This window comes from Odocoileus virginianus, chromosome 3 (assembly GCF_023699985.2).
Source record: "Odocoileus virginianus isolate 20LAN1187 ecotype Illinois chromosome 3, Ovbor_1.2, whole genome shotgun sequence".
Classification (NCBI taxonomy): domain Eukaryota; kingdom Metazoa; phylum Chordata; class Mammalia; order Artiodactyla; family Cervidae; genus Odocoileus; species Odocoileus virginianus.
In genome coordinates, this window is record NC_069676.1 from 3,145,067 (window position 1) to 3,266,962 (window position 121,896).

The following is a 121,896-nucleotide window of genomic DNA, read 5'->3' on the forward strand; positions in this document are numbered from 1 at the left end:
TTAGTCACAGGCCCACAACTGTATCTTGCCCATTTATTTAAGGAATGATCCAAAGGGCTTTTCTTAGGGACAGATGGAGTATTTCCTCTCTTGGTAAGTTCAAGAATCACAAAACAAAGACACAAACAGATATCAATACCAAGGAACAAACAGATTCCATTATGAATGGACACAAAAGCAAACGAACCAGTTCACAAGTCAGGTAAAATCCAATGACGATTCTGCCCTCCAGATGGGTACCCTGAAGTAACAGACAAACGAATTAAGAAGGGAATATGTTCCCAGCTGCACACACGGGAGCGACTTTCCCTAGTATGTGGAGCCCGCCAGCTCCCAAATGTCAACTCCTTGCTCCAACTGCCAAGCGCTGGGGCAGCCAGTGCCACTACCGGAAATTGTGAAGGGAAGATCCTCGGGAGAAATGGCCCTGGCAGCTGCCGGCCTGAGCTGAAAATCCCCCAACTGGGGCGGGCTCACCACAGTAGCAAGGCTCCTGGCTGGCTTTGCCAAAATTTGCTACTGAGCCCAAGCTCCTTCTGCTCACTCCATGGCAGGCCAATAAATTGCAAGACGAGTTGTTGGAGCAAAGAATGATCACTTTAATCGGAAGACCAGCAGACGGCGGAGACGGCAGACCAGCCTCTCTAAGAAGCATCCCATCTCCCTCAGGAATCAGCGTCCTTTTATATACAATAGAGAGGGTGGGAAGGGCTTTGTGTGACCGGGACCGATGGCAGAGCAGGGCTGTTAACTGGTTGGGGCTGACAGTTCCGACTCGGTTGGGAGGAGGGGTCCACGGGGCTGACAAATGGCTAGCAGGACTGTTCCCGCGGAACTGGTGCCTGTCTCGGTGGAGCCTGCAGGCTGGGCCAGGGAGGGAAAGGCCCCTTATGCCTTGCGTCCTATCTCTGACCACTGCCACAGTTGGACTTTCCTTGTAGAATAGACAGGCTTTTTCTAAACTTTGTGTGATCAAGTTTACCAGTCATTTCTTTTATGGCTTCTGGGTCTCGTTGTATGCTTTAGGAAAAACTTCCTCTCCGAAACTGTAGAATAAAAATGATTCGTCCATGTTTCTAGGAGTACTTTCATGATTTCGGGTTTACAGTGCATGCCCTCCCCCCAAATCTGCCGCTACTGCAGGTCTAGGAAGATGGGCGGGGCGCCCCACCTCCCCTCCGGAGCCCCGAGCCGCGCAGTCGCGTAGGGAGACTGTCCCGCTTCCCAGCAGCGGTCTCTGGAAGTGAACAGTGGTTCTGGGACCTTTCCCAAAAGATTTTTTCCTAGTCCCCCTTCTGCTGCTGGGGTCACGCCGCGCAGGCTTTGAGCTCCCAGGCTGACGCCCTTGCTGCCGCTTGTCTGGAGAGACACGCTGGGAGGTGAGCCTGGACCAGGACCCGGCATCCAGGCGGCGGGCGGTGTTCCCTCCCCGGCCTGCGATCCGGATCCCTCCCGCTGACGTTCGCGCCGGTTGTCTGGCGCCACCTGGCGGCCTCTATCGTATAGTTTTCAGCTCCAGCGAAACCGGTACGGATCTGGGTGCGGTGCCTTAGGAGAGGGTCTCTGAGGCTGGAGGCCCTAGAGGGATCACGGCTGTGCCGTGCCGGGGAGTGAACGGCTCAGTCACTTTCAAAAACTGGAGGTGCAAGTACTTGGAGGCCGTCTCCACACTCCCGTGCCCTGTTCGGGACCCTCCAGGTGGACCGACCGTCACACGCCAGGGGCCACTCTGCCTGTTGGTCTGACCCGGGCCCGCAGGGTTCCAGGGCTGGGATACAGTACTGCGCAGCTGATGGTGTCATGGACGGTGGTCCCTATCCGGGAGATGGAGGGGCAGGTGATGTTTTGAAGGAGCCGCGGTCTGATCTGCTGCAAGAGGTGAGACTGGTGGCTGGCTGGGGTGAGTGGGGAGGGCAGTAAAAGGAAAGCACCCAGTATCCTGCGTGCGCCTGACGCCACTTAGCTTGTGAGAGCAGAAGAGACCCGGCTCGTTCAGGTTGGATGGCTGTTGTCATTGGGAACCTCGGCCGGGTGCCCCAAGAGTGTTCTCCTTAACACTGCCGGCCCCTGGGACCTCAGTGAAGCCAATGCCCCATCTGCTGCTGCTGCTGCTGCTGCTAGGTCGCTTCAGTCGTGTCCAACTCTGTGCGACCCCATAGACGGCAGCCCACCAGGCTCCCCCGTCCCTGGGATTCTCCAGGCAAGACACTGGAGTAAGTTGCCATTTCCTTCTCCAATGCATGAAAGTGAAGTCGCTCAGTCGTGTCCGACTCTTATCGACCCTGTGGACTACAGCCTACCAGGCTCCGCCGTCCATGGGATTTTCCAGGCAAGAGTACTGCAGTGGGGTGCCACTGCCTTCTCCGAATGCCCCATCTACCTGGCCCCAACTTAACCCTCCCACCCAGAGTCGCCTGTGCAACCGGGGGCCTCTAGCTCAGTCCTACTGACGCCCTCCATACGCACTCCCACGCTGCCCACCCACCCAGACCAGGACTCTGCCCTTGAGGAAAAGAGAACCTGTCCTGGTGGAGAGGCTCGCTGTCAGGGCACCCGCACACGGGCTGGGCCAGGAAGAGGGAGCCGCTGCCCAGAGCTGGCTTTCAGGTTAGGGGAGGAACTGGCAGCAAGGGTCACCAGGGAGATTTTTCTGCTTCCCTCACTGCCAGCCCTGGGTAAAGGACCTTTTGGCCCCTAGGGTGGGGGTGTGGGGTGGGGGTCTTTGTTTTTCTCCTTCTAGCTGGGCTCCCTGTTTCTTAAAAGCAGTGGCCAAGAATGGGTCCAAGGAACCGGTCAATCTTTCTCTTGACCTTCACCTTTCCTTGACCTAGACGTTTTCAGACCTATAGCCTATATCTGTCTTTTCATATCTCTAACACTATTTGAACCATACTTAGATTTTTACCTTGACCTTAACCTCACCTTGACCTTGACCCCTTTCAGGCCCATATTCTGTTCCTATCATTACTGTATTACTGAATGATTATTTTAATTTGACCTTAACCTTGACCTGTATATTGACTCTGATACAAACCAAATCCTCTCCTTCACCATCCTCAGTGTTCCTTTCTACCCCTGACTGAAAACTTAAACTTGAATTTGACCCTGAATATGAACTTGACCTGGCATTGTTCTTGACCTTTATCTGTTCCAGTTTTGTAATCTGTTCTTGACTACTATCTTAGCATTCTCTATGACTAATAATTTAACTTCAACCCCAATCTTAATATTGACCCTGACCTTTAACTTTACCTTGACTCTTATTTTAACAAACTGTATCTCCTGTGTACTATCTTGATCCTTTCTATCATTAATTTGTTAATATGAGCTTGATTTTGGCTTTTTTTTTTTTTTTCTGGCTGTGCCATGTAGTATGTGGGATCTTAGTTTCCTGACCAGGAATTGAACTCTCAGCAGTGAAAGCTCAGAGTCCGAACCACTAGACCACTTGAGAACTCCCTGATTTGGGCTTTTATGATATTGAACTTGATCATGGCCCAATTATGACCTTCACCCTTTTCAGAACCGTAGTCTCAGTAAAAATATTATCCTCACCATTTCTAACAATGACTGAGAATTTGACCTTGATCTTGTTGTTGACTTGACTTTGAAACTGATGTAATCTTGAAATCGACATAGATATTGGTCAAACACATGTCTGTCTTCCTCAATCTGTGACCAATAATCTGACCTGACCTGACTCTGTGAACCGGCTCTCCCCACACTCCTCTCTCCACGTATGCCCTGTCCCTTACAAGCGCCTTGGTCTTCTCTATAACTCCTCTATTACTGACTGAGAATTTGTCCTTGGCTTAAACCTCAACCTTGCCCTTGCCCTTTCCCCTAAACTTGATCTAGATTTGATCTTGCCTCTTCTCAGACCCATACTCTGTATCTTGACAATTTTTATTATTGACTGATTATGTGACCTTGCCCTAGGCTTTTATATTTATTCTGTTTCAGACCAAATCCTGCCATTGATCTTAAGCAGTGTTTATTTCTATCACTGACTAATAATTTGACCCTGACCTTGACTTTTGAAGACCCATATACTGTCCTTGACTACTATCCTCCTGATTTCTATTGCTGCCTGAAATTTTTACTTCAGTCTAGTCTGGCCTTGAACTTGACCCCAGGTTGACCTCAGTGCTTTTCAGACACTTGTCCTCCATTGGGTGAATAACCTATACTACCACCTCTGCCACTCGCAGGTGCCCTAGATCAAAAGTAGCACTGAGATTAAGACACATGGACAGACAAGAGTCAGCACATGTGCAATTCGAGCAGGAATATCTTGAGTGGTGGACAGTCTGAATAGCCAAAGATCAGCATGTCACCATCATTCTGGTGGCCCAATCTGGCTGCCAGGTCAGAAAACACACCCCCAGCCCCAACAGTGTGTGATATCTACACCACAGGCTGACCTGCTGGAACTTCAACCTGGCCAGGGGAACCTGCAACAGCCCTGTCACCATTAGATGATCCTGTGGGCCATCTGGTCTACTCCTTACATGGAGTGGCAGGAAGGCCTGGATCCCCACATGTCCTCCTCCAGGCCGAGGCAGGGAGGGTACATTCCAGGCCTCCAAAGGAGGATAGGAAACATTTTCAGGAAGCTCGTCAGATGACCCAATCCCATACATCCTACTTGCGGTTGACTGGGACAGTCCAAACCAGTGGAAGGTCCCTCATATGTCAATCAAAGCACCTGCCCTATCCCAGCTGCTACCTGAACAGTGAACAGTGGCCTCCTGATAGCTAACAGTGAACAGTGTCAGATTCGCAATCTCTGAAGGACAGAATTTCACTTTGGGACCAAAGACACAGCTTCAGTCACTCAGAGCTTCATGTTGATGTTTTATTAAAGTGGGAAAGGAGGAGAATGCTTCTGACATGGACTTCAGAAGGAGGTAAAGAGTTCCCCGCTGGCTAGGCTTATGGAGGCCTCATATACTTTTTCAGCTGGTTACTAATGATAGAAAGGGGCTTCCCTGGTGGCTCAGGCAGTAAAGCATCTGAGCATCTGCCTGCATTGTAGGTGACCCAGGTTCGATCCCTGGGTCAGAAAGATCCCCTGGAGAAGGAAATGGCAACCCACTCCAGTACTCTTGCCTGGAAAATTCCAGGATGGAGGAGCCTGGTGGGCTACAGTCCATGGGGCCGCAAAGAATCAGACAGGATTGAGCAACTTCACTTTCTTTCTTAATGATAGAAAGGTCTTCCCCGCCCCACTGCCACAACATCTTAAGATAACAGGATTAGTCAGAAGGTTCTTAAGAAGGAGAAACATGTCCTCGAGCAACATACATTGTTGTTATATAATCATTAGTACAGTTTAAGGAAAAACATACTCTTGAGCAAGATGAGTTGTTTTCTTGTGATCATTAGCTCTGGGCTTAAAGAAAGTTAGTCTTTGAAGAAATAGATTGTTGCCATAACAACTCAACTTAAGAAAAAAGACTTTTTTCTTTTGTGACTAAGATGAAAAGTGAAAGTGAAAATCACTGACTTTTTAAGACCCCATGAACTATACAGTCCATGGAATTCTCCAGGCCAGAATACTGGAGTGGGTAGCCATTGCCTTCTCCAGGGGATCTTCCCAACCCAGGGATTGAACCCAGGTCTCCCACACTGCAGGCAGATTCTTTACCAGCTGGGCCACCAGGGAAGCCCAAGAATACTGGAGCGGGTAGCCTATCCCTTCTCCAGCAGATCTTCTCGACCCAGGAACTGAACTGGGGTCTCCTGCATTGCAGGCGGATTCTTTACTGTCTGAGCTACCAGGGAAGCCTGACTAAGATGAAGAAATGTAGGAAAGAAAAACAAAATTGTCCCTTTTCTCCACCTCGAGGGCCCCAGGCCCCTTTCTCCTCCTCAGTCGCCCTAGACTCCTTATCAACCTACCTAAGAATTAACTCTCTCACTTTCTCCCTATCTGTAAGTAAATCTGGGGCAAATGTTTTCCCTTGCCACACTGAGCATAACAGAACAACCCTGCCATTATTGCCAGCCTCCTGAAACTCTGCCTCGGGACATAATGGCCAGATTCAGTTCTATTCCACGGACAATCAGAGCTCAAGAGGAGCCACACAAAGGCAGGAGCCAGTCAACTCCCAATAACCAGCGAGAGCAGGAATGGGCCTAATCCAGATCCTTGGGTAAAGGCAAGAGCTCTGCTACCTACCTGACTTTGCCCCAGTTCCCCTTGCAATCTTGACCTGGGAAGGTTGAAATGGCTGGCTTGGAACTGTACCCCTGCTGAAGGGAGAACTAGACATAGCAACCATGCCCCATGTGGGCCCATGGCAGTGTTAGGCATACTCTCTTTGCTCCAGAAAGGAGAACTTAGAAAAAAAGTTTAGGAAGCACATCCACTAACTGCATCCCATGAGGAGCCACAGCAGGACCAAGCATTTGGAAAATTCACATTTCCTGATTTCTAAACTTAGTAGAAACTACAGTAATCGAAACAACATGGCACTGGCATTAAAAAAAGACACACAAGGACTTCCCTGGTCGTCCAGTGGATAAGACTCCATGCTCCCAATGCAGGGGAGCCAGTTTCAGTCCCTGGTCAGGGAACTAGATTCCACATGTTGCAAGTAAGAGTTCACATGCCACAACTAAGACCCATTGCAGCCAGATAAATAATTATTCTAAAAGACATATAGACCAATGGAATAGAATAGAAAGCTCAGAGATAAACTCTCACATATATGGTCAAATGGTTTTTAGCAAGGGTGCCAAGACCATTCAATAGTGGAAAGGTAGTAGAAAGGACAGTCTTTTCAACAAATGGTGCTAGAAGATCTGGATCTCCCCATGCAAAGAATGAAGTTGAACCCTTACCTAATACCAGATACAAAGATTAACTCAAAATGGGTAAAGAACTAAACAGGAGACCTAAATTATTAAACTCTTGGACGAAAACATAGCTGAAAATGTTCACGACGTTACATTGAGCAACGATTCCTTGGATATGACACTTGAGACATCCAATAGTAACCCACAGGGTGCTTTCTCAGCCTCACAGAACATATTTCATCTTCAGATAATGAATCTGTGGGAGATATCTTGGTCTCAGTGGAGCCACAGCCTCATCTGAGGAAGTTTTTTGTTTTTATTTTTTTTATTGAAGGATAATTGCTTTACAGAACTGTGTTGTTTTCTGTCAAACCTTAAAATGAATCAGTCATAAGCATACATATATCCCCTCCCTTTTGAACCTCCCTCCCATCTACCGCCCCATCCCAGCCCCCTAGAGTGATACAGAGCCTGAGGAAGTGTTTTTAATGCCCTTCTGAGCATACCACCAATCTAACAATCTAACTTTGGGGTATATAAACAAAGAACCAAAAACTTATGCCCACACAGAAACCTGTACAGAAAGCTTCAGCAACAAACTTGACCATACAGAAGAAATAATCAGTGAACAACGTACGCATAATTGGAGTCCCAGAAGAAGACAGGAAGAAAAGGTTAGAAAGCTTATTTTTAAAAATAGGACCTCCCTGGTGGTCCGGTGGTTAAGAATCCTCCTGACAGTGCAGGGGACCCAGGTTCGATCCCTGGCCTGGGAAGACTCCACGTGCAGCGGGGCAATCAAGCCCATGCACTGCAACTACTGAAGCCCACACGCTCTAGAGCCCACGCTCTTCAACAAGAGAAGCCACCACAATGAGAAGCTCACAGACCATAACTAGAGAGTATCCCCCACTCACCGCAACTGGAGAAAGCTCTCGAGCAGCAACGAAGACCCAGGGCAGCCAAAAAAAAAATAAACAAAATTTAAAAAATAAATAAATAAATAATGGCTAAGAGAGTAAATCCTAAGTAATTCACAGCACATATAAATATCAAGTCATTATTTTGTATACCTGAAACTAATGTAATTTGTCAACTATATCTCAATAAAAATAAATAATAAAAATGTTAAAGAAAAAAGAAAGAATGGCCGAAAAATTCCCAAACTTGTGGAGTGATTTAGACATCCAAGTTCATGAAGCTAATAGACCACCTCAAAATTTCAATCCAAAATTATATTCATCAAGACACATTATAATAGAACTATCAAAAATCAAAACTAAAGAGAGAATGTTAAAAGCAGAAAAGTGAAATTTTTCTCACACAAGGTAACTTATCGACTGCTAAGGTACACGCAGATTTCTTAGTTAAAGACCTTGCAGACCAGTACAGAATGAAAGTACTGAAAGAAAAATACTACTGCCGAGAATACTTTGCCCAGAAAAGCTGTCCTTCAGAAATGAAGGCTAAATAAAGACTTCTCCAAACAAAGACAAGCTGAAGGAGTTCAGAGCTCTATAACTTTCTTACAAAAAATTCTGAAATGAGTTCTTTATGCTGAAACAAAAGGATGCTAATCAGTAATAGAAAAACATATGAAAATATACAATACACCAGTAAAGGTAAGTGTATAGTCATACTCAGAATACTCTAAAACTGTAACGTGATGGTGTATCAAGCACTTAGCTCCAGTACAAAGGTTAGAGGATAAAAGTATTTAAAAATTAGCTAGCTACTGCTACAATTAGTTTTTAGTGGACACGGAGCTACTTCACTTTCACTTTTCTTTCAATAAAAAAGGTGTAAATTATGACATTAAAAAACATAAAATGGAGGCGAGTAAAGGGCAGAGTTTGTGCTGGTGATCAAAGTTAAGTTATTATCAGCTTAAAATAGGCTGTCACATAAGATGTTTCAAAGAAGCTGCAGGGTAAATATGATTCAAGGAAGCTTCAGGTAAAACCTATAGTAGTTATACACAAGATAAAGAGAAGGGAGTAAAAGCATACTACTGCAGAAAAGCATCAGTGCATAAAGGAAAACAGCAACAGAAGGGGGAAAAGCCACAAATATTCAGAAAACAAGTATTAAGACATTAGTTTATAGTCTCTCATAGCCTGAATTTCTGGAATTGCAGTTCCAATGGCTATTTCCAAATACACTTGCTTTTGCTGTTTGTTTTTTTTTTTTAATGGCATCAGGCACTTTCCTGGTTGTCCAATGGTTAGGACTCTGCACTTCCACTTCAGGGAGCAGGAAGCGCAGGTTCAAACCCTGGTCAGGGAACTAAGATCTTGCGTGCTGCAGCCAAAAAAAAGAAAAAAGAAAAATGCCATAGAGGGAGGAAACATATATATATCTATGGCTGATCCATGTTAATGCATGGCAAAAACCAACACAATACTGTAATTATCCTTCAAAAAAAAACGCTGAATGCCCAAAGTAAATAATTTTTAAGGACCAAAGATAAATAAAAATGCCCTATTGCCATATTGATGGCATTACCCATCAATAAGTACTTTACATACAGATGGATTAATTTCTCAATCAAAACACATGGAGCAATTGTGTGAATTAAAAAAAAAAAAAAGAGTCGAACTACATGCTTCCTTCAAGAGACTCACTTGAGCTTTAAGAAGACACGTAGGCCAGACTTCCCTGGTGTTCCAGTGGTTAAGAATCTGTCTGCCAGTCAGGGGACAGGGGGCAATCCCTGGTCTGGGAGGATTCTGCGTGCCTCAGGGCAAGTAAGCAGGCGGGCCACAACTACCGAGCCCATGCATGCAGCTACTGAACCCTGAATGCCCTGGAAACCGGGGAAGTTCTGTGCTCCACGTGGAGTCTGGCTCCGCAACAAGAGAAGCCACCGTAAATAGAAGCTCACACATGTCAACTAGAGAGTGGCCCCCACTTACCAAAACTAGAGAAAGTCCACACACAGTAAGAAAGATCCAGACTAAAATAAATAAATAAATAAGCGAATAAATAATCTTTTTTAATAAAAGAACACACATAGGCATAAAGTGAAGGGATAAAAAAAAAGATACTCCATGTAAATGGAGACCAAAAATGAGTAGGGACAGCTACACTTTTATCAGACAAAATAACATTTAAGTCAAATAATGTGAAGTGAAAGTCACTCAGTCGTGTCTGACTCTTTGCAACCCCATGGACTGTACATAGTCCATGGAATTCTCCAGGCCAGAGTGCTGGAGTGGGGAGTAGACAAAGAGTGGCCATGGGTTCTGTTTTTATTGGGACTCAAAGAATCCAAGATTGGGGTGTCCAGAGTCTTGTAGATTCACTCTTTACCAGTTAATTTAAAGCTTAAGAGCAGGAATTAGGGCACAGAAAGGGAGAAGCAGGGTTACTCAAGTGCTCAGATACCTAGGTTACCCAGGTCTTTTCGAAAGAACCAACATCACGAGTAGAGGTGGCCTAACTCCTTATCTGGGCTATTAGTTGTGTCATACAGTTGCCAAGATGTTCAGTCAAGATGGGTATCTTTTGAAATGAATGCCTTGACAATCAAAAGCTTGGGAGGAGCCAAGATGGCTGAGGAATAGGACGGGGAGACCACTTTCTCCCCTACAAATTCATCAAAAGAGCAATTGAACGCAGAGCAAACTTCACAAAACAACTTCTGATCGCTAGCTGAGGTCATCAGGTGCCCAGAAAAGCAGCCCATTGTCTTCGAAAGGAGGTAGGACAAAATATAAAAGATAAAAAGAGAGACAAAAGAGCTAGGGACGGAGATCCGTCCGGGAAGGGAGTCTTAATAGAGGAAGTTTCCAAACACCAGGAAACCCTCTCACTGGCGGGACTGGAGGAAGTTTTTAAATCTCGGAGGGCAACCTAACTTGGTGGGGAACAATAAATAAAACCCACAGATTACGTGCCTAAAAGCAACTCCCAGCAGAAAAGTACCCCAGACGCCCGCATCCGCCACCAGCAAGTGGGGGCGGAATGGAGAGGAGCGGGTCGCAATGCTTAGGGTAAGGACCGGGCCTGAGTGCCCTGAGGGCAATTGGAGGGAGCTTTTGTGAGTTACCAACTTAAACTGTGGGATAGCAAAAGAGAGAGAGAAAATTAACCGGCCCGAACACACTGCCGGACAGTCACAGAACAAAGGGACCGAGCAAGTCCAGGGGAGCTAGATGGCTGCGGACAAACCCAGCCCCGCCGGAGACAGGAGGCAGTGGGGAGGGGAAAGGGGCAGGCTCGGCCCCAAGGACCGCATCCCCTACCGCACTGCAAACAGGCCTCCAGTTTTTAACCAAAGACTTCCTGAGATTCTGGATGGTCGACATCCAATGGGAGGGTCGAGGCTAGACACAGGGAGCAGGCACCCAAACAGCGCGGGCGGGGACTGGGGCTGGGGACGCCGAGGAGAGAAGGCGCACCGCACCCGGGGAGAGTGCGCCTGTCAAGCTCCTGGCTGCCTGAGCCGCTCGGACGGGGAAGGCACAAAACGCAGGCGCAGCCGAGTTCGTGCTTTTGTGGAACACCCGAGGGCTGGAACCGCGCAGCGCAGGGCACGCTCCATATAGAGCAGCCGGGAGCCTGAGCAGTGTAGATGGGAAAGCAGCGCCCGTCCCTCCCTGCAGCGCGACTGAACTAGCAACCTGAACAAGAGACCACCTCCGCCCGCCTGTGTCAGGGCAGAAATTAGGCACTGAAGAGACCGGCAAACAGAAGCCAAATAAACAAAGGGAATCGCTTCAGAAGGGACCGGTGCAACAGATTAAAATCACTGTAGATAACACCGACTACACCGGAAGGGGCCTATAGATATCGAGAAGTGTAAGCTGGAACGAGGAGCTATCTGAAACTGAACCGAACCCACACTGACCGCAACAGCTCCAGAGAAATTCCTAGATATATTTTTACCTTTTTTTTTTTAATTAAAAAAAAAATTTTTTTTCTTCTTTTTTCTATTTTTTTTTTATTTTCTTTTAAAATTCCCTATTACTCCCCCATTACTCCTTAACTTTCATTTTCATAGATTTTTATGATTTTTTTAATTAGGAAAAAATTTTTTTTCTTGTTTTTTTTCTTTTTTCTTTTCTTTTTTTTCTCTTATTTCCTTTTAAAGTCCTCTACTATTCCTCTACTACTCCTTAATTTTCATTTTCATTTCACTAAACCTTGCCAGAAAAAAAAAAGAGAAACCCTATTTTTAAACCGAACTTCATATATATTTCTAAAATTTTTTGTTTTTGTTTCTAATATTGTATTTTTAAGAGTCTAACCTCTACACTAGATTTTTAATCTTTGTTTTTCAGTATGTGATATAAATTTTGGACATTTAAGAATCCAATATTCAGTTCCCATTTTTATTCAGGAGTGTGTTGAATACTCTCTCCCAATTTTGACTCTCTGTTTTCTACCTAAGAACACCTCTATTTCCTCCCTTCCCTTTCTTTTCCCAATCCAATTCTGTGAATCTCTGTCGGTGTCTGGGCTATGGAGAACACTTTGGGAACAGACAACTGTGTAGATCTGTCTCTCTCCTTTTGAGTGCCCCCTTTTCTCCTCCTGCTCATCTCTTTCTCTCTTCTCCTTCTCTTCTTCACGTAACTCTGTGAACCTCTCTGGGTGTCCCTCAAGGTGGAGAATCTTTTCATCATTAACCTAGAAGTTTTATTATCAGTGCTGTATAGTTGGAGAAGTCTTGAGACTACTGGAAGAATAAAACTGAAATCCAGAGGCAGGAGACTTAAGCCCAAAACCTGAGAACACCAGAAAACTCCTGACTACATGGAACATTAAGTAATAAGAGACCATCCAAAAGCCTCCATACCTACACTGAAACCAACCACCACCCAAGAGCCAGTAAGTTTCAGAGCAAGACATACCACGCAAATTCTCCAGCAATGCAGGAACATAGCCCTGAGCGTCAACATACAGGCTGCCCAAAGTCACACCTAACACATAGACGCATCGCAAAACTCATTACTGGACACTCCATTGCACTCCAGAGAGAAGAAATCCAGTTCCACGCACCAGAACACCGACGCAAGCTTCCCTAACCAGGAAACCTTGACAAGCCAATCGTCCAACCCCACCCACTGGGTAAAACCTCCACAATAAAAAGGAACCACAGACCTCCAGAATACAGAAAGCCCACTCCAGACACAGCAATCTAAACAAGATGAAAAGGCAGAGAAATACCCAACAGATAAAGGAACATGAAAAATGCCCACCAAGTCAAACAAAAGAGGAGGAGATAGGGAATCTACCTGAAAAAGAATTTAGAATAATGATAATAAAAATGATCCAAAATCTTGAAAACAAAATGGAGTTACAGATAAATAGCCTGGAGACAAACATTGAGAAGATGCAAGAAATGTTTAATAAAGACCTAGAAGAAATAAAAAAGAGTCAATTTAAAATGAATAATGCAATAAATGAGATCAAAAACACTCTGGAGGGAACCAAGAGTAGAATAACAGAGACAGAAGATAGGGTAAGTGAGGTAGAAGATAAAATGGTGGAAATAAATGAAGCAGAGAGGAAAAAAGAAAAAAGAATCAAAAGAAATGAGGACAACCTCAGGGACCTCTGGGACAATGTGAAATGCCCCAACATTCGAATCATAGGAGTCCCAGAAGAAGAAGACAAAAAGAAAGGCCATGAGAAGATACTCGAGGAGATAATAGCTGAAAACTTCCCTAAAATGGGGAAGGAAATAGCCACCCAAGTCCAAGAAACCCAGAGAGCCCCAAACAGGATGAACCCAAGGCGAAACATCCCAAGACACATATTAATCAAATTAACAAAGATCAAACACAAAGAACAAATATTAAAAGCAGCAAGGGAGAAACAACAAATAACACACAAAGGGATGCCCATAAGGATAACAGCTGATCTATCAATAGAAACCCTTCAGGCCAGAAGGGAATGGCAGGACATACTTAAAGTAATGAAAGAGAATAACCTACAACCTAGATTACTGTACCCAGCAAGGATCTCATTCAGATATGAAGGAGAATTCAAAAGCTTTACAGACAAGCAAAAGCTGAGAGAATTCAGCACCACCAAACCAGCTCTTCAACAAATGCTAAAGGATCTTCTCTAGACAGGAAACACAGAAAGGTTGTATAAACGTGAACCCCAAACAACAAAATAAATGGCAACGGGACCATACCTATCAATAATTACCTTAAATGTAAATGGGTTGAGTGCCCCAAGCAAAAGACAAAGGCTGGCTGAATGGATACAAAAACAAGACCCCTATATATGCTGTCTACAAGAGACCCACCTCAAAACAAGGGACACATACAGACTAAAAGTGAAGGGCTGGAAAAAAATATTTCACGCAAACAGAGAACAAAAGAAAGCAGGAGTCGCAATACTCATATCAGACAATCCAAAGCTTAAAGTCAGGTGCTTACATAACGATAAATGCCTACATTTTTAAAAAATCTCAAATAACCTAACATTTTACCTCAAAGAACTAGAAAAAGCAGAACAATGGGCAAAGTAGCAGAAGGAAGGAAATAACAAAGATCATAGAAGAAATAAATGAAATAGAGATTAGTAAAACAGAAAAGAAAATGAAACTGAGTTGGTTTTTGAAGACAAAATTGACAAACCATTAGCCAGACTTACCAAGAAAAAAGGAGAGGGCTAAAATAAATAAAATTATAAATGAAAGAAGAGATACTAATATCACAGATAAACAGTTGACCCTTGAACAACAGGTTTGAACTGTGTTGGTCCACTTATACATGGATTTTTTTCCACTAAATATGTACTACAATACTACATTAGCCACAGTTGGTTAAATTCAAGAATTCAGAATATACAGATATAGAGGATTGACTTAAAGTTATACACAGATTTTTTTTTTTTACTTCAGAGAGGGTCAGGGCCCCTAACACCCAAAGTTGTTCAAGGGTAAACAATGCAAAGGATCATTGGAGGTTACTATAAACGATAACAGTCAAAAAATAGTCAACAAATTGGACAAGCTAGTAGAAATGGATAAATTCCTAGAAACATACCACCTACCGAGTCTGAATAAGGAGAAATAGAAACTGTGAACAGATGAATAATAAGTAAGGAGGTTGAATCAGTAATTAAAAACTCCCAAGAAAGAAAACTCCAGTCTTCTACCAATTCTACCAATCAAGAGTAAATTAGTACCAATCATTCTCAAACTCTTCCAAAAAATAGAAGAGTAAAGAACATGCCCAAATTTACTTTACAAGTCCAACACTATCATGATACCAAAGCCAGATAAGGACCCTAAAAGAAAATAAAATTATAAGCCAACATCTTTGGTGAACATGGATGCAAAATTTCTTAAATATTGGCACACCAAGTTCAACAGCACATTGAAAGGATCATACATCATGAAAAAGCAAAATTTATCCCCTAGGATGCAAGGATAGTTCAAGACACACAAATCAGTAATATGGTACACCGCACTAATTGGATGAAAGACAAAAATCATGTAATCATTTCAGTAGATGCCAAAAAAGCATTTAACAAAATTCAACATACTTTCATGATAAAGACTCTCAAAAGAAGTGAGTATGGAAGGAACATACCTCAACATAACAAAGGCCATAAATAAAAACCCAAAGCTAACATCATACTCTTTGGTAAAAGACTGAACATTTTCCTACTAAGATCAGAAATAAGACAAGCATGCTCACTCTCACCACTCCTATTCAATGAAGTCCTGGAAGTCCCAGTCAGAGTGATCAGATAAGAAAAAAAATAAAACAAAAAACATCCAAATTGAAAAAAAAAAAAGTAAAAATTTCTCTATCAGCTGATATGATATTTTTATAAATCCTAGGCTCCTCAAAAAAAATTGTTATAACTAATAAACAAATTTAATAAAATTTCAGGATACAAAATCAACATACAAAGAGACTTCCCTGGCAGTCCAGAGGTTAAGACTCTGTGTTTCCACTGTGGGCGTGTGGGTTCGATCCCTGGTATGGGAACTAGGATCCTGCATTCTGAACAGTGCTAAAAAAAAAAAAAGAAATCAACATAAAAAATTGGTTGCATTTCTATACACCAACAATAAACTATCTGAAAAAGAAAGAAAACAATCCTATTCAGAGCAGCATCAAAAGCAATAAAATACCTAGGAGTAAATTTAACCAAGAGAAAGATATATACATACACACACACACACACACACACACACACACTGAAAACTATATGACATTGATGAAAAAATTGAAGAAGAGACAAATAAATGGGAAAATATCCCATGTTCACAGATCAAGAGAGCTAATATCATTGAAATGTCCATACCACCCAAAGCCATCTATAGATTCAATGCAAACACTGTCAAAATTCCAAAGGCATTTTTCACAGAAATAAGATAAACAATCCTAAAATTTGCATGGAACCCAAAATACCCTGAGTAGACAAATACTAAGAAAGAACAAAGCTGGAGGCATCATATTTCTGATTTCCATATTACAAAAGTATAGTAATCAAAACACTATAGTACTTGCATAAAAACAGACACACAGACCAATGAGACAGAATCATCTGCCCAGAAACAAACCCATGCATATATATCAGCTAATGTTTGACAAGAAAGCCAAGAATACTCAATGGGGAAAGTTCATCTCTTGAATAAATGGTAATGAGAACCCTGGATATCCATATACGAAAGAATGAAATTGGAACAATATCTTACACCACTCACAATGAAATATATTAAAGATTTAAACATAAGTCTAAAACTGTAAAAATCCTAGAAGAAAACAAAGGGAATAAGCTGCTTGCCATTGGTCTTGATAGTCATTTCATGAATATGACAGCAAAAGCATAAGCAACAGAAAGAAAAATTAGTGAGAAACTACATCAAACTAAAAGAAGTAAAAAGTAATCAACAAGAATAACAAAAAAGGCAACCTATATAATGGGAGAAAATATTTTAACCCCAGATATAGTATAATAGATTAATATCCAAAATATAAAAGGAACACTTATGATTCAATAGCAAAAAAAAATCCAATTTAAAAATGAGCAGAGGATATGAATAGGCATTTTCCCAAAGTTATATAAATGACCAACAGGTACATGAAAAGGTATTCAACATGACTATCAGAGAAACACAAACTAAAATCATAATGAGATATCATCTCATCCCTAAAACGGCTTTTGTCAAAAAGACAAGAAATATCAAAAGCTGGCAAGGATTTGGGGAAAACTGTGCACTATTGGTGGGAATGTTAAACTAGCACAGCCACTTCAGAAAACAGCATGGAGTTTCCTCAAAGAATTAAAATTAGAGCTACCATGTGATCCAGCGATCATACTTCAGGGTATATATCCAAAGCTAAAGAAATCACTATCTCTAAGGAAGTAGATCAGTATCTCGAAGAGCTATCTGCACTCCCATGTTCATTGCAGCATTAATCACAATAGGCAAGACACAGAAAAAAATCTAAGTGTTTGTTGACAATGTATGGATAAAGAAAATGTGAGATATATACATATTACAAATATATGTGTATATGTATTTATAAAACATTACAAATACGTATATCAATAAAATGTGGTATATGTACACATATATATGTACACACACACATTCAGCCAATTCAAAAAAAAAGGGAAATCCTGCCATTTGAGACAACCTGGATGGACCTTAAGGATATTATGGTAAGTGAAAGAAGTCAGAGAAGAGAAAGACAAATATTTCATGATCACATGATTTATATTTGAGATCTAAAAACCTGGAAATCAGAGAGTAGAGGGGCAGTTGCCAGAGCCGAGAAGTGGGGGAAATGGAGTGATGTTGGTCATAGGGTATAAACTTCTAGATACAAGATGAGTATGTTCTGGGGATGTAATGTACAGCATGATGACTATAGTTAACACTGTTCTGTATAATTGAAAACTGCTAAAAGAAAGAAAGTGAAGTCACTCAGTCGTGTCCAACTCTTCTGTGACACCATGGACTGTAGCCTACCAGGCTCCTCTATCCATGGAATTTTCCAGGCAAAAATACTGGAGCAGGTTGGTAGTTCCTTCTCCAGGGGATCTTCCCAACCCAGGGGTCAAACCCAGGTCTCCCACGTTGCAGGCAGATTCTTTACCAGCTGAACTACAAGGGAAGCCCAATTGCTAAAACAGTAGATCTTAAATGTTCTCAGTATACACACACACACACACACACACACACACACAACTATGTGAGATGATGGAGGGTTAAGTTATTGTGGTAATAATTTTGGAATACATAAGCATAGGAAATCATCATGTTGTACACCTTAAATTTATACAATGTTATATGTGAGTTGTGTCTCAATAAAACTAGAACATTTGAAAGGAAGAAAAAAGAAATGTATATCACCATGTTACCATTTTGTGATATACATAGCATACACATATAGCAAAACTTTATCCATAATTGCCAAAACTTGGAAGCAACCAAGATGCCCTTCAGTAGGGGAAATAGATAAATAAACTGTGGTGTATCCAGATAATGGAAATATTATTCAGTGCTAAAAAGAAATGAGCTATCAAGACATGAAAAGACATTGAGGAACCTTAAATGTAGTACTAAGTGAAGAAGTCAGTCTGAAAAGGCTACATACTGCATGATTCCAACTATATAATATTCTGGAAAAGGCAACACAGAGGAGATAGAAAAAAAAAGTCTGTGGTTGCCTGGAGTTATGGGGAGGAGGGATGAATATGCAGAACAAAGGAGAGTTTTAGGACAGTAAAGCTACTGTGAATGATACTATAATGGTGGATGCATTTTATTACACATTTGCCCAAAACCATAGAATGTACGGGCTCCCCTGGTGGCTCAGACTGTAAAGCATCTGCCTGTAATGCAGGAGACCTGGGTTCTATCCCTGGGTCGGGAAGATCCCCTGGAGAAGGAAATGGCAACCCACTCCAATACTCTTGCCTGGAGAATTCCATGGATGAAGGAACCTGTTAGGTTACAGTCCATGGGGTCACTAAGAGTCAGACACGACTGAACAAACTTCAAATGTACAGGCTTCCCTGGTGGCTCAGCTAGTAAAGAATCCACTTGCAGTGTGGAAGACCTGGGTTTGATCCGTGGTTTGGGAAGATCCACTGGAGAAGGGAACAGCTACCCACTCCAGTATTTGGGCCTGGAGAATTCCAAGGACTGTATAGTCCATGGGGTCACAAAGAATTCAGAGTGTGACTTCCCTGCCAAGGCTGCTGGGTCACTGCAGGCTTGGTCACATGACATCTTTATTTGCGGGGGCTTCCCTGATAGCTCAGTTGGTAAAGAATCTGCCTGCAATGCAGGAGACCCCGGGTTGTTTCCTGGGTCAGGAAGATCTGCTGGAGAAGGGAAAGGCTACCCCCTCCAGTATTCTTGGGCTTCCCTTGTGGCTCAGCTGGTAAAGAATCTGCCTGCAATGCAGGAGACCTGGGTTTGATCCCTTGGCTGGGAAGATCCCTCAGAGAAGGGAAAAGCTACCCACTCCAGTATTCTGGTCTGGAGAATCCCATGAACCGTATAGTCCATGGTGTCGCAAAGAGTCGGACAGGACTGAGTGACTTTCACCTCACCTCTTCAAGAACATGCCACGCCAAAAGTGAACCCCACAACAAACTATAGACTTAGAATGATTATGATGTGTCACTACAGGTTCATCAATTTAACAATGTACCACTTGGGTGGAGGATGTTAATAATCTGTTGTTGTTTGGTAGCTAAGTCATGCCCGAGTCTTTGTGACCCCATGAACTGCAGCATGCCAGGCTTCCCATCCTTCACTGTCTCCCAGAGTTTGCTCAAATTCATGTCCATTCAGTTAGGTGATAATCTGGAAGGCTATAAATGTGGGAGGGCAGGTGATAATGTGGGAAATTACTGTACCTTTCTCTCAGCTTTGCTTGAGCTTGACATTTTATTTGCTGTAATAAAATAAAGGTTTTTTTTAAGTTGACCTGCCATAAAACCTATTTTCAAAGTCTTAGAAAAGAAAAATGACTTTCTCTAATTTGCAAATGCATGGAGAATTAGAATGAAAACACAATGATAGCAAAGCAGAAATTTACAAGCTGTTCCTCCAAAACACTTGTTTAAAGAAGCCACAAGGAGCCCAGATAAGGACTAATTACCCCTAAGTTGCTGGACATCTTAGTTGCATGTAAGTTGTGACAAAAACTCATGTGGGACTTCCTGGTAGTACAGTAGATAAGAATTCACCTCCCAGTGCAGAGGACACAGGTTCAGTGCCTGGTCCAGGAACATTCCATATGCTGAGAAGCAACTAAACCCGTGTGCCTAGAGCCTGTGTTTCACACAGAGAAGCCCATGTACTGCAGCAAAGGGTAGCCCCTGCTCACTGCAACTAGAGAAAGCCCACGCACAGCAAAAAACTCCAGTGCAACCAAAAATAAATATATAAACACATAAATAAAAAATTTTTAAGCTCATATGACAAACAATGATTCATTTTTTGAAGTATGATTACTTTAGAATTCAAAATGTCAACAGAAAGGGGCAGTCAGTTAAATGGGATAGACTGTTTATTTTCTAAAAATGTAACTATTTGGAATCCAACTCTGATTTCACAAGTTACCTCTCTGCTTTAAAACCATCTCCCTGAGCAAGGGAGGTTTAACTTACAGTTAACCTGGAATAAGTTAACACTGGAATTGTGCTTCAGAGTGTTCAAAAATGGTGAACACCTTGGACACCAGTAGTGGCATATGATGACTTTACTACAAAGTCATCATTGACTGCAAAGACCTGATTGAAAAACAGCTGGTCTACAAAACAATAGCTCTCTGGTCTGGAGAGCTATTAATAGAGACAAATTCTTGCAAATCAAAAAGCTTGTTGCTACTATTAATAATTAGTAAAATCCATGCTGAAAGACTTCAGGTGGGAGGATATTTGCTTCATGTCTTCACAGTGGAATGACACCAAGAATCAGTGTAATTGTGGGTTTGCTAAGAGCAGGGAAGCAAGTCAAAGTGATGTCACCATTTTTAATATTTATTTTTATTTATTTGGCTGTGCTCTTAGTTGTGGTATGCTGGACCTTCAGTTGCGGCTTGTGTGATCTAGTTTCCCAACCAAAGATGGAACCCCGGCCCCATGAGTCTTAGCCACTGAACCACCAGGGAAGTCCCAAAGTGATGAAATCTTTGACTGAGCTAGCTTTTGTGTGTAATGTTTATTTACTTATTTGGCTGTGTCAGATCTTAGCTGCAGCACCCAGGATCTTCCCTGTGTCTTAAAACAGCACACAGACTCTCTAGTTTTGGAGCTCAGGCTCGGCATCATGTGGGATCTTAGTTCCCCAACCAGGGAGTGAACCCATGTCACCTGCATCGCAAGGCAGGTTCTCAACCACTGGATCAACAAGGAAACCCCTGGCTGGAACAGTTTTATCACCACATAAAAGAAAAAAATATTCTTTTTTTTTTTTTGGCCAACCCTGCAGTATCTTAGTTCCCCAACAGAGACTGAACTCTCGCCCTTAAGCAGTGAAAGCAGAGTCCTAACCACTGGACTGCCAGGGAATTCCTGTGAAAAGGACGTTCTAAAGACTGCAGTCCATTCAAAGAAGTGTTACTGGAAAACAAAACTGAAAGAGCAAAGGTACCCTACTGTGGAAAATGGGAAACATAGAAATGTCATATTTTTAATTAAACATAGAATATTATCCAAGTCCTATTGCACTTCTGTTCTCCTTTTGCAGTCTTACACGTATATACCTTAATAGGCAACAATATAAACCTATAAATTTAATATCCAATGAAAGTTTAAAAAATAGTTCAAATAAACTACTGTATTAGAGGACAGAAAAAATTATAAACACATCAAAACAAATTTATCTCAGACATATTGTTACGTGTTTTCTATTAGTAGTACTACTAAGTATTGAAATGAACATCTGGGAGTTCTCGGTTTACATACTATAGAAGCCTACCTTGAAGAATTTTGAGCATTACTTTGCTAGCCTGTGAGATGAGTGCAATTGTGCAGTAGTGTAAACATTCTTTGGCATTGCCTTTCTTTGGCATTGGAATGAAAACGGATCTTTTCCAGTCCTGTGGCCACTGCTAACTTTTCCCAATTTGCTGGCATATTAAGTGCAGCACTTTCACAGCATCATCTTTTAGGATTTGAAATAGCTCAACTGGAGTTCCATCACCTCCACTAGGTTTGTTCATAGTGATGCTTCCTAAGGCCCACTTGACTCCGCATTCCAGGATGTCTGGCTATAGGTGAGTGATCATACCATCGTGGTTATCTGGGTCATGAAGATCTTTTTTTTATAGTTCCCCTGTGTATTCTTGGCATCTCTTCTTAATATCTTCTGCTTCTGTTAGGTCCATGCCATTTCTGTCCTTTATTGTGCCCATCTCTGCAGTCCATGGGGTCGCAAAGAGTTGGACACAACTGAGTGACTGAACTGAACTTGCATGAAATGTTCCCTTGGTATCTCTATTTTCCTTGGAGAGATCTCTAGGCTTTCCCATTCTATTGTTTTCCTCTATTTTTTTGCATTGATCACTGAGGAAGACTTTCTTATCTCTCCTTGCTGTCCTTTGGAACTCTACATTCAGATGGGTATATCTTTCCTTTTCTCCTTTGCCTTTCACTTCTCTTTTCTCATCTATTTGTAAGGCCTCCTCAGACATCCATTTTGCCTTTTTGCATTTCTTTTTCTTGGGAATGATCTTGATCACTGCCTCTTGTACAATGTCATGAACCTCCATCCATCATTCTTTGGGCACTCTATCAGATCTAATCCCTTGAATCTATTTGTCTTTTCCACTGTAAAATTCTAAGGGATTTGATTTAGGTCATACCTGAATGGTCTAGTGGTTTTCTCTACTTTCGTCAATTTAGGTCTGAATTTTGCAATAAGGAGTTCATGAGCTGAGCCACAGTCAGCTCCCAGTCTTGTTTTTGATGACTGTATAGAGCTTCTCCACCTTTGGCTGCAAAGAATGTAATCAGTCTAGAGATGTCCATGTGTAGAGTCATCTCTCGTGTTCTTGGAAGAGGGTGTTTGCTATGACAAGCGCATTCTCTTGGCAAAATTCTGTGAGTCTTTGCCCTGTTTCATTTTGTACTCTGAGGCCAAACTTGCCTGTTACTCCAGGTATCTCCTGACTTCCTTCTTTTCCATTCCAATCCCATATAATGAAATGGACATGTCTTTTTTTGGTATTAGTTCTAGAAGGTCTTGTAGATCTTCATAGAACCATTCAACTTCAGCTTCTTCAGCATTAGTTGTTTGGGTTTTGACTTGAATTACTGTGATATTGACTGTGATATTGCCAATATCCATTGGATCATAAAAAAAGCAAGAGAATTCCACAAAAAAACCTCTACTTCTGCTTCATTGACTATGCTAAAGCCTTTGAATGTGTGAACCATAACAATCTATGGGAAATTCTTAAAGAGATGGGAATACCAAGCCACCTTACTTGCCTCCTGAGAAACCGGTATGCAGATCAAGAAGAAACAGTTAGAACCAAACAAGGAACAATGGTTCAAAATTGGGAAAGGAGTACATCAAGGCTGTATATTGTCACCCTGTTTATTTAACTTACATGCAGAGTACATCATGCAAAATGCCCAGCTGGATGAAGCACAAGCTGGAATCAAGATTACTGGCAGAAATATCGCATATGCAGATAACACCACCCTTATGGCAGAAAGCGAAGAGGAGCTAGACCACCTCTTGAAGGTGAAAAAGGAAAGTGAAAAAGCTGGCTTAAAACTCAGCATTCAAAATACTAATATCATGGCATCTCGTCCCAGCACTTCATGGCAAATAGATGGAGAAAGAACAGAAACAGTGCCAGGCTTTATCTTCTTGGGCTCCAAAATCACTGTGGATGGTGCTTGCAGCCATGAAATTAAAAGATGCTTGCTCCTTGGAAGAAAAGCTTTAACAAACCTAGACAATGTATTAAAAAGCAGAGACATTACTTTGCCAACAAAGGTCCATATAGTCAAAGGTATGGTTTTTCCAGTAGTCATGTATGGACATGATGGCTGGACCATAAAGAAGGCTGAGAACTAAGGAATTGATACTTTTGAACTATGGTGTTGAAGAAGACTCTTGAGAGTCCTTTGGACTGAAAGAGATCAAACCAGTCAGTCCTAAAGGAAATCAGTCCTGAATATTCACTGGAAGGACTGATACTGAAGTAGAAACTCCAATACTTTGGCCACCTGATGGGAAGAACTGATTCATTGGGAAAGACCCTGATGCTGGGAAAGATTGAAGGCAAGAAGAGAAGGGGATAAGAGAGGATGCGATGGCTGGATGGCATCACCAATTCAATGGACTTGAGTTTGAGCAAGCTCTGGGAGACGGTGAAGGACAGGGAATCCTGACCTGCTGCAGCCCATGGGGTCACGATGAGTCAGATGTGACTGAATATCAAGTATCGAAATACTAATTGCCATCGTTATTAGTCCTATGCTGATTTTGTTCAAACAACAGCATTTATGTAACAGTAAATAAACACCAATTTTTCATATTCTTATGTAAAAGAAGTAATCTTGTGGGCATGTGCTGAGTGATTCAGTCCTGGCCCACTCTTTGCAGCCCCACAGACTGGGGCCCACCAGGGTCCTCTAGCCTATGGATCTTTTCAGCCCAAGAATAGAACCAGTTTCTCCTGCATAGGCAGGCAGATTCTTTGCCACTATGGTCACGTGGGAAGCCGCTTGTGAGTGTGTAATTATTACCTATTACATGATGCCTTTTTTCAGGTGTGACTGCAGCCATGAAATTAAAAGACGCTTACACCTTGGAAGAAAAGTCATGACCAACCTAGACAGCGTATTATAAAGTAAAGACATTACTTTGCCAACAAAGGGCCATGTAGTCAAAGCTATGGTTTTTCCAACAGTCATGTATGGATGTACGATTTGGACTATAAAGAAAGCTGAGCGCTGAAGAATTGATGATTTTGAACCGAGGTGTTGGAGACAAGTACCTTGGACTGCAAGGAGATCCGACCAGTCCATCCTAAAGGAAATCAGTCCTGAATATTCACTGTCAGGACTGAGGTTGAAGCGGAAAATACAATACTTTGGCCACCTGATGCAAAGAACTGACTCATTTGAAAAGACTCTGATGCTGGCAAAGATTGAAGGCAGCAGGAGAAGGGGACGACAGAGGATGAGATGGTTGGATGGCATCACCGACTCAACGGACATGAGTTTGAGTAAACTCCAGGAGCTGGTGATGGACAGGGAGGCCTGGCGTTTTACAGTTCATGGGGTCGCAAAGAGTCGGACACCACTGAGCTGAACTGCATCCTGTCTTGACTCTCTAAGCCCACCAGCCTCAAGCTAGGCCCAAGCCCCGAGGGAGGGAAGCCTCACCCCCTCCCCACCCACACAAGCTCCACCCTCATGATAAGCCCCGCCCACACAGCACCGGCGTTTCTTTGGTTCCGCCTCCGCAGCGTCCAGGCTCCACCCTTCCCGACCCAGACAGTGCAGACCCAGCGAGAATTCGCTTCTTCCGGTTTAGGTTGTCATGGTGGCGCCCAGCCCACCTTGCCTCGTCTTTTCCGGTCTCAATCCGGCGTGGCAGAGTAGGTAGGCGGTCTTAGTCATTTCAAGCCCTCCCTATCCTGGCGGTGCCTTGCGTCTCCTTCCGGACACAGCCTGTCATGGCGATGCCCTGAGTAGCCAAATTCAGCCACAAACACCTACGTTTTCCGGGCTCTTGTTCCTCCCATGTGTCATGGCGGCCCCCAGGGTTTACCGGAAGTAAAACATCGGAAGTGAGCCGGTGCCTCTGCCCGGAAGCGAGCGCGGCGCTGGGAAAGATGGCGGCGGAGGCGGCGGTGGGCAATGCGGTTCCTTGCGGGGCCCGGCCCGCCGGGCAGCCCAAGACCAGGCCGCAGCCGCGCACGCTCCTTGCCGCTGGGCCGGCACTCATACAGAGCGGCGACGAACTGGTCGCCGCTGTGTGGCCGTACCGGCGGCTGGCGCTACTGCGGCGCCTCACGCTGCTGCCATTCGTGGGGCTGCTCTACCCGGCCTGGCTGGGTTCCGCAGCTACCGGCTTCTGGGGCTGGGGCAGCAGCTGGGCGCAGATCCCCGAGGCCGCGCTGCTTGTGCTCGCCACCATCTGCCTGGCGCACGCGCTCACCGTCCTGTCGGGGCATTGGTCCGTGCACGCGCACTGCGCGCTCACCTGCACCCCGGTAAGTGTGCGCGCCCGAGACCGACCACAGCCGTGGTCAGGCCTCACCGCGGATCTCAGCCTCTGCGTTCGTGTCCATCCCCAACCCAGCCGGGGCTGCCTCAGCTAGTCCCAGGTGCCTCCGGGCGCCCTCATCCTTTTGCGCTGCTCGCTAAATTCCGACCGGCTACTGACTTAGCTGTACGACCCTGGTGCAGGTGACTTCCCTTCTCTGAAATTCTTCCCTGGTGTGGTCAATTAGGTCTATAAGGTACCCTATAGAAAGCTTAGCGCAGAGCCTAGCACATGTCACCGTTTGCTAGCTCCCATCCTAGCAAGTATGAGTCTCCTAGAATCGGTCCTACCTTTGTTGTCTGTCTCCTACCTTCTTTTTCAAAGTGTGAGGCTAGACCTGTAGGATGGATATCCCTGTCTGTGTATCTTGAGAACTGAGCATCAGTCCTGCTGGCCAGTGCTGGGAGCTTCCACCCCACAACGACCAAAATGAGCTTGAAATGCAGTTTATTGCAGCGTTTAAGAGGAGCAGTGGGTATCTGTGAGCAAGTGACTTAACTGCTCAGAGACCCTTTTGTCCAAAGGGTATGATTCTGAGGGCCGCCCTCAGAATACAATAGCACGGTCGTACACGTGACCTTTAGCGGTGAGGTCTGAATGAGCGCTGCCCACTCAGCAGTTGACTGTCCACTGCCCTCTGGGCCTGCCTCATATGATACCAGCAGGTGTGGAGCCATGGGGACTGAGGTCAGCCTCCCCTCTCATCTCAGACATGTTTGCTAAAAGAAGAGAGAAAGGGAACAGCACCAAGGGCTCCAGAAAGAGAAAGGGAAGCAACAACCCCACCCTACAACCTGTCTGACTCCAAATATGGACTGGATTCTCTTCTTTGAGAAAGTGAAACTTCTCTTATCCCAGAAGGGAGACTCAAACTTCTGGCATTGGTAGCTTCCTGTCAGTGCAATGAAAGACCCCAGTGAGGGACAAAAGAATGGAGGGGAGTTGGGGGGGGTGACAGCCCCAGACTTCCAGCTTCCTGTTAGCCTGCAGCTAAAAAGTGTGACTGTTATTAACTTCCTCTCCAAAAATGGAGAGTTCAACAGCTGGAGGTTAGGACCGGCAGATCTGAGTTTTCATCAGAGATCTTAGACAAGGGTGCTTCTCCTCTCTGGGTTTCAGTTTCCCCTTGGGTAAAGTGAGAACCGTAACACTTAGCGCAGGGTGCCAGTATAAGAACTTGAGATGACATCTGCAGAGCTCCCGGCATACGGCTGGCCCCATGTACCACTTTGCATCTTTCTACCTGGCGTTTCCAGGGATGGTAGTTCCGTCTTTTGTCGTTAGTTTCTGCCTGCTTTGGGGACCATGAACTTCTAGAGGGGCAGGGCCTTGCTTCCCAGGATCACTGCTGTGTCCTCCACGCCCCCCCCCCCTCCAAAAAAAACATAGGGCAACGCAGGTTCTGGTGGAGCAGCCGTGGGGCGGATGCAGCTCACAGCACGGAGCGCTAACGCAGCTCTATTCAGCGCCTCCGAGTCTTAAGTGCTGGAGAAATAACAAGGAACAAAACGGACAAAATGCATTGCTTTCAAGGTGTTAGTGGGGGAGTTGGAACTCCACAGTCAATGCAGAAGGGAAAACCAGGACAGGGATTCTGTGAGGGAACTTGAGGTGGAGCAGCTTCCTGAGGAGGTGACATTTGAGCAAAGGCCTAAAGCCAGCGGAGTGACCATGCGCCCCAGGCAGGAAAAAAACAGCATGTGCCCTTCGCTGCAGCACGGATGAGCCTTGTTGTCCCTCGTCACTTGAGAACACGGAATAGTAATGGGCAGCGGGAGCAGCAGGCCAGGTGGGCTGGGACAGGGCCTGACTCACACGGGTACCTCTGCCAGGCAGCATTTTTCCTGCTGGAGTTTATCTTCGTCAGCAGAGCCCTGGGCGTTTGACACCGTTCATGACCCTGGCTTTATGATATGGGCGGGACCAAAGGCCCAGTGAAATGCTGTCCCTTGCCCCAGTGCTAAGCTGGGTATGGCCAAGCCCACACCCAGAGCCCAGTAGCATGTTCCAGAATGTGGAGCTGGGACTTGAGGAGGGCTCAGCATCGGCACTTTGCCTCTCACAGGAGTACGATGCCCGCAAAGCGACCTTTGTGAAGGTGGTGCCGACTCCCAACAACGGCTCCACTGAGCTCGTGGCCCTGCATCGCGATGAGGTAGGGACCACCGGCTCTGGCATGGGCTCAGATGGGGTCCCCAGGCCAGGGGGCCCCTGCCACAGACTCACCTCCCACAGGGCGAAGACGGGCAGGAGGTGCTGTCCTTCGAATTCCAGAAGATCAAGTATTCCTATGATGCCTTGGAGAAGAAGCGTTTTCTCCCCGTGGCCTTTCCAGTGGGAAATGCTTTCTCATTCTACCAGAGCAACAGAGGGTTCCAGGAGGACTCGGAGATTCGTGCCGCTGAGAAGAAGTTTGGGAGCAACAAGTGAGTTCCAGCATCCCTGTGTATCGCCCCTGCTGAGACAGGGCTGGGGCTCTGCCTTATAGTCCCAGGCTGGGTCCCTGCTCCAGTTAATGGCACCATCTCCGTTTGTGTATGCTCAGTGGTTTGGGAGAGTCTGCCTTTTCAACAAAATGTCCCAGGTGAACGTGGCAGGCGCCTTTTGAGAAAGGTATTCTAGTCTGGTCTCTCCCAACTTGCCTGCTGATAGGACCCCCTGAAGGGCCCGTAGCTGGGAGCCTGGCCCGGGGCTGTTCATCCTTGCCTTGTGTTCTAGTTCTCTTCTTTCTTAGAAATTTTTTCTATAGGTGTGAATTCTTGTCATTCTTCTCACACATATCCCAGCACTGTATGAGTGCTGATAAGAAACAAAGTGGGTAGTGACCAGAACAGCTTTTGTTTGTACCAGGTGGAATGTAGATGGTCTGTTAGCACTTTCTCCTTTCATCTTCACCAGAACCACCTGTGTCGACACCGGGCTAGGTGGGACCAGAGCTGGGCTTCAGAGCCCCCATCCTGGTGGTGATTGTCCTTGACTCGAAAACCCTCAGAGCCGCTAGGAAATTACTACTTGACCTAGCTGCTTTTCAAAAGTTACGAAAACATTACCGTACCCAGCAGTCTAATCGGAAGTCTCTGTGGGAGCATTTATTGAGTCTCCTCCCACCCCGCCCTGATGAGCATGACAGCCTGGGCTGTCCCCTTGCACACCTTCACCACCCCGCCCTGGTGAGCCGCTGGCAGCCTGGACTGTCCCCTCTCACACTGCCCTCACTTAGGTGAGGGTCCCCTGCACAGTCCGGGTTGGGGCTCAGTTTGTGTCCCAACGCGGCCACTGTGCAGGTTCTTTTCTCAAGTCCCACGTCCTGGACGTTACTGCAGGGCCAGAGACAGCCCAAGTTGACCTGGTCCCCTGGGCAGAGCCAGCCACCACCCAGAGTACTGCAGAGCGCACCTTTCCGCCCTCCTCCTCAAACTCCAGGGCTTTCATCCAAGGAGTCTTGGGGAGACCCCAGCTCTGCCCACCCCTCTCCTTAGCAGTGGGGTTTCGGCGCGTTGTTTCAGGCCCCAGGGTGCCCCACAGCACCCAGCTGCCCAGCCACCTCTGTGCAGCCTCAGGGCTCCTGGCGCAGAGTCAGCTGGGCCCCCAACCACCTGACAGGTTCTGGTCTTCACCAGCCCGGCCGAGCGGGGGCCGGCTCCCTGAAGGGCCTGTAGTGCAGATTCAGAGGTTCCATCAGGGCTCTGCAGAGCAGAGGGCTGCGGGCGGTCAGCACGCCCGCTTCAGTGCTGCACGGCCAAGGAGACAGGCTGGAACGGGGCGTCCCGTTGCCCAGGGAGGCCTGCGGTGCCCCCAGGCCTGTGTCAAGGTGGGGCTTCCTGCCCGCAGCAGGGTGAGCCGTCTGTCTCTTTCAGGGCCGAGATGGTGGTGCCTGACTTCTCGGAGCTGTTCAAGGAGAGAGCCACAGCACCCTTCTTTGTGTTCCAGGTAAAGCAGCAGCGCTGGTCCTTCTCCCCACCTGTTCCTGGGGCTTTCCCAGCCCACCTCCAAACGTGAAAAGCTCCCCCTGCCCTTGTGGTCAGAGCCCGTGGGCAGAATGGCCCTCGGCATGCCGGCCAGTCCGCCTCGGGCGGTCTCCCCGCATTCTTGGGAACAGACAGGCCCGTACCCCACAGGTGTTCTGCGTGGGGCTCTGGTGTCTGGATGAGTACTGGTACTACAGTGTCTTCACGCTGTCCATGCTGGTGGCCTTCGAGGCCTCCCTGGTGCAGCAGCAGATGCGGAACATGTCAGAGATCCGGAAGATGGGCAATAAGCCCCATATGATCCAGGTGCAGCCAGTGGGGCAGTGGGTGGGTAGGAGGGTCCCTGTGGTCTTGGGGTGGGCACGGCACGGGAGCGTCCCCAGAACCAACGGCACGGCACTCCCACCCAGGTCTACCGAAGCCGGAAGTGGAGGCCCATCGCCAGCGATGAGATTGTTCCCGGGGACATCGTCTCAGTCGGTGAGGCCCAGTCCTGCTCTGCCCCGGTGGGAGCCCTTGCCTCAGGCTTCGGTCCAACCCCCGCCCCTGCCCCGCAGGCCGCTCCCCCCAGGAGAACCTGGTGCCATGCGACGTGCTGCTGCTGCGGGGCCGCTGCATCGTGGACGAGGCCATGCTCACTGGGGAGTCAGTGCCCCAGATGAAGGTGCTGGGGCAGGCGTCGGGGAGGAGACGGGCCAGGGTCCTGCCCAGGCTCAGATCTGGGAGGGAGGGGGCCCCGAAACAGAGGCGGCGCAGACGGGGCTCCTGGCTTTCCTGGCGGGTTAGCACCCTGGACTGAGGGAAGCCTGGTGGGGAGGAGGAGGAGACGAGGGGCAGCAGCATCAGTGGGGTGTTGGGCGCTCTGGGGTCTCAGGCTGAGGTGGGCTGAGAGAGAAGTGGAAGCTGTGACTCGGGGGTAGGCTGGGCGCAGGGTCCCGGGGAATCAGCAGTGCACACAAAGGTAGAAAGAAGACAAACCTTGCCTGGGACCCTGGTAACACGCACCAGGTTAGATGGGGAGCCCCGTAAGGGTCAGGCGGCTCCTTGCAGACTCCAAACTAAGGACAGGGGCCAGAGTGGGATTAGCCGCTGACGCTACCGTCCTCCCCTCCTCCCCAGGAGCCCATCGAAGACCTCAGCCCCAGCCGGGTGCTGGACCTTCAGGCAGACTCCCGGCTCCATGTCATCTTTGGGGGCACCAAAGTGGTGCAACACATCCCCCCTCAGAAAGCCACCACAGGCCTGAAGCGTAGGTGCCTCAAGGGTGTTGGGAGTGTCCCCGTCCTACCACCCCCGCACCCCGAATCTGCTTGGCCCCGAGAGAGAGTCGGGATATGCAGACACGAGTGACGCCCGCTCTTTGTCTCCCCAGCCGTGGACAACGGGTGTGTGGCCTACGTCCTGAGGACTGGCTTCAACACGTCCCAGGTGTGGCACCTTGCCCCGTCCTGAGGAGGGTGGTCTCTGGGGCGACTGGTGGGCAGCTAAGGTGGCAGCCTTTCAGACCCCAGAACATCTGACCCATAAGCACTCTGGTAGCAGGTGCTGGGCTAGGGGCCACAGTGCAGAGACAAGCCCTGGAGCAAGCCCGCCTTCCCGGGCCGGGGCTCTGGTGGAGACCCCAGACTGTGACCCCCACACAGTTGGGGATCACAGACAGTCTGGGCCAAGTGAACACTGAAGTGGCTTAAGGGTTTCTCAAGAAAGGTGATGGTCAGCTCTCCTTCTGGAGAATTCAACCCCTGCCCCAGTCACAGCCACTTCCTTCCCTGACCCCCAGTCTTCAGTCGCGGGGCAGGAGAGCCTGCCGCCCTCCCAGGAAAGCCCTCTGCTCCTCCGTCCTTCTAGGGCAAGCTGCTGCGCACCATCCTCTTTGGGGTCAAGAGGGTGACGGCGAACAACCTGGAGACCTTCATCTTCATCCTCTTCCTCCTGGTCTTTGCCATTGCGGCAGCCGCCTACGTGTGGATCGAAGGTAAGCGCCCTGACCTCCTCCCCCCGCCATCTGCTCGGCCCCAGGCCCATGGCCCCCAGACCGGCAGGCCCTGTCCGTACAGGTACCAAGGATCCCAGCAGGAACCGCTACAAGCTCTTCCTGGAATGCACACTGATCCTCACCTCCGTCGTGCCCCCTGAGTTGCCCATTGAGCTGTCTCTGGCCGTCAACACTTCTCTCATCGCTCTGGCCAAGCTCTGTGAGTCTCCGGGGCGGGGACGGGGTGCCTGGTGGGCTGGGCCCCACAGGACCGCTGACCGTGGCTCCCACCACCCAGACATGTACTGCACGGAGCCCTTCCGGATCCCCTTCGCCGGCAAGGTGGAGGTGTGCTGCTTCGACAAGACAGGGACCTTGACCAGTGACAGCCTGGTGGTGCGCGGAGTGGCTGGGCTACGGTGAGCATGGGCATCGGGGTCACCAGGTGTCCACAGGGGTGTTTCTGGGGGCTCAGGACAGAGAGCTGCCTAGCCCAAGCTTTCAAAGCGAGGGCCTGGCACGGCCCTCCCACCGAGGCCTACTCCAGGGTCCCCCGGCAGCTCTCAGCGTGAGCGACAGTGACACGTAGCTCAGCTCGGGCCTTAGGCAGGCACGATCTCTGGGGGCATCAAGCAGCAGGCGCAGACGCTACAAGGACCAAGGCGACACCCTGACACCCTGTTGTCGTTGCCCCTGCCCTGTGACTGGAGTGGAGTGTGGGGACCCATCCCTCGTCCTGGCAGTTCCCAGGGGTCCCTCCACCCACTCCCTTCCCCCCTGTAACCCACGGGTCATCCTCCTTGCAGAGATGGGAAGGAGGTGACCCCCGTGTCCAGCATCCCCATAGAGACACACCGTGCTCTGGCCTCGTGCCACTCCCTCATGCAGCTGGATGACGGAACCCTCGTGGGTGACCCCCTGGAGAAAGCCATGCTGACGGCCGTAGACTGGACCCTGACCAGAGGTGAGGGCTGGAACCTCGCACACCACCGGCTTGTGCATCCCTGGGCAGGCAGTGTACCTGTCGGACATGGGTGTGTTCACCTCGGGCAAGCGGGTGGGCACAGGCTGGCCTCTGACCTGGGGCGGGGTCCTCTGTGCCCAGATCGCCCGGCTCTGACCCCTCCCCGAGCCAGACCCCGTGTGTGGAGGTGGGGGGAGGGCGGGCGGGCGGAGGGTAGGAGGGCACGGCGGGGGCGGGCGGGGGCTTGGCGGCCTCTTTGGAGCGAAGGCCCTCAGGACTCGTGCTTATTTGTTTCCAGATGAGAAAGTATTCCCCCGAAGTATTAAAACTCAGGGGCTGAAAATTCACCAGCGCTTTCATTTTGCCAGTGCCCTAAAGCGAATGTCCGTGCTCGCCTCCTATGAGAAGCTTGGCTCCACCGATCTCTGCTACATCGCGGCCGTGAAGGGGGCCCCCGAAACCCTGCACTCCATGGTGAGCCAGCCCCGGCCAGGGTCGGGAGGGGGGCTGCAGGGCGGTCGGTGATCGCCCCCTGCGTTCCCTGCAGTTCGCCCAGTGCCCACCTGACTACCAGCACATTCACACGGAGATTTCCCGGGAAGGAGCCCGAGTTCTGGCGCTGGGGTATAAGGAGCTGGGGCACCTCACTCACCAGCAGGTAAGGGCCCAGGCCCCCACCCGCCAACCCCTGTGCGGTCACCCTCTACCCCCTGGGGTGCCACCACGAGCGGCCACAATTTCATCGTCTTCCTCCCTGGCCTCTACCTCTGGAGGCCCCAGGTGGCACTCAGTCCGCAGTTTCTTCTCCCCAGCGTGCCCCCTCACCTGGAAGACCCCATCCCATCCCCGAATCCAGGGCTGCTCCCTGGAGAGAACACCCAGGTCTCACCGCTTGTCCTCACACCCCCTTTGGGGAGGCCTTGGGGCACCTTGGGCTCCCCAGCTCCACCCGTGCCCTGCCCTGCTGCCTGGCCACTATATGGTCTTGGGACGTCCCCAGCCCATGGTCACAGCCCACATCCTTGTAGACTCTCCGCCCACCTCCGTCACCAACACTGCTCCTCGGTCTGCTTCCACTTCGGCCCTCATCCGAGTGGCTTTCATCTGCTTGCACCCAGCGGCCCTGAGATCCTTCCAGAAAGTGCAGGAGGTCACACCTCTGTGTCCAGAGCCTAGTCACAGACCTGTCAGAGCCACCCAGCCCTATGCCCCGCCCCTCCTCTGCCCCAGCCCCTGCCTTCGTCTCTCTCGTGGTACTCAGTGCTCTGGTGTTTGTGACTTTACTGCACGTCTTCTCCAGGAGAAGGCGAGCTCCAGGAGGGCAAGGTTTTCTGCTTTCTGTATGAGGTGAAGAGGGTCAGCTTGTGCTCAGCGGTTCTCAGAGGAGAGTCCAGACTCTCGTCCTAGAGGTGGACTCACAGGGACTTCACGCCACGCTCTTGTCCGTGATAGAGGGTGGAGGTGCCGCTGGGGAGCCGGGCCGCCCAGCCCTTCTGCCGCCAGGGCGCCTCTCGCCCTCCCCGCGTCTCCTGCCTTCTGACCCTCAGGCCCCCTCCTGCAGGAGGGCGCTGTCTCTGCCCCCACCCCCAGCGTGTTGTTGTGTCAGAGCTTAGGCGTCGGGGAAGGAGGAGACACAGATCTTTAGGCCCTGGCGTGTCCACCCACAGGCCCGGGAGGTCAAGCGGGAAGCCCTGGAGTGCAACCTCAAGTTCGTCGGCTTCATCGTGGTCTCCTGCCCGCTCAAGGCTGATTCCAAGGCCGTGATCCGCGAGATCCAGAACGCCTCCCATCGGGTACGGCACTGGCCCCTTCCTGCAGGCCCCTGGGCGGGCTGTCGGCTGCTGCTCACAGAGAGGGGGTGTGGCAGTTGGCCCTCGGGGGGTGCCCAGGGGTGGGCGTCTGGGCCTTGGAAGCAAAGAGTGTGGCTTCTGGTTGAGCTCCACCCTGACTCAGACACTCGTGCTGTCCCGTCGTGAGGCTGCTCTCGGACCCACGCCCACCCTTCTCGCCTCACTTCCCCAGGCCCCCAGCATCCCTGGGAGATGAGCACTGTTCCCCCGTTCCACCCCATCTTAGAGAGCAGTTGAGACTGGCTGAGGGGATGTGGAGACCATGCCCAGACAGGCCACATCTGTCCCAGTGGCTTTGCTCTGCCAGTCCTGGTGGTCTGTGTTTTCTAGCTGGGGGTTTAGGATGCAGTTCTAGGGTGTGGGAGATGAGCTGGACGTGTCAGAGGGCAGTGATATGATTAGTCCTCACCTGGCCCTCAGCAGTCAGGGCCCATCTTCCCGTCACTAGTTTCCAAGCCAAGAGGGTCCACACCAGAATCTGGTTCTTGGTGCATGTTGTAATTAAAGGTCACGGGTGTTCTTACAAAGACACAGATACGTATACTGTTTGTAGAAGCTGCTCTCAGACCTTACGGCTCCTGGAAGCCCAGTCCCCAGTAGGAGGCCACGATCTCCCTCTGTAGCCTTCCTTAGAAGAGACTTAGCCCTCATGTCTCCAGGCTGCAGTTCTGACCTCCTGAGCTTCTGTCTTCTCCCCAGGTGGTCATGATCACAGGTGACAACCCGCTCACTGCCTGCCATGTGGCTCAGGAGCTGCATTTCATTGAGAAGGCTCAGACGCTGATCCTGCAGCCTCCCACGGAGAAAGGTGAGGCCCCATGTCTCGTGAGCTGGGGGGACCTTGAGTCCAAGAGAGGCTCCCACCTGGTGGCCTACCCCTGAGCCAGGCCTGAGTGAGCACGCCGGGCATCCTCCGGCCCCTGTGACGCGGTCCTGTTGGTCATAGCCTGTGCCGTGAGCACACGTGGTCTGCCTGGCCGGGGAACTCCACAGCCCGCCCATGCAGCAGCATGCAGATGACCCATGGCCCCAGACCAGCAGTGACTTACAGTCTTAAGGCAACGGGTTATAGTCACAGCAGCCCACGTTTTGTAGCCTCCCCCGACTTGGGCCCGGCTGGCTGCCTGAGTGCTCCCACTGAGAGCACGGAGCTTGTGTTTGGCGGCCAGACCTGGGGCAGAGGCCTTGGTTTGCCTCACCAGGTCAGCCCTTCTGCTCCACCTGGAAGGGCCTGTCATCCCTGCACCACATAGGAACCCAGCTGATCAGTTGTTGGGGTCCCTGCTCTGTAGATAAACAGAAGTGAATCCTTCCACCTGGGTCACTTGGAGACACTGTGACTAAGGATTTGAACTCAGTTCCAGAGCTCGTGGTCTCTGGTGTTTCCTGAATAACCGAGTGGTGTCTCAGAATCGGACTGGTCAAGAGGCAAATCCAGTTCCAGCACCTCCAGCTGCTTGGGTGGAATCTGTCAGATGCCCTAGGGTGGCACCCAGTGCAGGGCCTGGCTTGGGAGCAGCATGCCCCCGGGTGTCAGCAGGCAGCAGGCCAGACGGAGGAGGACGCTGGTGTGGCCCAGCCAAGGGGGCGTCCAGAACCGCCTCACCCTCCTCTCGGTCTGCATTGTATGCCAGATCTCTGTCCCAGTCGCAGGCACTGCACTCTCCAGAGCCTGGGAAATCATAGGTGGGTGGCCCAGAGATGACTACCAAGACTGTTAGTTTTCCAGCCAAGCTACTTTAGCAAAACAGCTAGAACAGAAGCCCAGTGGAGATTGATTTCCCTCCAGGCTGAGACAGCTCAGGGCCAGCCCAGTGTCACAAGGGCTGGTAGACTGCCCTCAGCCGTCCTTGACACCCAGCATCTGGGCATAGACCCACCAGCTAGAAAGGGGAAGTGGACAGCAGGCAGTGTCTGGCCTGAGGAAGTGACATGGGGTGCCCTGGCCTAGGAGAGCAGAGTTGTAGGCAAACGCCATCTAGGTTTGGATCTGGCCTTTTCATGCAGTGTCTAGTGGCTTAGGCCCTAGGTTTTCAGATTTTTTGTATCAGAGCCTTCTATGGGTGATCTCGAGGGTGCTGAGAGTCTAGGGTGCAGGTTGGTGTGGACCTGGATTGGGAGAGGTAGGGAGCAAGAAGGTGCTCCAGAGAAGGACGAGGACTGCATACGTGGGGTCCAGGTGAGAGGGTCCGCCTGAACAGCTGAACCCCCTGCCCTGACCCTGGGCCCCGGCTTTGCAGGTGGCCCGTGTGAGTGGCGCTCCATCGACGGCAGCATCTCACAGCCCCTGGCCCAGGGCTCCCCCAAGGCCCTGGCCCGGGAGCACGCACTGTGCCTCACGGGCGACGGCCTGGCCCACCTGCAGGCCGAGGACCCCCAGCTGCTGCTTCGCCTCATCCCCTACGTGCAGGTGTTCGCCCGAGTGGCCCCCAAGCAGAAGGTGGGTGCAGGGGGTGGCAGAGGGCAGGCAGGGCGCTGGGCATGGCACACAGCCCTCACTCAGCCCGTCTCTTCCCCAAACAGGAGTTTGTCATCACCAGCCTGAAGGAGCTGGGCTACGTGACCCTCATGTGCGGAGATGGCACCAATGACGTGGGTGCCCTGAAGCACGCCGATGTGGGTGAGCCTGGGGTTGGGGACAGGGGCTCGCTCCTGTGCCGTCTCTGGCTTACCGTCGGGGGCATGCCACAGCCAGTTCTGTAAGGTGGCAGTGGTGCAGAGATGGGGCAGGGGCCGGCGGGGCCGGGGGTCTGAAGGGCTCCGAGGCCAGGAGGGGATACACGTGCCTGAGGAAGGGTGTGGCGGGGCCAGGGCGGCTCCGCGGGGCAGACGACTTGGTTTGCCCAGCCCTCCCCCAGGCAGCGTGAGCGCACCCAGAGCCAAGGCAAGGAGAGTTCCCCACCTTGATTCTGTGTCAGCAGAGCACAGAAAGCAGGTTGGTGTTCAAAGGCAGTCTAACCTCGCTTCTTCCATGCGTGCGTGCCAAGTCACTTCAGTCGTGTCTGACTCTGCGACCCCATGTAGCCCACCAGGCTCCTCTGTCCGTGGGGTTCTCCAGGCAAGAATACTGGACTGGGTTGCCATGCCCTCCTCCAGAGGATCTTCCTGACCCAGGGGTTGAACCCAGGTCTCCTGCTTTGGCAGGCGGGTTCTTTACCACTAGCATCACCTGGGAAGCCCCAGCTTCTTTCAGTGCTTTTCAGATATTTACTTGGTTTATCAACTACAATTCTCATGACCGCATGACTCTTGGCAATAAACTTTTCTGGGAATCACTTTGGACCTCTGTAGTGTGACATACTTTATTTGGGTATTGCTTTTCTCTTGTCTTTCTGTAAGTAGTTTGTAGAAGTAGGGCGGATGCTCTGAGGTGCTCACTCCTTGGGGTGGGTGGGCAGGTGAAGTGGGGGATTTTTTTACCGGCTGAGCTGCATCGAGCAGATGCTCCATGCTCTGGCTCCTGACACACTCTCCCACCAGGTGTGGCCCTCCTGGCCAACGCCCCTGAGCGGGTCGTCGAACGGCGGCGACGGCCCCGGGACAGCCCCGTCCTGAGCAACAGTGGAGTCAGGGCCGCCTCCAGGGCTGCCAAGCAGAGGTCAGGGCTCCCACCCCCAGAGGAACAGCTGGCCTCCCAACGGGTGAGTCTCTGGAGGAGGAGGGGCACCAGCGCCCCCTTGTGGTCAGGTCTCACCCATCTGCCTGCTTCGCAGGACCGCCTGAGTCAGGTGCTGCGGGACCTAGAGGACGAAAGCACGCCCATCGTGAAGCTGGGGGATGCCAGCATTGCCGCGCCCTTCACCTCCAAGCTCTCTTCCATCCAGTGCAGTGAGTCCTACTGCCTGCTCCTCCCCCTGCCCCATCCCTCGGCCCACACTGCCTGACCGCCATGCTCACAGCTGCCTTCCCCCACAGTTTGCCACGTGATCAAGCAGGGCCGATGCACATTGGTGACCACGCTGCAGATGTTCAAGATCTTGGCGCTCAATGCCCTCATCCTGGCCTACAGCCAGAGTGTCCTGTACCTGGAGGGTGTTAAGTTCAGTGACTTCCAGGCCACGCTGCAGGGGCTGCTGCTGGCTGGCTGTTTCCTCTTCATCTCCCGCTCCAAGGTGGGTCAGGAGCCTGAGAAAAGCAGGGGATCCTGCCCCAGCCCAAGGGTACCCTCCGCTTCTCTGAGCCATGATTCCCGCCCTGGAGGACTTAAGAGGCTTCTTGGATTGCTCGTTGGCCATCAGTTGACAGCTGGGTCACCCAGGGCACGCTGTTAAAAGTGGAGCCACAGGTCTGAGTTACCTGCGCAGCAGCCCTTGGGGTGGGAACGGTCACCTCAAGTTACAGATGGAGATCCGGGGCAGGGTGGGCTCCCACTTGGCTGCTTCAGGGTGAAGCATCTCGGGCCCAGCATTGTGCACAGGCTGGGGTCTCAGGTGGGCCATACAGGCGAGGACAAGACAGATGGGAAACGATTATCACGACCACTCAGAAAGTATGCAGTGCTGAGAAGAACACCAAGTGGGATTACACATGCTGTGGGGAATGGCCTTGGGGTCAGTCGGGGAGGCCTGTGTGATGCTGACACTCAAGTCAGCGCGTAAAAAACAAGAGAAGCAGCCAGGAACCCCCCAGAGGTTACAGATGGTCAAGGGCTGGTGCAGGGAGGCCCTTGAGGCCAGAGGGCGTGGGCGGTGGTCTGGATTGACTGTGCCTGCACCATGAGCAATAGTGGGGGCGGGGGGCTTTACATTTATTGTAGGGCAGGGGTGTAGTGGGTCATGAGACCCCTGTGATAGCCGTGCAGCACATGGGCATTGAGCGAGGCTGGGGTGGCATCTGGACTGAGGAGCTGGAGGAGTGAGCAGGGGACTGGTGCCGACCTGCAACCCGCAGAATTCAGTGACAAGTCTCTACATAAGGCCTGCCGGGAAGCACGGTGGGTGGGTGACCCCAGGCTGAGCCTGGGCCCTGACCCCGGCCTGCCTCTGCAGCCCCTGAAGACCCTGTCCCGAGAGCGGCCCCTGCCCAACATCTTCAACCTGTACACCATCCTCACGGTCACGCTGCAGTTCTGCGTGCATTTTGTGAGTCTCGTCTACCTGTACAGCGAGGCCCAGGCCCGGAGCCCTGAGAAGTGAGTGCCCGCCCAGGGCGGGGGGCAGGAGGGATACGTGCAGACGTTGGCCTGGAGTGACCAGGCCAGCAGAGTCCTGGTTCAGAGGGGCAGGGGGTGCAGCAGGGGTCACGAAGGGGCCCTGACCCCCCTGTGTTCTTGCAGGCAGGAGCAGTTTGTGGACTTATACAAAGAATTTGAGCCAAGCCTAGTCAACAGCACAGTGTACATCATGGCCATGGCCATGCAGATGGCCACCTTCGCCATTAACTACAAGGTGAGGCCCGGCCCCTGTCCAGGCGGCCCCTGTCCAGGCAGCCCCTGCCCACCCTCTGGGCCGCCATGACACAGCTGTCTGTCTGTCTGTCCCCACAGGGCCCACCTTTCATGGAGAGCCTGCCTGAGAACAGGCCCCTGGTGTGGAGCCTGGCCGTGTCACTCCTGGCCATTGTGGGCCTCCTGCTCGGCTCCTCACCTGAGTTCAACAGCCAGTTTGGGCTCGTGGACATCCCTGTGGAGGTGAGTCGCTCTGTAGACATGGTCCCGGGACTCGGCCTGGACCTGTCTGTGGGCACCTGCCTCACCAGCACTCCCTGCCCCACAGTTCAAGCTGGTCATCGCCCAGGTCCTCCTCCTGGACTTCTGTTTGGCGCTCCTGGCCGACCGCGTCCTGCAGTTCTTCCTGGGGACCCCAAAGCTGAAAGTGCCTTCCTGAGACAGCAGTGCTGGCACCTGCTGCCCACCCTGCTGCCTCTGGGCAGGAGCCCCACGAGGGCCCCAGGAGGGAGCACTGCCCCCACGTGAGGCTGACTTGGCCTTGCCCACCAAGACTGAGCTGGGACACCCCACCCCACCCCCCACCTCCCTGTGACTGTCTGAGGGCCTGGCTGGCAGAACCAGCCCCGGGCCAACACCTTTGGTAAATAAAGCAGCATCGATGATTTTAAGAAGCCTCACCTGCATCTGTGTGCCACAGGAGGGGTTGTCAGGGTCTGAGTGGTCCCCGAGGAAGGTCCTGGCCCCTGCCTCCCACCGTGGGCAGTGTGAGGTTCTAACCTTGCTGTGTAAGACGCGCGGCACTTGGACAGGCCAAGCTCGGAGCCCAGAGAGCTCTCTGTGTTTCTAGTTTTATAAGCGCTTCCATGTTTCCATGGCCTCGCAGCTTCACGTTTTTGACACCTCAAGCACTCGGGGAAGTCAGGATCATGGCAGTTTTCCTTTTTGAGTAGCATGCAAAATAACAGCACGCCTTCCTCTCGTGGTGTCAGATACAAGGAAGTTGAAGTCATTACAAGTACTGACTCGGGTCAGCCCTCAGGATCCTGCAGCACACAGGTACCAGCACTAGATCACGTCCTCGCCAGGGTCTGACCCGCAGTCCGGCTCTCAACACCAGCACTGTCCTTCCAGAAGGCGTTCACGCGCTGCCGTTCAGGAACTGTGGGCTTGGTAGCATGAGAGCTGAGAGCCGCAGTCAGATTTCTTACCTTTTCAACAGCCAAAATAAACTAGCAAAAGCCTTTTATTCCCCGTCAGAAATTCCAGTGTTGGGTGTGGGTGCATTTGATAACTCTTGACAAGCTGCATGTGACAGCATCAGGCCATGGAACCCGAGCCCAGGCTTCCGGACAGCTTCCTTCCTCTCCCCGCCTCAGTGAGGAACTCTACCCTGTTCTACCCCTGCCTCATGGTCATCCTCAGCAACCCACCCAACAGGCTTCTCCATCAGAGGGAGCGTGGCCCACAGCCCACCGAGAGCCCTGGAAGCCAGAGCAAGGAAGGGGCTGGGACCGGCTGTGAGCATCACATGGGCCCTGGACACTGGCCAGGGTTTCCAGAGGGGAAGAGGTGCCTGCTGTTTCTCTGCCCATCTCCCAGTCTATGGCGTCGCAGAGCCGGACACCAGTTAGCGAGTGAACTACAACGGAGGTGCCAGGCCCCATCCAGCAGGGGATCCCTGAGGCCATTTGAGGCACTCAAATGGGGAGGGGAGCATTCTGGACAGGGGAGTTTGCTGGGCACGGTTCTCGATGGGCTCAGAGCAAGGCTCCTTGTACCCTCCGTGCATGAGAGTCCGAGGGGTGCTCTGACTGCCTGAGAATGGGCCCTCAGCCCTGATGCAGCCTCCCGGGGGTTCCCAGCAGGTTAGGGCAGAGGTCTCCAGGCCCTGGGCCTCAGGAACCGGCTGCTCAGCAGGGAGTGAGCGGCAGGTGGGCAAGCGAAGCTTCATCTGTGTTTACAGCCGCTCCGCATCTCTTGCATTACCACCTAAGCTCCTCCTGTCAGATCAGTGGCAGCGTTAGATTCTCAGAGCATCATGAGCCGCGCATGCAAGGATTCAAACCTAGATCCCTAGGTTGCGTGCTCCTTACAGGAATCTCATACCTGGTGGTCTGAGGTGGAGCTGAGGCGGCGATGCTAGCACAGGAAGCAGCTGCAGATCCAGGCTGTCAGAATCCGACACTTTGTTTTAGTCCATGTGTGGCCTGCCCATTTTATTTACCACTACTTCCGTCCACGCCTCTTTCCCAAACTGCCCACTTGTCTCGGTTACAGTTTTGATAAGCCCTCAAGCTGACCCTAGCCAAAATGTGTAAAAACAAATGTCGCTGGAGGGCTTCTTTGTAAGGGAGGAAAGACCCAGCGGTGAGACAGCAGAAGACTCCAAGACTGCCCCCCCTCCCCCCCAAAAAAAATGCATTTGAAAGAAAATACCAAGAGTTCTAGTTTGGAAAGATACCCTGAAGAAGGAAATGGCAACCCACTCCAGTATTCTTACCTGGGAAATCCCATGGACAGAGGAGCCTGGTGGGCTACAGTCCATGGGGTCACAAAAGAGTCAGACACACCTTAGCAACTAAACAGCAACCAAGAGTCCTAGCATAGTTAAGTTATGGGTTTATTATATCAGGTGGTTCACACTCTCTAAAACTGTGTTGTATAATACGGGCAACTGGCTATCCAACAAAGCCATGGAGCCTTCAAAACTGCTTTGCCACATGGAGACCAAGGATCCTGCATTAAAAGACAAGCCTTTGGAGTTTTTCAAAAGAAAAAAAAGTGAACTGAAGCAATTATTGAAGGCCACCACTTCTTAAATGTGTCTGAACGGCAAACCTCATTCTTAGTGGCTAACCCTCTTGCTAAAGCTAAGCCCTTTACTGTTGGTGAAGAGTTGATCCTGCTGCTGAGGACATTTGTCATGAACTTTTAGGAGAGGCTGCAGTTCAAAAGGTGGCATGTGTTCCTTTTTTGGCTAGTGCCATAACTAGAGGATACCATAATTAAGCTTCCCTGGCGGCTCAGACAGTAAAGAATCCACCTGCAATGCAGGAGACCCAGGTTCCATCCCTGGGACAAGGAGATCCCTGCAGAAGGGAATGAATGGCAACCCACTCCAGGATTCTTGCCTGGAGAATTCCATGGACAGAGGAGCCTGGCAGACTACAGTCCATGGGTTCATAAAGAGTCAGACACGACTGACTGGCTCTTTCACTTTTCACTTTCATAACTAACTGATGAAATAGAGAATGTTGAGCCGCAATTGTTAGGGTTAACAAATCCACATGGTACGCAATCCAGGTTGACTAATCTACCAGTGTGACAAGGCATCAATGTTTGTTCTTGTGCCTTTTATTTTGCATGAGAACGTGTTACCTGCACTTTCGTTGCCAACCAGCACCCCAAGTCTCTGAGTGATTATGTACCAGGTTACTGTGTCGGCATGTGCATGGACTGAAGGGCTGCCATGTCCAAAAGGCTTTCTGGTTTCACTGCTTGGGTCAAAGAGGTCACTTCTGAGTGAGAGTCTACACGCTGTGTCATCCATAAAGAAATGATGCTAGCCGAAAAATGTCACCTGAACTTAACATTTTGTATGATATGATTAAAATTATCAATCACATTAAAGTCCATGCCCTTAGCTCACATCTGTTCGAGCAACTCTATGAAGAGAGAGACAGCACAAGCCTCTCTTACACAGACGTGAGATGCTTTCTGATGGCAGATCACTGAGACTTGCCTGGTTGTGCCATGGATAGGAACCCACCTAATGCAGGGGACATGGGTTCGATCCCTAGTCCAGGAAGACTCCACGTGCCAAGGAGCAACTGAGCACATGCACCACAATTAAACTGAGACCTCAGCTGCAACTGCTGTAAGCCGCGCGCCTAGAGCCTGTGCTCCGCAATGAGAAGCCCGCACACTGCAGTCAAGCAGTCCCTGCTCGCCGCCACAAGAGAAAGCCCGCACAAAGCAACCAAGACCCAACACAGCCAAAAATAATAAATAAAAATAAAGTATGTAAAAGGAGATCCATAGCCAGAGTTTTTGAGTTATGAGAGCCACTCTAGAGATTTCTTTTAGAAGAACAGTCACCACTGGAAGCATGTTTCAGTGGCAGAATGGGTTGCAAAATTTGCTTATTTGTGTGACATCTTTAACCTGCTCAGCGAACTCAATCTGTCACTTTAGGGGCAAACAACTGTGTTCAGGTCAGCAGATAAAGCGGCTGCATTCAAACCCACACCAGAATTATGGGGGCAACGAGTGAACACTGGGGATTTCTGACATGTTTCAAACGTTAGCAGAGATTTTGAAAGGGACTGAGCCAGGGCCTACTTTCTCCCAGCTGATGAATGATCACCTTGCAGCTTTCAAGAGTTTGAGCAATACTTCCCAACCACAGAAGACCCCCAAATTGGGAAGGAATGGATCCTCAACCCATTTGTGAAAAAGCCAGGTGAACTGACTTTGTCAAATAGAATTTGACTTTTCTAATGCTAGAAAAGGATTAACTGCTTGAGATCAAAAATGACGGTGGCCTTAAAAGTATGTTTGAGATAATTTCAAATTTCTGTATGTTCTGGATGGACTTTCCTGGTGGCTCAGATGGTAAAGAATCTGATCCCTGGATCAGGAAGACCCCCTGGAGAAAGGAATGGCAATCCACTCCAGTATTCTTGCCTGGAAATTCCATGGACTGAGGAGCCTGGTGCACTAGTCCATGAGGTCGCAAAGAGTCAGACACAACTGAGCAACTAACACTTGCAGGCATGGTGGCGCTGGTAGTAAAGAACCTGCCTCCAATGCAGCAGACATAAGAGGCATCAGTTCCATCTCTGGGTCAGGAAGATCCTCTGGAGGAGGGCTTGGCAACCCACTCCAGTCTTCTTGCCTGGAGGATCCCATGGACAAAGGAGCCTGGTGGTCTATAGTCCATAAGGTCCGACACAACTGAAATGACTTAGCACACACACGTGTTCTAGATTAAAGTCAAAGCAGAATATCCTGCGATTGCCACAAAAGCACTGAAAAACCTGCTTCCATTTCCATTTCCGTTCTATCTCATCTTTGTGAAGCAGGGTTTTCTGCAGTGACAGCAACCAAATGAGATTCCAGAGTAGACTGGACATAAGCAACACACTTCAGGTGTCAGTATCTCCCATCACCCCCGGATGGGACCATGCAGTTGCAGGAAAACAAGCTCGGGGCTCCCATTGATTTGCATCATGATGAGTTGTATAATTATTTCATTATGTATCACAATGTAATAATGAAATAAAGTGCTCAATAAATGTAATGCTCTCCAATCATCCTGAAACCATACCCCTGCTCCAGCCCCCCCAATTCATGGAAAAATCGTCTTCCAGAAAACCGGTCCCTCAACCGGTCCCAACCTGTCCCCCAAAATTCAGTCGCTCAAGTTGTGTCCAACTCGGTTTGTGACCCCATGGGCTGCAGCACACCAGGCTTCCCTGTCCATCACCAACTCCCGGAGCTTGCTCAGACTCATGTCCCTCAAGTCAGTGATGCCATCCAACCATCTCATCCTCTGTCGTCCCCTTCACCTCTCACCTTCAATCTTTCCGAGCAACAGGGTCTTTTCCAGTGAATCAGTTCTTCGCATCAGGTGGCCAAAGTATTGGGGTTTCAGCATCAGTCCTTCCAATGAATATTCAGGACTGATTTCCTTTAGGATCGACTGGTTTGATCTCCTCGCAGTCCAAGGGACTCTCCAGAGTCTTCAGCACCACGGTTTTAAAAGCATCAGTTCGTTATTCAGCTTTCGGGGACTTCAAATTCAACCGGAATGGGGCAGAACATCAGACCACCACCAGGGGGCTCTCATTGCCCCAGCCAGTTTAGGATGGGTTCAGAGTTCCAAGAGACTTATGGGCAGGGGTGTCCCTGGGTCGTAGAACGGGAAACATTTGGGACAGGCTCCTCTGGCCAGGCAGACTGTGTGGGCTCACTGTAAGGGGAGTATGCTAAGGTTAGGGGGCCCACAAAGATCTGGGAAGAGGAAACCCTGGCCGGGATGGTGTTTCGGCCGGTCACTCAGGAGGTCCTGAGTGCACCCCCCGGCCACTCCGGCAGGGGGCGTGGTCTGTGTCTTCGCCTGGAGGGTGTGGCCTACCAGCAGGGGCGTGGCTGGGGGCGGGGCCTTCTGAGGCGGGGCCGCGCGGAACCCCGGCAGCGGCGGCGGAGGCAGGAAACCGGGGCTGGGCCCCGGCGGCGCCGGCGCGCGATTCCTTCCTAGCCGAGCGACCCTAGGGCCGGAGCATGGACTCAACGGAGCCGGGTAGGCGGTCCGGGACTCGTGATCCTCGAGGGGCCTCTCCCGACCGTATCCTACTTCCTGAATCAGTGAGGGTCCCCGCCTGTTCCTACCTGTCCAGAGAGCTGGGAGAGGATTTCCTGAATGGGGAGGACCCGGGAATCCTCCACTGTGGGGACTCCCAAGCTGAGAGGGGGCCCGGGACACCAGCCCCTGACCCCCTCCCCCTTAGGAGTTCACCCGGATGTCTGGGGGAGGGGGCCCAGGAAGGGGAAGTGGCCGCTTCTGCTTCTGATATCTGTGATGGGGGCAGGGTGTCACGACTGCTGATGGAGAGGGCACCGCGGCAGGATCCCCACCCGGCCACTCCATTGCCCAGGGAGGGGAACATGCTGATCTGCGCCCCCTAGAAGGGGGTGCCTGCAGCAGAAACGTGGCGAGGTCCGACTTTGTTTCCGCCAGTCTTTGTGTCTCTGATTTGCATATTGAGTGTCATTTGGTCTTTACGCCGCTCCGGGTTTCAATCTGCCCGTCTGTGTTTCTGCCGCAGGCCCTGTGCTGGTCTATCCCACGTGTATTTCCATCTGTCTGGCCTGAGGTCCATGTGGTTCCATTGTCAAGCTGTCTCTGTCCCTGGAGACAGTGTGGCTGTATCTAGGACATCTGTTTTGTCACTTTGCTTCTAGGCCCATGCATGTGTGGGTGTCTCTGCTTCTCCAAGCAGCGGTCTCTGTGCTGGGTTGTGCCTGAGTTCATCTGCCTGTCCTGAGTCAGGTCCCACCCAAGCCCACACTCCCGCCATCCCAGCTCAAACACCCTGCACTCCCCATGAGACCAGAACTCTCTCTCTCTTTCTCTTTCCCTCCATCCCCCCACCTCACCCCCACTCACCATCCTCACCCTCCAAACAACCTGCCAAGGTGTGGTGGGTGGAGAGAGGCTTCTGTTCGCCCATGTGTGATACTCCCTTCTCCAAGGGTTACCCCCGGCTCCTGAGAGCAGGAAGAGGTACAGTGACATCTTCCGGAGCCTGGACAACCTCGAAATCTCCCTGGGGAGCGTGTGAGTCTGAGCCTGAGTCACCCCAAATCCTGCCAGGATCCCTAAATCCCTGGCCGTTTAGATGCCCAAAGCCCCTTTAGGACCCTGCAACTTCTGGAGGCACTGACCTAATAACGCAAGAAGCCTAAGCGAGGGCACTCAACACACCTGAATATCCCCAAATTCAACCCCCTAAATCCACCGGCAACCCCTAGCGTGATCCTAGGGGCCCCACGTATCCTTCTTGTGACCCTTGTGATCCCTTAAAACATTGGAGAACTTTATAATCCTGCTCTAAACCCCAGAGTTACCCAGTATCCTTCAAATTCTATCTTAAATTTCTTTAAAAAAGCAGCTCACTTCCCTCCCTAAAGTCCTATCCCTCAGGACCCCCAGATACGACAGATGTCACAGAGGTGATATCTAGGACCATCCCCAAACTACCCTGGGGTCCCCAGACCCTAGGTGGGACAGACTCGGTGGAGGGTGGCATCCTGATTCCCTGACCTCCCAGGACTCTTGAGATGCTGGCTGGAGACACTGTGATTTCAGGAGACCCGGAACCTGACAAGAACCCCACAGCCACTCTGGTGAGAGACGGGACCCAGGGGACAGGGAGAAGGGGGCCTCAGAGGAGAGGCTGAGGAAGGTGCAGGCACTTGCACTGCATGTTCCTGAATGCTGTCTCCCCCCACCCCTCAGGCCAGTGAGACCAGCCATTGGAGTGGCCCCTCCCCAGAGGATCCTGCACCCCTTACAGGTAGGGGCTCTGGGGCCAGAAGCATGGGGGCAGAAACGAGTCCTCCATCACCAACAGCCTGTCCCGTGCTCAGGGACGTGGCAGTGCCCCCAACAGATGCGCACCCGTGTCCCCAGGGAGCCCCAGTCTCAGTGGAGAATCAATGTAAGGTCGCAACCTAGATAAGGAGAAGCCATAGGATGTAAACAGGGTTCACTGGTCTGGTCTGAGGGCTCAGGGAAGTTTCAGAGGTCCACCCATCTGCCCCAGGGGAGGAGCTGGACTTGCAGCTCATCAGAACCAAGGGTGGCGTGGATGCAGCTCTGGATTACGCCAAGACCTGGAGCCGCTACGTCAAGGAGCTGCTCGCCTGGACCGAGAAGAGAGCCAGTTATGGTGAGGGCTCCTCAGGCCCTGCCCTGGGCCCTGCCCTGGGCCCTGCAGTGCTCACACCCTGCCTGACTCACACCCCTGCCATCTACCCCCAGAGCTGGAGTTTGCCAAAAACATCATGAAGATTGCCGAGGCTGGCAAGGTGTCAATCCAGCAGCAGGTAGCCCTGAGCAGAACTGGCCCCAGAGCCCAACCCCTTCAGAATCCCAGCTGGACGCCCCCTAGATCCTCAGCATCCTCTAACACCAGCTGCCTCTCCCCGCCCGCAGAGCCACATGTCACTGCAGTATATCTACCTCCTGTTTCTGGAGCACGACCTCAGCCTAGGAAGCCTGGCCATGGAGACACTGACCCAGCAGAAAAGAGATTACTACCAGGTGAGGGGGCCCTTCATGCATTATTTCTCTACAAGCATCTGGGAAGGCATCATTACCATCAGCACCATTTGCTGATGAGGAAGCAGAGACCAGGGATGCTGCACAACTTGCCCAAGGTTACCCAGCAGAGATTCAAACCAGGCTTCCTGTGCGATTGCAAAACTGTGCTTTTGTTTGTCTGCGGGCCATGGGGTAAGATGCCCAGTGTACTAAGGAAGAGAGCCTTGGCATCCCCAGCTCCAGACCCAAAGGATGGAGGTGACCACCGAGACTCTGCGGAGAGGCCACCGGGGTGGGGCAGGGCAAATCTGGGGGAGAAGACCCAGGAGAGAGTGCTGATGGAGAAAAGGGTCCAGCGCGTGAAAGCCACGTGGCCCGGGTAAATGGGATGACCAAGCAACCCGGGCAGCGTTCCTCATTCCCCATCCTTCCCAGCCCTTGGCTGCCAAACGGACTGAGATTGAGAAGTGGCGGAAGGAGTTCAAGGAGCAGTGGATGAAAGAGCAGAAGCGAATGGTGAGGCCTAGGGTTGCAAGCTGGGAAAGCGGGCTGCGGGAGGAGATGAAGAAGCCTGAAGACCCGTCCCTCTTCCGCCCCTAGAACGAGGCGGTGCAGGCGCTGCGGCGGGCCCAACTCCACTACATGCAGCGCAGCGAGGAGCTGCGGGTGCGCTCCCAGGTGTCGCCCGAAGATCTGGCTCTCCAGGCCTCACCGGGCCCCAACAAACAGCAGGAACGGCGGCGACGCTCTCGAGAAGAGGCCCAGGCCAAGGTGGGGACTCCGCCCCGTGCCCCACTGCACTTCGGCACCCCCAGCCCCACGCATCTCTCCCATACACGCTCCCTGCCTCGGTTTCTCCAGGCGCAGGAGGCCGAAGCACTGTACCAGGCCTGCGTCAGAGAGGCCAACGCGCGGCAACAGGAACTGGAGGCCGCCAAGCAGCGGATCGTGTCCCACGTGCGCAAACTGGTGCTGCAGGGGGACGAAGTGCTGCGGCGGGTGAGACCCTGCCCGCCACGCTCATTAGCACCGCTGGGCCCCACCTGCCCCTAGACCGCCTCCGGGGCACCAGGACTCGCTCCGTCTCTCTGGACAGCCAGTTCCCGCCCCCAGACCCTGCCAGCACTTCCTTTCTCGGCCCCACTCAAGGGGTCCTGCCCCGAGGTTGACCCACCCGGGTTCTGATCACACCCCCTAGCCCAGCTGCAGGGGCAGGCCACGCCCCAGGCTCCGGGGCTCCGCCCCTCTCACACGCGGGCTCCGCCCCACAGGTGACCCTGGGATTGTTCGGGCTTCGAGGCGCTCAGGCAGAGCGTGGCCCCCGCGCCTTCTCCGCCCTGGCTGAGTGCTGTAAGCCCTTCGAGCCTGGCCAGCGATACCAAGAGTTCGTGAGGGCACTAGGGCCTTACCCCCCACCACCCCCGCCAGCCGCCTATTCTTTCCAGGAGTTCACGCACAGGTGGGTCCCCAGGAGCAGGGTCGGATGGGAAGCCAGGGAGACGCGGCACCAGGCATTTGGGTGGGGTTGTCCTAGTCGTGGGAGGGCTGGGAATTTGGGGTTACTGCACTGGGGGCCATGATGCCCATGGCCATAAGGGCTTGCAGACCCAAGTCCTTGAAGTTGGGTCTTAAAAGGGATGCCGGGGTGATGTCAATCCCAGGCCAGCTCCCTGATTATCAGAGCCCTCCAACCTCTCCTCTCAGTTCCCCTCTGGACACAAGAAAGAAGCTCTCTGGAGCACCCCCTCCACAGCTGGATGAGAGTGCAGCTGAGCCAGGCCCTTGGGAGGACACAGGCACAGGCTGGCAGGGTGAGTACAGTGAAAGGCAGGCAGGAGCGGTGCTGGGGAGGCCACGCCTGACCGACCTGTCCCTCCCTAGCAGCTCTGGGCCCCACTGTGGGCAGTGATGTGGACAGCGTGGGCGGCGGCAGCGAGTCTCGCTCCCAGGACTCTCCCACTTCCAGTCCAGGTGGGACCATCCTCCGGCCCCTGGCCAGGCTCTGACCCCCAAACTCAAACCCTCTTTCTTTGACCTCTGACCTTCCCTGCATCCCTGACCTATTTTCTCAACCTCTGACCCATTCTCTTGATCCAACTTGGAACCACCGCTACCCCCAGGTTACTGACCTATTCCTCAGCCCCTAACCCCTGACCTGTCTGACCCCCCTGACCTCTGACCCTTTCCCCAAGGGCATTCGTGGGTGCTTTGGGAAGGCTGAAGACCAGGAAGGTCTCCTTAGCCTTGGAGCCTCCCCCATGACCTCTGTGACCCTCAACCTCTATAACCTGACTCCAGGCTCTGGCACGAGGCGGCTGGTAAAAGTGTCATCCATAGGCACCGAGTCTTCAGATGACTTTGAGGAGCGAGACCCTGGTGAGGCTGGAAGCAGGTGGAGGTGGGCTGGGGATGGACTAGGCACTTCTGACCCTGTCTCCCTCCCCGCAGACCTGGGAGATGGGCTGGAGAACGGGCCAGGGACCCCCTTCAAGAAGTGGATACTGTCCAACGCGGCCCAGACCCACCGGTTGCGGCGGCTGCGGGGCCCAGCCAAGTGCCGAGAGTGTGAGGCTTTCATGGTCAGCGGGACAGAGTGCGAGGAGGTGCGGCCCGGGCTGGCGACCCCGTGACCTCTGCTGACCCCAGTGGCCTCTCTGGCCGCAGGCGTCTCCCTGACCTGAGGTTCCTAAGACCTTGCCGTGAGAGACCTGCCCTGCTCTGATGATCCCCTGGGAACCCCCTGCGCCCTGAGGGTCTCTCTGACCTTCTCTTCCCCCACGGCCCCTGATGACCTTCCTGACCCTGTGACCTTTCCTCAGTGCTTTCTGACCTGCCACAAGCGCTGCCTCGAGACTCTGCTGATCCTCTGTGGACATAAGCGGCTACCAGCCCGGACTCCCCTCTTTGGGGTCAACTTCCTGCAGCTGCCCAGGGACTTCCCAGAGGAGGTGCCTTTTGTGATCACCAGGTGCACGGCCGAGATAGAACAGCGTGCGCTGAATGTGCAGGTGCTGCCTTGACCTTTGACCACCCCCAGTAGTGACCCAGCCCTCTCAATGGCCAGACTGCAAGCCGGGTGTCCACTTCCCACCCCTGCCCTGCAGGGCATTTATCGGGTCAGCGGGTCCAGGGTCCGCGTGGAACGGCTGTGCCAGGCTTTTGAGAATGGCCGAGCATTGGTTGACCTGTCAGGGAACTCACCTCATGATGTCTCGAGCGTTCTCAAGCGATTCCTCCAGGAGGTGGGTGCTCAGTGGCTTGGGACTCATGGGCCAGATGGGCTCAGGCTGGGGACCCTCTGCAGCCCACCCACACCCATATCCCCCCTGCCATTCCACCCCCAGCTCACTGACCCCGTGGTCCCCTTCCACCTCTACGATGCCTTCATCTCTCTGGCTAAGACCCTGCATGCAGACCCTGTGCACGACCCTGGGACCCCCAGCCCCGGCCCTGAGGTTATCCGCTCGCTGAAGACCCTCTTGGCACAGCTGCCCGACTCTAACTACAACACCCTGCGGCACCTGGTGGCCCATCTCTTCAGGTGTGCACTGTCCTTGATCTTGACACGTGACTTCTGACCTCAGGCTCAGACTGTTGCGCCTTCCTTAGACATGGGCCCACTGACCCCTGACACTGACTCCTGACCTTCATATGTGTTTTCTGAGCTCTGAAACTTAATACATGACTCCTGACTTTGGATGCTGACCCTTGACCCCCACCTCCAGGCTTGTGGCTGCTGGTTGCAAACAGTGACCAGGACCTCTTACCCATGCCTTGAGCAAGTCACCACTAGCCTGGCTTGTAGGTCCTACCCAGTGACCAGTAATCAGACACTCTGTGCCCTGATCCTTCTGCTCCTGCTGTCCCCAGGGTGGCTGCACAGTATGAGGACAACAAGATGTCTGCCAACAACCTGGGCATTGTATTTGGGCCAACGCTGTTGCGGCTGCCCGATGGTCCAGGGCCAGCCGGTGCCGGACCTATCACCTGTCTGCTGGATTCCGCACACCAGGCTCAGCTCATCGAGTTCCTCATTGTGCACTATGAGCAGATCTTCGGGGCTGACGAGCTCCTCCTGGCCACTGAGCCCCTGCCCCGAGACCCCAGCCCACCCCCTGTGACCCTCCCAGCCAGCCTCCAGCCACCACACTTACAACTTGTCCTGGACCCCCTGCCCTTATCCCTCGCCTCAGACCAGGACCCAGACGCCATGCTCCTTAGTGCCCTGGAGAAGCATCCCGAGGCCACGATCCCAGAGGTAGGAACCTGCTGGGCCACAGACATGGGGAGAGCCTTCTCTCCATGTAATCCTCTCATTCTCTCTCCTGTCTTCCTTCCTTCCTTCCCCTTTAAAATTGTCTATTTCATTCCCTTCCTCCTTTATTATTGACCCTGCACTCATCCTGAAAGGAGAAGTAAGGAATGGAGAGGTGGGAAATAATGAAATAACAACAGGGTATAGCCTTGCAGAGATCCTAACATGAATACTATTGATTCCTTCAACAGAATATTTATTGAACACCTACTGTGTGCCAAGCATTGTTCTAGGCATTACATAAATATCAGTGAGCAAAATATTCAGACTCCACCCTCTTGATTGCCTACCTTCCGCTGCTGCTGCTGCTAAGTCGCTTTAGCCTACTTTCTAGTGAGGGAAAAACCAACAATAAACAAGATATATGATACAAAGTCATACAGAGTTATATAGGATGTTACAAGGTGATGACTATAAAGAGAAGAAAGGGTTGGGTAAAGTCAGAGACATCAAGGGCACCAAGGTGAGAGGTGGTGGGCAGTTTGTAACAGTAATAGGATGCTGTGGGTGGGTCCCCTGAAGAAGATGAGTTTGATCAAAAACTAGAAGGATGTAGCGGGGAGTGGGCCAGGTGGGGATCAGGGAAAGGGTGTTCCAGGCAAAGGGAACAGCCAGTACAAAAGCCCTGAGGTGGGACCATGCCTAATGTGTTCAGGGAACAGCCCTGTGCTGTAATGAATGAGTGAGGGGAAGGTGGTAGGAAGTGAGGCCAGAGAGGGGTGTGCAAGCCTCCACTGACTGCATACCTACAGTGCAGGTAGCTTACATAGCAATTGCCCTAAGAGGTACATACTGTTAGTGAAAACCATATATAGATGGGACTGTTAAGGGAGTCCTCTTGTCCCTCAGGTCCTGATATACTCACCATTCCTGAGAGCTTGGCTCTCCCCTGTAGCTGGGAAAGGGGCTGCTATTGAGGTGTGGGACTCAGAACTTCAGAAAGTGCTCAGGACACAGAGAGAGCATTCCAGCTGCTATTAGCATTTAGCTAAAGGACAAACTAAAAGGTACACAGATAAGCTAAAAAAGTAGGCCTGAAATTGCGGAAAGTATAGCAGGATGGAGATCAGTAGTTCACCCCTTCCTAATGGAGAGATGGCTGTCACTTTCCAGGCTGGTCTTCTGCTGCCTGCAATGTGGGAGACCTGGGTTTGATCCCTGGGTCGAGAAGATCCCCCAGAGAAGGGAATGGCAACCCACTCCGGTATTCTTGCCTGGAGAATCCTGTGGCCAGAGGAGCCCGGTGGGCTATAGTCCATGGGGTCACGAAGAGTCAGACATGACTGAGTGACTAACTACCAACAACCTCTGCTGAACAAAGGCATTCCCACCTTACAGAGCCCACAGTTGAGATTAATGGCACCTCTTCTCAGGAGGGCAAGCAGTACACTCTTAAGGCCATCATCTCTCCCCAAATAACAAAACTGCAAAGAGGAGTTTTGGCATGTTCAGGAGTCTCCAAGAACTAGGATTTTATTGCTGGTTCAAGAGTCTCCAAGAACTGGGATTTTATTGCTGGAGGTCTCACTCCTGGGTTTCTTCTTACAGATTTCAACTCTGCAGAGTGAGCAGGAAGAGGAAATAACCGAAAACATCAAAAATGAGGGAGGGGAAGGTGAGTGTGTTGGAGGTTAGCCCAGAGTTCTGGGGTTGCTCCTGCCCTGGGGTTGCTGGACTTAGTGATGACAATGGAGGGTGGCATCCAGAGGACTTTGGGGTGCTTAGCATTGACCACCCTATCCCACAGTGTCCAACCAAGGGCCTGAGGACTCACCCCTGGGGACACAGCCCCGTGGCCACTTCAGCCGCCAGCCAGTTAAGTATTCCCGGGGAGGTGTGCGGCCTGTCACCCACCAGCTGTCTGGCTTGGCCCTGGTGGCTTCCAAACTGTCCGAGGAGACCCCCATCACATCAGTGTCCCAAGGGAGCCTGCGGAGGCGAGGACCCAGCCCCGCCGCCAGCACCCGTGAAGACAGCCCTCTGCGCCGCACCCCGCTGCCCAAGCATTTTGAGATCACCCAGGAGACAGCCCGGCTACTCTCCAAGCTGCACAGTGAGTCTGTGCCCCAGGCCACCTGCTGCCCAGACCCCCAAACTGAGGAGGCCGAGGACCACTTCTGACTATTCCAGCGCTCTGATCAAGAAGGCCAGGACTGAGAAGATGGGCCCAGCTTCCCAGGAGTTAAATGTTGGGGTGTCTGGAGAGTTCCTATGAGGAAAGACTACATGGCCTAGCGGAGAACTAAAACCCTTTTGGCAGTACCAGGATACCCTCTACAAAACACAGGTCAATGTCAAGCATCAGGGCCACTCAGGTTCACAGGTTACTCAGGGTCAATATAGGTCATGGGATCCTTGAGACAGGGGTGCTTTTTGCTACTTTGGTTGTGGCCACTCCCCCATCTCTGTCTGCTTCCTTAGCTGATCCCAAATGACCAGATCTTGGAGGGTGTGGCAACCCAGACTCAGCATCCTGGTGGTGCCTGGGGTCTGGTGGCCTCTGAATAAACTGTGTCTTTTATATCCTTGAGTGTCTTTCTTTGCTGGGGAAGGGTGACAGAGGAGAGGTCAGTGAGGCAGCAGCCTTCCGCTTCATTTTCACCGACCACAGAAGCCAAAGACCTCTTATTTTCATCTCAGAACACCCCCGAGCACGTACAGGGGGTAGAGGCTGTGCCTGGACACCGGGCTGAGTCACACGGGCCGGCCCTCCCAGAGCTCCGCATGCGATGCGGTCCTGCGAAATCAAACACTTAAAACAAAGTGCAGATAACCGAGACAATAGGGCTGTGTGCTCTGGGACGTGGGAGTCCAGGGCTGCCACAGGCGTGGGCCGGGCAGGGAACAGCGCTGAGAAGGGAGGCATTCCGAGAAACCTGAGCGCGAGTGGACAGTCAGCTGGGGCCAGGCATGCGGTAGCTTTCGGCCGGCGAAGCCAAGGAGGGGCTGGGGTCCGGGCTGAGGAGCGGGGTCGGATCAGGGCGTGGCTTGGAACTCGGCGGCGGATTGGACGCGAGGGAGCGGGCGGGGGAGTGCCGGGGAGGGGGCGCGGACCGTGCGACCTCCCGGACCCTGGCCCGGGCGGCGCCAGGTCACGGTGGGAACTCTCGGCCAGCCCCGCGAAGGCCCACAATTGCAGGCGCGAGAGGTGTGCGGGGACAGGAGGTGGGGGTCCCGCGCCGGAAGTAGAGAGGGGCGGCCGAGGGGCCGCGAGGCGGAGAGGAAACGGGGAGCTGCGGTTCCGGACGCCCCTGTCCCCACCGCGGCTGCGGAAGCGAAGCTCCTCCAGGTGGCGGGGACCGGGCGGGGCTCGCCCAGGTGGTGGGGGCGGGACGCCGCGACGGGGGCGTGGCGGCAGGACCCCGCCTCCCGGCCTCCCGGCCTCCCCGGGCCGCTCCGGATCGGCGCTGCCAGACGCTCTTCTGCTCCCGCCGTGGTCGCCCGGCCGTGGGTCTCGGGCGCGGGGCCGCCCAGTCTGCGGCGTGACGGGCGACTCAGGTGAGGCCGGCATCGACGGGGGGTGGGTGGGCGCGGGCTCCGGGGAGGGCGCGGCACGTGCCCGCGGGGCCCGGGCGCCTCACCCTTCTCTCCTTCCTCCTTCTCCTCCCCCAGCCTGAGGGCCTGCCGCTGCCTTCCTGACAGCCCCTTTTGTCCCAGAGGCCGCCAGCGTCTTCACTCCCACCCGGAGCGGCCCGACGCACCGCCTGCTTCGGAAGCACGCGCGCGCAAAGCCAAGCCCGCCGCCCAACGAATGGAGCTGCCTCACTGTCCAATCTGATCGCCCAGGTCACCACACCCCAGCACCGACCTCCTGCCAGGTCCTAGCAGGGGCCCCACCCTGCAAACACGCCCGCTGGTCTCTGCTCCCTGCACTGACCCCAACACCAAACTGACCCTCCCTTGTCCTTTCACAGCTTACACCCCTTTGTCCTGCCCCAATCAATGCCCCCCCACCACCACCCAACACAAGTTGGTTACAGATTGGCCCCCGGTGGGCAAATGAGTTTTGTTTTGCTTTTTTCTGTGAAAAACAAAACCGCCCAGTCATTTGATTCAGGGGATATCTTTACAAGAGGCTTATTCGTAATTAAGCAACAGCTGCCCACCCCCCAACTCATGGAGCTTGCTTTTGCAGGTCAGCCCTGTCCCCACCAGTGCCACTTTGCCATGAGGCATCTTCCCTGGTGGTCAGACGTCTGGTAAAGAATCGGCCTGCAATGCAGGAGACCTGGGTTCCATCCCTGGGTTGGGAAGATCCCCTGCAGAAGGGAAAGGCTACCCACCTCCAGTAGTCTGGCCTGGAGAGTTCCGTGGACTATACAGTCCATGGAGTCTCAAAGAGTTGGACATGACTGAGCGACTTTCACTTTCACTTTCGTCTGTATTTGAGACACTTGCCCTTCCTGGCTTAACCCTCCCTCTGGCTGCTGCTCCCCTCTGTGTCCTTCCACCAAGGACTGCCGGTACTGACTTCTCCCTCTCCGCCCCCAGATTGTCACCATGGGCCAGTGCTACTACAATGAGACCATCGGCTTCTTCTACAACAACAGTGGCAAGGAGCTCAGCTCCCATTGGCGGCCCAAAGATCTGGTTGTGGTGGCGCTGGGCCTGACTGTCAGCGTGCTGGTTCTTCTGACCAACCTGCTGATCATCGCAGCCATCGCCTCCAATCGCCGCTTCCACCAACCCATTTACTACCTGCTTGGCAACCTGGCCGCAGCTGACCTCTTCGCCGGTGTGGCCTACCTCTTCCTCATGTTCCACACAGGCCCACGCACAGCTCGGCTGTCACTCCGGGGCTGGTTCGTGCGGCAGGGCCTGTTGGACACGAGCCTGACGGCCTCCGTGGCCACACTTCTGGCCATTGCCGTAGAGCGGCACTGCAGTGTGATGGCCGTGCAGCTGCACAGCCGCCTGCCCCCAGGCCGGGTCATCATGCTGATCGTGGTCGTGTGGGTGGCCGCGCTGGGGCTGGGGCTGCTGCCTGCCCACTTCTGGCACTGCCTCTGTGCCCTGGACCGCTGCTCCCGCATGGCCCCCCTGCTCAGCCGCTCCTACCTCACCGTCTGGGCGCTGTCCAGTCTCCTCGTCTTCCTGCTCATGGTGGCCGTCTACACCCGCATCTTCTTCTATGTGAGGCGGCGAGTGCAGCGCATGGCTGAGCATGTCAGCTGCTACCCCCGCTACCGTGAAACAACGCTGAACCTGGTCAAGACTGTTGTCATCATCCTAGGTGAGTGGTACCCTGCTTCCCGACTGCCAGTCTGATCGAGCGTGATGGGAGGGGACGACTTGAATGGGGAGTGTTCTCCAGGGAGGTGATACCTGAGATGAGACCAGGGAAGAGTTCCAAGCAGAGGGAACAGAAAGCAAGAGCTCAAAAAAAAAAAAAGCAAGAGCTCCTACAGGACCAGCCCAAAGAGAGAAGAAGGCCCCAGCCCAAAGAGAGAAGAAGGCCCATCTAGCTGTTCTGTGAGGAGAGGTCAGCACAGCCTTCAAGGGTACAGACAGGAGTCATAGCTTGTTCTGAGTTCCGTGGGAATTTAAGGGTTCTTAGCCAGGAGTAATGAGGTCAGTTCGGCTGTTAAATATAGAATGGTCTGGGTTGAGGACACACACCACCCCGAAGAAACAGGGCAACTCTTCCCAATCATTCCTTTTCCCCCACCAACTAACTGGCCAGTCCTACAGTGACCTCCTTTCCACCAAAGAATCTTCAATGTCCAGGGTCCTGTCCACTGTGTGCGTGCCTGCTCAGTCATGTCCGACTCTTTTCGACTCCATGGACTGTAGCCTGCCAGGCTCCACTGTCCATGGGAGTTTCCAGGCAAGAATATTGGAGCTGGTTGCCATTTCCTACTCCCACCTATCCACCGTGTACCAGTTAGGAAAGGCAGACAAATCAGAGAAAGGTTCCCCTTCTTAGCCGTTCTGCCCATCATGCTGCAAAGGCAGCAAGACAGGCAGCCCTTCCTTGCAAACTGCTCAGCTGTCGCCCAAGATCTAGAGATTCCCTCCAGCTTTGAGCGGTTGCAACAGCTGGCCCTGCTCACATCAGGCTCTGTCCCACAGGGGCATTTGTGGTCTGCTGGACGCCGGGCCAGGTGGTGCTGCTCCTGGATGGTCTGGGCTGCAAGTCCTGCAATGTCCTGGCAGTGGAGAAGTACTTCCTACTCTTAGCCGAGGCCAACTCGCTGGTCAATGCCGTGGTGTACTCGTGCCGTGATGCTGAGATGCGCCGCACCTTCCGCCGTCTTCTATGCTGTTGGTGCCTCCGCCCGTCTACCCACGAGTCTGTTCGCTACACAACCGCCACCCACATGGGCACCAGCACTCGCATCATGCTTCCTGAGAACGGCCATTCCCTGATGGACTCCACCCTTTAGCTAAGCTTGAACTTCAGCAGGGTACAGCAAATGCCACATCGCTGCCCCGGGCCACTGTGGATGCGCCTGGCTCTACCCCGTCTGCGGGCCAGACTTAAAGGCAGACCGTCAGTCTGACATGGCATGGACCACTGCCAGCCCTACCCAGGCACGCAGCTGTGTCTGTCTCTGAGCTTGTGGGATAGGGTCATCTATCCAACTAGGAGAGAGTTGAATGGGGTGCAAGAATCGGGCTCTGAAGGTTGGGGGGCTTTTTAACATTTTTTTTTTCTGCACATGCCTGGTAACCCCTGTGGACTGCTTTCTTGTCTGTGGTGGCATGGATGATAAAGATGAGAGAGATGAGGACTCTCGGGCCATGCAGCCCAGGGAAGCAGGGTAACACGGACAGACTATGGGTGCCTCGTCTGCCTGAGGCTGACTGTTTAGGGGCACAGACAGGAGTGCTGAGTGTGAGCTGGGAAAGGTCTATGACCCCTTGCAGCCTTCAGGGGTCTTGCCTGTCCCCATGAGAACTGAGGCGGTCTACAAGGAGGGCGTGATTTAAGGAGTAAACTTTTCTACTCTGAGATCTCCAAAGCCTCTTCTGTTATCAGCTTGGTCTGTCTGTCCCTGTGTCCCAGAATTGTCCACCTTGGCTCAGACTGAGCTGGGATCCTTCACCGTGGCATCTCCTCGGCCCTGTTCTCACCCCCCCCCTTGGTCTCTGTATGGCTTTTGTTCCATCTCTCATTTCCTTTTGTGCTCTGCCTCCTCCATCTGTTCCCCTGCCTTCATCTTGCCACCTGCCTCTCTGTTCCCAGCCTCTGGAGCCCAGAGTGGTTCCTGGCCTGTGTAAGCCTCCTGCTTGCCCTTTTGTCTGAGTCCAGGTTGTTAATAGTCAGGTGTGTCTATCCCATTGCCCACTCTATCACCTACCTATAATAGATGGGCTTGAGGTTGTGGGGTCCACGGATCAGCATGCAGGATTTTCAAGTTGCCATTTCTCAAGCTCCTCTGCTATGCCTGGCACACAGATATGTACTTTGTTCTTTGTGACCCCATGGACTGCAACACGTTAAGGCTTCCCTGTCCATCACCAACTCCCAGAGCTTGCTCAAACTCATGTCCATTGAATTGGTGATGCCATCCAACCATCTCATCCTCTGTCCCCCCTTCTCCTCCTGCCCTCTATTTCCCAGCATCAGGGTACTTTACATACATTAATCGCCACCTGCTTCTTGTGGCAAAGGTATTATATTTTTCATGTGAGGACAGTGGCCCTAAAAGACTGAGATTTGGTGCATGGTTACATAGCTTCAGAAGGACACAAAGGGGGCTAGAGAGGCCCCTGAAGAAAGGACTTCAGTTTTCCATAAAGTCCAGAATTAATCACAAGCTCAGCCCAGCTTTCCCCACTTCACCCTATGGTCTCAGATGTGCCAGACCCATGATGAACCCCTTCTCAGATGCTCATAGAGGCAATCTGCTAAGCACAGAGTGAACCAGGATCTAGATTCTCTGCTTCCACACCTAGCCAGAATTTGAACCCAGGCCTCCCATCAGAGACCAAATTCTTAAACTACTAACACATGCATTGCCAAAGAGCCAAAAACATGTAGGTCTTTCTACATTGCATGGGGCTGGGTTTCCCTTTGGGAAACTCTCCCAGCCCTACAACAGCTCTGTGAGGAGGCATGAATAAACTGGGATGCTAGGTATCCCATGGTCCAAGGTGGGAAGCGTGGTTCCTTGAGCCCTGAATTGCCAGAAGTGATGACCTTGGCCAGCATCTTCTACCACACAGATGAGTACACAGTCCTTGTCTCCATGGAGCTCCATGCCTGTTGGACAGGAGTATTTGTTTCAGATGCAGAGGCAGTCAATCAATTCCTGTGGGGTGGGAACCACCCCCCCCCCCCCCACAGTGGTCTCCAAAGGCAGCTCTGTTTCATGTGCTCTGAGCTGGCTGCTGTTGCATCAGCACCTTCCAGGTTCTAACCCACACAATTCTGGTCTCCTTTGGGATCTTTTGCCATCAGTTTTCCCCTCCCCCGTAGGTTCTCTCCTTTCTACCAGGTGACTTCAGGTTTTTTTTTTGTATCAGACGGTACTCAATACTGACCACTTTTCAGGTCTTTTGTGTGGTCACTGACCATGCTAGTCTGACATTTACATGGTCCCCACATGTTCTAGTACTTCCTGTTAACTGGGGCCATGTTGGGGTTTTCACATTAGATGGTGTTTGCATTTCCTCTCCAACAGCAGTGGGAAGAAGATTCTGAAATGTTCCCAGGAAGTTGAGGTTCCTTTCTGAGCCTGTGTCAGAAATCTGTCCCCAAAGCAAACAGGCTCTGGGAGGTTCCATGACTTTGGAGAAGTGATTTATGTCCAATAATAAATCCTTTTCTCTCACACAAGACTCCTCTGATGGTGGGAGTCCTAACAGCTGGAAACAAAGGCCTGTGAAGATTCACTCTGATTCGGGGATGCATCACAGGGTAGGTCCTCAGAAAGCATCCTTCCAGTGCTGGCAGAATGTTGTAGAGTGAAAGAATGAATAAACAAGCAAGGTCACTCTTAAGCTGAATCTTGAAAGGTGAACTGGATTCTGCAACTGAGAAAATCACTCAGTTTTAACTTCCCAGCCACCATCCCCTCATATTCCTGTGCCACCCATGAACACTAGAGGTGCAGCAGGGGGAGCCAGGAGGCTGGAAGCCCCGGTGACCTACCTGATGGGACGCTAGGCTGAGCTCACTGCGCAGGGGTCTGGGGCTCAGGGTTTCTGGAGATTGGGGGGGGGGTGGCGCGGGGGGTGTTGATGGGGTTCTGAAAGGCAAGGGAAGGTCTGAAAAGAAAGGGTGGCTTTAAGGAAGAGTGCAGTGTCTGAGAAGTTAGGATCTGAGGTGTGTAGTTTCCTGAGGGATGCTCTGAGACATGGGAGCCTATGAAATGGGGAGGGGGTGGGCTCTGGCTCTGAGGAGAAGTAAAGTGTCTCTGAGCAGGAGCGGTCGCTCTGAGGAAATGCGGAAGGCAGAGATGTGAGAGGTGGGAGTCTCCGAAGCAGAGCAAAACCGGCGTCGCCCTCTCCGGCTGGAAGAATGTGTGCTTAGTCGCTCAGTCCGATCCCATGGACTGTACCCCGCCAGGCTTCTCTGTCCAGGGGATTCTCCAGGCAAGAACACTGGAGTGGGTCGCCATTCCCTACTCCAGGGGATCTTCCCAACCCAGGGATCGAACCCAGGTCTTCCGCATTGCAGGCGGATTCTTCACAGTCTGGGCCGGCAGGGAAGAGGAAGGGGGTTAAAATTGAAAGCGCCGTTGCCTCAGCAACCTCCAAGAGTCCTAGGCGGTTGAGAGGGGCTGGTAGGGGGCATGTCTGTGGGCGGGGCCTGGCTGCTTGGGCGGCGGTGATTGGCTGGCGGAGATAGTAGGGCGTGTCCCTGGGCGGGGCGTCACCGCCTAGCTGGCGGCGGTTGGCCGTAGGCGGCGGCGAGGGGCGGGGCTCCGGGGTGCGCGCGCGGTGCGCACCGACGGCAGCAGTTGGCTACGACGTCCGCGCGAGCTCTGCAGGCTCGCCGGCTCCTGGTTGAGCACCCGCAGCTCATGGACGCTCCGCAGCGCCCGCCGCGTCCCGCGCCGCCACCGCCTGCCCCGCGCCGCTCGCCGACCGGGCCCCCACCGGGCTCCAGCACAGGCGACGTCCTGCAGCAGATCATGGCCATCACCGACCAGAGCCTGGACGAAGCGCAGGCCAGGTGCTGGCGCGGATTCGGTGGGGGGGCCTTCCAAAGTCGCTTCACTGAAGGGGGCGGGCTGAGGGGCCAGGACCGGGGCAGCTGGGGTCGTGAGGGGTGAGGAAGGTGCAAGGTGAGAGATGTGGTGAGTCTCTGGGCGAAGAGAGGGAGGGCAGGGCGCATGGGAGGGGGAGGCTTAAGGAGGACTGAAGCGGGATTCTGAGGAGGAAGGGACGTGACGGGTTAAAGTGGAACGGATTGAAAGGGGGCTTATGGAACTAAGCAGTTGAGGGATGGATTTTAGGAGCTCGTCCTGAGGTGAGAGGGATGGGTTTAAGGAGTTTGTGGATGGAGAGGTTTATGGTGAAAAGTGGTTTCAAGGGTTATGGAATATAAGGGGGAAGAGTTTTGGAGATGAGGGGTGTAAGGGCTGAGAGGTGGGTACACACAGGATTCGTGAATAATGGACAACTGAATGAATCAGTGGTGTTTATGAAGATGGGAAATTGGGGAGGGGGTCGGTAATGGAGAATGAGTTGTGGGAAATAAGACTGGGTAATGAAGAGATGGTGTCATTTGATTTGGAAATGATCCAGTAAAAAGGTTAGTGTGGAAGCTGAGTGGAGACAGAGGATCCCCGCCCCCTTTTTTAATTAATCTGGCAAATATTTGCTAGATACTATGTATGGGGCACAGAGCTGGGTGCTGACATAGTCACTGTTCTCAAGCTAATGGTGTGAGAGAAAATAACAACAAAAATAAGTTGTGAGAAAAACTGTAAGTAAAGGGATGGAAAGCTGTGGGAAGCCAGGTGGAGAGGGCACAGCACCTTCAGAAGCCCCAGGGTGGGAAACGGCAGGAAGAAAGCACAGCTGAGGACTGAGAGTCCCCAGTGGAGTGGAGAGAGTCTGGAACTAGGATCACATGGGGATGACAAGCCTCGGGAAGGAGTCTGGGTTTTATTTCAGGTGTAGTGGGAAAATCACAGTGGCTTTTATGTCTCGCCTCCACTTAGCACTTGTCAGCCAGCCAGGACTGGTAGAATGTGCTTCTCGAGGCAGCCCATTGTGTTTGGGGTCTGCTTGAATTATTAGAAAGGAGCAAAGCACTGAATGATAGCCTTTTGGAAGATGAGGTCTTGTTGAGTGGGGCCTATGTGGGGTAAAGGATGGTCCCTGTGGATGGGACCAGGGTCTGGAGGTGTGAATTGTACGGTGCCTAGAACCTTCCAGGGAGGACAGGTTACAAAGCCAGGTGAACAGTAGCCCCAGAAACAGAGAAGGCAATTAAAAGGTGGCTGTGGCAGGCCTTCTTCACACTTTCTTTCCTCCTCTTCTTATAACATGTCAGTTCTTTCCACAGTTTCAAGGCCTGTATCTGGAAAGTTAAGAGCGTCACATATACATACTTCCACCCCCACCCGCACTGGAGCAGTGTGCTAGGCGTACAGAAACCAGGATGGCTAAGAGGTTCTCTTATAATAAGCTCATTCAGAAGTAAGGTATGGGGGAGACTAACTTATAAACAGTCATCATAATAGCAGTGTGCTGAATAGAGGTGATTCCTGGCACAAAGAGCTGGGCCGGGAGAGGGTGCCCTTCTGTGATGCCCTGTCTGCTAAGCCAGTCTGAGAGCAAGGGCATTGTTGTACTTCCCTTTGTATTCCCAGGGCTGTGCACAATACCTGGCACCTAGTATTCAGTCAGGTTTTGTGGCACTTAGATTCTGGATTTGTTGGAGCTGGGAGAAGGGAAAATGGGCTCTTCACACCCAGGAACCACAGAAGCAGTGTTTTCAGTGTTGGCCAAGTTAGCTGTGTTCCTTCTGTTCTAGGCCTGGAGCTGCTTAAGCAGCTTGAACTCCGCTCAGACGTGGCCTTCCTCAGGCATGTGGCAGCCCAGCACAGCCCGAGGCTGCTGCTTTTCCCTTGTCAATCTCAACTCCCTTAGGTAGGCTTTAGAATGGAATGCAGTCAGTCACTACTTGCTGTTCTCAAAGAGAGTCCTTTTTCTTTGAAGGCTAAGAAGCTGAAAAGGGAGGGTATGGTACTTGCTCTCCCACCCCGGAGCTGTTAAGTAGCTGATTCCTGTTTCCTTTTGGAGGTAGAAAGAGCCCTGGGGTTTCTACTTTGAGACTTTGGGGAGCTTCACATCTGCTCTACTTCTTGTGTAGCCTCTAGATGAATGCAGGGCCCTAAAAGTCCCCCAAGTCCAGACACCAGTCTTTAGTCCTCTAGTGGGCGGGCTACTTACTCCGCTTTGGAGAAAACACAGCTTGGGTGGGTCTGTTCCTGGAAAGGAATGGCTCCTGGCTCCAGTATTCTTGTCTAGAGAATTCTGTTGACAGAAGAGCCTGGCGGGTTGAAGTCCATGGGGCTGCGAAGAGTCGGACCTGACTGAGCGACTGACACTTTAACTTTTCATTCCTTATAGTAAACCCAGCAGCCAGGTAGGTTATCAACCTGCGCAGGGGAGTAAACTGTGTCTTCCCTGATTGGCCAACTGGGTGAGACCTTTCTGAGTCTTTTTGACCCTGCGCTGTCTCTGTGCCCTGCCAACCCCTTCATGGCCCCTGGAATCCATTTAGCTCAACTGGCTGGCAAGAAAGAATTTTTCATCTCAGATTTGAGGCCCTCTCAACCTGCTTTGTCCATGCGTGCGTGTTCAGTTGCTAAGTCATACCTGACTCTTTGCACCCCCATGGACTGTATCCTGCCAGGCTTCTCTGTCTGTGGGATTTTCCAGGCAAAATCATTAGAATGCATTGACATTTCCTTCTCCAGGGGATCTTCCTGACCCCCAGATCAAACTCAGTTGTCCTGCACTGGCAGTCGGGTTCTTTACCACTGAGCCAACCAGAGAAACCCACTTCATCACCATTAAATGTGTTTAAAGAAGGAAAGCACACTGTCCTCCTTAAGCCTGGATTTTTCTTACACCTTTCTCTGTTATTAGGAAGGCAGCTCCGGTGTAACTCACTTTGTCATTACAGCTTCAGCTTGATGGAGTCTTGGAATAGTGAACTGTGTATTGTTCTTCCTTCCGGCTACCCAGATAGTAGATGGACACTGGGGACCTTGGAATGCACCGTCTTAGTTGAAATTCAGCCCTCATCAGCTGGAGACTTCCTGTGTGAGGGATAACCAGTTTCCTTGAATGATCTTCTGACTTTCTTGGGTGATACCTTGAGCTTTTCCTGGAGAAGGGACAGTTTTACAGTTTCTGATTTGGACCTTTCACTGACCATGTTCTCATTCATTTCTTATATGGAACCAAGAAGGCAGAAATTTTTCTCTCATTTGCCAAAGATTTTCTGAGTATATTCACTCTATCACGTATAGCCTTATTTTGTATAATAGTACATTTTACATTTTGAAGTTTACATAGATTTTTTTCATTTACTTCTTTTAAATACCTCTATGAATACCTTTGAAACCCTTTATGAAGGGTTTATGACATTGCCAGACTCGGGTTGAAGGCTCCTCTGTCAGGACTGTCAGGCTCTAAAGTTCTTCCTTCCTCCCAGAGTTCTTAACCAGTGTTTGAATCATGGGCCCCTTTGAAAATCCGGTGCAATCTCTGGGCCCCCCACCCCGCTACCATGGCCCCAAACAGTGTGCTTGTATACCACACCTTTGAGAATCCTCAGGCTTCAGGTGCCCTGGGGTCTGAAAGCTGCCACTCATCAAAGGCTGGTGGACTTACTTTTGTCCAGCAGTGAGATTCCTAAGAAGTCAGGGTGAAAACTCTGGACCTGGGAAAACTGAGGGGTGAGTTTTGGAAATTTAATTTAAAAAGGGGCCACACTCACCCTCTGCGATGGCCCACATTCTGTCTGTGGAGTGTGGTCTCTCTGAATCTAAATAAACCTACTTCTTACCTATCACTTTGTCTCTCACTGAATTCTTTCTGCGATGAGACATCAAGAACCTGAGCAAAAATAGTCTATAAAAACTAACCACGCCAAATTTCACCACTCACCCTCTGTGGTGGTCCACACTCTGTCTGTAGAGTGTACTTCTCTCTGAATCTAAATAAATCCACTTCTTACCTTTAAAAAAATAAAAAGGGATGCAGAGTGGTCAGCAGTGTCACCCTGGAGACCTAGGCTTTAGGCCTGATGTTCTAGGAGAAGCAGCTAAATAGGACTGGCCTTCAAGTCATTTTGCGTGTTGGAAGGATAGATGGATTGTGCTGCCAGATTGGCAGATTTGGCTGTTGTGGTCACTTCTTGACCATTCGCTTGCAAGGAAATGCAGGTACTTGCTACACTGTCCGATGTGATAGCCCCTTGCCGTAAATTAAATTAAAATGCGTTAAAATTGAGTACTTCCTCAGCATCCCGTGGTTAAGACTCTGCACTTCTATTTCAGGGGGCACAGATTCAGTCCCTGGTTGAGGAACTAAGATCCCACATGCCACGCAGAGCAGCAAAAAAATAATAATAATTAAAAATAATAAAATGCATTAAAAGTAAAAATTAAAACTGAATTAAACATTCAGTTCCTCCGCCACACTAGCTATATCTCAAGTGCTCAGTAGCCACATGTGGCTAATAGCTACTATATTAATGAAGGTAAAAAACATTTCCATCACTGAAGAAATTTCCAGACAGTTGGGCTTTAGAGCAATGTTTCTCTCAGCTGGACCTGCAGCAGATCTCTGTAGAAATCCTATTGCATTGCAGATTCTGTTGTACCAGGTCCCAGTGGGGCCAAAGAGTCCACATTTCTAACCATCTCCCAGGGTGCTGATCCCTGACCACCCTTGGAGAGGTTGGACCCTCAAGAGTAGGGATGGAAAAAAAAGAGTAGGGATGAGAATGTGTTGCTTACTTCAGTTTTCATGGATCATTTTAGCCTGTTTTTGTTGTTCAGTCACTAAGTTGTGTCCGACTCTTTGCGACCCCGTGGGCTGCAGCATCCCAGGCTTCTCTGTTCCTTCACCATCTCCCAGAGTGCTCAAATTCATATTCGTTGAGTCAGTGATGCCATCCTACCATCTCATCCTCTGTCGTCCCCTTTTCCTGCCTTCATCTTTCCCAGCATCAGGGTCTTTTCCAATGAGTTGGGTCTTCACATCAGGTGACTAAAGTACTGGAGCGTCAGCTTCAGCAACAGTCCTTCCAATGAATATTCAGGGTTGATTTCCTTCGGGATTGACTGGTTTGATCTCCTTGAGTGGATGGTTAATCTGACAAATGGAAATCACTTTTGAGCCAAAATTGTGTGTGGGCATAAGGAATTTAAAATTAACCACAAGGGTCACATATTAGCATTGTTTTGCCTACTTAATATAAAAAGAAAATTAGAAATGAACTGAATAAAAATCAAAAAATAGTTTATTGTTTTCCCCTCTAGATGATACTTTTGATCTGGGGGCTTGGGGCCCTCTTGTTTTAGGGCCTGTTTAATTTCCAGTCCAAGGAAATCAGGTTTTAGAGGTTCCAGGCATTGTTTCTAATAGTTCCTATACATAGTCTATAAAACCATAGCTCAAATTCGTGTTAGTTTGTAGAATTTGATGGCAGCCCACTCCAGTGTTCTTGCCTGGAGAATCCCAGGGACAGGGGAGCCTGGTGGGCTGCCGTCTATGGGGTCGCATAGAGTCGGACATGACTGAAGCGATTTAGCAGCAGCAGCAAATGACCAATGGGGAGTAGTACTAAGGTTTTTAGGGTAAAAAAGCTTTATATATAATAAATAAAAATATGATGAAGAGGGACTCCTAGTGGTCCAGTGGCTAAGATTCTGTGCTCACAATGCAGGGGGCCCAGTTTCGATCCCTGGCTAGGGAACTAGATCCTACATGCTGCAACTAAAAGACCCTGCATACTGCAATTAAGACCTGATGTAGCCAAATAATAAATTCATTAAATAAATAAAAAATTTTTAAAGGGATTACAATGCAACAGATGAGATTATATGATAAAAAACCATCCCTGTTATACGTGTTAGGAGCTAGCTATGTGGCATATAGAGTGGTGTACCTGAAACTAAAAAGGTTATATTTAGAGGTTGGCTTTTAGGCAACATAATGGACACTTCAATTAGGACCTTCATAACTTTCCTTAGGCAGAAACGATTTTTAATTTGATTTTTACTTATATGACTTGTAAGATATTTTCCACTGGTCAAAATTTGCATGACTTTCTTAATTCCTCCAGTATTTCTGCAGATTTTACTTATAATATGGATTAAGTTCTGAATATTAAAAGGTGATGATGACATAAATTTGACTGTTCTTAGAACTTACTTAGATGGCGAGGCATGTACTGACGAGTGAATGGTGTGCCCCTTGTCTCGGCACCTCTGGGATACTAAATATGGGAACACAGACCATTAGAAGTAAGCACATTAATGCTTTTCAGAGAGCATTCAGCCTTTGAGCCCACCCATCAAAGAATGCAAGGAGTCAGAAGAGGAATTTATGGTTTGTAATTTCCTAAAGCCAGATAGCATTAGCAAGAGAGGATCTATTAGTCCAAACCCGGGAAGTAAAATTTCAGCGCTGAAATTTTCTTTTTCGTCACCCTTAAGGAGGTTCTGTAAATATGAGTCGACTTGGTGACTGGCAGTCTGTGTCCTTAGCCTGCTTGCAGGTTTTAGCTCTGCTCCTAGCTTAACACACTTAGCTTGACTTGGTCTAGTGCCAAAGGAAAGTCTTGCTGTCCTTGGTGTACTTTTCCCAAGAGTTGGACTTTGCTGGTTTTAAAATGATTTTCTGAAGCTGTCTAGGATCACATCAAAATCCCTTTGGAAGTGGTTTTATCAGTAAGTAAAGCAATATGTGAATGTTTCAGAAAAGTTTCATAAATGAGCAGGTTTCAGTCATTTAAGTGAAAGTATGAACTTCCTGGTGACTCAGACAGTAAAGAATCCACCTGCAATGCAGGAGACCTGGGTCCTATCCCTGGGTTGGGAAGATCCCCTGGAGGAGGGCATGGCAACCCACTCCAGTATTCTTGCCTGGAGAATCCCACGGACAGAGGAGCCTGGCAAGCTTCAGTCCGTGGGGTCGCAAAGAGTCGGACACGACTGAGCGACTAAGCACAGCACAGCACCCAGCACCTCTCAGAATACAGTGGTCGATGATGATGACGACAGCCATAATTTCTGTCTCTCATTTAAATCTCCCAAAAACCCTAGGAAGTGGGTGCTTTCACTGAGCTTCTAGAAGAGGAACTGAACCTGAGTAAGAACTTGCCTGAGGTCAGATGACTAGGGTGTGGCTGGTTGGAGATTTGGCCTTACTCTCTTGAACTCTGGTGCTGACCTGCTGTCCTCCCTGCTTCTCCCAGTGCCCCACGGGCTCCCTAGAGCATGACATCACTCAGAGGAGCTTGGAGCTGATCCAGTACTGGGGAAGATTAGAAAGCTGGACTGGAGCATCAGAAGCTGTTTTTAAAGTTCATTGTTACGAATTTAATCTCAACTGTTCAGTAACCTTTCCTTTTGCGCCAGCTTCTGGGGATAGAGCAGTGAGTCCCAGTAGTTCACAGTTCAGGAGAGGCAGACACTGCAGAGTGCAGTGCAGAGGCGACCAGAGAGGGTGATGAGGACTCGATCAGCCAGGGCAAGAGACACTACCTGTCAGCAAGATGAGAGCCCGTGAACTGTGCACCCTGGGACACCAGAGTCCAGCTGAAGTCAGGCCGGGTGTCAGAAGCATCCCCCGAGGAGATGACTGTGGCCTGGATGAGAGGCTCTGCCTAGGCTAAGGAGGCAACAGTATTCCAGGCTGGGGCAAGCGTGTGTGCAAGGAAGGCATGGAACATATGGTTCAGTCAGACCTGAGTGGCGGGCACGGCCTTCTAGGTGGGGACTCAGTGGGGTGACTGCCTGTCTTCTCTGCTGTCCAGGAGAGCATGAATTCCTTGCCAAGCCCCAAGCAAGGAATGAGCATGAAGTTTATTCTGTTCCCTGTATAAGTACTTCTTGAAGTACTCCAGCCTTTCTAAGGTGTTAGTCCTGGATCAGAAGAAAGTTGAGTAGTCATTGGCTCTTCTCTACCATCCATTCTTCAGAAATGTCTTGAGACACTCACTTCTCTTGCAGATTGAGCCTTCCGGTGGTTTAAGTGCTCTTGCTCTTAGTTTTTATTAAAGCAACTTTCTTCTTTATTCATCACTTTCTCCTGCCCAAATCTAGTGTTTCCCCCACCTCCCCACTTTGGCCATGTCATGAGGCTTGCAAGATCTTAGTTCCCCAATCAGGGATTGAACCCAGGCCCCAGCAGTGAAAGCGCCAATGTCCTAACCACTGAACCTCTAGGGAATTCTCCAAATGTGGTGTGTTCCAGCCAGACATTTTTGATTGTCTCTCTCATCATGCAGTGTTATTAAACCCCTTAATATGTTCTCATCATTCCTCGAGTGGATGAGTGCCCACCAGAAGATCAGCCCTATAACAGAGACCAAGCAGGAGGGGCTCCCAACCGAGCCCTGTGCGCCTTTGGCTTCTCCTCTCTTCTTTGACCGAGGAAGTTAGCAGTTCTCACCCTAGCTTTTGATTCTCCACTTGCCCTACTTCAGTCTAGAGATGTCAGAGCGCTGCCACTTTTCATTTCTCCTCTATTAGTTTGACATCTCTAGCCTCTACCTTGCCTTCAGTCAAATTCAACAAATCTTTGCTCAGTTATTGTGCCAAGTGTGGTGCTGGCCTGGACATTCTAAAATGTGTAAGTTGAGGCCTTCATCATGCCCAGGCCAGGCCTAGTAAGCACTGTCGATAGAATAGAGGAGGGAGTAATGAATCCAGGCTGGGATAGGCCAACCCATTGGAGTCTTGGACTTGACAGAAAGGTAGGACTGCCCCAAGACCCCTGGAGAAGGGAACGGCTACCCACCCCAGTATTCTGGCCTGGAGAATTCCATGGGCTGTATAGTCCATGGGGTTGCAAAGAGTCGGATACAACTGAGCGACTTTCACTTTCACTTTTCACTTTCAAGACCAGAGGAGGGAGCAGGTCAGAGAGATGCTGGTGAAGAGCCTCAAATACCTTGCTGAGGGGGTTGAGTTTATTGGAGCAGATAGTGAGTAGCCACTTCACCTTGTGCTCGGAGAGATTCTCATCTCTCCGTGGTTTTGAGTGAGAAATTGTCAATCGTGACCAGTCCATGGGCAAATTAGGAAATAAGAACATTGAAATGAGTTTTATGCAGTCTCAAACTTATTCTATGTAAAGGCTGTTCTTTCATTCAAGTCCTACAGAGTTTTTCCTGTGTTGTATTAATAATCTTCCTTGTTTCCCAGTGCCAAAGCTAGGTCCTGGTTCAAGGCTTCATTTTGCTAAAATTGCTGTAATGATTTCCATGGTTGAACTTGGGTATCAGAACATATTCTCAATTCCCATTTACTTAGCCTTTTTTGTTTCACTGTGTGTAAGTTTGTTTTTTGAATGACTGTGCAAATGATTGATGACACCTACTATAGTTTGATTCTTCCTAGTTTACTAAGAAGTTTATTTTAAAATGCCAGGGGCATCTGTCTCCTGGGCTGCATTCCCTTCTGGAGTTTGGCACCCTCTGTGAATTTCTAGGTTTTCCATCAAGGTTTTATTTCCTCAGGGTAGGGACCATGTCTTCTAGTTGTTGTTCTTCACCTCGGTCTGTCTCCAGGAGGTACATATTATTTGTCAGCTAAAACAGTTCTTCAGAAACGAAAATAATTAAGGGGATTTGATTCCATCTTTTGTTGAGATATTTGATCATTGTTGCTCTCAGGGAAGTTTTTTCAAGAAGTATCCTATTCTAAGGGATAAGGTCTCTGGATATATCTCTAAGTCAAATTTCTCAATAATTTAAAATGAGACCTTGTTCAGAAAATAAGTCAGAGAGAAAAAGATAGGTAGTGTGTCTGCACTTATATGTGGAATCTGAAATATAAAGCAAGTGGATAAATAGAGCAGAAACAGACTCACGGAGAACAAACTATTGGTTTCCAGGGGGAAGAAGGCCGGGGGAGAGGCTGAATACGTGAAGCGGGTTAAAAGGTGCAAAGTAGTAGCTACGAAATAAGTAAGTTATAGGAATGTATGCATAGCATAGGGAATATAGACAGTATGTTATAGTAACTTTGTTTTGAGTATAAGCTATAAAAATGTTGAATTACTATGGGGTACGCCCCAGTCTGGGCTTCCTAGCGGCTCAGTGGTAAAGAACCCACCTGCAAAGCAGGAGCCTCAGGAGACCTGGGTTTGATCCCTGGGTTGGGAAGATCCCCTGGAGAAGGGAATGGCAACCCGCTACCAGTATTCTTGCCTGGAGAATCCCATGGACAGAGGAGCCTGTGGGCTACAGTTCATAGCGTCGCAAAGAGCTGCATACCACTGAAGTGATTTAGCATGCACACACACCCAAAACTAATGTAGCATTGTAAGTCAACTATACTTTAACAAAAAATTAGTCAACAACTACCCCAAAAATAAATAAAATTAAACAATACTTCATTCAGAAAAGCAGGTCATTCCATAATTTGGAAAAGTAAATAATAGGTAAAATTAGAAGCTATAGTAGTTGGTAGAAGCCAGGATGTGATTTATCTTCTATTCGTTCCCACAGTCCTTTCTCCTTATACAGTGACCACTATATAGTGGTGCCTCAATGTTTGTCCTGTAAATATTGAATAAGTAGGTTTGGAGGGTGGTAAGGCTGAATGCTTTCATTTTCTGGCATGATTCTATGTGATAATAGTTTTGTTACAGATTGGTTTTAAAAGGATATTCACAGATTTGTTTTTTAATTTAGTTTATCTTCAGAAGTTTATTTAAAGGATTTATCATTTCTCATTCATTGGAATTTTACTTCTTCATATATATTAACATTTTGTTTTGTTTTAATGCAGACACTTGGTTGGGCAGAACATATCATGTACTTGCTAGAGGTGCCAACACAGACGTTATTTTTCTGCCCACAGTCCCTATTCACCACCTTACTATCTGGTCAGTTATCTGTTGCTATGTAACAAATTGCCACAAACCTAATGGCTTAAAATAACATACCTTTGTGATCTCAGTTTCCATGGGCAGGAATCTGGGCACATATGAGCTGGGTCGTCTGCTCAGGGTCTCGCAAGGCATCAGCCAAGGTGTTGGCTGGTCTGTGTTCCTATCTGAAGCTCTGGGTCCTCTTCCAGTCTCATAGGGTTGTTGGCAGAACTGTTCCTTGCAGTTATAGGATGGAGGTTCTTATTTTCTTGCTAGCTGTCAGATGGGATCTGCTCTCAACTCTCAGAGACTCCCTCGAGTTCCGAGTTATAGCCCTCTCACAACATAGCAGCTGGCTTCAAGGTTACATTCCCCAGTCTACTAAACTGGAGTAATACATAACGTAACATAACCGCAGGCTAGACTGTATCATCACCACTGCTGCCGTGCAAGTCACAGAATCTGCCCAAAGTCAAGGAGAGAAGATTACACTCAGTGGGGGTCACCTTAGGGTATGTCCCTCGCAGAAAATAATTCATCCTTTTTGGTGATGCTGTGAATTCCCTGGTCTGTCATACTTTATGAAATCATTAATGGTTTGCTGTCAGCTGATCACCTCTAGGCCAGGAACATGCTGGAAGGTTAGACATTTGTTTACTTTTCATAATAAACCACAAAAAACATTCTGTTAAATCATTTTGTGTTCATTCAAAGGTGCCTTTATAATGTATCTTAAGTAAGATGTTTTATAAGCAGGAAACTGACCTGGGAATAAACTTTCCTAGAATCCCCTTTGAGAAGCAAAGCAGCCAACTTTATTCTCTTTTCTCTTTCCTTGTATTTTTAGAATTACACCACAAGCTCTAACCAGAGTCCATTTTTATGATGATAATAACTGCTTCTATGGAAGGAAAACATTTTGGCATAATAATCCTATGTGATCAACTACTGTACACTGTGTACAAAAGACTAACATTCGGGTTCAGCTTTACAGAACACCGAATCTCATCACCCATTAACATTCTCATATTTGGCTTCAGAGATGTATATCTTAGTTCTGCACCCCAACCCTAACCTTTTGAAAGGCGTCTCGCAGGGCACATGGTGAATTTGGAAAGTATTTGAAAATGAGGACATTCTTTGGATCAACATTATAGTGAGTTATGGCCTTCCTCATGGTGTTAATCACATTTGGCTTCCATGATGAAGTTACTGGTTTTCAGGTACATTATGTGTCCTTGGCAGCACCTTTTAATAATGGATGCTTGGATGACAGCATTATAGGATTTAAAATCACAAATGCTTTTAAACGTTTAAAGCAGCAGCAAACGTTAAAGTAATGGCATGTTGTTGCTGCTCAGTCACTCAGTCGTGTCCAACTCTTTGTGACACCATTTACTGCAGACCTCCCTGTCCTTCACTGTCTCCCGAGGTGTGCTCAAACTCATGTCCATCGAGTCGGTGATGCCACCCAGCCGTCTCATCCTCTGTCGTCCCCTTCTCCTACCTTCAGTCTTTCCCAGCATCAGGGTCTTTTCCAATGAGTAGACTCTTCGCATCAGGTGGCTAAAGTATTGGAGCTTCAGCTTCAACATCAGTCCTTCCAATGAATATTCAGGATTGATTTCCCTTAGGATTGACTGGTTTGATCACCTTGCAGTCCAAGGGACTCTCAAGAGTCTTCTCCAGCACCACAGTTCAAGAGCATCAATTCTTTGGTGTGCAGCCTTCTTTATGGTCCAACTCTCACGTCCATACATGACCCCTGGAAAAACCATAGCTTTGACTAATATGGACATTTGTCAGCAAAGTAATGTCCCTGGTTTTTAATATGCTGTCTCGGTTTATCATAGTTTTTCTTCCAAGGAGCAAGCGTCTTTTAATTTCATGGCTGCAGTCACAATCTGCAGTGATTTTGGAGCCCCAAAAAATAAAGTCCGTCACTGTTCCATTGTTGCCCCATCTATTTGCCATGAAGTGATGGGACCAGATGCCATGATCTTAGTTTTCTGAATGTTGAGTTTTCAGCCAGCTTTTTTATTCTCCTCTTTCGCCTTCATCAAGAGGCTCTTTAGTTCCTCTTTGCTTTCTGCCATAAGGGTAGTGTCATCTACATATCTGAAGTTATTGATATTTCTCCCATCCCCTTCTCCTCTTCAGATTGGCAGTCTTGATTCCAGCCTTATGCATCATCCAGCTGGGAATTTCGCATGGTGTACTCTACACGTAAGTTAAATAAGCAGGTTGACAATATACAACCTTGATGTACTCCTTTCCCAATTTTGAGCCAGTCTGTTGTTCCATGTCTAGTTCTAACTGTTGCTTCTTGACCTGCGTACAGGTTTCACAGGAGGCAAGTAAGATGGTCTGGTATTCCCACCTCTTTAAGAATTTTCCAGTTTTTTGTGACCCACACAGTCAAAAGCTTTAGTGTAGTCAATGAAGCAGAAGTAGATGTTTTTCTGGAATTCTTTCTCTTTTTCTATGATCCAGTGAATGTTGGCAATTTGATCTCTGGTTCCTCATCCTTTTCTAAACCCAACTTCTACATCTGGAACTTCTCAGTTCATGTACTGTTGAAGCCTAGCTACAAACAATCAAATTGGTATGCTGACTTCTCGCATATATATACACCCTTGAGATTACAGGTGTCCTCACTCTCTCTCTTGTGTTATCACATTCCCTCCCTAGACTGGCTCTTGGGCATACAGACATGTGCTAGTGTCTCCCGTCTTTAAAAGCAAACAAAGAAGCCAACACCGCCCTGGACTCCCCTCTCTGCGGCTTGTACCTGGGATCTGGGTGTTTGTGGCTGTGCTGAGTCTTCACTGCCTCTCATGAGCTCTCCACTGTGGCGTGGCGGCTTTCCTCTAGCTGCAGGGCCTGGGGTCTAGCCGTGGGGTGCAGGCTCTAGAGCACATTGGCCCAGCAGTTGCTCTGTGCTTTGTCCCGAGGCGTGTGCGAGTTGTGTGTTGACCAGGGATTAAACCCAAGTCCCCCGCATCGGAAGACAGATTCTTAACCACTGGACCACCAGGGAAATCCCTAGGATTTGTTTTTAATCAGGTATAATAAGATGAAAGACAGAGACAACTTCCAAAGAAGAGTTTATCACTTAAAATTCCTGAGAGAAGGCAGTGCACGCCATGCAGGCCACATGGGGAAGCGCCACGTGGGCAGAAGTGAGGAGAAGGCATGGCCTGGATCCTTTATTGGGATTTCTATGAAGTGGCGCTAGTGGTAAAGAACCCGCCTGTCAATGCAGGAGACGTAAGAGATGTACGTTCGATCCCTGGGTCAGGAAGATCCCCCGGAGGAAGAAATGGCAACCCACTTCAGTATCCTTGCCTGGAGAATCTCATGGACAGAGGAGCCTGGCAGGCTGCAGTCCATAGGGTCGCAAAGAGCTGGTCATGACGGAAGCAGCTTAGCATGCACATGTGAGAAGGAAACAGTGAGGCTGGGTAGACAACTGAGCAAGTTTGGGATTGGATAGTTTCAATAATTTCAGCAGTTCCTCTCTCCTCATCTGGTGTCTGGCACCTGGGGTGATTTAGGGCTAGGGGCATCTTGACTGGTGCTGAGAGTTAGAGCAGTAGTTAGGAGTATGAGCCTTGGATTTGAGTTTGCATATGAAAGACACACTCTCGGAAAAGTTGTTATGTGTGGATTTAGCTAGCCCTGGGAAAGTCGGTCTCTCCCTGCCCCAGGATGTCAAAGTCAAAGCATCATAAAAGACAGAACATGCCGCAACTAAGACCGGTGCAGCCAAATGAATGAATAAATGAATAAATTTTTTAAAAATAAATAAGAAAAATTTTCAACATGATTAATATACACCCTTTCTTTTAGCACTTGCTGCATTTCTTTGCTGTTTTTTGTGATGGTGTCAGAGTTTGTGGTTGCTACTTCCACTTCCTTTCCCACCTCCACCCACCCTCTCCCGACCTTCTCCTCCCTCCACTGAGTCAGTGACCAGTGACCTCCATGTTGCTAAATCCAAGGTCTCTTCTCCTGCTTCACCTCTCAGAAGCATTGCTCACAGATTACGCTTCTGTCTTTGAAGCTGTTCTTGGATCCTCCCCACCGGCAGTTTGGGCCCCAGTCTCCTCTGCGGGAGTTTCTCATCTGCTTGGCCCTCCAAGGCCAGATGGCTGAGCCTGGGCCTGGGTCCCTCTATCTACATTCTCCTGTGGTGATTCCCTCAAGTCTTGTGACTTAAAAGTGCCATCTCTATGCCCAGGGCTCCTTCTTTACATCGCAGGAAGGGGAGGGGGACCCCTTCCAGGGCCAGAGAGTGGGCTTTTGTCTAACACTTAGAAATGAATTGTCCAAGAAGACACATGAGCTGACAGAACAAGAGACTTTATTGGGAAGGGATGCCTGGGCAGAGAGAAGGAGGGTGAGGGAACCCAGGAGGACTGCTCTGCCACATGGCTCACAGTCTCGGGTTTTATGGTGATGGGGTTAGTTTCCAGGTTGTCTCTGGCCAACATTCTGACTCAGGGTCCTTCCTGGTGGTACACGCATCCAGCCAGGATGGATTCCAGCAAGGAGGATTCTGGGAGGTTGGTAGGACATATGGCGTCTCCTTTTGACCTTTCCCATATTCTTCCCATTGGTGGTGGCTTGTGAACTCCATATTTCTTCCAGGCCCTCCTGTTGTAAACTAACACATAAATGGTTACTATGGTGCCTGGCCAGGGTGGGCAGTTTCAGTCAGTGTTTCTCCTAACATTTATGTTGTTTACCTCCAGCCTTGAGTCCATGTCTGTGTGCTACCTGCCTACCTGATTCTTCCTCTTGGGAAGCTTATAGGGATCTCAGGTATAACCTGATCAAAACACAGCCCTCCTTTTCAGACCCTCCCGCAAATGTGCTCAACGCTCAAAGCCACAAAGCCCTCCGGTCTCAACAGCTTCTTAGATATGACCCCTGAAGCACAGGCAGCAGAAGGAAAAAATAGATGAATTTGATGTCATCAAAATGAAAACCTTTTGTGCTTCAAAGGACACTATAAAGAAAGTCAAAAGACAGCTTACAGAATGGGAGAAAGAAATTTGCAAATCATATTAGCACCTAGTATCCAGAATATATAAGGAACTCTTACAACTCAACAATAAAAAATAGCCTAATTTAAAAAGGAACAAAGGGGACTTCCCTGATGGCCCAGTGATTAAGAATCCACCTTGCAATACAGGGAACTAGAGTCTGATCGCTGGTCGAGGAACTAAGATCCCTCTTGCCATAGAGCTACCAAGGCCGCACCCCGCAACTACTGAGCCTATGGACTCTGGAGGCAGCAGGCCACAAGAAAAAACAGAGCCCATGAGCCACAGGAGGAGATCCCGCAGGACACACCGGACACCCCAAGTGCTGCAACCGAGATCCAGCGCAGCCAAGCAAGTGGAGGATTTGAAGAGATGTTTTCCTAAAGGATGGCCGGCTGTGCGCCTGAGAGCACACACTACTGTAAACCGACTATTTGTTGTTGCTGTTGGTGGTGGTTGCTGAGTCGTGCCCAAGTCTTTTGTGACCCCATGGACTGAAGCCCACCAGGCTCCTCTGTCCATGGGATTTCCCAGGCAAGAATACTGGAGTGGGTTGCCATTTCCTTCTCCAGAGGATCTTCCCAACCCAGGGATTGAATCCCTGGTCTCCTGCATTAGCAGGCAAGTTCTTTATACCACTGAGCCAGCTGGGAAGCCCATAAATCAATTATACCCCAGTAAATATTAAAAATAAAAAGACCAAATACACCAGAAAAAAAAGAAGAAGAAAGCTGATAGGACTTCCCTGGTGGCACAGTGGATAATAATCCGCTTTCCAATGCAGGGGACCCAGGTTTGATCTCTGGTCCAGGAAGATTCCACAAACTTTAGAGCAACTATGCTCGTGTGCCACAACTTCTGAGCCCGCACTCTAGAGTCCGAGAGCCACAGCTACTGAGCCCCAGCGCCACCACTACTGGAGCCTACGTGCCCTAGACCTGCACACCGCAGCTAGTGAAGCCCACACGCCCAAACCTGTGCTCCTCGAGAGAAGCCCCCACAATGAGAAGCCTGCTCGCCGCAGCTAGGGAAAGCCTGCACTCAGCAGTGAAGACCTGGTACAACCGAAAAAAGTGACTAATAAATGCTTGAAAAGATGTACAACGTCTTTAGCCATTAGACAAATGCAAACCCAAACCACAGTGCGATACCACCTCACACCCACAAGGGAGGCTATAATTTTTTTTTTTCTTAAGTAACAAGTGTTGAGGATGTGGAGAAATTGAATCCCTGTTAAGTTGCTGATAGGAAGGGGAAATGGTGCAGCCACTTTGCAAAAGTTTGCCATTTCCTTAAAAAGTTAAATGTAGAGTTACTATATGATCCAACCATTCTCCCTAGGCGTGTGGTCACACAAAAACTTACACGTGCATGTTCGTAGCAGTATTTTTAATAATAATCAAAAGGTGGAAATAACCCAAATGTCCATCAATTGATGAATAGATGAATAAAATATATTCTAACAACGGAGTATTAGTTGCCTATTAAAAGGAAGGAAGCACTGATACACAATATCTTGGATGAACTTTGAAAATGTACTCTGTGTCACCAAAGACCACATGCTGTGTGATTTCCTTTTATATGAAATATCCAGACAAATCTGTGAAAGCAGATCAGGAATTGTTGAGTGGGAGGAGGGAGAAATGTGGAATGACTACTAATGAGAACAGGATTTCTCCTTGGAGTGATGAAAGTGTCCTGGAATTAGGTAGTGGTGAGAATTGCATGTCATGAATTAGCTAAAAGTCACTGAATTATATATACACTTAAGGGTAAACTTTATGATGTGTGAATTACATCTCAAAAAGATCAGCACTAATAAAGTGCAATATATATCACATGCAAACCACCCTGTGAGATCCTCCGTCACTTCCTGTGTTTTTTTTCTATTACCAGCTGTGACAAATGGCCACATCGTCGCTTAAAAAGCACAAATTTATGATCTTCCATTTCTGTAGGTTCCAAGTCCGACATGGCTCTTGTTGAGCTAAAATCAAGGTGTCAGCAGGGGATTCCTACTGGAGGCTCTGGGAGGGTGTCCACTTCCTTGCCGTTTCCAGCTTGTCTTTTCCACCTGTATTCCTCAGCTCACAGTCCCTCCATCTCCAAAGCCCACAACACTGGGCTTGACCCTATGTCATTGCCTCTCTTTCACTGACCACAGCCGGGAGAGTTTGTCCACTTTTAAGAACACATGATTAACCCCAATGTTCATTGCCGCACTGTTTATAATAGCCAGGACATAGAAGCAACCTAGATGCCCATCAGCAGGTGAATGGATAAGAAAGCTGTGGTACATATACACAATGGAATATTACTCAGCCATTAAAAAGAATACATTTGAATCAGTTCTAATGAGTTGGATGAAACTGGAGCCCATTATACAGAGTGAAGTAAGCCAGAAAGAAAAACACCAATACAGTATACTAACGCATATATATGGAATTTAGAAAGATGGTAACAATAATCCTATATGCAAGACAGAAAAAGAGACACAGATGTATAGAACAGACTTTTGGACTCTATGGGAGAAGGTGAGGGTGGAAAGATCTGAGAGAACAGCATCAAAACGTGTATATTATCAAGTGTGAAACAGATCGCCAGTCCAGGTTGGATGCATGAGACAAGTGCTTGGGGCTGGTGCACTGGGATGACCCAGAGGGGTGGGATGGGGAGGGAGGTGTGAGGGGGGTTTCAGGATGGGGAACACATGTAAATCCATGGCTGATTCATGTCAATGTATGGCAAAAACCACTACAGTATTGTAAAGTAATTAGCCTCCAACTAATAAAAATAATTGGGAAAAATTAAAAATAAATCTAAAAACAATGAAAAAAAAAGGAACACATGATTAGATGTAAATCAGCTATGTATATATGCGTGTGTGTGCTCAGTCGTGTCCAACTCTGTGACCCCACAGACTTGTAGGCCTCCAGGCTCCTCTGTCCATGGGATTTTTCCAGGCAAGAATACTGGAGTGGGTTGCCATTTCTACTGTAATTCAATTTGAAAGAAAAAAGACACGTGAATTAGATTGTGCCCATTTGTGTAATCCAAGTTAATCCTTCCACTTCAAAGTCACTAACATTACTCTTCTTGAGAGTTCTTTTTCTCTTGTAGGTGGTTCTGAGAATCACCATACAGACATCTCTGGGGGCCATTCCTCTGCCAATCACAGTTTCCATCACAGGTGAACAAAAGCCAGAGTCATTCTCCTGACTTACAAGACTCTGCAGTCAGCCCCGCCTGCCTCTCTAAGTTAACCATACGGCTGTCTCCCTCACCCAGAGTCCTGGTCCCTTAAGCCCACTGTTGATTATCTCTGGCTGTGCTGTGTCTTTCTTGCTGCACCAGGCTGTCTCCAGTTATGGAGAGCCGGGGCCACTCTCTAGCTGCAGTACTTGGACTCCTCGTCGCAGAGTCTTCTCTTGTGGAGCATGAGCTCTCGGGCCTGTGGGCTTCAGTAGTTGCTACTCGTGGGCTCCAGAGCACGGGGCCGGCGGTTGTGGTGCCAAGAGGCACGAGGGAGCTTCCTGAACCTGGGATGGAACCGGTGTCCCCGGCATTGCAGGCAGATTCTTACACTGGACAACCAGGGAAACCCCACGCCTGGGGCCTTGGCACTGGCTGTTGCCTCTGCCTAAACATTTACTCTTTGGGCCTCTTCCCGCCTGACTTCTCCTTGTCACTCTGATCTCGGCTTTGATGTCACCTTAAAGACTTGCGCACTCCGCTAAGCCTTCGCGTCACTCTAGTCTAAGTGCCCAGAAAGTGCCTGCCCCGCTGACAGGGTAGGTTTGTTTGTGTGGGGTCTCACGTCCCCATCCTAACTGCTAGGGACCTCATGTGTGTCTCTGTGACACTGGAATCGTGCGTGGCACCTAGGAGCAGCTAAGTTCTTGTTCTTCAGTCACTGAGTCGTGTCTGACTCTGTGTGACCCCATAGACTGAGGCATGCCAGGCTCCCCTATCCCTCGCCATCTCCCGGAGTTTGCCCAAGTTCATGTCCGCTGAGTCAGTGATGCCATCCAACCATCTCATCCTCTGTCACCCTCTTCTCCTCCTGCCCTCAATCTTTCCCAGCATCAGGGTTTTTTCCAATGAGCCGGTTGTTTGCACTGGGTGGCCAAAGTATTGGAGCTTCAGCTTCAGCATCAGTCTTGCGAAATTAACATTGCAGCGCACTGGGATAGTTCAGTTGGGGTTTTACTTATGCACTGAGAGGCTGCGATCAGGCAACATGTGAACAGCTTTCAAGTTACTGGACCTTGAAATTTCATATTTGCGTTATTTAAATTTGCACTGTTTAAGGAGAAATGTTTTGAATATTACTGTTTGGATTTGGTACAAATTGAATTCATTGGAAATGCCACGGTTCCGTCCTTCCATAGGAAATTTCAACAGAACTGGCACTCAGTCTGGAGGATCTTTACTCTCGTGCCCAGAATGACTCCTCACCTCTCACGTGCTCCTGCCACCTCTCTTTCAGAAAGCATGCTCTGAATTGCCATCGGATGAAGCCTGCTCTCTTCAGCGTGCTCTGTGAGATCAAGGAAAAGACAGGTAGGCCGTTGAGAAGGCGCTTCCAGTTGGATCCAGGAACACAACGACTTTGTACCTCTGGTCCTGGCTCAGTCCTAACACCCATCCTGAGCCATCATGCTCGCCACGTCCCTCTCTGGCAGCAGTGGTTCAGGTGATTCACTTCTGATTTGTCACAGCCCTGCTTTCTGGTGTATCACACTCATTTATTCCATAGTTTGTAACCGAAAGGGCACTGTCGCCAGTGAGTAACAAGCAGCTGCATTCTGTGTATAAGACCTCAGAGGCCTTGTGGCATTCCATTGTTTTACAAAAGGGTCTAACACGGCAGAATTCAGAAAGTAGAATCATTTTGTTTTGCTTGTTTTAAGCATCCAAAGTAAGCCCCATGGAAGTTTCTGCCATTGGAAGTTCTTTTGTTTAAAAAAAAGTCTTTTTATTTTGAATTAATTTAGACTTGCAGAGAGTTGACAGACTGGTACAGAACTGGTACAGTTCGCATATCCCCTTCTCCCAGCTGCTTCTACTGGCAACACCTTCAAAACCATCATCGTTGTTCAGTCACCCAGTCGTGTCCGACTCTGTGATCCCATGGATGGCAGCACACCAGGCTTCCCTGTCCTTCACTACCTCCCAGAGTTTGCTCAAACTCATGTCCATTGGGTCAGTGATGCCATCCAACCATGTCATCCTCTCTTGCCTCCTCCTCTTCCTGCCTTCAATCTTTCCCAGCATCAGGGTCTTTTCCAGTGAGTCAGCTCTTCACATCAGGTGGCCAAAGTATTGGAGCTTAAGCTTCAGCATCAGTCCTTCCAATTCAGGGTCGATTTCCTTTAGGATTGACTGGTTTGATCTCCTTGCTGTCCAGGGGACTCTCAAGTCATTTCTAGCACCACGGTTTGAAGGCATTAATTCTTTGATGATCAGCCGTTTTTATTGTCCAGCTTTCACATCCGTACATGATAGTGGAAAAACCATAGCTTTGACTATACAGGCCTTTGTCAGCAAAGTAATGTCTCTGCTTTTTAATATGTGTCTAGGTTTTTCATAGCTTTTCTGCCAAGAAGTAAGAGTCTTTTAATTTCATGGCTGCAGTCACCGTCCACAGTGATTTTGGAGCCCAAGAAAATAAAATCTGTCACTGTTTCCACAGTGCGGTGATTAAAACCAGGAAACTGACGTTGGTGCAATGCTCTGTAACTGAGCAACAGGCCCTATTTGAATTTCCCTGGGTTTGGTCCTAAATGCCCTTTTCTGGTTCAGGATCCACGTTGCATGTAGTCATCGTGTCTCCTTAGTTACCACCAATCTGTGAAGTTTTCTCCATTGTTATTCCTCATTCATGACGTTCATACTTTTGCTGAGAACTGCTCAGTCATTTTATAGAGAGTCCTTCAGTGTGGTTTGTCCGTTGTTTCTACGTAATTAGACTGAGGTTGTGCGTCTTTGGCAGAAATCTCACAGAAGCAAGGTTGTGTACTTCTCAGCGCATCATGTCCGAGGTATGTGCCGTCAATAAATCCTACCACTGATAGTTCTGACTTGATCACTTGGTCAAGGTTAATAACAATTTGAAGGTGTGTTTTGTTTTGTTTTGTTTTTATTGCGCTGGGTCTTCGTTGTTGCTCACAGGCCTTTAGTTGCAGCAAACAGGGTCTACTTTTCCTTATGGTGCATGGGCTTCTCATTGTGGGGGCTTCTCCTGTTGCAGAATGCAGGCTCTAGGCATGTGAGCTCAGCAGTCGCAGCACACAGGCTCAGTAGTCATGGCTCGGGGGCTCTGGAACATAGGCTCAGTCATCGCGGCACACGGGTTTACTTGCTCCGAGGCATGTGGAGTCTTCCCACATCAGGGATCGAACCTGTGTCCCCTGCATTGGCAGGGGGATTCTTATCCAGTGGCCCAGCAGGGAAGTCCCCTGAAGATGGTTTATAAGAGAAGTCACCAAATATGGTGAAGATATCTTTAAAACTGAAGTCATCAATAGAGGGGTTGCCACTTGATTTCCTAGAGGTAGTTGGTCTCTTGAGATCAGTTACTCGAATGCTGTGTGGCACTTTAGAGCATAGCATGTCAGTTATACTGGGGCTTGTAGAAAGTACAAATGTGGTACAAAAGTATGTTTCTTTTTTATTTATTAATTCAGTTATTTTGGGTCTTTGTTGCTCTGTGTGGGCCACTCTTGGTTGCGGTGCACAGGCTTCTCGTTGCGGTGGCTTCCCTTGCTGCGGAGCACAGGCTGCAGGCGTGCACAGGTTTCCGCAGCTGCCACTGGCGGGCCCCAGAGCATGCTCGCTCCAGTACTGATGGTTCGGGGGCTTAGTTGCCCTGCGGCCTGTGGGATCTTCCTAGACTGGGGATTGCATTGGCGGGTAGTTTCCTACCCACCAGGGAAGTCCAAAAGTATGTTTCTTTCTCAACATGGTTTTGGTGCAAGATTGACGTATACTTGACGTGGACAGTGGCAGAGAGCGGTGACATAGTCTGAATTCCTTTTTGCTTCTGGTTCCATCACTCTGGCACATGACTGAAAATTTTCCTGTCCCTAGTCCTTCTCTGTGAATTGTTGACAGTGATAACACTTAGCTCATGATGACTGAAGACTGTGAGTTCATAGATGTAAGGTTATGTGTGCAGTGCCGGCCTCCAATAGTTATCTAGTGACTGAAAGAGAAATTCAATTTTAAACCTATTTAAGTTTCACCCAAATGCTGTAAGGACATAATAGTCTTTTTTCCCCCGCAGTTTGAATATTTTTTATTGTGATAAAATATACATAACAAAAAATTTGCCACTTCAACCATTTTTAAGAGTACAGTTTAGTGGTATTAAGTACATTCGCATTGTTGTACAACCATCACCACCATCTACCTCCAACACGTTTTCATCTTCTTAAACTAAGACTTTTCCTAAGAACTAGCCTGTGGTATGAGTGTGTGCACTAAGTTGCTTCAATCCTTTCTGACTCTTTGCAACTCTATGGACTGTAACTGCCAGGCTCCTCTGTCCATGGAACGCTGTAGGCAAGAATACTGGAGTGGGTTGCCATGCCCTCCTCTAGGGGATCTTCCCGATTCAGGGATCAAACTGGTATCTTTTACCTCTCCTGCATTGGCGGGTAGGTTCTTTACCCCTAGCACTACCTGGAAAGCGCAGCTCGTGGTGTATTTCTTTTTTAATTATTTTACCTTCTATGCACTCTGTAACCCAGAAATTTATATTCCATCCGGTTTACAAAGCCACTGTAGTTTGAGTGGTTGACGTTTGTTCTGATAAGTTTGTTTATGCGTGTTTAACTTTTTATTTTGAAACAATCACAGATTTACATAAATGTTCCAAGAATAGCACAAATAAATTTTCTCCCTGCACTATTGGAGGGAAAGTTGCTGCCATGATGCCTCATGACCCCTGCACACTTGAGCACATTTCCAACAAACAGGGCACAGTCTCCTGTCTACCCACAGAACAACCAGCATGGTCAGAAGAGGAGCACTGATACGTCACCCCCCCATGGAATCTTCAGCTCTCATTCAGGCTCTGCCAACTGTCCCAATGATGTCTTTTAGAGAAAAGGACAAAAAGGGTCAAGGCCTCATGTTGCCTTTAGTTGTCACATCTCTTTGGTCTGTTCCGTCTGTGGTAAGACCCCTGTCTCTCCTTGACTCTCATGCCTTGAGCATCTGGAAGATCACAGGCGAGCCCTCTTCATTTGGGCTTATCTGGTGTTTCCTCATGATTAGACTTCTACACATCCTCAAGAGGAAGTGGTGCCTCTTCTCACGCAAAGACTGCTCAGTCGTGCCCACATTTGCTCTGTCCCCTCTTGGTGACGTTACCTTTGACAGCTCAAGTGAGGTGGTGTCCGCCAGACTTCTCCTTTTTAACATTGCTCCTTTCCCCTTTGTAATAATTATTCTGCCAGAGGTACTCGAAGACTGAAAAGTGAAGTCTCTCAGTCATGTCCGACCCTTTGTGACCCCATGGACGGTAGCCCACCAGGCTCCTCTGTCCATGGGACTCTCCAGGCAAGAATACTGGAGTGGGTTGCCATTTCCTTCTCCAGGGGATCTTCCCAACCCAGGGATTGAACCCCCGACCCAGAGGTCTCCCCCACTGCAGGCAGATGCTTTAATCTTTGAGCCACCACTACTTATTAAATTTCCCATTTATTCATTTTTGGGTTTTGTATGGCTATTGATTCATGGAGTGTTATTTAAAACAGTAAGTTACTATTGTAACTCTTCCCTTTCTCTCTCTCTTATTTTTTGGCCATGCGGTACAGCTTGCAGAATCCTAGTTCCCCAACCAAGGGTGGAACCCGTGCCCCCTACAGTGGAAGCATGGAGTCCTAACCACTGGACCACCAGGAAATTCGCTCATTTCAGTATCTTTAATCCCAGTTCAGTAGCACAGGGTTCACTCTCTTTTTCTCTCTCTAGATTGGTACCTCATTTCTCTGACAGTCAGAACCCTGCTCCCGTCATCCTTGGTGCTTTATTTATTTAGTCATCCCCTCCCCTCTCATGTGTATCCCTCCTCCTCCTCCCTCACATAGATCCCTTTTCACCACCTCACCCCTGGCCCGGATCCCCCGCCAACTCCTGCTGGATGCCCTCCTCACCTTCCTCAGCCTCCAAGGCCCAGAGCCAGGCCGCCTCCCCGCTGCAGGCAGGCCTTTCCCTACCAGGCTATAATGCCCCGCCCCTAAGCTCCTGCTCAGGTACTTCCCACAGGTGTCTGAATGTCTAGTGGTCTGTCTTCTCTGTTCCTGATTTATGTATGTTTTTATTTGTGTTCCTTATTTTTATTATGGGGTAGAGATATTATGGCTTCCAGTAAACAAAGGTTGGGCTTTTGGGGGTTTATAAACAAGTTTGCTCTCAGCACCTCACAGCACCTCCCTCCAAAGCTCTGTGTGAACCAGATAAGCAGCATTCCTCCAACTGAAAAAGCAGTACAACCCAAGAGACCTGTGGGCTGGAAGACACTGCCCTCGGGGACACGCCGGTGCGCGTCCAGGGCCTGGAGCTCCTGGCACAGTCACACGCTCCCTAGGACCACGTGGACTCTGTGATTGCTGCTCACCTTCCTCAAAATTGTGCGGTGTTGGTGCCTCTCTCTGAGGCGGGCTGACTCCCAGCCAGCCCCCAACTGCCCCTGGAGGAGAGAAACAGCCCTCTGGGGGGCTCCCCACTGCCCCCAGCAGCTGGCCCTGTCACCAGAGCGCCTTGGCTGTGTGGATCCTTGAGGTTTTTACTGACAACTTAGCTAGGCAAAGTAAAACATTGAGTGGCAATAGTAAGCAATCATTAAAAGTCATTTCATCAGCTGTCATCTCAGGAAGCTGTGGCTCTTGACAAGCTGTTCCCATCGGCGAGATGCTGGGACTGATCAGAAAACTGCTTCCTGAATGCCGCGGGGGCGCTGTCTGGGCACGCCTGCTTTTGCCTCATCTGATTCTGTATGTACGGATGTGACGACAGCCGTTAGTCAGCTTCCAACTCAGCAATTTCAGGAGAAAAAGAGCGGCTCGACACCTACCGCCATCAGGACTGGCTGAGGGGTCCATTTTAGCCCGTGCCCTGCCCTATCCCACCCTCCCAGGCTGAGGTCACACTCAGGGCTTCTGACCCCACCCAGACTGAGTCCCAAGGCAGCTGTGGGGCCCACAGTTTAGGCCACACGTCAGATCTGGGCTTTTTTTCAGAAAATCATGCTTCCTTTCCACTGATTGGCTCAAACATCAGGTTGCCTGGTACAGTTGGGGGCATGGCATCAGGATGGAGTAGCACCACTCACCCTTGAAAAACACGAGCCATCACAACTGCCAAGAGCTGCCTAAACATCAGGTGCAGTGTGGCCAGGCGTCTTTTCATATTAGTAGGCAGTGCAGTCATGGGAGTACTGTGTGTCCAACACACGGGCCTTCCCGTCTCAGGACGGACCCCAACGAAAAAAAAGCAAGATCTCAGTTCTGCCTGAGCATTCCCCAACCCCCTGACCAGGAATGACCAAGTCCTGGCCCAAAGAAAAGTGCTGAGGGTCCTGATCCTGCACTGGGATCCTAGGGGCCTCTGCCCAGTGAGCGATCCTGGGGGTTGGGCCTCCTGGGGCGCTCACAGCAGGAGATGGCACATCAGCTTCTTTTTTTATTGTAAGGATTGATAGATTTTATTTTTTGGCTGTGGTGGGTCTTCACTGCTGCCCAAAGGCTTTCTCTGGTTGCAGAGAGCAGGCGCTGCTCTGCGTGGCGATGCAGGGGCGTCTCATTATAGTGGCTTCTCTTGTTGCGGAGCACAGGCTCTGTGGTTGTAGCGCACGAGCCTACTTGTTTCACAGCATGTGGGTTCTTCCTGGACCAGGGCGGATCAGACCAGTGTCCCTTGCGTTGCAAGGCAGAGTTTTAACCACTGGAGCACCAGAGCAGCCCCACATCGGCTTTTTTATTTAACCCAGATTTGCCACTGGCTAATGTCTGCGACAAGCCCTTAGGATAAAAACTAAAACTAAATCTGCACAGAGGATTTAAGGGCCAGTACCCAGGTGGCTCAGTGATAAAATAATCTGCCTGCCAATGCAGGCAACACTAGTTTGATCTCTGGCTCTGGAAGATCCCCTGGAGGAGGAACTGGCAACCAACTCCAGCATTCTTGCCTGGAAATCCCATGGACAGAGCCTGGCCAGCTACAGTCCATAAGATCGCAGAGAGTCAGACACGACTGAGCACAAACACAGGCTCTGATAGAGTGTGGACCGCAGCAAGACAGCTCCACGAGTTGCAGCATCATCGCCCCAGCCTTCCAGCGGCCCCGGGCAGACGGGACTTCACTCCTGCTTTAAAGATGAACAGAGTGGAGTCCAGAGAGAGGGTTGCACCCCGGTAACCCCTAGCCAGGCCGCATGCTGCCCCTCCACACGCTGTTCTGGCTCGGGAGGGACCCTGCACCCACAGGCCGCAGGCGCTGCCTCCGTGTCTGCTGTGCTCACTGCCCCCACGGTGGCTCCTGGCCTCCACCATCTGTCCCCCCCATGATTGCAGGGTCTGTAACTAGCCATGTCCTAGGACTGCCCTGGTGCCCGACACACAGTGTACAAGCTTATATTTTTGTTGAATTAAGAGCAGTTTCTGGTGACTGATACCTATTGAGTGAAATCCTTTTTACCTTGTACATCTTATGGGATTCAGGAAGATGGGGTGTCTGGGGCCTGACTCAGAACACAAGGCTCATCGTTCGTATCACCCTGAAGATAGCGACGTCCTCTGTGTGAGCCATGGTGTCCGGTATTCCTGGAAGCCCTACCTACAAGTTCCAGGAGCTTCCATCCAACGCCTCCTCCAGCCTGTGGCAGGGATGTGGGCACATCTTCCAGGGCCAAGATGCCAGTGCCCCATCCACGTTCCCCTCTGTGCACTGTCTGGGTGGTCCTGCCCGCGGCACTCTCCGGAGACCAAGCGTACCCTCAGAGGACACCCGCTCCCCATCTTTCCCTTGAAACACCATCCTTCTTGGTATCTGGAGGAGCGCTCCTGAGGAGAACTAATAAACCCTTTTTGGAGATCTTTGAATTTAGCTGGGAGGACCCAGTACTGGCCCAGTCCCCTTCCTGAAGCCCTTGAGGCTGGGTGCAGGACGGGCCTCTGAAGTGTTTGGGTTTCAGGTGTGTGGTGTTGACAAGGACTGAAGCAGAGCCTGTGTTAAGTGCCTGAGCCTCGGAGCAGGAGCGGCCACACACTCTGGTGTGGGTCAGGCTGCACCTCCAAATTAGCTCAAGTGCCAGCTTGTGTAAACACCTTTGGCTCTTGGAGTGCCCCTGGAAGAGCTGCCAGGCGTCCCAGCAATTCGCACCGAGGGCCCTGGCCTGTCTTCTCCAAGCCGAGCCTGTCCCCTGTGCTGGCCTCAGGGGCGCCTCTGGGCTTCACTTTGGTTGGTTCTGGGTTCCCTTTGTCTCTGAGGAACGAGCAGCCCCAGCTCTGCCAGCCTTGCTCTGGGGCCGAGGAGCACAGGCAGCTGCTGCCAGCAGAGTGGATGTAGAGAAGTCAGCACACAGAGGACCACCTCCTGATTCCTCACCCTGCTCCCCGGGCCTGGGTGGGAGCTCGCAGGCACAAGTCATCCAGCACTTTTTCATTTTGTTTTTTCACTTCTGTTTCCCTTCCCCCTCAGCCACTCAGAGCTGTTGGCGACTGTAACATCGTGATTGGTAGTTCCAGCCTTCTGGTTGGGTCTGTCCCAGCGACTAGCCTTTGGGCCCGTGTGTGACTTCTTTTGGAATCCGGACCCCTTTTGTGGTTGGCTGGACCTAAGGAGTAGTTCACTGTGGCTGTGCAGGGAGCGGATCTCCTAGAGCTGGGGGCTACTTTTCAGGTTTCTTGGAGCATCCTTTCTTGGCCCCACAGCCTCAGGGTGACTCGTGAATTGAGCCTCCAGTTCTGACCAGCCTGTCATAGCTCCCCTGCAGCCATAGACTGTGGTTCACCCCCCAGGGACAGTTTACATTCGAATTAATTAAAATCAAGTATAATTAAATACAAATTTCTTCAGCCACACTAGCTACATCTCAAGTGCTCAGTAGCCATGAGTAGCTAGTGGTTTACATGTTAGACAGTGCAGATGTAGAACATTCCATCACCAGGGAAATTCTACTGGACAGACAGATGGATTAGTATACACAAATGCACAAATCAAGAATTATGGGGGAAAAAAAACAAAAACTCTAACGTCCATGATGATGACCAGAGAGACAGAATATGGTCCATCTGTTCAATGGATTGCTATTTAGCCATGAAAAGAAATGAAGTTCTCTGACAGAAACTACAACATTGATGAACCTTAAAAACTTTATGCTAACAACAAGGCCCTACTGTATAGTACAGGGAGCTATATTCAATATCTTGTAATAACCTACAATGGAAAATAATCTGAGAAATATATATATTATACATATATATGGTACATTAATAGAATATATTTGTTTCTATATATTATATAAATAATATATATATAACAGAATCACTTTGGTGTACACCTGAAACATTGTAAATCAACTATAGTTCAATGAAAAAAAAAACCTCTGCGCCGAGTGAAAGAAGCCAGGTGAAAATGTCCACAGCAGCATGTGGCTCCATCTATGTGAAATGTCCAGAAGAGGCAGAAAGAGATGATTAGTAGTTACAGAGTCCTGGGTGGGAGGGTGGGAAGTGACTGCTGATGGGCCAGGGTCTGACTGCTGATGGGCCAGGGTCTCTTTGAGGTGGTGAAAAATTAGGCAGTGATTGCACAACCTGGTAAAAGCACAGAAAAACCACTGAGTTGTTCACTGGAAACGGGTGGATTGTATGTCACCTGAATTATTTCTCAATAAAGCTTTTATAAAAACCACTCAAAGACTGAAGGATTTTAGTCAGGCCCACAGCTCAAGGAGTTAGTACACAGATTCTTATAAAGCATCACTTTCTTGCAGTGTCTGTACCTCTATTCCAGTTTCTTCTCAGGGCTTAAGCATTCGCTGAAATTGCCCCGTGGTTTGTCTCTGGTGTGTCTCCTGATCCCCTCCCTGGAACACCGGCCCGCAAATGCATAGATGTGCCTGCAGCGTCTCCCAGCCCAGTTATGGGCTTGGCCCACAGTCGCTGTCGGTAAACCTGGTCACAGTGTGAAGGTGACTAACCTTTCTTAACAGAGAATGCTCCTTCTGACTGTCACCCAGAACCTGCTTGACAGCAGTCCCCAGGCCAATCCCTCAGAGGGGAGTTAGGTCTGGGCAGGCCTGAAAATCTGATTTCCAGCCTGGGGGTGGGTTGGACATGGTTGTGCATGTTGCTGGGCTGCTCACCACCCCATGCAGGACTCAGCAAAGTAAAGGTCACACCTGGGGCGACCGGAGCCCAACTTCAGAAGCTTCTAGATACCATTCGGTTGGAATTAGAGCATTTCTTGGGTTGAGAAATAAGTTTGTTTAAGGGTGGACAGAAACCATCCATAAGTGCTGTTTTTCCTGGCTGTCGCTCTTAAATGTTCTCAAAGCCTCACAGGAGAGCATGGACTAGTTTTCTAGACATTTTACTTGGTTGCATTTTCTTTTTTTTTTTTTTGGTTGCATTTTCTATTGCAATATTTCTCTGTCTTGTCCTCTTGCCCTGTTGCCACAAGAAAACAGAGCTGAGGCAAACTCCATGCCGTTTTCACTGCACCTCAGCAGTTCAGTAGTTTGTGACAGAATCACAGGCGAGCGTATATTGAAATGAAAACAACTTGCATATTTGGTTGAGATTTCAGCGCTTAGATTGTGATGTATTTTAACTAAGGATTGATTAGAACTGACGGGAATTTGCCTAGTGTTATACATTTCACTCTGATGAATATCTAACGTTCATGTCAGCTGTGATTTCAGAAATTGATGAGTGTTTGCTAAAGGAATATTCTTTGTTTTTTTGCTTTTTTTGGCCTCACCACTCATCTTGTGAAATCTTAGTTCCTGATAAGGGCCCTTGGCAGTGAAAGCGCAAAAAGACCTAACCAGTGGACCACCAGGGACTCTCTAAAGAAATATTCTTTGTGAAGTCCTGTGGGAAAGATGGTAAAGAATCTACCTTCAGTGTGGTAGACCCAGGTTCAATCCCTGGGTTAGAAAGATCCCCTGGAGAAGAAAATGGCAACCCACTCCAGTATTCTTGCCTGGAAAGTCCCATGGTCAGAGGATCCTGGCAGGCTATGGTCCTTGGGGTCACAAAGATTTGGACACAACTGAGCAATGAACACTTTCACTTTCATGGGACTGAGAAAGTCCAGTGTCTTGAAACAAGGCTTCAGGGACTGCCCTGGTGGTCCACTGGCTGAGACTCTAAAGGGGACCTGGGTTCAATCCCTGGTCAGGGAACTAGATACCCCGTGCTGCAAATAAATACCCCTCATGCCTCGCAACTAAAGATCCTGCATGCTGCAGTAAGACCTGTGCAGCCAAAGAAATAACATACAAATTTTTTTTTTTTAATTAAACAAGGCTTCATCTAGAATCTTGCTTAAAGAACTGACCTGGGAAACATTGCCTCAAAGGTAAATGCAGACAGTTCTCAACACCAGCAGGCTGTGTTCCAAGTTATCACCAGGAAGCAAGAATCTAAAGGTCCTTTGGCAGCGCGGGTGGCCAGCTGGTCTGAACGCCATTGCTCAGCACCAACCCCACCTGGAGGCCAGTTTGGGGGTGAGGTGGAGGATGAGGGGGGTGTTGTCAGTGGCATTAATGACTCCGTGTTCAGAGGTGAGTCTTCTTGGCTGTGATCCCTGTATCTGTGCTCACACATGCACACAGATGCTGCTGACTTCGGGTTGCTGGTCATGTTTTACTGTTTCAGGTCATGAATGTGTGGGGCTTCTGCATGCTAGCACCCACCTTCACTTTCCATCTGGTGAGCAGCTGGTTTTCCTGTGTCTCTCTTTTCTAAAAGTGTTGCAGGAAGGCGCTCTCTCTTCCTTGAGGGCCTGGTAGTGCCAGTCCCTAAAATGTCCTGCTAGCCATTCGGGAGAGGTTTCTTAGCACAAGTTCCTATTTCGGGGCCATGATTCCGTGAGACCAGGAACGTTGCAGGAAACAGAGCCGTGGCAGTGAAGGAGCCAGCAACAGTCCCTGGGTCCCTGGGGAGCAGAGTTGTCCCACACAGCCATGTAGAGACTGCTGTGGCCTTCAGAGCCCTTGGTGGCGGGCAGTGGGGCAGTGGGGCGGGCAGCTGGACAGGTCAGTCTCCCCAGGGGACCTGACCTGACCTGCACCAGGACCTGCCTGATGGGACATCTCTGCTTCTACACTGGGGAAGTGTCTCTGAGGCAGGCAGCCAGGTTGGAGCTGAGTGAGAGAGGAGAGTGGGCAGCAGCAGGGAGTGCCAGGGAGCTTCTCAGAACAGAACCTGAGGACGCGGGGTTGGGGGGCGGGGAGCGGGGTGGGGTGGGGTCACCGCCCCGCCCCCTGCTGGGGGTGGGGCCACCTCCTGCTCCTGCTCTGGCCCCGCCCCTTCAGTGTGGGTCCCTGGGCCTCCTGGGGGGCCTCCCACTGCCCGCACCTCCCTCTCACTGTGCCGCTCCCCATCCCGCCCAGCCCCTCCTCACCTTCCTCAGCGCATCAGCCCCACCTCCTCCTGTTCCCATGCTGATGCCTGGGCTGAGGCGTTCACTCCTGGGTCAGGAAACCCGGTCTGCCTTCTCTGCGAAGGAAGCGCCCATAGCCTGGGTTCCGCCACATCTGTGATGCCAGCAGCCTGGCGTCGTTGGGGTTGGCAGGGCCTTGCTTCCTCACTGCATGGATCTTCCCGTGAGAATGGATTGCTCTTCTTTTACAACCCGGTCCCGGCCCCCCCCCCGCCCCCACCTCGCTTAGCGCCTCCGTGTTCCCCTGATGGGAACACCTGGAATGAGCCTTTTTACCGCGCCCGGGGCATTCCCTCAGCATCTCCTCTCCAGACCCCAGGGTGCTCTCCCAGCCTCCTTCAGGGGAGCAGCGCCATCTCCACCCCAGGACTAAGAATGGTCGCGACACACGGGGAGGCAGGCCTCCCGCACGCCTGTGAGAGGAAGCAGCTTTGCCCCCGAGAGTGTCGCTCCTGGATTGGCCCTCACCTGGACCTTGCACCTGGGACTAGGGCACCCCCAGGCCCCCAGGAGTGACCCAGGCGCAGAGTGCCCCTGGCCGCTGGAAGGGTTTTGGCTCACCACTGCCCAGGACCAGTGTGAAACACAAAGAAGGACGCCAGGAGAGGGAAACAAAAAGTGAAGCCGACATCTAAAAGAATAAGCTCAAAAATCCCATTAGACTCAACAGACATGAATTTACCCTGTCACGCTGCCGCCTCTCATGTCTGTGCTGGCCTTTATGTAGACAGAAGGCAAACCAGACACTACCTTTTGAGGAGTCCTTGTCTCGATTAGAACTGAAAGAAACACTCTAAAATCTCCTCCTCTGTACTGCGCGCATAGGAGAAAAATCATCAGGGAAGGGGAAGGGTGGAGAGGCACCCCAAGGACGGGGGACCTGGAGGCAGTGAAGCAGAGGTGAGGACCCGTGTGGACCCACACACTTAGAGGCTCCTGCTCGGACACGCTAGGCTCCGTGATACGCACACGGAGAGGCAGAGTCCCAGACCAGTCTTGGTGAGCAGTTTTATTGAACTCCCCTGCTCATTGGTTTACTATTGTCTGGAGCTAGGTCAGTTCCTAGTCTGGGCTCTCTTACTGGTTTGTAGATGGAAGAGGTCTCTGTTCCTCTGCTTGAAATGAAGTGTTAGTCCCTCGGTCCTGTCCTATTCTTTGCAATCCCGTGGACCGTAGCCCACCAGGCTTCTCTGTCCATGGGATTTCCCAGACAAGAATACTGGAGTGGGTAGCCATTCCCTTCTCCAGGGGATCTTCACGACCCAGGGATCAAACCCGGGTCTCCTGCATTGCAGGTGGATTCTTTACTGTCTGAACCACCAAGGAAGCCTTGTCCTCTGCTTAGAAGGCCATGGTCCTATGGATTAGAGCCCTGCACCATCACCTCATTTGACCTTAATTACTTCCTTACAGGCCCTATTTCACATAGACATTTGGGGTTTCATGTGTGAGTTTGGGGAACACAATTTAGTCCATAGCAGTTCCATCTTGTTTCTTATAAAAAACATTATGTGTTGATATTCATAATTTTATTTTACCTCACTGTGTGGTTTTTAAACCCACAGTAAATTGGGAACATAACGAAATTTGGTGGTTTGGCGGGGAGAATCCCAGGGACGGCGGAGCCTGGTGGGCTGCCGTCTATGGGATCACACAGAGTCGGGCACGACTGAAGTGACTTAGCAGCAGCAGCAGCCTCTGCTTTAGGTCCCAGCTCCTCCTCTGAACGCCTCTAACTGACAGTGTCCTGAGCTGCGCTCCTGGTCTCCAGAGCCACCCGCTCCGCAGTCGAGGGCCTGGGGGCGCCGAGGAGCACCACGGGGACTGGAAGCGAGTTGCTGTAATTGAGAGTAACGAGTCATCTACACGTGTGTGAGAGGAGGCTAGTGCGCTGAGGTCACACGTGCTAATGACGGCAGTCAAGCCAGGGACGGGGTGCTGGGAAACGGTGGGCCACGCTCCACACACGGGTGCAGACAGCACGGAGGTGCTCAGCAGACCCGTGTCCACAGCCGGGACCCCGGTGTGTTTGCAGAAATGCACAGCTCTGAAGAAATAAAACCTGAAACGTGTGTATGCCTGTCATAACATACGCACTGTTAGCCCCACAGGGCCTGGGCTGTGACAGGCGTATTGTCTCCTTGTTGCTGTTGTTCGGTCGCTAAATTGTGTCCAACTCTGCGACCTCATGGACGGCAGCACGCCAGGCTTCCCTGTCCTTCACTATCTCTCGGAGTTTGCTCAAACTCATGTCTATCGAGTCAGTGATGCCATCCAACCATCTCATCCCCTGTCACCCTCTTCTCCTCCTGCCTTCAATCTTTCCCAGTGTCAGGGTCTTTTCCAATGAGTTGAGTTTTCACATCAGGTGGCCAAAGTATTGGAGCTTCAGCTTCAGCATCGGTCCTTCCAATGAATATTCAGGACTGATTTCCTTTAGGATGGACTGGTTTGATCTCCTTGCAGTCCAAGGGACTCTCCAGAGTCTTCAGCACCACACTTGGAAAGCACAAATTCTTTGGTGCTCAGCCTTCTTTATGGTCCAGCTCTCACACCCATACATGACTACCAGAAAAACCATAGCTTTGACTATATGAGCCTTTGTCAGCAAAGTGATGTCTCTGCTTTTTAATACATTGTCTAGACTTGTCATAGCTTTTCTTTAAAGGAGCAAGTGTCTTTTAATTTCATGGCTACAGTCACTGTCCGCAGTGATTTTGGAGCTCAAGAAAATGAAATCTGACATTGTTTCTACTTTTTCCCCATCTATTTGCCATAAAGTGATTGGACCAGATGCCATGATCTTAGTTTTTTGAATGTTGAGTTTTAAGCCGGCTTTTTCACTATCTTCTTTCACCGTGGTCAAGAGGCTCTTTAGTTCCTCTTTACTTTCTGTCCTTAAAGTGATATCATCTGCATATCTGAGGTTATTGATATTTCTCCCAGTAATCTTGATTCCAGCTTATGAGTCATCCAGCCCAGCATTTCGCATGATGTACTCTGCATGTAAGTTAAATAAGCAAGGTGACATTATCCCAATTTGGAACCAGTCCATTTTTCCATGTCCAGTTCTAACTGTTGCTTCTTGACCTGCATACAGGTTTCTCAGGAGGCAGGTAAGATGGTCTGGTATTCTCATCTCTTCAAGAATATTCCACAGTTTGTTGTGATCCACACAGTCAAAGGCTTTAGAGTAGTCAGTGAAGCAGAAATAGGTGTGTTTTTTGAAATTCTCTTGCTTTTTCTATGAGCCAGAAGGTGTTGGCAACTTTTTTCTATGATTCCTCTGCTTTTTCTAAATCCACCTTGTACATCTAGAATTTCTCAGTTCACATACTGCTGAAGCCTAGCTTGGAGAATTTTGAGCATAATCTTGCTAGCATATGAAATGAGTGCAATTGTATGGTAATTTGAACATTCTTTGGCATTGCCTTTCTTTGGGATTGGAATGAAAACTGACCTTTTCCAGTCCTATGGCCACTGCTGAATTTTCCAAATTTGCTGGCATATTGAGTACAGTACTTTAACAGCATCATCTTTTAGGATTTGAAATAGCTCAGCTGGAATTCCATCATCTCCACTAGCTTTGTTTGTAGCAATGCTTCCTAAGGTCCACTTGACTTCACACTCCAGGATGTCTGGCTCTAGGTGAATGACTAGGTGTATCTCCAGTTTTCTTAAAGAGATCTCTAGACTTTCCCATTATATTGTATTCTTCTATTTCTTTGTAATGTTCACTGAGGAAGGCTTTCTTATCTCTCCTTGCTGTTCTCTGGAATTCTGGATTCAAATGGGTGTATCTTTCCCTTTCCCCTTTGCCTTTCACTTATCTTCTTTTCTCAGCACTTGTAAGGCCTTCTCAGACGACCACTTTGCTTTCTTGCATTTCTTTTTCTTGGGGATGGTTTTGGTCACCACCTCCTATACAGTGTTATGAACCTCCATCCATAGTTCTTCAGGCACTCCATCTACCAAATCTAGGGTATTGAATCTGTTTGTCACTTCCACTGTATAATCATAGGGATTTGATTTAGGTCATACCTGAATGGCTTAGTGGTTTTCCCTACTTTCTTCAATTTGAACCTGAATTTTGCAATAAGGAGTTCATGATCTGAGTCACAGTCAGCCTCAGGTCTTGTTTTTGCTAACTGTATAGAGTTTTTTCATCTTCGGCTGCAAAGCATATAATCAATCTGATTTCGGTATTGACCATCTGGTGATGTCCATGTGTAAAGTCATCTCTTGTGTTGTTGGAAGGTGTTTGCTATGAACAGTGTGTTCTCTTGGTAAAACTCTGTTAGCCTTTTCTGTGCTTCATTTTGTACTCCAAGGCCAAACTTTCCTGTTACTCCAGGTATCTCTTGACTTCCTACTTTTACATTCCAGTCCCCTGTGATGAAAAGGGCATTTTTTTTTTTTTTTTTTTTTTGGTGTTAGTTCTAGAAGGTCTTGTAAGTCATCATAGAACCAGTCAGCTTCAGCTTCTTCGGCATTAGTGGCTGGGGCATAGACTTGGATTACTGTGATGTTGAGTGGTTTGCCTTGGAAACGAACCAAGATCTTTCTGTCATTTTTGAGACTGCAACCAAGTACTGCCTTTCAGACTCTTATTGACTATGAGGGCTATTCCATTCCTTCCATGGGATTCCTGCCCACAGTAGTAGATATAATGGTCATCTGAATTAAATTTGACCATCCCGTCCATTTTAGTTCACCGATTCCTAACAAGTTGATGTTCACTCTTGCCATCTCCTGTGTGACCACTTCCAATTTACCTTGATTCATGGACCTAACATTCCAGGTTCCTATGCAGTGTTGTTCTTTACAGCATCAGACTTTACTTTCACCACCAGACACACCTACACCTGGGTGTTGTTTCTGCTTTGGCTTCACCTCTTCATTCTTTTTGTAGCTATTTCTCCTCTCTTCCCCATTGGTATATTGAACATCTACTGATCTGAGGGGTTCATCTTTCAGTATCCTATCATTTTGCCTTTTCATACCGTTCATGGGGTTCTCAAGGCAAGAATACTGAAGTGGTTTGCCATTCCCTTCTCCGGTGGACCATGTTTTGTCAGGCCTTAACTAGCAGGGACGTGCCCTTCGGCCGCTCCACATAGCTGAATGACATGCCTGGTGCCCTGGCTGTCCCACTGCTGATCCTCATTGAGCATGTAAACCTTCAATGGCTGTGCGACTCAAAAGTCAAGGCAAAGCTCCTGCTGGAGTAGCTGGGAAGGGAGCCTGGGGAAGGCTGGAGCGTATGTTGGAGGACTCCTAGGAGCAGAGGGCTCCAGGGTCCCTCTGCTGCTGGCTGCCCTGGGGCCAATCCGCTGCCCAGGACTATCCTTATTCATGGGCATCTAGGCAGGTTTGGTTTTTCACAGTTTCAGTGTGGTCTTGTGTGTCCTATAATGTAACATCTACTGGTGTCTGTGTTCCTGTAGGGTAAGTTCTCAGAACAAGAATCTGAAGATGTTAATCAGCATTTCAAAGCACCCCTCCAAAAAAGTTCAGGATAATGCAGACCCCTAGCGAGGTGCGAGAAAGGGGTGTTCTCTTTGTCCTCAGAGTTTCTGTGGGAGTGTTCAGTTAAGAATAGGTCCCATGGTTTTCTGGGGTTTTTTTTTTAAATCTCCTGCACCTGGTTGGGTACTTGACTTACGATGGGTTCTCAGATGCTTTGCTGTCATTGTTCAGTCAGTAAGTCATGTCCAACTCTTTGCAACCTCACAGACTGTAGCATGCCAGGCTCTTCTGTTCTCCACCATCTCCTGGAGTTTGCTCAGATTCATGTCAGCATGCCAGGCTTCCCTGTCCTTCACTACCTCCCAGAGCTTTCTCAAACTCATGTACATTGAGTTGGTGATGCCATCCAACCATGTCATCCTCTGTCACCCCTTTCTCCTCCTGCCTTCAATCTTTCGCCGCATCAGGGTCTTTCCTAATGAGTCGACTCTTTGCATCAGATGGCCAAAGTATTGGAACTTCAGCTTTCTTCAGTTTAAGCCTGAATTTTGCAATAAGGAGCTCATGATGTGAGCCAGGTCTTGTTTTTTCTGACTGTGTAGAGCTTCTCCATCTTTGGTTGCAAGGAGTATAATCAATCTGATTTTGGTATTGACCATCTGGTGATGCTCATGTGTAGAACTATCTTTCTTGTTGGAAGAGGGTGTTTGCTATGACCAGTGCGTTCTTTTGACACTGCTGGTTAAATAAAAGAGCATAAGGGGAGTTCCCTAGTGGTTAGGATTCGGTGCTCTCACTGCCTTAACCCAGGTTCAGTCCCTGGTTGGAAAACAGAGATCCCACAAGTTGCAAGGCATGGCCAAAAAAAAAGAACAAAAGACAGACCACTAAGCACTCCTCAGCAGCCCAGAGTCATACACACACACATACACAAACACACACACGTGCTCCCACCCACCCTTCACTCACCACGTGTCCAGCCTGGACCACTCCTGCCCCTAACTGTAATGAGAGGAGCTGAAGGGACCTCTCCAGCCCTGGGAGTCAGGCCGTGCTGGGGGCCCTCTGCGCGGGGCGCTGCTCTGTGTACCTCTCGGTCACTCCTGAGCCCAGGCTGGACCCACGGGTGCTTAGGGAGGCGCTGCTGAGCAAGCCTGAGACAGTCGCTGGGCTCCAAGGGCCCTGAAGGGCCCAGAAGAGGGCAGGTTCACAAGGGCGGGTTTGAAGGCTGTCAGGAAGGGCCCCGAGTGCCAGGGGTCAGAGCCTAGGCCGCCGCTGTGGATGCAGAGCTGGTTGGAGTCTCTGAACAGAAGACTGGCGTGATGAAGACAGCACTGGAGGGCAGTCAGCTTGCAGTGTGCCCGATGGACCGGAGGGGACAGCTTTCCTCACGGGTCGCAGCAGGGTTCCAGAAGGGGCATGAAGGGAAGGGTTGGATGGTGGGTCAGTCGTTGAGGAGAATCAATAGGATCTGCACACACATATGGATGAGGGAAGGGCAAGTCCGTAATCTGCTCTGGGTTAGGAACGGTTAGGAGGGTGTGGGCCTTTACAAGGATCAGGCAGCGCAGATCCACTCTGTTCAGAAGTCCCCAGCCTTTACATCTGGCGCTTCTTGAAGACCAAGTAAGGCTGTTAGAGGATTAGGTCTCCGAACTGGAAGGCCCGCAACTGATAAAAGGGGCCCTTTTCCTTTATTTCTTTCAGAAAGAGCCCTGTTGCAGCCCAGTGGGACTAAACCGGAAGTGAAGTCGCTCAGTCGTGTCCGACTCTTTGCCACCCCATGGACTGTAGCCCACCAGGCTCCTCCATCCATGGGATTCTCCAGGCAAGAATACTGGAGTGGGTTGCCATTGCCTTCTCCAGGGGTCTTCCCGACCCAGGGATCGAACCCGGGTCTCCTGCACTGCAGGCGGACGCTTTACCCTCTGAGCCAACAAGGAAGCCCAAGGCTTCTTTTTTTTTGGGCGGGGGGGGTTCTTTTGTGTGAGCTGAGAGTCCCCGAATCTGAGGAGGTAGTGGTCCCTGCATGTGAGGAAAATTCCTACAAGGACACCTCTTGAACACCTTCAGTTTTCACTAGTGAGTTTTTGACAAAAAAAAAAGCTCATCTGTTAAACAGGGAACAAGAAAGGGCACAGGATTAACGAGCAGATGTCTCTATGATAGGGTTACAGCTGAAACAGCTGCACCATGTAAAACAGCTGCACCATGCAGCTTACAGGACCAGGGGCTGGACCAGGCCATGGCAGTGAGGGCACCGAGTCCCAACCACTGACCATCAGGGACTTCCCTAAGCTCAGTTCTTACCCGAGCACTTCAGTCCATCCGTAGCTGACAATACTGAGAGCCTGTTTCTAAGAAAAGACTTAAAGCTGTGTTTTTCCTGAAAGTCAGAACCACATGGAATCTGTATCACCTCTCATTGCCTCCTTCCCCATCCCCTGCCCCCCATCCCCTTAGGAGCCACCCCTCAGCCTTCCTTCCTCTGTCTCCACTGATGTTTGTTCCATCACTGAAAAAGCAGAGAAAAAACAGGTCCTCCAAGACCACCCTCCCTGGACCCAAGCCTCACTCTGTGACCCCTGCAGCAGCCTCCTCCCTACACTGCCTGCCTCCCGTCCTCCTCTGACCTTGCTAATCAGGCTTCACCCCGCCATACCCTGCAGCTGCTTTTGCAGAGGTTAACAATCTTCCCCTGGTTGAATGGCATCACTGACTCCATGGACATGAGTTTGAGTAAACTCCAGGTGTCAGTGATGGACAGGGAGGCCTGGCATGCTGCAGTCCATAGAGATGCAAAGAGTTGGACACAACTGAGCAACTGAACTGAACTGAACTGAACAATCTTTCCCTAATGACCAAGCCTATGTTTTCACCCCTCTGCTACCACTTCTGATTATTCCTCCACCTGCCTCATAACTCTTTCCATCTGCTCCTTTGCCTGCCCTTTAAATGCGGATTTTCTAGCATTCAGGGGGTATGGCCTTCTCATAGCTGTACCTGCAGGTACAGGTAGAGAGAAACAGACTTCCCAAACTCACGCCACACACCGATGACTCACAAATACCTTCTCGCACCTGAACTGGTCGGCTCAGCCCCAGCTCCCAGGTAGCAGCTGCTTCGCAGTGACCCAGACATTTGTGCTGAGCTGTGTCAGGGACAAGCCTGACACCACCTTTTCACCCGCCTGCCTGCTGTTTTGAGTGCTCTGCTTGGGAAAAAGTAAAGCCTTCCAGGGCGAATGTGGGAGTTGTCACAGCCTCTTCCTTTTTCTCAAGTCCTGGTGGCTCAGACGGTAAAGAATCCACCTGCCAGGGCAGGGAACAGGAGGCACAAGTTCAATCCCTGGGTCAGGAAGATCCCCTGGAGGAGGAAATGGCAACCCACTCCAGTATTCTTGCCTAGGAAATCCCCTGGACACAGGAGCCTGGTGAGCTACAGTCTGTGGGGTCGCAAAGAGTCAGACCCAACTGAGCAACTAACACTTTCACATTCCCGTGGTCACAGTCTGGGGCCTCTCCCTCTGGCCGCCTCGTAGCTGACATGCACTCGGACAGCAGCAGTTCATCCCTGCCCATCCACTGCCTGTCTGGTCCTGCCCTTGACACATTGCCTAGCTAGGATGGCTTCTCCGTATTACAAAGCCAGGCGACTGGGTCTGCGCTCAAACTAGCCCATATCTCAGCTCATCTTTTCTGGCACCTCTGGATCCATCTTTTCCTCTCTGATTTTACAGCAAAAACCCTCCCCTCAACACACTCACAGAACAGACACAGACACAACAGACGTATTACTAATTCAAAGTTCAGTCACCTGAAAAGCAAATTCACTCTACTGACACCAGGTCACGGTGAAGGAAAGTACAGCATTTATTTCAGGGCACCAAGCAAGGGAGTGGGAGACAAGCCTCAGATCTAGCCCACTTTGGTCTTTGAATGAGGGTCCTTTTTTAAGGGGGAGAAGAGAGAGGCTGGGATTAAGCATCATCTTGTGACATTTCATAATCGTAGTTTCAACAGTCAGGGTGTTTCTGGCTTATGATTCGCTCTCCAGGTGGTCCGTGCCTTGGGTATCCATCAGCTCAGCTTGCCCTGGAAACAATCTGAGTTTGTACATGAATGATGAAATACCTATAATAGCAATTTTAGCACCTTAACCATGTTATCAACAACAGAACATTAGTCATCTGACTGGTTGGTTAGTGTTCAGTTAACACAGGGTCGAGGCGTCTCAGGTGGCTCAGTGGTAAAGAATCCACCTGCCAAGCAAGAGACTCAGGTTCGATCCCTGGGTCGGGAAGACCCCCTGGAGGAGGGCACGGCAACCCACTCCAGTACTCTTGCCTGGAGAATCCCATGGACAGAGGAGCCTGGTGGGCTACAGTCCATGGGGTCACAAAGAGTCGGACACGACTTAGCGACTGAACGACACAGGGTGGAGGTCAAAGGGGATGAGAAAGGGAATAAGGTTTCAGATGGAGAAGTTAATGAGACTCAGTAAGGGGACCTGGTTTCTGGGGGGCTCAGTTTCAGACACATGCCAGCACAGCCTCACCCAAAGCCAGGCTGCCACTAGCCTTCATATTCCTGTCTGCGGTATGAGCGTCTGCAAGGTGCCTCCTCTCCCATCTGGGGGTGTGATTCAGGGCTTCAGGCTTTCCCGCACCCAGAGCCGTCCCACCCCTGCCCTGCCTTCAGCTCCACGTGCACCCAGCTGTGAGCTGCGGGCTGTGGCATGTCTGCCCCCTCCACTCCTGGCACCCCAGCTGGGCTCCTGAGCACAGCACCTAGGCTAGCATCAGAGTGGGTTATTTGATGTCTGTCATCAGAGAGTCTTTCTTCCCCCGAAAGGGTTCCGTGAAGAATGTTCAGACACATGGCCAGTGCTAGCACTCTGTTGTGGTGATTTTTGCTCCAACAACAGACACTGATTCCATCTCCTCTCTCTGATCCAGTGTCGAGCATCCGTGGCATTCAGGAAGAGGGCCCCCCTGATGCTCAGCTCCTGAGGCTGGATAACATGCTGCTGGCCGAGGGCGTGTCCAGGCCCAAGAAGCAAGGGAGGGGCGCAGCAGCAGCAGCCAGCGCAGCAGCTCCAGGCGGCCGTCCCAGCGACAGGGGCCTCGAGCACTCTGGCTACAGGGCCAAGCTGTCCCAGATCCGACAGTTGTACCACTCCGAGCTAGAGAAATACGAACAGGTGACCTTTCTGCGTGGAATAGTCTCTATCACAGGAATGCACGTGTGTCAAAGGAAAGCACAGTGTACACACTGCCTTCCCTGGGCAGCATCGAGCGGAGAGCCCGCGAGCTTGGCCTGTGTGGCCGATTGGACCACAGCCCCTTGCCATCCTTTCTCAGTAGCCAGCCTGTGTGAGAGGCTCGGGGGGCAGGGGTTGGTCCTACACAGGCCCCGGGCCAGCCTGCCGGGTGGTCACCCACTGGCATGTGTGTCCCCACCCCAGGCCTGCCGAGAGTTCACCAGGCACGTGACCAGCCTCCTCCAGGAGCAGAGCAGGGTCAGGCCCGTCTCGCCCATGGAGATAGCGCACATGGTGGGTGTCATCCACAGCAAGTTCAACAGCATCCAGATGCAGCTGAAGCAGAGCACCTGTGAGGCTGTGATGACCCTGCGTGCGAGGTTCCTCGATGCCAGGTCAGGCCCTGCCCCCAACCTGTGACCTCAGGAAGAGGCAGCAAGTCCTGTGCTGGTTTGGGTCTGAGTTACGGGAGCCTCCCAGCCTAGGCAGGGGCTCTGACCGCGGCTGTAGGTGCGGCCCTCACACAGCCTCCAGGAAGGCTATGAAGTGCTGACTACTGCCGAAACAGCCTCTAGGAGATCAGAGATGGGGATGAGGCCCCGAGGATGATCCCCGGCTGAGGCTGTCTGTCTTCTCAGGCGTAAGCGGCAGAATTTCAGCAAGCAAGCCACAGAAGTACTGAATGAATACTTTTATTCCCATTTGAGCAACCCATACCCCAGTGAAGAAGCCAAAGAGGAGCTGGCCAGGAGGGGTGGCATCTCGGTCTCCCAGGTGATGGTCCTTCCCCGCCAAACCTCCCTGAACCCAAGAGGCATACCCAGGGAGGTTCATGAAATGTGTGGCGCAGGGGCTGAATGTGGCGTGCAGCCACAGCCGAACGTGGAGAGCAGCCTCGGAACTAGTTGTCTGGGCTCAGGTCCCGGGCCTGCGCTACGAACTTGGGCCTCGGGCAGGAAGCCACACCGACCCTCCCACGCTCCCTGAGGCCATGTGTGTGAGTGTGCGGTCGTGACACCACTGAGCATAGCACTTAGTAGTGATACTTGGTGAGTTGCGGTCAGAATTTTTTTTAGACCTTACATTCTTTGCTTATGTATTTAGTTTTGGCTGTGCTGCGTCTTCACTGCTGCACAAGCGTCTCTAGTTGTGGCAAGCAGGGCTACTCTTCATTGCAGTGCACGGGCTTCTCATTGCAGTGGCTTCTCTTGCTGTGGAGCACGGGCTCTAGGGCAAGCGGGCTTCAGTAGTTGTGACACATGGGCTGAGTTGCTCCACGGCATGTGGAATCTTCCTGGATCAGGGATCGAACCAGTGTCTCCTGCGTTGGGAGGTAGATTCTTTACCACTGAACTGCCAAGGAAGCCCAGTCATTAAGATTCAATATTCTCATATCAGAGGGGTGTGCTGTGTTCTGTCAGATGGATGGGGTGTAAGCTTAGGGGAAGAAAAAGAGCCTGGAGCAAAATTAGGACTTAAAGTGACAGACCAGCTCTCGTGCAGAAGTACCAATTCAGTTATCCTGGAATAAATTCAAGCGTGTGCATTACCTGCTAGTTTCTCAGACAGTCCAGTGTGTGTCTGAGGGTGCAAGACAGGCAACAGCTGGCTCCAGATGGGAAATAGGAGCGCAGGTTGGAGAAAAGACCCGGACAACTTCCGGCCACATTGGGATGACTGTTCATCTCAGTGGGATTGGGGTGGAGTTGGGGCTAAGGCGAGAGCCCAAGAAATATGTCAAAGGGTTTCGTTGTTTGTCTTACTGATTTTTGTCTGGGCCGGGTCTTCGCTGCTTTGCTCGGGCTTTCTCTAGCTGCAGAGAGTGGCGGCTACTCTAGCTGCGCTGCGCGGCCTGCTCCTCGTGGCGGCTTCTCTTGCTGTGGAGCTCCACAGCATGGGCGCTCCGGCTTGGGCTTCGTTGCTCTGAGGCATGTGGGATCTTTCTGGACCAGGGATTGAACTCATGTCTCCGGCATTGGCAGGTGGATTCTTAACCACTAGACCACCAGGGAAGCCCTTTCAAAAGGTTTTAAAATGAGAACAGTTAAGTACAGGCAGGCCGCAAATGAGAAACGGGCCAGGCAACACCCGCAGGGCAGCGCGGGGGTCGGACCCGCCTCTGGCTGCAGAGAGGGCCATCAGGGACCCAGACTCAGTAAGCGGGACCACCCGCCTGCAGGCAGCCACCCCCTACCCCTGTGCTGAGGGAGAGGCTGAGTTTCCAACCCGGTCAACCTGCACCCTCAGTCACCACCCTCTGCCCCAGTCCCTGCCGAGTCCAGCAGCAACTTGGGGACAGTGGCGCTCAGGAGCCCTGCAGGGTCCCACAGGCAGCGAGGCCTCACAGGTGTCCTCACTCACCCAGAACTGCCGTGGTAGCCTCAGCACTTCGGCCAAAGCCGAAGCGAGGGCTGCACCTCTAGGACCTCGAGGCCCAGAAGAAGTGGGAGGCATGGCAGCCCATCTGTCCCCAGGAGCAGTTGTCTGGAAATGACCAGATTCACTGCAAGGCCTGCCGCCTCAGAGAGCAGGCGGGTCTGGGGTCTACACTTCATCTGGGGAGACAGTTTGTGACAAAGGTTTGAAAAGCACTGGCCACATTCCCGCGACTCCTGCTCGGTGGCTGGGCCCCAACATCCCCACCCCCCACCAGCAGTGTAATTCTGTCCTGGGACCCCTCCCCGCTGTGGCGGCTCCTCGGGAGAGATGGCTGACAGCTGAGTGGGGCTCCAGATGTGGTGCAGGCTGTGAGGTTCACTTAAGGAGAAAACAGTGGAGCAACATTAGGCACAGGTGTTGCAGATGAGACCACGGATGTTTCTGGGAAGGATCAGCTGCAGCTGCAGGCTGAGGAGGCCTGAGGGGGAAGGACAGGAGAGCTGAGCCCACGGACAGGGCAATGGATGGAAACCTGAATGGCCACAGCTACATGGACCAAAGGGGCCAGAGGGACTGGGCAGGGAGTGACCGGTGACACCGAGCTGTGGTAGCCTTGCAGGGAGGGCATCTCGCTCCTGTCCAAGGTGCTGGGACAGACCCTGTAGGGAGGGCGGGCCCTGGCCTGAGCCAGCTCCCCGCAGACACCCACTCGGGAAGTCTGCTCTTTGCCCCTCTAAAATGCCAGTTGAATTAAACATGGAAAACTGCTCGCCGACATTCTTCTGCAAACTTCAACACAGACGTGTGCATGCATTCCTTGGAGGTAAGTGGGAGCCAGGTGCTTACCTGGCTTGGTTGTGAGCAGGTCACACTCACACCGAGGGCAGGAGAGTTGAGAGCAGGGAACACACATGGGGCTTTTTCTGTCCGTGGTTGACATTGAGAGGATTACAGAGGGACATTAAAGAAACTAATTTTTAAAGGAGAAAAGGTCATTCACAGTCCCGCCAGGCAATTCAGCTGTGTTTCTGTTCACGAAAATGCACACGTCTCACGTGTGCATGAACCTGCAGGCCCAGGCGCCCTGCCTGGGGATACGCGGCATTTTCAGTTGTGCACGTCTCCATGCTCTTGCAGCTGGGCGCTGTCCAGCCTCTCCCCCAGCCAGGGGATGCTTTCGTTGTCACGGTTCTTGAGGGGAGGGGAGGCACACCTGGCCTCTGGTGGGTGGAGACCAGGGATGCTGCTCAGCAGCCTCAGGGCCCAGGACACCACCCGCCCAGAGAGTGATCCACAGGCAGGAGCCCTGCCCCAGAGGGCTCGCACAGAGGTGCTGTCAGGGCTGGGCCCCTGGGCCGGTCCGTGCCTACAGATGTGTGTGACTGCAGCTCCCTCCCAAGCAAGACTGAGGCTGCCTGCGCTCCGCTCCGTGCTCAGCTCCTCCCCTGCTCCGTCAGGTGGTCCTTTATCCTTGGAGAAGCTTTGGATTCGGCTGCGTTCTTTGCTTAAATCGCATCCCCAGAAATGCGGTTGCTGGTGCACGTGTCCCGCGTCGGGACGCAGCCTGCTGCCTGCAGTGAGCAGACACTGGTCTCTCCACGCGTGTGACACGCACCTGCTCTTCTCCCACCTCCATCCTCATCCCAGGCTCCAGCAGCGCCTGGTCCTCCCTCTCTGTAAGCCACGCCAACTCCAGGGCGCCCCAGCACACGGCAGACATCTCCCTGCGCCCAGGGTTCATCAGCGCCAGCTCCAGTCTCAGCCTCTCACCCGGCCCGGGGCCACGCGCCGTCGCTCAGCAATGCCCTCATGTCGTGTCTCATTGCTCCGTCAGCTTTTCCAGCGACTTCTGCCTCTGTGTGTCCACAGGTCTCCAACTGGTTCGGCAACAAAAGAATCCGGTATAAAAAGAACATGAGGAAGTTTCAAGAAGAGGCTACCATCTACACAGCCAAGACAGCGGTGGACGCCACCGAAGTCAGGGGCCCAGGGTGCCAGGCCAGCTGCCCATCGATATCCCACTCCAGTGAGTGAGACCGCCCAGCCTGGCTCGGCAGCTCCCCGAGGCTGAGCGCGCCGAGCCGCTGACGGGCCCTGCACACGCCTCTCTCCTCTGCTCACACGGTGGGGTTTCTGTTCCCACTGCAGATGGTCCCCATCAAATCACACAGCCCCGCCGACTGGGCGGGTGCCATGGGGACAGGAGGTACACCCCAGAAGGCTGGTCTCCCCACTCACACATGCTGCGGGAGGGCTAGGGGCCGTGGGAGTCCCGTTCATGGCCTCTCCCCAACCCAGGGGGCTGGCGAGTCCCACCTGAGGCGTCGCTGCGCCTCCCGGGGCAGGAACACTGGTCCTGACCCCTCCGACCCCTGCAGGCTCCTCTGGCCCCTTTCCGCTGACCGGCCCCAGGGACGCGCTTGTCCACCTGCAGACGCTGGCCTGCCTGCAGCCCACCCCCCGGGGAGGCGGCCTGCTGGCCCAGGTGAGTCTGTGGGGTCCCCGACCCAGTGACGAGCAGGCATGGAGCCCTACAGGTGGCAGGTCCTCGGGACTGGCGGCGTCCGCAGGCTCTCGTGCAGGGCGTGACGACCGGGGGTGGTGCAGGCGGGTGGAGCTGCCTCAGGGAGCTGGGCACCATGGGCCGCTCCGCAGAGACCTCGGTCCTCACAGGACTCAGGGGCACAGCCGGCTCTGCCTCTTGGGAAGGGGCCCTCCCTCCCCGAGGAGGCAGAGGCTGGCGCGGGAAAACGAGGCCCTGGGGGGCTGGAGGTGCAGCACCCTGAGCTCAGAGCCTTCAGCATGCCTCGCCGTCCCGGCCACCCCCTCTGCTGGCGCCCAGCTGGGCCAGAGTGCAGGTCCATTTTGGTGGCTGGGAAGAGCATGGGCCTCGGAGCGCGGCTGTCTTAGGATGTGCCCTCAGGAAGGTTCTCAGGGTGAGGGGCGCCATCCCTCTCACGGCCCCCCACTGACAGCCACGGCGGGGGGCGGCTGGGGGCCGGGCCCACACTCAGGACTGTCCTGCTGAGCTGTGAGGTCCTGGTGTGACACGGCTACGCAGCAGTAGGCAGGGTCTCACGCAGCCAGACTGTTCGCTTCAGAGTCGAATCTGCCTCCTCAGTGTACCCCTCTTAAAGAAGCAGGGAATGGATGCCTACTGCTGCAGTGCATCCCATCACCATGGCAACCCCACAGCCCCCAGTGAGCACCTGGCAGAGCCAGCACTCTGATGCCACCAGGTGGCCAGCTCCTCCTGCTCTGCGCTCGCCCAAGGCCCAGCGCCGCGAGCACAGTAGGGGCAAGCCTCTGAGAGTGAGGCGGGGTGAGGGGTCCGTGTAGTACGTGGGAAAGTGCGGGCTGTGCTGTGCACACCCAGCTGTGCCCCAGTCCCCTGGCCCGGGCAGGCACAGGTGCTCTTCCCTAGAGAAGGTCTCCAGGCTGAGCACCCCCCCACCCAGCTGGGCGCCGGCTCCTCAGCCCTGAGCTGCCCTTTGGCTCCCAGGCCCATACTGGGCACCAGCCTGTCCCCTCCCAGGCCTGCCAGCTGAGCCCTCCCCTCCTCACTCATGTCTTCCTGCTGGGGTCACGGGCCTGTGGTGTCTGTCCGAGGGCAGACTGTGGCCCCCTGCGGCCAGCGTCCCCACCCCGGCGCTTTCCGACTGAGGCTGAGTGCAGCAGCGCCAGCCTTCCGATGCTCTTGCCCAGCACGGCCCTCTGGCAGGCCCTGGGGATGTGTGCGAGGCAGCAGCCTTGGGGAGAGTGGGAAGGGAGCCAGGTCTGGGCCTCCGAGGGCTGGAGGCATCAGAGGGGGGTTCAGCCTGTTCAGGAAAGTTTGAGAATGAGGAAGGAGAAGGGGAGCTTGTGCGTTATTGCTCTCGTGGGCTGCAAACCGGACTCACCTTTGAGCAGGCAGCCATTGTCAACAGTGGTTTCCATGATGGTGGGGGTCTGTGGACAGATACCTCACGGTCACGTGCACCAGTACATCCCCACAGCGCAGGCAGAGTCCCCCCAGCCAGCAGCCATGGGCCCTCCCCTCCTGACTCCCAGTCAGACACGTCCTGCAGGGTTCCTGAACCTCCTGCTGCTCAGCACATCTCACCGCGGTCTCTCAGGGCCCACTGTTAGCCCCCCGCCTGCCCGGGTCTCCCTCCCCTCTCCCCGGCCAGCGGAAGCCAGACCCTGCCAAGCAAGCACGTCCACGTGGAGGCCAGCTGCGACTCAGGGCGGACCCCTGCGTGCCCCCTCGTCTCCTGGCTCCCCTCGCAGTTCTCAGCACGTCCTAAGGGATGTGGAGGCTGGACCACCAGCCTTCACGGCCCCCCCCCCGAGTTTCTGTCTCTCTCTTTTCAGGCCAGGGGCGGCTGGCCGGGGAAGCAAATGCCAACCGCTTCACCCACTGGCAACCCCAGCAGCATCACCTCAGACGCATCTAATTAAGTGTTGGGGCTAGCAGAAAAGAGGACTGTGTGACCTGCCCTGGTTCCCTGGCCCTCGAGTTCCTTCGGAAAACCCAGAGCTGACGGCAGAGGGCGCCCCGTGAGCCGCCGGCCAGAGACACCAATGCCGTCGTCTGTTTACGAACTGGGATTTGAAACAGCTTGAGATGCAGCTTGTTCTCCCAACTCTTGTTTTTATATTTATACATATATATATGTATATGTATATATATATATATATATATATATATATAGTAATTTTATGGTTAAGACTATGAACTATTAAAAAAAAAAAAAAAGACTATGAACTATTTCTAGAAGAAATTCTGGCACCAATTCTGCCATTAAAATTTTGGACTGATTTTTACTTTTGCCGCCATTCACCCCAGATCTGTTGCTGGCAGGGGCTGACAACGCAAGCGCAGTTGTGTGAGTTGTGACCTTTTGCTCACTGGTCCGTCCCGGTGCCAACTCGCCCAGACACCGCCTCCCTCCCCGACTTGTGTTGTGTTATGAAAATGCAGTTTTGATTTAAGTCTTGTGAGCTCAGGGTTTTCCCAGAATTAGTTTTTGGCACTTTTCGTTCTTCTGTTAATACAAGTTCCACCATTTTCAGCTGAAATGTCATTCGAGACAATAAACTTCCCAAGCGCTTTCCTGCCTCTGTGCTCTTGAAATCCCGCTGGCCTGAGGTTCGGGCTCGGCGTGCCCCGCCTCCCGGGTGTCCCTCTGTCCCCTCACCTGGTTCCTCCTCTGCTTCAGCCTTCAGGTGGGACCTTCGCTCCATCTCCTCTCCCTCTTCCCCTCCCTGGGAATGAAGATGGGAGGGCTGGGGAACTTCCCTGGCGGTCCAGTAGCTAAGACTCTGGGCTTCCAATCCTAGAGGCCCAGGTTCTATCCCTGGTCAAGAAACTGGATCCCACGTGCCACACTGGAGTTCGCATGCCGCACCTAAAGTGCCCCACGCCACAGCTGAGGCCTGGTGCAGCCAAAACAAGATGGTAGGGCTGGGCTGTTGGAAGAATTAAATGAGTCTGCACTGGGGCAGCTCAGGGCCCTGTTGCATCCGCCCATCAGCCTGCGCCACCGGGGCCCTGGCCCCGCACTACCAGCTGACTCCACGACTAGCCCCTGAGTTTCTGTGCAGAGGGTTTCTTCTCTGCACACAGTGTGTTCCAACTCCCACACGCCTCCACACAGCTCTCCCCAGATCCTAGCCAGTTGACTGCGTCAGGGTTCTCCCTGTTCTTGGCCTCCAAGCCGCGCCCTGTCTCCCTCCTGGCTCCACCCGCCTCCTGGCTCCACCCCTCCCTCCTGGCTCCACCCCTCCTGGCTCCACCCCCTCCCTCCTGGCCCCCCCTCCTGGCTCCACCCCATCCCTCATGGCTCCACCCCGTCCCTCATGGCTCCCCACCTTCCTCCTGGCTCCACCCCTCCCTCCTGGCTCCACCCCATGCAGTGCAACCACTGGGGTGTTGATGCTCTAGTGAGGGGTGCAGACAGGAAACGAGGTGCAGGACTGAAAGTGCACCGGGCACGGCCATGCGGCATGACAGGATCACAGCCTGCACCCCAAAAGCCTGAGCACAGTGGTCTCCAGGAATCAGAGGACCTCAGCCCCTCCCTTCTGGCTCCCATCCACCTGCCCACCCTTACCTGTCACAGCCACAGGCCTGCTGCTCTCACCAGATCAGTTACCACACTGCCCTCCACGTCTCCATTTCTGTTTGAGAACCAAGAAATGGATTTCTTTTTTTTATATATATATATTTTCTTGGCCACACTGAACGGCATGTGGGATCTTAGTTCCCTGACCAGGGATTGAACCCATGCCCTTTGCATTGGAAGCACAGAGTCTTAACCACTGGACCACCAGGGAAGTCTCAAGAAATAGATATGTGGTGAAGGTAATACAATCTCAGCTGACCCCATCCAGGCCCTGGCCCCTTCTCCAGCGGCATCTGCTGCAGACCCATCCTCAGAGTTAGGGTTGGGTCCTCCCAAGATGGTCTGTGATGGTCTGTGTCCCTGCGTGCCTGTCCCCACTTGGCACGCCCTGCTTTTCTCCACATGAAGTATCTTGGAGTGGTCACTCCTCTGCATCTGGGAAGATCTTCCTCCAGCGAGTGAGCCCCTCGTTCCTGGCACTGGATACTTAGGGTAGCTCCATCTTTGCAGCCCTGGGCCCTCACTGCCCCTCAGCTCAGCAACTCCTGAGTGCTGAGTGCTGGTCAGCGAGCCGCCCCGGCCTGGCTCTCTGCATCGTGGCTGCCTCTCTTCCTCCCTTCAGTGCGCTGTTGCAGTGCCCAGTCGTGTCTGACTCTTTGTGACCCCCTGGACTGTAGCCCACCAGCCTCCTCTGTCTGTGGGATTCTCCGGGCAAGAATACTGGAGTGGGTTGACATTTCCTTCTCCAGGGGATCTTCCCAACCCAGGGATAAAACCTGTGTCTCCTGCATTTGTAGGCAGGATTCTTTACCACTAAGCTGCCTGGAAAGCCGCAGGGGCCAGCCATCAGGATCTCCTGCTGCACTTGTGACATTTCCACTGAGCACTCCCCCAGCAGGAACGGTGAAGATGCTAGGAAGCCCCAAAACCACAGCCTGGGGCAGGGGAGTCTCAATCGAGGCTGTTGAGCAGCCCACCCAAAAGAAGACCCCCTCCCCATGAGCAGTCACTTCCCAGTCCCCCTCCCCAGCCCCTGGCAACCACCAATCTGCTCCCTGTCTCCAGGAATTTGCCTGTTGCAGACATTTCATACACATAGGGTCACACCGCATGAGGCCTTCTGTGTCTGGCCCTTGCACGTGGCCTGCTTTCAGGCCGAGTAGGATGCTCTGACCACAGGGAGACTAGACGGGACGTCAGAGGGAGGATAGCTCGACTCTGATCTGGCAGGCTTGGTGTGTCCACACAGCTGGGCAGAGGAGTCGTGTCCAGGATAGAAATGTGGGAGCTGGGACAAGGATCTACTGTGTCGCACATGGAACTCTGCTTAATGTTATGTGGCGGCCGGAGGGGTGGGCAGTTTGGGGGAGAATGGATACATGTATATAGGTATGGCCGAGTCCCTTTGCTGTTCATCTGAAGTTATCACAGCGTTGTCCATTGGCTACACACCAATACAAAATAAAAAGTTTTTTAAAACTTAAAAGAACTTCTTTTGTAAAGTGAAAGAAATAAAAGAAATATTGCAAAACTTCAAAAAAACAGAAAGAAAAAAATTTGGAAGTTGGGAGAGGCCGAAATACAGGACAAAAATCAAGAGAGGATGTCACAAGTCAGAAAGACAGATCTCGGGAGCAGAAAGTGAAGCCTCACCAGCGTGGCCCGACTGAGCTGCATGGGCCCAGGGGGACCACGGGGCCATAAACCAGTTCAAGAAGCAATCAGAGGCAGAGAGCACAGTCAGCTCTTGAGCACATTTGCAGCAAAAATGTCGCCGGAGGCCGTGGAGGTGTGAGCGGGAAACTGAGGCAAGGTGTGGGGAGAGCTGCCAGGCAGGTGCTGAGGGAGGGGGACGTGGCCTGTGCCAGGGCAGGTCGTCTGCACCCTGGAGAGGCGGCGCAGAGCACAGGTGCTGGAGAGAACCCTGCAGGGCTGGCCCAGGGGAAGAGACGGAGGTGCGCGCGTACGTCCCAGGCGGCCCAGGCGCTTACCGCTCTCTGGCCCCCTCTCGTGGCCATGGCGTGAATGCAGCTCTGGGTTGGTTTGGCCTCCAGCTTCCGGCTGGGTCTCCTGGAGGGTTTCAAATTGAGGAAACTCCCTACGTCAAATTCTGCACCTAAAGTTGCACTTTACTAGCATTTCATATTACATTACTCAAAAAGCGGCTGAATTGTGGCCACACGACAGTCATTGAACTACAAGGATTACAGGAGCTCAGAGGAGTCACCCTGCTGGCAGAGCGGGTGCAGATGGCACCTCCAGGCAACAGGAGGGGACGTTGAGGCTCGAAGCCTTGGTGACCTGTGCCCCAAGCCCCCAGTTAGGAGAGAGGTAGGCAGACCCAAGACCTTGAGCCTGAAAGCTGATCGGGGGGGACTGCTCATCAGTACAGTGACTCAAGATGGCCATTTTCTAGAATCTATTAATATTAAAAATGCACACCCTCTTTCCCTCAGCAGTTTGCCTTCTAAGAATTTTTCTACAGGAACATGCAAATGCATGCAAAATGATCCGTTTCCTGCTACATTTTTTGTAATTGCAAAAAAAGGAAAATAAATGTTTGTCAGTTGAGAACTATTTGGGGCTTCCCCAGTGACTCAGCAGTAAAGAATCTGCCTCTGATGCAAGAGATGCTGGTTTGGTCCCTGGGTTGGGAAGATCCCCTGGAGGAGGAAATGGCAAACCACTCCAGTATTCTTGCCTGCAAGAAATCCCGTGGACAAAGGAGCCTGGTGGGCTACAATCCATGGGGTCGCAAGGGGTCAGACATGACTACATAACTAAGCACGAAGCACAGGGACTGTTTAAATCAGGCTGTTGAGTCATGTAGCGGAATAGTTTTCGACCATTAAAAAGCTGAAGCAGTTTTTCTCCACACCATGCTACTATAAAGAGCAGGAAGACAACAATTTGCATACCATTTTTTTAATGAGGAGGCATCCAAATATCTTTGGAAGGAGACAGGGTCACAGCCACGACCACTGGGGAAGGAACCAAGGATCGGGGACTGGTAGGAAAGCAGTCTCTCTTTTCTCTGTATACCCTGGGGCAGTCTGCATTTTAGAAATCCCTACGGGCCTGTGGGCTACAGTGTGGGGGTCACAACAGTCAGACACAACTTAGCAACTAGACAACAAAAAGAGGCTTGTGCAGGGGCAGGAGAAGGAGCCCTTGGCACTGGCCACGCCCCAGTCAGTTCTGCTTGTTACGCACCCACTAATCCTCGGCCTGGAAGCACAGGATCTTGAGGAGGATCACAGATGGATCTGGAGGCCGCGCACCGGGAGGGTGGGAGACCCAGGCTCTGTCCCACCATCGTCCACCAGGGGTCGCCAGGGCCCTGCAGAGAGGACAGAGCTGTGGGCTTGCACTGCTGCTCCTGGGCTAGGGACCCCGGGATGCAAGACCCCTTCCCTGGTGGCTGTGGGGTTCAAAGGCAGACCCACACAATGGGCCAGGCTCCGGGCAGGAAACGAGGGCTCTGCCATCACCATTCTGCTCAAGGTGTCCCTTGCAAAGTGTCTGACCACCCTCACTCGGGCACTCACCCTCTCATATTTGCCTGTGTGTTTGTGGTTTGCATATGATATGCATGACTTGCTTTATTTGAATTAAACGCATGTGTGATTTGCATATTTTTGCATGCCATTTGTGTAGTTTTTTGTGAGCCAGTTTGTTGGGAGACGGAGACTGGGAATCCAAGTTCTGGGCAGCCTCTGAGAGGTGAGTGGACACCTCCCCCAGTTTCTGTGGAATCTCATCTCCATCACCCGGTTGGGAGCCCCAGGAAGGCACATTCTGTCTGCCTAGAGCTCCACGCACCCTCTGAGACAAAAGCCAGCATAACCCAGGCAGGGTTCCAAGCAGCTGGACACAAGAGTCTTGAGGGCTACCCTGAGGTGTCTAGGCCAGAGATGGGCTTAAATGGAGGTTCTGGCTCATGGGATCCAGGCCAAGCCTGGGAATATGCATTTCCACCAGCTCCCAGATAAGGCTGGCATTCTGGCCAGATGTCTGGGCAGGAAAACCGCTAATATTCTCTCTGATCCACACATCTTAACCCCAAGGCTCCCACCAGAGAAAAATTCACTCTAGTATTAATCATAGAGGCTCCCCAGGCAGCTCCTGCCAATGTAGGAGACCTAGGTTCAACCCCTGGGTGGGGAAGATCCCCTGGAGAAGGAAACGGCTACCCCCTCCAGCATTCTTGCCTGGGAAATGGACAGAGGAACGTGACAGGCTGTAGTCCATGCGGTCACAAAAGAGTCAGACACGACTTAGCAACCAAACAACAACAACAGCATTCATCATGATACTCAATGAGCAAAGTGTCTGAGGGTGATTGGTGATTTAAAGTCTGGTTGTAGGTTAGAGTTTTGCAAGTAGAAGCTGTGTGCCTGGAATGTGTGACCCTGACTGGCGTAGCTGCCCCTGTCTGGGCGTGGATCCTGCACATGACACCCTTCCCTCGGGGCCAGCTTAGACAAGGTGCTGCCCGGCTGTCAGATTCTTTGGTTCCTTATTTGAGAACATTGAGAAATTGGAAAGAGAGTGTTGAATGAAATAAAAATGCACAACATGAACATATATACACTACTACATATAAGATAGATAACAAATAAGCACCTACTCCTAGCACAGAGAACTCTACCTGGTATTCTGTATCCCTATAATAACTATACAGGAAAAGAATCTGAAGAAGAATGGATACATATATGGGTGTGACTGAAGCACTTTGCTGCACACCTGAAACTAATGCGACATTGTAGATCAACTATCAGTCAGTCAGTTCAGTCGCTCAGTCGTGTCCGACTCTGTGACCCCATGGACTGCAGCACGCCAGGCCTCCCTGTCCATCACCAACGCCCGGAGCTTACTCAAACTCATGTCCATCAACTCAGTGATACCATCCAGCCATCTCATCCTCTCTCATCCCTTCTCCTCCTGCCCTCAATCTTTCCCAGCATCAGGGTCTTTTCCAATGAATCAGTTCTTCGTATCAGGTGGCCAGAGTATTGGAGATTCAGCATCAGTCCTTCCAATGAACACCCAGGACTGATCTCCTTTAGGTTCGCTCTCCTTGCAGCCCAAGGGACTCTCAAGAGTCCTCTCCAACACCACAGTTCAAAAGTATCAATTCTTTGGTGCTCAGCCTTCTCTATGGTCAAACTCTCACATCCATATATGACCTACTGGAAAAACCATAACTTTGACTACATGGACCTTTGTCGGCAAAGTGATGTCTCTGTTTTTTAATATGCTGTCTAAGTTTGACATAGCTTTTCCTCCAAGGAGCAAGTGTCTTTTAATTTCAAGGCTGTAGTCACCATCTGCAGTGATTTTGAAGCCCAAGAAAATACTGTTTTCATTGTTTCCCTATCTATTTGCCATGAAGGGTTGGGACAAAATACCATGATCTTTGTTTTTTGAATGTTGAGTTACTCCAATATAAAATGAAAATTTAATTTTGAAAAATGCACAATATGAGACCTGTGAGTTTCAGTTTTATTTGGGGACTGACTGAGGACTATAGCCCCTACAACCTCTCAGAGAGTTCCTAGAAACTGGTCCAAAGAGGTGGGAGGATGTCAGCATATATGTGATCTTGGAGAAGGAGAATGTGCAATCAAGCACGTATCTCAGAAGAGCTGTTACTCACACAAACCAGATGTCTCGGTTAATGATTTCAGTGCTTCTCTAAGTATGGAAAGATGCAAGAAACCGCGTTCATAAAAGTTTTCTCCTGAAAATACCTACCTATCTGAAGGGCTATTCGACCAGTTTTCCCAGAGCACTGAGAGCTTCATCCCTAATCTCTGCCCCGAACTCCTTTCAGGCTGTGTTGAAGGTGAGCAATCTCAGTGGCTCATGACCCAGACCTTGCAGAACCAGGTGATGAGGGACCTTCTTCCGGCATGAAGGGTAGCACTTTAAATCGCAAACACACATCCAAATGTGTAGGCGCCTGAGGTCAGGGAGCCAGAGGACCTGAATTTTAGGGTAGGTCACAGATGCAGGAGCAGTGTGGAAGGGCCTCCTACTGGCCCAGGATTGCACCGATTCACGCAAGAATCACCAGCCAGCCTGGGGATGCTGCGTAGGTTCCTGGGCCCGCACTACTGTGAGCTGGCCAGAGACTGGGCTCCTCAGGAAGGCATGAGGGCCTCCGCGGGCACCGTGGGACTCGTGTGGCCACCCAGTGGTGGCGGAGTCCGGACTGGGTGCCTACTTCAATGGCAAGGTTAAGGACAATCAGAACTTCCTCGATGGTTCAGTGGTTAAGACTCTGTGCTTCCACTGCAAGGGGGTGTAGGTTCGATCCCTGGTCAGGGAACTAAGATCCCACATTCTGAGCAACCACACACACACACACAAATCGAAGACTAATCAAACTGACCCCCCACCTCCAGTCCCTCTGGTGTCTGGCGGTGCTGCCTCATTCCATCTGCATCTGGAGCAACCCAGGAAGGCGGGGAAATACACAGCGCGAGTTAGACTGCCTCTGTTGGCGGATACAGTTTTGGTGTGTGAATGCACACTACAATAAACTTCGCTCTGGGGAAAAAAAAAGAATCACCAG

General features: G+C 50.9%; 4 protein-coding genes across 13 annotated transcripts; all 4 read left to right on the forward strand.

The window, feature by feature from the left end:
* Positions 1-25,570: 25,570 nt before the first annotated feature.
* On the forward strand, positions 25,571-40,861 carry ATP13A1 (ATPase 13A1). The gene is made up of 26 exons (XM_020910509.2): positions 25,571-25,991; positions 28,110-28,199; positions 28,280-28,470; positions 29,902-29,974; positions 30,163-30,318; positions 30,423-30,492; positions 30,570-30,676; positions 31,132-31,261; positions 31,385-31,440; positions 31,861-31,987; positions 32,070-32,207; positions 32,286-32,406; positions 32,794-32,951; positions 33,250-33,425; positions 33,499-33,609; positions 34,619-34,744; positions 35,501-35,609; positions 37,042-37,241; positions 37,325-37,421; positions 38,282-38,442; positions 38,515-38,629; positions 38,717-38,913; positions 39,790-39,932; positions 40,077-40,188; positions 40,287-40,430; positions 40,516-40,861. Exons 1-26 carry the CDS (start codon positions 25,611-25,613, stop codon positions 40,624-40,626), a joined length of 3,600 nt encoding a protein of 1,199 aa, XP_020766168.1. The 5' UTR covers positions 25,571-25,610; the 3' UTR covers positions 40,627-40,861.
* A 5,505-nt stretch (positions 40,862-46,366) lies between these two features.
* GMIP (GEM interacting protein) lies at positions 46,367-55,858 on the forward strand. 5 transcript variants are annotated; one of them, XM_020910506.2, is made up of 21 exons: positions 46,367-46,494; positions 47,448-47,532; positions 48,026-48,101; positions 48,214-48,271; positions 48,521-48,646; positions 48,739-48,803; positions 48,913-49,020; positions 49,456-49,536; positions 49,621-49,791; positions 49,882-50,019; positions 50,292-50,479; positions 50,725-50,831; positions 50,902-50,991; positions 51,319-51,396; positions 51,469-51,623; positions 51,840-52,028; positions 52,125-52,262; positions 52,365-52,561; positions 52,891-53,278; positions 54,884-54,950; positions 55,083-55,858. In XM_020910506.2, exons 1-21 carry the CDS (start codon positions 46,476-46,478, stop codon positions 55,454-55,456), a joined length of 2,898 nt encoding a protein of 965 aa, XP_020766165.2. In that variant the 5' UTR covers positions 46,367-46,475; the 3' UTR covers positions 55,457-55,858. The 5 variants fall into 5 exon arrangements, with proteins under 5 accessions (XP_020766165.2, XP_020766166.2, XP_070317229.1 ...); XM_020910507.2 differs by having other exon boundaries at positions 50,905-50,991; XM_070461128.1 differs by having other exon boundaries at positions 46,394-46,494; positions 46,784-47,532; positions 47,886-48,101.
* Positions 55,859-56,954: 1,096 nt separating this feature from the next.
* LPAR2 (lysophosphatidic acid receptor 2) lies at positions 56,955-60,300 on the forward strand. Of its 2 annotated transcripts, none has more exons than XM_020910505.2 (3): positions 56,955-57,153; positions 57,827-58,568; positions 59,408-60,300. In XM_020910505.2, the coding sequence occupies exons 2-3, from the start codon at positions 57,836-57,838 to the stop codon at positions 59,719-59,721; spliced, it is 1,047 nt and encodes a 348-aa protein (XP_020766164.1). In that variant the 5' UTR covers positions 56,955-57,153; positions 57,827-57,835; the 3' UTR covers positions 59,722-60,300. The 2 variants fall into 2 exon arrangements, with proteins under 2 accessions (XP_020766164.1, XP_070317255.1); XM_070461154.1 differs by having other exon boundaries at positions 56,977-57,121.
* An 81-nt stretch (positions 60,301-60,381) lies between these two features.
* Positions 60,382-113,896, forward strand: PBX4 (PBX homeobox 4). Of its 5 annotated transcripts, none has more exons than XM_070461130.1 (9): positions 63,238-63,461; positions 76,526-76,591; positions 83,906-83,979; positions 106,526-106,770; positions 107,035-107,225; positions 107,469-107,604; positions 111,079-111,235; positions 111,588-111,694; positions 113,563-113,896. In XM_070461130.1, the coding sequence occupies exons 1-9, from the start codon at positions 63,310-63,312 to the stop codon at positions 113,647-113,649; spliced, it is 1,215 nt and encodes a 404-aa protein (XP_070317231.1). In that variant the 5' UTR covers positions 63,238-63,309; the 3' UTR covers positions 113,650-113,896. The 5 variants fall into 5 exon arrangements, with proteins under 5 accessions (XP_070317242.1, XP_070317231.1, XP_020766172.2 ...); XM_070461138.1 differs by lacking the exon at positions 63,238-63,461 and adding an exon at positions 63,590-63,758; XM_070461141.1 differs by lacking the exons at positions 63,238-63,461; positions 76,526-76,591 and adding an exon at positions 60,382-62,201.
* The last annotated feature ends 8,000 nt before the right edge of the window (positions 113,897-121,896 follow it).

What these genes read in the sequence shown, in the direction of transcription:
- ATP13A1 (XM_020910509.2), top strand. Translation starts at nt 25,611, where the DNA reads ATGGCGGCGGAGGCGGCGGTGGGCAATGCGGTTCCTTGCGGGGCCCGG. An exon ending in CCTGAAGCACGCCGATGTGG is followed by an intron (nt 37,422 to 38,281) that starts GTGAGCCTGGGG and finishes CTCTCCCACCAG; the next exon opens with GTGTGGCCCTCCTGGCCAAC. An exon ending in TCTTCATCTCCCGCTCCAAG is followed by an intron (nt 38,914 to 39,789) that starts GTGGGTCAGGAG and finishes CTGCCTCTGCAG; the next exon opens with CCCCTGAAGACCCTGTCCCG.
- GMIP (XM_020910506.2), top strand. An exon ending in CACAGGCACAGGCTGGCAGG is followed by an intron (nt 50,832 to 50,901) that starts GTGAGTACAGTG and finishes GTCCCTCCCTAG; the next exon opens with CAGCTCTGGGCCCCACTGTG. An exon ending in CTCTCCCACTTCCAGTCCAG is followed by an intron (nt 50,992 to 51,318) that starts GTGGGACCATCC and finishes ACCTGACTCCAG; the next exon opens with GCTCTGGCACGAGGCGGCTG.
- LPAR2 (XM_020910505.2), top strand. Translation starts at nt 57,836, where the DNA reads ATGGGCCAGTGCTACTACAATGAGACCATCGGCTTCTTCTACAACAAC. An exon ending in GACTGTTGTCATCATCCTAG is followed by an intron (nt 58,569 to 59,407) that starts GTGAGTGGTACC and finishes TCTGTCCCACAG; the next exon opens with GGGCATTTGTGGTCTGCTGG.
- PBX4 (XM_070461130.1), top strand. Translation starts at nt 63,310, where the DNA reads ATGGACGCTCCGCAGCGCCCGCCGCGTCCCGCGCCGCCACCGCCTGCC. An exon ending in GTGGCATCTCGGTCTCCCAG is followed by an intron (nt 107,605 to 111,078) that starts GTGATGGTCCTT and finishes GTGTGTCCACAG; the next exon opens with GTCTCCAACTGGTTCGGCAA. An exon ending in CCCATCGATATCCCACTCCA is followed by an intron (nt 111,236 to 111,587) that starts GTGAGTGAGACC and finishes CGACCCCTGCAG; the next exon opens with GCTCCTCTGGCCCCTTTCCG.